This window comes from Mytilus galloprovincialis, chromosome 6 (assembly GCF_965363235.1).
Source record: "Mytilus galloprovincialis chromosome 6, xbMytGall1.hap1.1, whole genome shotgun sequence".
Classification (NCBI taxonomy): domain Eukaryota; kingdom Metazoa; phylum Mollusca; class Bivalvia; order Mytilida; family Mytilidae; genus Mytilus; species Mytilus galloprovincialis.
This window is the reverse complement of record NC_134843.1, coordinates 23,163,866-23,308,044: the sequence shown is the minus strand read 5'-3', so window position 1 is coordinate 23,308,044 and position 144,179 is coordinate 23,163,866. Positions and strand designations below refer to the sequence as shown.

The window sequence follows — 144,179 nt, the reverse complement described above, 5'->3', positions numbered from 1 at the left end:
TCAAATAAGTTTTAATTTTTTTAATTTTTTATTTTTTCTGCAATAATTACATTTAACATACTTTACACACTTTTTAATTGAAATAACATTGAAACAAGAATCGATGTCACAAAGTCATTTTGTTTTAACATAATTCAAGAAGATTTGTAAACGACAAATACATATTACAATTACTCTTCAATCTTTTGAATCTCTCTCTGGCAAATTTCAAACAAAAGAAAAGTATATAAAACATCTTTTAGGCTTGGATCAGCATCTCAAAAACCTACAGGTTTACACAACATAAACTATACACACAACACAAAAAACAAATGACAGTCACAATACAAGTACATGTAACTTACTCAAACAGAAGGTACAAAAATCTATCTTACAAAAAAAACATGGAAAACATATCTTTAAAAGATATAAGGCAATTGTACCCTGTACAACAAGACGAAGTCTAGACTTATAGTTTTAGCGGAAATGTATATGATTCGTGTTTGAACAAAGCAATATCTTGCACTTCTTTCTTGGACATGTTTTACGCAAAGTCTTAAAATAACTACATGTATCATTTGTCCTTTAACAGTGGAGTCGGAAACATATATCATTGTACTTGCTTTCCATACAGGCGGGAAAAAAGGAAAGAGGGGCAAAATACATAAACTATCGTTATAGTTAAATCGCATTGGTAAATGTTTAAAACTCTAAATAAGTTGATATATTAAAGAATATTTTCCAATAAAAAGATAAAACAAAAAAAGTGACAAGCCTCTGTGTCTATGAATATATCAAGGCACATTTCTGATTTTACAATCTTTAACTTGTATCATGCATGCTTTGGTACCTGGCGGATAAAAGTATTCGTCCCATTGGCTATCATACAACATCTTTTTTTACATACAAATCCTCCGTTCACGATGTTGTAATACCTATGCAGGTTGAACTTCAATTTAGAGGTTTATATATTGAAGTTTTAGTTCTTTGGGTACCAAACGTGACCTTTAGAATTTAATTACTATAATTTTTAATTAGTTAATTATGCAAGTTGCAAATCTGGCAGAATCTATCATAAATTAAAAGTCATTGTAAGGAATGCTACCAAAATATAGTGTGTTCAAATGTAAAAAGAAATGTTAAAGTGAACTGCTTTTACGGAAGCGTATTAGCGCCACACATTTTTTTTTTTTTAAATTTTTTCTTCCTATGTTTGCGTTATAACGCAAACCTTTGCGTTTAACGCAAACCTTTTGCGTTATATAACGCAAACCTTATAACGCAAACCTTTGCGTTAAAACGCAAACCTTTTGCGTTATAACGCAAACCTTTGCGTTATAACGCAAACCTTTGCGTTAAAACGTAAACCTTTGCGTTAAACGCAAACATTTGTTTTATCTTATTTCTTATTTAAGATTCAAAGGAAACAGTAGTTATTAATGGAGGAGGCTGTATATAATAAAATTTATCACCTTTGTAGTAATTGCAAAGTAAACTGCTGGAATAATTAGATCATATCAATGACTAATAATGAGCAGAATAATATAAGAAGATGTGGTATGAGTGCCAATGAGAAAACTCTTCATCTAAGTCACTATTCGTAAAAGTAAACCATCATAGGCCGAATTGCGGTCTTCAACACGGAGCATTGGCTCACACTAAACAACAAACTATAAAGGTCCCCAAAAACGATATCCAAGTTACTACTAGTATATATATTACAAAGATAATTGAGTAAATTGAGGTTATACCTAAGAAAAAAATCAACCCTGCTAATATAGCTATAACCGAATATAAATATACTTCCAAGGTAAGCTCCGTTTGAGAACTGTGTAAAGTAGGTTACATTCAAACAAGCTACCCTTTGGCAATAAATGTATAGAATGATGTTTTATTAATAAAATTATGTTCTCTCTATTCAAATTGCTACCCAAGCATCTTAAAAATACTTCATTATATTGAAATGAAAATTCAATGACTTTCTATCAAAGAATCTTGATCATATTCTGAGATTTAAAAAAAAATGTTTCCTTATTAATAATTCATTTTAAAGCAGAAAGATCATTTTGTCTATTTGACTTGGAGGTTTCACAATTGTATGACATTATTTTTGATCTTTCAATTTTAATATGACTATATACTAAACTATATCTATTTTCTTGTTAAATTATATACTTTTCTGATGCACAAATCAGTCTTAATTTATGTATAATTGCACTTCAATTATTCCATTATTCCTATGCATATTTATTATAATGATTTGGCCTTGTATGTATGTTTCTTTTTTTATCTACTAGTAAATCACATCCGAAATGAATGACAGACGGACATATATACAAAACTTAATGAATAATTGAAATAAAGATATTTGCGTTATAACGCAAAGGTTTGTGTTATAGCGCAAAGGTTTGCGTTATATCGCAAAGGTTTGCGTTATAACGCAAAGGTTTGCGTTATATCACAAAGGTTTGCGTTTTAACGCAAACATAGGAAGAACAAGAATGTGTCCTCAGTACACGAATGCCCCACTCGCACTATCATTTTCTATGTTCAGTGGACCGTGAAATTGGGGGTAAAATCTCTAATTTGGCATTAAAATTAGAAAGATCATATCATAGGGAACATGTGTACCAAGTTTGAAGTCGATTGAACTTCAACTTCATCAAAAACTACCTTGACCAAAAACTTTAACCTGAAGCGGGACAGACGGACGAACGAACGAACGAACGGACGGACGAACGAACGAACGGACGGACGGACGGACGGACGAACGGACGGACGGACGAACGGACGCACAGACCAGAAAACATAATGCCCCTCTACTATCGTAGGTGGGGCATAAAAATTAAAAAAAAAAAAATGTGTGTCGCTAATACGCTTCCGTAGCTTTTGGCAAGAGACACACACTCATTTCACGATTGTATCTATACTTATAATCAATGCACATAAGTTATGGACTAGTACTGCACCCGTGTTAACTAGCATTGGGGGTCGCATGTCATTGTCCAGATACATTTGTACTAGCAATAGTGTTTTTTTATTGTATTTTTGTGTGTGTGTGTTTTTTGTTTTTTGTTTTTTTCTTTGAGGGGGGCTGTAAAACTATTTAATTTTGGTGAACCTATGGTCTAGTTTGTTAGGACAACAGTTGTGCGCTCGAAAAAAAAAATGCAGTTGCTATTTTCATCAACTAAGATAAATATTGGGATGCCCCTGACCACTATTACAATTTTTCATTAAAAAAAAGAATGTTGACACACATCATATGCTATGAAAATTCAAAGACGATTCAAGTAGATCAAATAAAAATTTACCGAGCGTTCCGAGAAGGATAAAGAGTATTCTAAGGGTTGCAAGCGCAACATGAGTTTAAGGGCTGTCAATCCTTCTAAGATTGCTACTAGATACACTCTTAGCAGATAAGAATAATCTTAGCACTAAGATTGTGCCAAAACTAATTTATGACAGACTGAATGCTTCGTTTTTATCAACCACATTTCATTAACCATTTACACAAAAAAAAAAAAGTTTGAATGTTAACAACACAAAGACAAAAGTACAGCAATAAAAAATGCTACCCAAGACGGCAGAGTAGAGAGGAGACATGCAACAACGCCAGCAGATGAATACCATGAACGAAAAAGTAAAAAATAACCTAAGCCTAGAACTTAATTGTTGTTAAATGAAAGTCATAAAATGAACTATCCAAATATAAATCTTGTTTATTGTAAATAATGATAATCAAACTTAATATGAACGTAACTTTTATTGTAAATCGTGTCTTTTTTGTCATGTAATTTAAATTAATGAGAGAAAATAATATATTCCTAATCTATTTGTTCCTATGAATTACGGCTTCTTTCTTTTAAGAGTCATAGGATAAAAGAGGGTCTAGAAAAGGAGTGAGGTGGGTATTAATTCTTAATATTATTTACGCCATGCATGTTTTCTTTATTCTATACAAATTTTGCTCGTTATTCTCTATTCTTTATATTCTAGAAGCCCACTATTCTTTATTCTTAAATTGTTAGCCTATCTTTTTCTTTTCTATTTATTTTTTTCATTTTCAATGCAGTTTCGTGTTCCCCTGCAAGTGGTCAATTTTTCTTTGTATTCCACAGCTGTGTACTAATATCAAGATAACACGATACTGAATGGCATATCTCCCGATTTCTATTTTTTTTACACACACTTTTACTTTGAATCGAGTTACATCGGAATGAAACAGATATTTTGTCTAGTGTTGTAGACTATATGTATATAAAGAAATCTATGGAATTTCGAAAATAAGCTCCACATTGGTCAATTATATACTTATAATATAGAATAGAATAGGATAGAATAGAATAGAATATTTTTATTAACCAAATAAGGGCCCCAGGAGGGCATATAGCATACAGACAATATTATTATAAACAATAACATATGCAATACACAGACAATACAAGATATATAACAAGTGTTAACAAATTAATAAAATAAAAGTAGCAATGTATTATTATTCAATGAATACTTTGTTGACATCAGTGACTCAAGTGCACCCGGTAAGTGCATTTTCACTTTGAAAAGACCAACAAGAGGCATTAGTAGTTTGTGGGGAGAAAATATAAAAAAAAAATAAAAAAAAAAAAAAACAATTTAAGCACTCGCACATTTGACCATGAGGTATATTGCAAATAACAAGTATTATTGTATAGCAATATAATATTTCCCACAGAACGTAACCAAAAGTAAGCGTGCAATAAATTCTATTATTGCACTAGTTCAATAAATTTTCAAAATTCATGACGTCATCAACGTTTAAATCTTAGTTTAAGCCAATTTTTACTGTCAAATATTATATTGCTATACAATAAAAGGGTTATTGCATGAATATTGGGGAATATTGTCCCTCGTAGAACATATATTGCACTCTCAAGCTCGTGCAATATAAAATTCTACTCGGGACAATATTCCCCAATATTCATGCAATAACCCTATATTATTTAATAAAGGATATTTAGTATGACTTATCTGCAGAAAGCACCAAGAGTCGGTGCTTAAAGGGAAGTCCCTACTTGTACTTAATGCAGATGAGTCAAACTCCTAAATAATTTTAAAAATATTTTAAAAACATATATTTAGGATTATAGATTCTGGGTCCAGCCAGCAAGGATCATCAAGGAACGGTGCCAGAGAATTTGAAATTCTTCTTATGATCTGTGCAGGCTTAACAGGGTATCCAAATTCATATTAAAGAGTTATATTGAAATTAGTTATTGTAGATTATGTTGTCCTTCAATTCGTAGTATCTTCTATATATTTATAAAATGCAAATAGTACATTGGGATCCTCATTATTCATTATCCAAATTAATTTGTTATTAATATTTAAATTTTGAAAGTTTGGACATGATTTTAATATATTTTGCATCAATTCCTCTCTTTTTAATAAATGCGTGTCACATTTAAATAAAAAATGAACTTCACCCTCAACCTCACCTGAGGTGCACCTGAGACAAATTCGGTTTTGTCGAAGAGTACCCTGGTATCTACCAGATTCAATTTGCAACTTGTGAGCAGATATTCTTAATCTAGTTATACATTTCCTTTGCTCAAAATGTCGCATTATTGACAAATAATTTTCAAAACCGACGTTGCACTTGAATGTTACATAAGTTCGTAGTTTACCATCTTTATGTATATCTAGCTGGTTTTTTTTTCACAATGCAGTATAATATCCCTTAACAATCTGACCACAGTGTAGTTTAAATGTTGAATATTTTTCCGGAAGATGCTTTTCTATGCCTGACATTTTTTCCCTTAAAATAGTACTTGATCCATACCAAGAGTTTTTTTTTATATTTTTCAATAGATGGCTTTGTTCTTTTATACGGAGAAAGACTAAAAACTAACGTAATATCCAGGATTGTATACTGAATCCATGCATCTAAGATGCATGCTTTTTGTATTAGTTGTTATTAGCTTTCAACTAATTGTCAGTAACTGCGAATAGTCTAAGATCTGTACTTGAAGTCTTTTGGTTGTTCGGATGTATAAGTACCCTTCCATGTCCACTCTGTTTTTCTGAGATGTATTCAATTTGTATTCATCTAATGAGATAAGTGAACACAACAGGGATCCAGTTTATGCCCAAGGTTAAGGGAGGATTGGCTCCTTTAAACGAGTTTTAACCTCGCCACATTGTGTATGTTCCTGTCCCGAGTCAAGTAGCCTGTAATTCAGTTTGTTGTTCATTATTTCGGACATAAATTAGTTCGGAAGTTTTCTCGTTTGAATTGTTTAACATAAATATTATGTCATTTCGGGGCCTTTTTTAGCTGACTTTATGCGATACGGGCTTTGCACATTGATGAAGGCAGTTCAGTGACCTATTGATGTAAATTTCATTGTCATTTGGTCTCTTGTGGAGAGTTGGCGATCAAACCACATCCTCTTATTCATATATATATATATATATAGAAACACATATGTCATCGTCCTTGTTTTTATTTATATACATTGCTTCAAAGTTGACCGATACGCTTAGAATTTGGCAGAAAACGTGTGACGTTATACAAATATAGCCTTTGTATGAGGTCGATACAAGGATATATTGACCTGAAAGAAGTATATTGACTGAGGACGAAGTCCGAGGTCGATATACTTCTTTGGGTCAATACATACTCTATTGACCTCATACAAAGGCTATATTTGTTATATTATTAATTTCCGACCATGTTTGTATCAAAATCGTCATTTAGGTTTGTTGGATCTTTATAGATATTACATTGTCTCCTTGACAATAACAACATATTAGTTGTTATTTCATTTACTTTTTTTTTAAATCTTATGTATTTGAAGATTTTTTTTCGTCAAATAATCGATCACAGATATCATTTGTTTCAAAAGGTTAAACAATATCCTGAAATTCATTACATGACGTCACAAAGTATATCGGTTTTTAGATATTCTAAAAATAACCGTGCAATATGCTTTTTGCCGGTCAATATGCTTTTTGCTATCCGCCGTTTTCTCTCTACCTTGGAAAATATAGTTTAACATGCGAATCAAATTTGATAAAATATACGAATTAATAATATTACGGAATAACGTAATTTGGTAAACATTGATATTGAGGTACAATTTGAATTGATTGATAGATGGTTGCTCAAAGTCCCGGTGGCAAATATTTCATGCATTTACAGGACGATACAGTGCAATTTGAATTGTTGTGTCTGACAAACACATTTTGTGCAGCAGTCAAGAAAGGTTAAACATTCTGTTAGTTGTGATAATTAAAAAGAAAATCAACATCCTGATACAATACAAAATACAGGATACTCTGTTTGATGTAAACGGGTGGGTTGTGTGCGTAGTTAGTCGGATCCAGCCATTTAAAAAAAGGGGGGTCCCAACCCAGAGTAAAAGGGGGGGTCCAACTATATGCTCCCATTCAAATGCATTGATCGGCAAAATAAAGGTGGGTTCCAACCCCCGGACCCCCATGCCCCCCCTCCCCCACCCTCTCCTTGGATCCGCCACTGATCAGTGCCGACACACTTCTGATGACATAGAGTAAAAACAAAAAGAGACTCAAAGACAAACACCAGTTTTAAAACAAGTATACGACATATACATGAGGATGACAGTAAACCGGATGTATTTTACATTTATTTATGACTTGCTATTTTTTACCGGATTTCCAGTCCCGTTATTGATTTATTGTTGTACTGCTGACGAACGGGCGGGCTGATCCAATCGTTTCCGTTCGGTAATCTACGAACCTTTCATCCAAAGGTTTTCAAATTTTAATATGTTGTTACTTATGACAAAATGGAGGTAGATTTCGATATTGGCGATTAACATTTACATCATTCAGCAACAATATTATATAAGTTTGAAATAATTAAATGTCAATCTTGATAAGAAAATGTTTTAAAAATTTGGAGCCTTCGATTGGAACAAATACATGTACTGCATGGGAATATTTCTTGAGATCATTATATCTTTAAATAGGATAAAGTCAAGATTTGAAAACAAAAAGGACAAAGATTTTCTATATCTATTCTGAATTGAATAAATATTTTCATATATAACTGTATATATATATATAATCAGATTAATATAATAGAAGGAAGTTTATGGAAATTGATGTATTTTTTTCCATTTATGTTGGTCATGTTTATTCTTGTTGAAACACGAAATACAGAGATTATATTCAATTTAAAGGTTAAATTATTTGCTTTGCATCAAATTTATTAAATCTGCTATATATGAGAAGCGGAGAAACGAGAATGCTTGTTTTTATATACAAAAGATAATTGTTTTAAAATACTTTTTTGTATATAATTTCAACATATTTCTATATAATAAGCTTGTAAACGTGTACATTCTACTTTTAAATATGAAATGGTGTTTATCCTCAACAGAATTCAGATACAAATTATGCTACTGTTCTAATTTCTTCTTTAATTTTTTAGCACGTAAACTTTTAAATTATTTGCCTTTTTCAAAGTATTAACACATTTTCATGAATACAAACTGCATGTTTAATTATAAAAATTAATCCCTATGTCTTTATCTGCCATATTCTTGGCTTGCGTCTAATTGGCATGATTTGTACATGTTTATATTATTAATCTCTTTAGAACGTCTGGATTTTATTATACCCAATTAGCGTTATTAGATCAATCACATACGGTTTTCCTTTTAAGGAACCCTGTAGTGCTAAAAGATGAACCGTTTCACAGTCGGGAAAATCCATTCATTTACATACAAGTGACATATTTACCACCTATTGAGGGATACTTGATTAATGCTCTTTCTTTATTGTATTATTAGGCATTTTCAATTGTTATCATAATCATTCTGATAAAATACATGTACATGTATGTGCATACTCGTGTATTTTCAAATTATACGATCATGCAAAATATTGAAAACACACGCCTTGGTTTAAGTTATATTGAAGAAAAAAAATTAAATTATTCCCTTGATTAAAATAAGAAAAGATCACAAATAAGCAGAAACTAAACTAACTTTTTCCACACCAATATTGGTACTTTACCTTGGGTTGAGAAAACGTACCGCTTTTATCGATTTGATCGTTATTTATTCTGGTTTAGAGTTTATTCTAATAATTATAATGTCATTGAATTACGTCGTCTTTTTTTCATTTTTGAGGTACAAAAAGTAATAAAGTAATGCTGCTTACAATTTAGTGCAGTGTTATTATATTAGTGCAGTTCTCCCTACACCTAAGATTCGTGTAGCATTTGCAGCTGGACGTTTACACAAATCAATCGATCAACCCATTCATTATGTGTCTTTAAGCTATAAAAAAAGTATCAATTTACTATTACAATTCGTCGTATAAGTTAAAGTTTCCGTTCTGATACAAACAAGCATATCGAATTGTAAACCCTGCTGTAAGGAAAGATAAATACATTTTACAGCATTTGTGTTTTTTTTATACCAGCAAGATCTTAAAAAATCCTCACTCAAGTTTTAAATAGTTTCCTTGGTTCTGGATAAAAGCTTTAAAGATTTTTTTAACCATTCAAATAGAAAAAAATATCATCGGTCCGACATTTAAAAAGCAACCTGCCATTTTTAATATCATAGCTTCAAAAAGTTCTGGTTTGGATTCGGGAAGAACAATATCTACTCAATCAATTCAAATATTTTCACGGTCTCTGAAACCATCAATACGTAAAATTTCTTATAATATATAAGACACTTTCTAATTTTTTGGGAGTTAAGAAAAATACATTTCTTTACATATATGAACGATATCAACAAACGTTTGCAAATATTACACAAACATTTGACAGCATTTACATTGGTTGTAAATGTTTTATAAACCGTGGTCTCTCAAAACTTTGCATACGTCTGTAAAGATGTGTTGCAAATATCAATATTTATCAAAATAACTACAATACTGGAAAGTATTAGTAAATAAAATACATTTCTTTACATACATGAACGATATCGACAAACGTTTGCAAATATTACACAAACATTTGACAGCATTTACATTGGTTGTAAATGTTTTATAAACCGCGGTCTCTCAAAACTTTGCACACGTGTGTAAAGATATATTGCAAATATCAATATTTATCAAAATAACTACAATACTGGAAAGTATTAGTAAATAAAATACATTTCTTTACATACGTGAACGATATCGACAAACGTTTGCAAATATTACACAAACATTTGACAGCATTTACATTGGTTGTAAATGTTTTATAAACCGCGGTCTCTCAAAACTTTGCACACGTGTGTAAAGATATGTTGCAAATATCAATATTTATCAAAATAACTATAATACTGGAAAGTATTAGTAAATAAAATACATTTCTTTACATACATGAACGATATCGACAAACGTTTGCAAATATTACACCAACATTTGACAGCATTTACATTGGTTGTAAATGTTTTATAAACCGCGGTCTCTCAAAACTTTGCACACGTGTGTAAAGATATGTTGCAAATATCAATATTTATCAAAATAACTATAATACTGGAAAGTATTAGTAAATAAAATACATTTCTTTACATACATGAACGATATCGACAAACGTTCGCAAATATTACACAAACATTTGACAGCATTTACATTGGTTGTAAATGTTTTATAAACCGCGGTCTCTCAAAACTTTGCGTACGTCTGTAAAGATATGTCGCAAATATCAATATTTATCAAAATAACTATAATACTGTAAAGTATTAGTAAATAAAATACATTTCTTTACATACATGAACGATATCGACAAACGTTTGCAAATATAACACAAACATTTGTCAGCATTTACATTGGTCGTAAATGTTTTATAAACCGCGGTCTCTCAAAACTGCCCACACCTCTGTAAATCAGTTATGCAAATTTTAAACTTTGCATATATCTCCTATCTTGGAAAGTGCATGCAAATATATGGCATTTCTTTACATATCTTTGGAGAATGACTAAAGCTATGGAAATAAAATAATTATCTTTAGCATATCTTTGACGACCTCCTAAATAATGTCAAAGGAATAATTCATTTACATATACATTAGCAGGTCCGCAAATATATCTTGCAGAAAAGTAGTTACATTTGTCAAACATTTACATGACTGTCCAAATTGTTGTAAATCTGCCTTTTCGTGTAGTGATAACAAACCGTGATAGCCACATGCAAACATCTACATACCATAAATTTATACGTGATAAACGGGAAGTTTCTCTTTCGACTTCGTCCTTTGTCTGTTTGTTGTTCTTTTTCAAATACAGGAAAGGTGCGTGTTTGAATAATGTGCATGGGCAATCTAACTTCCTGTTCAAATCCCGCGAAAATATGAATGAAAGAAATCGCGATCATTGTTGATAATCAACTATTTTAAATTTCTTTACATGTTATCTTTATGTTCAAATTAAAGTTATGTGAAATGAAATTAATAAATTATATTTCTTATTCCCTAGAAATTTAGTATCAAACGACTCACCTCCCCCCCTTTTATCATACCGTCACGGTGACGCAAAACTCAACTTGAAATAGTGACCAATAGTTAGTACTATACTGTTTTGTGAAACCCAAAACTCTTTTTCATTCTTTTCTTTATAAATATATACTTCTACAGTTATGCATATATTGCCTTCTGATAATGATTTTTCTATATAGGCCTACTATGAGTAAATCAGTTAACGTTGATTCAATGTTGAATCAACGTTCCAATTACAACGTTGAAATGATCAACGTTAATTCAACGTTGAATGTTGGTTTATTCATCAACGTTGAAAATGTTACGTTGTTTCAACGTTGAATATACGTTGATCACATTTCAACCTCATTTCAACGTTTATTAAACGTTGAGTGCCTGCTGGGTATGTTATATTTAGAGCTTTGAAAGAGGGTGATATATACCAATTGAACACAATCAAACTCTTATTTAGAAAACAAAATGGCGCTAAAACATTTAAGAAAGGAAAAAATAGAAATCGACATAACACAACAATCTAAAAACTGAGCAGCAAGAACTCGACAAAAAAATGGATTGATTGCAAATGCTCTTGAAAAGTAGCTAGATCCTGCTTTACATGTAGCACTTGTCTTACCGCTGAACATCTGTATAAACTTGGTTGCAAATTTCATATATTGGTGTCATTTTAAGAGGTAGTTACTCATCGATTAGGAATTGACAAGTGGTATAAATCAGTGCATAAGATGTGTGTTTCAACTAAGAATGTCATGTTTGAAGTCAATACAAGAAAACAATTTCTTAAACACTATTTTTCATGTCACAACTTGTTTAATTGTTATGTTATAAAATCCCATGAAATTTTTAGATAAAAGTGAAAAAATAGGATAATTTCAATTGCCCAAAAAAGGCATATCAGTTCTACAAGCAAATTAAATTTCTGCCATGGTAAAAACAAACATTAAGAAAAAAAGATGAACTTAGAGAACTATATAGACAATATAACTGTTTAGTGTCTTTTAATATCAGCTGTATTTGTACGAGGCTAGGAAACAAGGTGTATGCGAGTTTTTAGCGAGCTATTACACCTGTTTCGAGCCGAGTACAAATACAGCTGATATTTAAAGACACTAAACAGTTATTGTCTTTATCCTGTAATTAATTCTGTATATTATTTGTGTTTTGAAAGACACAAAAACTGATATTTTGCATTTATTTTCGTTTGAAATCCCATGAGGCCCGTGTAGTAATACGATTCAGTAATTGCACATTCAGCTAAGACGGGTTCGCAAAAAAAGAATCTCGAATGGTCAACAATAATACATCGCTCAAAGTGAATAATTATCTATTTTAACATAACAACTAATTTCAACAGAAAAAACAAATAATAAAACATTGTCCAATTTAAAACAGGAATGTACGAGTTGTCATACGCTTCAGACTCGACATTCACTAATCATGCATGTTGAAATTGACATTGTTGTTTTTGTGTCACAATCATACACATTCAAGTTTTGAAATCGAAAGTTGTCATCGTAGAAAAGACTGCTGTTCATATTTCTATGTTATCAGAAAATTGGACCAGGTGTGATTCTTAGTGCTCTAAAGAAATGTTTGAAAACATACAGAACGTATAAAAATAATTGTTAATTCGCAATTGAATTGATACGTCATTGGAATGCGATTGCAATACACATTCTGAGGTCACGCAGGTTCATACAATACTCAGTCCGGCAGTGGGCGGAGCTTTAAAGCGATATCTGTATAGTATACAGATACAGCATAGCGATATCTGTAGGACTGTATATGTATAGTAGAACACCCAATTGTAGGATAAATATAGGTCTTTGACCCTTTGTGATATTTTTATTTCTATAAAACAGAAATCATATGCTGCTGACAGACTTATTACAAATGTTATTTTTTTTCATTTCAGATGAGAATGAAAGTACTGACATGAATACTCAGATAAAGAAGAGGGCTATTTTTATGTGTCCTGTGGAAGGTTGTGTCAGGGAATTTTCTACAAACTCAAACTTAGACAACCATTTATTGTTGGGAAATTGTGATTACAAACTTGAAAAACAATGTTTGACAGATCTTGCCATCACAATTTATTCCAAAAAGATCAATGATGGTTTTCCATCATTAACATCGGGTCAGCATGGTCAGAGATCAGAGTGTGGAAATAATATTTCAACAGAGGGTGATTATATAAATCCAATAGGTTGGGCTTTAAAAGACAAAAGGAAAAAGACAGTTTTCTCTACTGCACTAAATCAGTACATGAAAGAACAGTTCGACATAGGAAAAAGAACAGGGAAGAAAGTTGACCCGTTTTATGCAGCTGGAGAAATGAGGAAGCTTAGTCAATTTGACAAGAAAACCTTTCTTTCTGGTCAGCAAATTGCTAGCTACTTGTCAAGACTAGCTCAGCTGGATAGAAAGGCAGATCTGGGTGACATAATTGCAGCCAAAAAGGAAAATCAGAAAACATTACTGAAAGAAGAGATAATGGACAAATTGAACAAATAATGACAAAACAATTCATAAGGATGTTTGCTCCTCTTATTTTTGAATTTTTGCAAAATATTCGTAATTCTCTGGTTTTATTCATGTAGTACCATTAAAAACTTTGCCTGCAAACCCCTAATTGTCAATGTTAATTTTATGAAAAATCTGGATAGATTCACTACCTGCCAAATGTTTCAACAGCTTAGATTTGAAAAAAAAGCACACAGACCCTTCATTTTATTCTGATTATTTAGTTTCTTTTTTCATATCCTCTTAATTTATATTAGTATTTTCAAAAGCTAGTTATTTTGAAATAGAGTAGCAAACATTCTTATGAATGGTTATATTGTGATAGTTATCATGCTGAAAAATATGTGAATTATTGTAATGACTAGCAAATGCATTGTGTTCTTCAGTGAGTATTTCCTTTTTATGTTGCATTGACTTTGTCGGCGAATATTTCCATCTGTAACAAAATATTTTGTAAATGTCTCCTCTGATATCTTTAGATGGATTTTCTTTATATTTGGTTTTATGATATATGAAGTCTGTTTTACAGTCTGATTTTTCATATAATGCCGTGTGTGTTAACAGTATGTTTCATAATGGTTATGCAGCTCATTATTATTCAATTTAAACATATGTTTTGATATGATTATGGCATTCAAGAACGAAAAATTTACAGGATAGCTTTTATGACCTTATTCAAAACTTGGTGATTGCTTTTACAACCATAAACAGAAAGTTTATCATCAATCAAAATTAAGGCTTGCTGTTTATGGTAAACTATAGACATTGACCCTCAATATTTTGTCATATATTCGATTGACATGAAGATTATTATAAGAAGACATTTCTATGTTTATTGTAAATGTTTGGACTTGATGTTGGTATTCCATGACAAAAGTACAACATTTTGAAGCATCAATTTATCTTACAATTTTTTGTCACCTCCAGCATAGAGTTTACATATATTGATCAATAATTAGAGCCCACTCAAACTAGAAGTAATCATTCTGTTAAGCTGTCCTTCCATCTTTATCCGTAACAATTCATGTGAACCTTCAGTTTTTTGGTGTTTTTTTTGTGAATGAGGTAAATCGTAATAAAATGAATTGCTATTTTTTGTTTTATTTTTAAATCTTGAGATCAAAGTCCATTAAGTATATCCTTTTGAGACATTTTCATTACCAAAACATGATGTAACTAAAAATTACCACAAGACTTTGACTAATTATTTGAATTTATGACCCAAGAAACTAAATGGCAAAAAAAAAAGATTTCACCTTGAAATTAAGGTCAAAGGTCAAGGTCTTTCAAGGTTATGATATTTAATCACATTAGTTAACTGACTATGCAACAACATATCAAATATCTTAGATATATATATAAAAACAAGATTTTTACTCTCTAAAAAAATCAATTTTTATGGATTTTTGTAATTATCTCCCTTTGAAAAAGGCAATTTTTGAAAATGTCTGAAAATTTTGTTTCAACAGATCCCGTTGACTTTTTTTACATTTTTGGATATCATAAACAGCATTTTCTCATGAAGTATTTTTGACACAAGCCCTCTGCTTTTAGTATATTGGGCATGAACAAAATACTGAAAAATGGGTATCAAAATATCCACAAGTACATGCCTTTTGAGGTTGGATAAAAAAAAAATCTTTTCAATCAGAACTGATATAGGTACCATTCAATTTTGTTCAATAAATGTTATTCTTTCAGTAGTTTGTTGTCATTATATTGCCTGTGAAGCTATAAAAATGCTGTCAACATCATAAAACCTTGAAAAATTCAATATTTTCAGTGTAAAATATCACCTCTAAGGGGGCTGCGTGGTTGCCATGGCAACCATGTTGATGATCAAAATTTTGAATGTTTTTTTGGAGGTAGCATGATGTTTACATCAAGTATACACAGTTTCATGAAGTTTCAGTACCATGCCTGCCAGGCTGTATATATGAAATGTTGGTGGTTACAGAGAACTGGTCTTAACTAGTATAAGAAACTGTTATTATTCTCAAATCGTACGTTCTTGTTTATCTCATCTGTTCATACTATCTGTAATGCCTTATATGTTATTTAATGTTTACTTCTTTTGAGAACAAACATATTTCTTTTCCCTGTTTAAACGGTACACATAACAACATAATAATTTCATTTACCTGTGTTATTGTAAATGGCGGATTTTTTTTCAAGGTTATTTTTTTTTATTAGATTGTTTAACATGTCACAGCGTAATATACTACTGTTGCTTCTATTTATTTACCCTTTTTTTTATTGATATTGTATTTCCCATAATATAGTATCATAGACCAAATCTATTTGTTCAGTGTATGTTCACTTGTGTTTATATGTCTTTTTGATTGAGTTATGTCATTTCAATTGATATTTTATAGTGCGTCTTTCTATGTCATGATTTTACACTATTGTTTTAGATAAGTGTGAACGTTGGTACCTATTAAAATGTTTAAATCCACTGCAATGGTTTGCACCTGTCATATGTCAGGAATCTGATGTTCAGTAGTTGTCGTTTATTGATGTGGTTCATAAGTGTTCCTCTTTTTTTATATAAATTAGACCGTTGGTTTTATCGTTTGAATGGTTTTACACTAGTCATTTATGGAGCCCTGTATAGCTTGCTCCTCGGTGTGAGCCACGGATATGTGTTGACGACTGTACTTTGACCTATACTGGCTTACTTTTATAAATTGTGACTTGACTGCAGAGTTTTCTCATTGGCACTCGTACCACAACACCTTATATCTATTTAAACGTGATACGTCATAGTTGATTGTAGCCGGATCTTGTTTAAAACAGTCCAGAAGTTTCAAAGGAGGAAATATGTATTATAGTTTACGAACAATGACGATAACAAACAACGGATTCAAATTGATGAGAAAAGCTCACTTGACTACTTGGGTTGGAGTAGTTTAAAAGAATACATACAGATTGTATTCTGTAACGAAGTGTAAGGATCTTGAAATGCAGGATTGCTTGTTTGTAGGTCGTAATAGTCATCACAACTAAAAAAATAAATCAAAAACGTTATTGCAATATAAAACGTATAGATCGTAGGATATAGACAAACAGTTATTTATCGTATAATAAAGTATATTGACAGGGTGGGAAAGTGTATATACCCAAGTCAGAAGCTTCTGGACTTCGTTAGTCTTGTATGTTTTATTTTTTAAATTTTAGTTCATTTATATGTTTTGGAGTCGAGAATGACGTCCATTTTCACTGAAAAAGTGCAAATTTTTGTTAAGGGGTCAGCTGAAGTTCGCCTACGGGTGTGTAATTTGCTTGCTATATTGAGGACGCATTCGTGGCCATTAGGTGTTTTTGAGCTCTTGAGTTGTTGACGAATGTGTCTGTGACAGGTTCCCAATTTCAATTCCCCAATTTTAAGCTCATCCATTTACGACTTTTCTTGCTCATTGTGTTGCTAAGTTGCTGATATAACATAATCCGAAGTATTTTTAGAAAATGAATAATGTTTTCTCTCCATTTTATGGATATTTCTAAAAGAGAATAATGATGTTTAAATTTCCAATACATTCATTTTTCTTTTTTGTACATTTACAATAATTTATTTGGTTCCTTATAAACATATATTGCATAAGTATATATTGTGAGTCGTGTTTAGCAATACATACTCAGATGTTTTAGTATAGATTTTCTTGAAACCTGAAATATAAAAAAAAATACTTTCAAGTCTCAACGTCATATCATTTTTTCTCCGAAAGGTAAATTATTATTCCAAAGCGCTTTTCTGGATTCACTGCTATAAGGGATGTTTTAACACAAAGCGAGATGCGATAAATACCACAGGAATATTACAACTCAAAAGTCGAAAATGAACTGACAACGGCATTGCTAAAAAAGAAACTTAAAAAATTTAAAAACCAGGGATAAAACATGTAAATACTAAACTAGTATCTCAATTGTTTGTAAAACAATTGAAAGGTCTTTCCTGTAAAAGTGATGTTTTCGTAATGCACTTTGTACGAACTTTCGTTTGATATACGACAAGCATACCTTCTGAAACTTTTCGCTTTTAACACTTAATGACCTCATCCGCCTACATTTTTGAGATCGGAAGTATGATATATGTAACCTAGAGTAGATGAGCTTTCATTTGAAATGCAACAACGCCATGTTCTAGAAAAATAGATTTTTGCATCTAATAACCCCATCCAACCAATTTTTGGAGGTTGGGAATTTGATATTTCAAATGTACACATCATGACCTTTCATTTGATATACAACAACCCTATCTTAGAAGAAAATTTATTTTTTGCACTCAATGACCCCATCCAATCCATTTTTGGGAGACGTCAATTTGAAATTTGAAATGTACCCTTTATGTTCTTTCGTTTGATATGCGACAACCTTACCATCTGTGAAATTTGAATTTGTTGCACTAAATGACCCCACCCGTCCCCCTAGGATGAAAAGAGGGTTTAAAATTTTCATTTTTAAGTAGAATTTATTAAGACATTCAATTTGATATATCAGATGATCCCATTTGACAAAGTGCCAAAAATGATGCAACATCAACTATATAAATATAAGTTATGAAACTTACAAAGTCAATGCAAAACATGAAAATTTCAAATTCAATTTTTTGGTGTTTTTTCCATGGCATGCTTTTGCTATTTGGTCAAACATATAACTATGTTACCCTCTTCAATTTCTTAAACATTTTAAGTAGTAAGCTGTTGTTGATCCAGAAATGCATGCCTCTGCTCCCAAAATTTCAAACTGCATTATATCTAAAACGACAATAGATATCTCCAATCTGTTAAATGATGAGTCATCTACAGTTGAAGGACAACATTATAGAAATAAAACTGGGACAATTTTAAAGTTCATCAAGGTCACAATGAATCATCAAATACATGATGCAATACCAGACTTGAGAACCGGAAGTCGTAGAGACATGGGACTATTACCATTCAACTCAGGACCACTTGACCTTTCAGATATCACAAGGTCAAGGTCATAGTATAATGTGAAGGTCAAGGTGAAATTTCATCATTACCTGACAATGACCTCAAATTGAAGGTCTTGAATTACTGATCATATTTGCACGTTGATATCTGTTACCTTTAAAAAGATATGCACGAAAAACTATACTTTTAAGAATCATCCCGTTGAAACTTTTGAACAGACGGTCGGACATTTTTGGGCTTATTATATAAATTGTAAAGCTCGTCGAGAGGAACATTTTATACGCTGTATGTATGAAGCAAAGTCTTATCGTTTTCCTAATATGTAAGCTTGAAATTGCAGTGTAATTTTATTTTGCACTCGGTGACCTTTGACCTTCGGTGCAAATTGAAGGTCACGTGAACCTAAGATTACTGGTGTAGGTCCCAAGTCTCTATGACTTCCGGTTCTCAAAATACAATTTTTCAAAAATTATATACAATTTTTCAAGGGGAATAACTCCTTATAAGGGTTGATAACATAATTATTGTATATGTTAATTAGTATTGCCATATGTTTCTGTACATTTTGCCTTTTTAAATCGATTCTATCTCTAATACTTTTTGAGAAAAATGCAAAGGAAAGAAATTGTTTCAAGGGGATATAACTCTCATAGGGGACGATGAAATCCTATTCAGCCTCATATGGTAATACATCATGACGAGATGTACCTATTGTCCAAATAAAGTCATGATACCTTTTAAAACAACGAGGGGGGCTATGTTGAAAAAGAATCAATAAAAGGGAGATAACTTCTTAAGGGGATGATGAAATCCTTAACCGTGTCATCTGGTACTTCTTCATGATGAGGTCTATCAATGATCCATAGTTGGTCTTCACGGATCAACAGAAGCAAGAGGCGGGCATGTCAACCAAATGTTGGAAGAAAAAAAAGAAAAAAAAAAAACATTAGAAAAACAATAAGGTCTTTCCTCGCGTAGAGGAAAGACCTTAACTATACAAATAACGCACCATTTCTCTCAGTATGAAGTATTTTCATAATGTCGTTTCTTTGCTCACACATCTACTATATGTTTAACATGGTTAACATAGCCTCGCAATAAATACAGGGGAAACTCTTTTTGTGAAAACATAGCGGATTTTATCCTAAAACATGTAAGAAAAAAAACCCAAATAGTTTGAGATTTGCTTATTTCCCATTGGTTGTAACAAAAGAGGATCAAACACTTAACAATTGCGCTCCTCTACTTGCAGATTTGTTTATATATTCCTATGAAGCAGAATTTATCCAAGAGCTTGTACAGAAAGGAGAAAAGAAATTAGCTTAGTCTTTTAATATCACCTTTCGTTATATTGATGATATACTGTCTCTTAATATTAGTAGGTTCAGTGATCACTTACATTTAATATATCCAAGTTAACATGAAATTAAAGATACTACCTACACAGATAAATCTGCTTCATATTTCGACCTTTTTTCTCAAAATGACTTCTGATGGTAGGTTGAATACTAACATTAATGACACAAACGGTTTTAATTTTCCTTTTGTCAACTTTCCATTTCTGTGTAGCAACACCCCAGCGGCACCAGCATATGGAGTATATGTGTCTCAATTAATACGTTACTCTAGAGCTAGCTCAAAGTACGTTGATTGTGTTGAACGAGGAATACTGATTTCTCAAAAGTTGCTTAGAAAGGGCTATGAATCAATCAAATTAAGGTCATCTCTCAAGAAATTTTACGGTCGCCATCATGAGCTGATTGGCCATTATGACAAACGTGTGTCAGAAATCATATCTGATAATCTTCCTCAGTCAGAAGAACCTTCCATCATTACCGAACTGAACACGGAAATGACACGACGGGTGCCGTAAACGGTACAGGAAATGCTTACCCTTCCGGAGCACCTGATTTCACTCCCGGTTTTTAGTTGAGTTCGTGTTGTTTCTTATTTATTATTTATAACTGTTGATGTAAATGTCCTTTGGTTTAGTGAGTCTTTGTTTACTCCTTGGTTTTGATTGTTATTGCCTTAACATCAAAGTCATAATCTGTGTATTCATGTCAAAGGAGAAAAAAACGTTACTACTTTTTTGGGGGATTTTGGGTTGAACAATTTTTTAAGAAGTCAAAACTGGAAATTTTTAAAATCTTATTTTCTATAGATTTAATGGTTCTGAATCCAACAATAATTTGTCAAAAATTTGACTAATTTTGATTAAGTAAATGAATTTGTATGCACAGAAAATTTATAGAATAAAAGGAGTTTAGTATATTTAACATGTTTAAGCCCGTTCGTACCGATTAACCAAAAATTACAAGAGGAGAATAGGCAGATCAATCTTAAGTCAAATCTACATGTCTGAGGTGTGATGCGAAAAGTTATGCGTTTACCCCCAAAAAACATAACTCCAATTTGCTCTTTGTGCTATTATACGTTTCATATTTATGTCAGCGGACACAATGAAGTTAATTTCAGAAACACCACTTTTGTACATGGAATTCATATCGAACATTTTTCATTACCACTTCACGTGTATCTGTTGAGTGACTTGCGCTTTGTACTTTGACGTACGTTACACTGTGTTAGTTAATTTCCAGTTAATACTTTACTACTGAAACAACTGACGCAAATGTTCAAAACATTCAGGCAATGTTAATTGATTACGGTTTTGTTATTTCTGCTTAGTTAAAATGTGTATATTTTGCTATTCAAAATTTTCACAAATTGAATAGGCATAACCATATTGGGTTTGCACTTTCTAATACTGATTAATTGAATTACAGGGTATATTGCCATTCTAATAACATCAAGATGTTTAATGTTATTAGTACTAAAAATTGACATTGGAGTCATACTTATGTGATAACAAATTGGATGCATACTAATTTGATAACAAATGTGAGAACAAGGTTCCATATCGACATACACATATGAGCCAGTCCATGCGAAAAGGTACAAAAACGAAAAATTGACGAAATTCTAAAAAGTGTGCATAATTATTGGTAGTAGACTTGTGATTTATAAAACACATTTACTCTCCCTCATATCAACAAGCTGTGAGCTACACGAACCTGCGAGTGTTGAGACTCCCCCCCCCCTTTTGGTTTGATCAAGATTTTTAGTGAATTATTTCATATATTTCAATCATTTTCAAAGTACAGTTTAAATGGCTTGATTTGCCAATTGATAATGTTAACCCCGGTAGCAGTGGGGATAAGGCTCTTGCTTACAATGCGGATATCAATACAATCAAACCGGGCAACGGTTCGAATCCCGTGCAACTAAGGTTGATTTGTATAATATTAAATAACTTAACTTAACTTAAATTTCAACATTAAAACATGAGGGAAAAAACGAAAACTATGACATCTTGTGTTTTAGAAATTGTCTTACTTTCTTTAAACCTGTAAAACTGACGGAAATTATTGACTTTTGTCTCTGTAGTGTCATAAATTGTTATAGTTTCTGGTCAGTATAGCATTAGACCGGGGAACAAATGATTTTACACTTGCTCAAATACCAAAAATTCAGATATTTCTACGTCTTTTTCGGTTTAAGTTGACAAATTCGGGATAGAATTGACAATCTTATGAATGTTTACATTAATGTAATTTTTTTTCGGATAAAATCGTTTTTCAAAAATACTTTAACAAACTTTGATAACGTGTCCTGTAAAGTTTACAAACAGGACTTGTTGTACCTTTTCGCATGGACTGGCTCAATTATCATTTTCAAAATCACAAAAAAAACAAAATAATCGAAATTGCCAAAAAACAATGAAATATCGAAATACTTATAATACTCCATATCCAACGTTATAATTTAATGCAAATATTGACATATAATTATCCCTAGCAACTAAAATTCTCCCCTTAGCAACCATACACCAATCAGCAAAGAGTCCATATTCCAAATATTTTAGCAACGATTTGATGTTTCAAATGGATTTGGCATCTATCAAAACATCTAGTTTGCAAAAAACACATCTAAAATATGTTGATTTTTTAAAAAGTTAGGGCGAAATCACTCTTTTACTATACATAGGCTTTGCTTGGTACTTTCACCGATATCACCTATATGAGCCAGTCCATGCGAAAAGGTACAAAAACGAAAAATTGACGAAATTCTAAAAAGTGTGCATAATTATTGGTAGTAGACATGTGATTTATAAAACACATTTACTCTCCCTCATATCATCAAGCTGTGAGCTACACGAACCTGCGAGTGTTGAGACCCCCCCCCCCTCCTTTAGTTTGATCAAGATTTTTAGTGAATTATTTCATATATTTCAATCATTTTCAAAGTACAGTTTAAATGGCTTGATTTGCCAATTGATAATGTTAACCCCGGTAGCAGTGAGGATAAGGCTCTTGCTTACGATGCGGATATCAATGCAATCAAACCGGGCAACGGTTCGAATCCCGTGCAACTAAGGTTGATTTGTATAATATTAAATAACTTAACTTAACTTAAATTTCAACATTAAAACATGAGGGAAAATACAAAAACTATAACATCTTGTGTTTTAGAAATTGTCTTACTTTCTTTAAACCTGTAGAACTGACGGAAATTATTGACTTTTGTCTCTGTAGTGTCATAAATTTTTATAGTTTCTAGTCGGTATAGCTTAGACCGGGGAACAAATGATTTTACACTTGCTCAAATACCAAAAATTCAGATATTTCTACGTCTTTTTCGGTTTTAGTTGACAAATTCGGGATAGAATTGACAATCTTATGAATGTTTATATTAATGTAATTTTTTTTTACCAAAAGGACTTTTTGTACCTTTTCGCATTGACTGGCTCATATGTAAGTCTACGTGATAATGTAATCAAACGACAATATTAAGAAAGTGTCATCTTCAAATCCCCACACGGTCTTCAACAAACGACAGGTGTCTTAAAATAGATAAATGAGACTATCAGTATTCGTCGTTTACGTTGATTTCGAATAATATATCTGCATATTTTTGTATTCCATATACTCTTGACAACAAAACAATTTGCGTTTACCTGTGTATGTTACTTTCTTTATTTTGTATTAAAATTGTGTCATAGATCAAATTTAATAAGTATATTATTCATATTCTGTTAATATGTCTTTTTGTAACTGTAAATAAAGGCAGTAGTCACTGAATCCTAGCTGAAAAAACTAAAACGTTTGAATAAAATCAGGCCGTCGTGCTCTTACTAAATGACACTTGTACCGAACAGTAAAGTCAACAACACCGTCAATTTCACAACTTTGCTCAATGACCAGTACAAATATGAACAGTGTAAATGCGATAAATCGTTAATGCGATAAATCTACAACAGATCTACTTATTACGTTTTTGTAAGATGACAACTATGGCTGAGACAAAGAATAATAAACCAACGACTAAAGATGCGATGCCTGCACTGAACATACCACTGTTGCCCTCTTTGGTTGTTAACATATCTTCACCAAAAGATACTACGAACAGAAATGCATATGTATATTCATAATTTGAAAGTAAAAAAAACAAACTTGATACTATTGTAACGTGTAACCGGGCGATCAATGGATCCGTATCTGAATAAATCAGAATTTCAAGTGCTCAACTCATTTTTTTCAACACAAGAAGTTGTCCTATCTAAAACAATTAACACACCCTTAAATGAATTCACAATGTCTAATATATACGCCACAAAATGCACATTAATCAAAATGCCGGGTGAAGTACCTCATTCACAACGCACAGACACAATGTTTCATAACAGAATATATATACACAATGTCACTATGCAATCACTATGCAACATGTACCAGACAGATTTATTGCACAATGTCACTAACAGATTATTATGCAACATGCATACGGCCCTTTATTACACCATGTCACCAACAGATTACTTTGCAACATGCATCAAGTAAATATTACACAAAACGTATGAACACAAAATCACATATATACAACTTCTATTTACAACGTCCACCAATATGTAGTATCACCTTGTTAGTCTGCAATTAACCACAATAACACAATGACACAATTACACTTGCACAATGTTTCAATTCACAAGGAATATATATATATATAACACAGCTGAACTCACGCACTAACTATCCCTTTGAGTTCCCACACAATTAATATTATCCAACTGGTAAGGTTTAACACAGTGCACTTTCACTAATACACTTCCACAATATAACAACTTGCAATTCTAGCAAGTAAACACCTTCTATTCTCACTAATACAAATCTATGAAGAATTCACACTTCCACATAGTACAACTTGCAACACCAGCAAGTATACACCTTGTATTCTCATTAATACAATAACCACTTACATATATCAGATTCACTTTATACATTGTATCACAATCACTATTGCAATATCCACATATAAATCCGAACACTATTTATATATCCTTTGGAATCACTTAATTCACTCTACTTACCAGTTGGAAAATAATCCCTGATGTTATCACTTCAACGGTCCACATATAACTGACAAAGTTTCTCTGTCTTGAGCTGGTTTGTATACTACCATATGGAACGGTCCATTATACTTGAAGGGGTGAAAAATACGATTATACCAATTTTAGGGGTGTTTTAACAGATAGACGGATGATCAACTCCTAAGCGGGCCATAATTATATATTGTTTGATTTGTTTAATTACTATACAAAACACTAATTACTGTAGTTTTTCAATTCTTATAGTAAAGAAAGGTATTTTTTACTTTATTTTTTAGCTGATTCATATTTGAAATTTTCCAATAATAGAGGGACGAAAGATACCAGAGGGACAGTCAAACTCATAAATCGAAAATAAACTGACAATGCCATGGCTAAAAATGAAAAGGACAAACAGACAAACAATAGTACACATGACGCAACATAGAAAACTAAAGAATAAACAACATGAACACAACCACAAACTAGGGATTATCTCCGGTGCTCCGGCAGGGTAAGCAGATCCTACTCCTCATGTGGCACCCTTCGTCTTGCTTATGAGATAAAAAATCTATTTTAAAATCTTATTGCTCTAAATGGATAAAACATGAAAAAACTGACAAGAAATCTATAGATATTTTTCAAATTCGGTAATGAAGATAGTTTCTATACGTATTCAACATTTTAAAGAACATTTTACTCCTAACAAACATTATAGCCCTTTTTCGAATCAAACATAAGCCGAAAAATCTCGACAAGGACTTTGTTTTCGTCCCGGCTGATAAGGATGCTGATAATATCATTATTGTTTTAAATAAATAAGCATATATATGCTAAAATGATTCTAGCATAAGCTAGATACGTTTTAGCTTAAGCTAAATTCATTTTAGCATAAGCTGAATTCATTTTTGCATAAGCTAAAAATCAATTTAGCATATGCTGAATTGTTTACCTTATACATATATGTTGGCGCGGAATCAAGGTCATAAATATTAAAATTAAAGTTTATTTTAGCATATACTTTATGAATTTAGCTTATGCTAAAATGATTTTAGCTTATGCTTAAATGATTTCAGCTGATGCTAAAATGATTTTAGCTTATGCTAAAATGAACTCACTGCTTAAATGAATTGTTTTATCCAAGTCAAATCTCGCTTTTATTTTTTACTTTTATACTTTGCTCTGGCATAAATAAATAACCACTTTTCTCAAATTAATAAATGATTTTCTTAATGTGAAAAGTGGGGACTATGGCCCTCTGCCATCCCGCTAAATTCGCCTCTGCAACCAAATAAGCCGATTTTGTATAATAATTAAGGTTTGGCATGTTGGAAAATTTATTTCAAATTCTTGACACGTGTTTGTTGTTTAAATACACTTCTTTGTGTAATTCTTTATACATTGTATTCGATCTTTCAACCCTTAACGGTGCTATAGATATACAATGTGTACATTTGTTGCCGATTGCATGAATGAAAATTTCACTACCTACTGTGTGGTGTGTTAAAAGGTCGAATACAATGTATTATACATTAAAATAGATGACAAGTTGAGATTGGAACAAATGATGTTTTTCAATCTTGTTCAATGATTTAGCACTATCAGAAATACAGGTCAATTTCTATTTGCAGCACAATCCCATTTCAAGTTTTCGAGTAGTTCTGTTTTTGATCGTTCTTAAATTTTGCCAGTCCTGGAGGGGTCATGCTGTGCCACACCTCCGGGGACTTCGATCCATCCCATCGTGTTTCGACCATCTGTATATTAATTTCAGATTTCAAAGTCACAATTTACCAAAATCAAGTAAAACATAGTGACTAAAGAAAATCTCCAAAAAAGAACATTTAAAAAAGTATGCTAAATCGAAATTAGACAGTAACCATTTGATTTTCTGGCGGGAGGGGGGGAGGGGGAGCTTTTTGATAAGTTTGTTTCTTCTTCTTCTTCTTCTTCTTCTTCTTCTTCTTCTTCTTCTTCTTCTTCTTCTTCTTCTTCTTCTTCTTCTTCTTCTTCTTCTTCTTCTTCTTCTTCTTCTTCTTCTTCTTCTTCCAGGTAAGGAACCGGATTCATTGCTGAATGTGAATGGTTCCGCGCGAAAACTTTACGTAGTGTCGGGCAACACAGAAAGATTTCTCTTGGCTATTTACAAATTACATTCATTTTCAAACGTTCGCAAAAAATATACAATTAAAATTATTTACAACTGGTTTTCCTACTTCCTTTCATAGCATGCCTTCAGGGCAGCTCTGAATCCTTCAACGGTGTTAGTCGCTGTAACTGTTGTTGGTAGGTTGTTCCAGTCCCTGATTGTCCTCGGGAAGAAAGATTGGCCGTAGGTGTCTGTACTTGTTCTTTCTTGGAAGAAGCGGTTTTTACCTCTGGTCCGGTTATCATTCGGGGTCAAATATTTGTGACGGTCTATATCTATAAGTTCATGCTGGATCTTGAATAGCATGCATAATCTATTTGTTTTCCTCCGTTCTTCGAGGCTTTCCCACTTTAGAGATTTTACCATATGTGTGACACAGCCAGGTGTTCGGTCTGTGTAGTTGTTATTCACAAATAGTGCAGCTCTTTTCTGTACCTGTTCAATTGCCTTGATTTTATTTTGGCCGGTTGGGTCCCATACTGTGCTTGCATATTCCACTACAGGTCTTACCATGGACACATATGCAGCTGCCTTTACAGGTTTTGTACAGCCTTTGAGGTTTCTACGTATAAATACCAACGTTCTGTTTCCTTTGTCTACTGTATTATCAATGTGTTTATCCCATGTTAGGTTGTTGCTGATGGTTACTCCAATATATTTACTTGCTTCCTCTGTGTCTGCGTGTAGATGGTACGATGTTTGTATCACTGGTCTATTTTTGGGGGATATTCTAATGACAAGGCATTTTTTGGCATTAAAACTCATCTGCCATTTCTTTTCCCAGTCTTCCAATGCTGTTAAGTCCTTTTGAAGAAGTTCACTGTCAGCTTGGTTGGTGATGGTACGAAAGAGTAGGCTGTCATCCGCGAACAATTTGGTCTCTGATGTAGATGCTGTTTCTGGCATGTCATTAATGTAGGCCAGGAACAGTAATGGACCAAGGACTGTGCCTTGGGGCACACCAGAGAGTACTGGTACTTGTGAAGAGACGGCACCCTCTAATATCACGCTCTGCTTTCTGTTATGTAGGAAGGAGCGAATCCATTTATTGGTTTTGGGGTTGACGCCGTAGTATTCCAGCTTGTGAAGGAGGCGGTGATGTGGTACCTTGTCAAATGCTTTTGCATAGTCAAGCAGGATGATGTCTACTTGGCCGCTACTTTTTAATTTCGATGCAATGTCGTTGATGGTTACGATTAGTTGGGATTCGCATGATCGTCTTTTGCGGAATCCGTGTTATGCATCAGTTAGTATTTTATTTTTGTCAAAGTGGTCCATGATGTTGCTATGTACAATATGTTCTAAGACCTTACATGTGATGGAAGTAAGAGATACTGGTCTGTAGTTAGATGCTAGGTGCCTTTCGTCTTTTTTTTTTAAAGTGGAACTACATTGGCATCTCTCCAATCTTGCGATTTCCGGCTTTTGGAAGAAAAACAAATGTTTTTTAATATGAGAAAAAAATGTTTGTTTCAGCCTCAGCATATGCTAAAATTGAAAGAAAAATTGCTTTTGTCTTGTCGCCAAAAAAATAAATTGTTATATAAAAACTCTGTCCGGAAGAAAAATCCATACCCTTTATCTCCATCCCCCCCTCCCCCCCCCAAAAAAAAAAAAAACAAACTAAATGGTTGCTACCTTAATCGCAAAATCACTCGAGAAGAATAATTGCTTCCAAGCAAGCGGTGCATTAGAGAATAGCACGGCCATTCACGAAAAACTTTGGATCCCGTTGTTTAACTGGGTAAATGGCCAAAAACGTTCCTATTATATTGAGCGTAGCAAGAATTTTTCCTTTTGAATCAAACACTGATCAATTGATTTGTTTAAAAACTGTGCACAATGTTGTATTGCTTAAAAAAAGATCAAGCACAGTCACATTTTTCCGAAAAAAATATAACTGATACCTAAATTTTTTCTATCACGAGTGCCTGTGAGGCCAAGTAAATTTTCAGCTCAATTGCATTTGTAGTTTAAGATCTATTTCTGTTTTCAATTTATGCATTCCCCTTTTTTAGCGATATAAAGGTTGGGGGTAAATCGAGTCGAGTTCAATTAAATGTAAAAATTTTTGTACGTGTGAACGAGACATTAGACAGTGAATCCTACTTCTTACCTTCAACATGAAAATTTTTTAAAACAAACCATATACCATATAAGTAAATTAGTATGGCGTTCATTATCACTGAACTAGTATATATTTGATTAGGGGCCAGCTGAAGGACGCCTCCGGGTGGGGGAATTTCTCGCTACATTGAAGACCTGTTCGTGACCTTCTGCTGTTGTTTTTTTCTATGGTCGGGTTGTTGTCTCTTTGGCACATTCCCCATTTTCATTCTAAATTTTATAAGATATGGTGAGCTTCCGGGCATTTTATGACTTTCATCTAGACTATTGGGATATAACAATTATAGCTAACCATACGGCCTTCAATAATGACAAAAACCCATACCGTATGGTCGGCTGTATTTTTTTTCTTCAAAAAATCAAAAATAAGTCGACAGACATGAACCGTCGACAACCACGGAACTATAGGCTTCTTACTTGGGACAGGCACATTCAAAATATGCATGCAAATAGAGTTAAACATGTTTGTGAGCGTTCGACCCATCCTTGAACATGGACAGTGGTGTAACAGTACAACATAAGAACAAACTGTAAAATCAATTGAAAATAGATTAACTTAAAAGATCGGTATGATACTACTTAAGAAAACCACACTAACATTATTTTAAGCCAATAGCTATAAACACAAAGCATCGAAATAAGAATATGTACAATTACTGAAGGTTTGTCCAAAGCATTTCACTAAGACTGAAATAAATCTTGTTCTCTAGGACTCAAGTATCAATCACTACATAACCAACATATTTAGTCATAAACACTCTGAAGGAAGCCTCTGGTGCGGGAATTTCTCCCTCTACGTTGAAGACCTTTTGGTGACCTTCTGCTATTGTCTGTTCTCTGGTCGAGTTGTTTTCTATTTGACACATTCCCAATTTCCATTCTCATTTTTATGAGAAACGCAATGGCCTTGTATTCTACAACTCAGGTTTTTGAAAAGTTGTGATCCAAAGGTTTTTGACCATCGGAAATTTGCAATAAAAATAAAAGTTAGGACTAACAGAGTTTTTTTAAGGTTCACTATCATCTACATATCATATACAAGACAAAAATCGACAAAATTATTGTATAGTTTAAGATTATACCTAAAAAAAATCAAATGGTCCAGGCTTAAAGTCCGACTGCTAAAGCAAAATTGAGTTAGGAAAGCAGAAAGAAAAAAATGTTACGAACACAGCGATTTTTCCCTATCAATTGACTTTGATTTTACGCTTATTGTATAATTACACCAAATGCAAAAAAACAGAGCACAGTTCCAATGGTCATAAAGGCCCAGGTGGTACAACTCATGTTTTGTCCTCACCATAGGTCCAAACTTATGTCTGCAGGGTCTAACATGCCTACCCCTAATTTTTTTAAAAACCTGACAAACATTCCCTTTGGTATATCATGTTTACCCACTAGGAACAAATGATAGGTAATGGTCTACGGTTCAAAGGGCCTAAAGGCCAAGGTTGGAAAATTCATGGTTTGTCTTCACCATAGCTCCAAAGATAGAATAGTGAGATATTTTATGGTTTGTCTTCAAAAGGTCCGAACTTTGGTCTAATTGGTCTAACATGCCTATCCCAAATTTTTTAAAGAGTGTCAAAATTTCCCTTCGTCAATACTTTTTTAACTACTAGGTGCATTTTATAGGCAATGGTCAAATGTCTAATGGGCAAAAAGGCCCAGATGGGACAACTGATGGTTTGTTTTCACCAAAGGTCCGAGTTTAGGTCTTAATTTTCTAATAATCATCGTAAACTTCATTAATGTCATCTAATATAAAAAAAAAATCTACAATATTCGACGGCAGATTTAATTTTCATTTAATGATTCTTCTACAAAATATCTTCAGAAGAGTCTCTGGAGTCGCATGGATATAGCCGGGAACCAATCATTATATTGTTATCCGAGAAACACAAACACTAAACACATTTTTTCTGAAACATCCCAAAACATTCTGGTGACATGTTTAATTGTGAACGAATGAAATATGCTTTAGTAGTATACAGTAGAGATCACTTCTAACCTCTCTTTAAATCAGTAAGTTACTGTCAAGAGAACTGTTCTGAAACATTAAGTAGTTCTCATGACATCTTTGTGGCACCTTTAAAGTCCACAATGATAAGTTCTGCTTAAGTCAATAAAAAACAACGTTCAAATTCACACAAAAAAAATCCACGTTTTTTGTACCTATACTGGTCACATTTCAATTAACCATGATATTTTAGAAGAGCTTCATTTTGAAAATGTGCGCACGTTTAACGCTTTTACAACCCTATGAAGTTACAAAAAGAAGCTTCCCATACTTACAATTACATTTAGTCCGACAAGCCATTAATCCGACGTCCAATATTTCGACATCTAATAAGTCTGAAATCGAAATATAGGAGAAATCTAAATAAACTTTTTAAGGATCGTTCAATATTAAGAATATGACATTGGCCTTCGTGGGAACAGGAGAATACTGACAATGGCAATCCTAGAAATTAAGGATCGTAGTCAAACGCCCTTATAAAAACGAGCGGGGTTTAATTCATAAACTTTAAGTCAACTTTGTAGATTTTTAGGCCGATATTTCAGACAAACATCTGACAAGTTGGGGGCAAAGTTTGGTGTTGTCTCAAATAAATATGTTATTCGTTTAACTCATAAAAATTGCTTCTTGATTTAAAATTATTTAATGAGCAAAAGAATCTCAAACGATGCCTTAAGCCTTCTCTTAACAGCAAATGCGTCAATAACTTTTTCAATATCAATTTCCCAATGTGTGTATGCATGAATGAAGGACAGAGTAGAAAGTCTTTCTGTATTCATTGTAGAGCGGACCCAGTTTTATAGTCAAACAGGAACGAATAATGTGTAATAGTCTTGCTTTATATATATAAAAGAAGATTTGGTGTAATTGCCAATGAGACAACTCTTCACAGGAGACAAAATGACACAGAAATTTACAACTATATGTCACCGTACGGCCTTCAACAATGAGCAAAGCCCATACCGCATAGTCAGGTATAAAAGGCCCCGATAAGACAATGTAAAACAATTCAAACGAGAAAACTAACGGCCTTATTAATGTACAAATAAATGAACGAAAAACAAATATGGAACACAGCAACAAAAGACAACCACTGAATTACAGGCTCCTGACTTGGGACAGGCACATACATACATAATGTGGCGGGGTTAAACATGTTAACGGGATCCCAACCCTCCCTAACCTGGGGACCTAAATTGTCTATTTACTATTTTGACGATCTGTCCAACCCCACGTTTTGATTATGATAATTATTCAATTCAAAACTTAATAAAAGAAAGATATTTTTGATAGTCTATCACAACTTCTTGACCAGCTTCAAGACACTAAAATCCATCATCAAGACACAGAAATAACGAAAATATTGTAGAACAAAATCTGTTATAAAGAAAATGATGTTTTTGACATCGGTCCAATATTTAAGTTATTTAAATGCGTATACTAGTACTGACATTAAAACATATATTTTCAAATTTTTAAGTTATTAACCTTCACTAGGAAGGGCGTCCAGATCAACGCAAGACAGGTGAAACCACTCTCCACGAGGACACTGGTGATTTTCACACCCAACCATCGGTTCATCGGCGTTTGGAACGTCAGACTCTGTAAAAAGAAAAAGAAGTCGGAACATGGAAGCATTTGGAACTATTGATAAATAGTTATGTCTTTCAAATTTTTTCACTTCACTGTTTTTGTATCCCAGATGATTTCGACGTGCGGTTGTGGATCAATAAGGTGAAATGTGGTTTATTTTTTATCAGAAGTACATGTATACCGCTGAAATCGACGATACCGTCTTGGTATTGTTGTAGGGTATTAATGATAATTTCATGCAGTAACGAAGACCTTACATCAATTGTCAAGTTGAAGAACAGGGGAACAAAACCTATTGATATTTTTTTTTTATTTTTCTATATTTGTGTGCGAATTTGTCCCATGTATATTTTTATATGTAAAAGAGAAGATGTGGTGTAATTGCCAATGAGACAACTCTTCTCAAGAGACCAAATGACACAGAAATTAACAACTATAGGTCACCATACGGCCTTCAACAATGAGCAAAGCCCATATCGCATAGTCAGCTATAAAAGGCACCGGAATGACAAATGTAAAACAATTCAAACAGAAAACTAACGGCATAATTAATTAACAAATAAATGAACGAAAAACAAATATGTAACTCAGCAACAAACGACAACCAATATTATACAAATGTATCCTTATTAATGATTTTGTTGATAGACTATTGTTTTGCCAGATAAAGCTTATAAGTTGGTGCCTTGAAATATTTGTTATGTGATATGTGGTTATTATATACATTATGAATGTTTGATTAATTATGTGTGGATATAGTGTCGATTTTTAAGCTTAATGCGATTTATATGATGAATTGTTTGAATTGACTTGCGATGAGCCCAAACAACTATTGAATATCTCTTATACGTAGAAATTATTTATTTTCGTATGGATTTAAACTTATGGAATATTTCTTATATTTTGTGCGTACCATCCTCACAAAGGCAATATCCTTTGCGTTTTCCATCTTTTTTCAACACGCCCATATCTGGCTCTACCCAAACCGTCTCTACAATGTCATTGGCGATGTCATGTAATGCCATAGGTGTCCGTCCGTCGTCGTTTAAATCTTCCATTCCCAATTTATGCATGGCCATGAGACAGATGTAGCCCTCGGTCACAAACTCAATAAACTCATGTACTTTGTTGAAAGACTCTGAAACATCTTTTTTGACACCTCTGTGATTAAACACATTTCTTAAATATGTTAGTGTGCCCTTCTGGTTGGCACTGGCACCAACAAACAGCTTATTCATAGTGTCCTGCAATATTATATACAGATGATTAAAAATCATAACATTTCTTATATAAATAAACGTCATTCAGATTTATGAACTCAATGAAAGCCCAGATTCTTCAAATACAAATATTCTATAACCTTACATATTTTGTGACGAAAAGACATGTACAGATTATGTTTGATATATATAATGTCTATGTTAGAGCAGATACTTTATAAAAGCTGAACACATTGAACATATTTCAGTCTGTTCTGTCATATTGTATACCACGCTTCAAAAATATGTTTATATGTATCATGTTAATATAATTGTTTGTTTCAATAATTCGTGAAAAAAGTCGTTTAGACAAACCATATAAGAATGCATGGACCAAAACGTGTAGGTTGCGTTTAATGTCATGAATTGTGAAAGCTGAACAGTTATAATTCTGTTTCAAGTAAATCGACCAATTTGAATCTTGTTTGCATTGTTTATTCTGTAAACAAATATTTGTTCAGTGGAAGACCAAGCTTATATATAACCTGTAGCAAAAGCATCCTTTTATGGAATTCCTGGATTGCTGGCTCCAAACCCTCCAACCTATCCCTCTCATTGCCAGAGTTTGACCTTACATTGTGGGCGTCATTATGGCGCCCACATGACAGAGCATCTCCCCATGAAATAAGAGGGAATATTTTATCACCATCATATGGGACATATGCGTGCAGTTTGTCCAGCATCTGGATTACCCCGTTTGTAGACGATTGGTTTTCGTCGATTACCCCCAATGTTAATCTGTAAAAGTAAAACTTATTATTAATGCTGGCAATATTAATAAACTTTTTAAACAAAAGTTTGTTTTAAACATGCATGCATCAAATATATATCTCTGTTCTGAAGATAATTGACAGATAAGACATTGTTTTACTAAATAATAATCAATCAATATCCATTTTTGAATTCGACGCATCATTTGAAATTAGATAAAACTATTTTTTAACATGATACATTCCTTTTTTATCGTTTCATTGTTCTTATGTAACCTGTAGGTTTTCTTCGTCTACTTTGATGGAGAAATAGAATATGAAATAATAATTTAATTAAGGTGTGATTGCTATTGACACAACTTTACTCTGGAGACAGCAAGGCCTTCAACAATAAGCAAAACTCATACAAAATAGTAAGCTTAAATGTTTCAAATGATTTGAAATAAATCGGACAAGATTGATTTATTTTATTGTTTGTAAATTAACTTTGATGTGTCTTACAATTTTGCTTTTTTTTAATACTACTGTCCCACTTCTCATGTTTTATGGGATTGAATGCAGTCTCCTTCTCCTCTTCATATGTTTTGACATATGTAGCCAAGATACGTTCTACCATGACAGTCATCCTGTTCTTCAATTGTAGAAAGTCTTCCTTCGTAGGAAGGAAGGTCATGGCTGGGATGTCCATGGCGAGTATTGTCGGTGGTTCAGGGTTTTTTCTTATTGTGGGTACTCTATGTTCGGCCATGTAGGCTAACGCCCAGTTATGCATTACATTTATGCTTTCCCTTGACTGGTGTCTGGCCACTGTGTGTTTCCCAACATTGTCCCAACAGACTGTATATCCTAAAATGCAAGTGTTTCTCCATGAAATAACTGAAGAAACTTGAAAGTTAGAACAGAAAACTAGTATATACTAGTGCATTTAGCCTCTTCCATACTTACTATGCTGTATAAGAAATCAACTATTTCCACTTACATTTCTATGATAATATAGGCGTAAAAAAAGGTTCACATGTGCAGATGTATATATTTATAAAAAAGTAGAAAGATAAGTAAAAAAAATTAAAACAGTTAAATCGATTTCATCCTTCCATTAGGAGGTAGGCACTTAAAGTTAACCATCGAGAGACGTTAACCACCGAGAGTCGGTTTTTTGACCCGCCCAGTGCACCTAAGCACGCCTACTTTTGGAGCTCTTTTGTATGAAGATAAGACAAATATACGAAATTACGGAACTGTGTACTCTGTTTTATCCTTGTTGTTGGTGTTTATTGCGCATGCGCACAAAGCACGGTGATAGTTACGGTTACTGACTCAGGAACCTTGTATATTATATACCTCGGTTTACAGATGTTTAATAAACTGGATCCCTGTTGTGTTCACTTATCGATACACTACGATGGAATTACGGACCAGTTTAACATAAACATGGGGTCGATTCGTTTCTGACTAATTCGGTATACACCGACCACGTGGTCGATCTACACCGGACCAACCGTAGAAACGAACGAACCGACTATATACAATATGGCCGATTGCAGTGCTATTTGTGTGGCAACTTGTGTTGCCATGGAATTGATGGAATCTTCAGATGATGAGTCAAATTTCCTTTTGGAAAGGTATTTTATTTTTAAGAAATATACTACCTTGAGCTAATTTGTTGATTTTTCCTACTATTTGTTTGTATGTGTAAGCATGTGTGTAAAGGGGCGTGACCGGCATGTATACCATCCCCCTTCATTTTTATTGCTATAAAAATAACATCATTCGGGAATTCGGGATTTGGCCGATTTCTTTTCCTTACTTTTTTCGTGAATTCGAGATTCGGCATTTTTATTTTTTTATGAATTCGCTCCTGGACAAGTTTACCAGATTACCCTTCATAAAAAAGTGTGGCAGTTTATAAAGCCAGCATTCTCAGAATAAACAATTGTACTAAAAATAATATCAAATACATTTATCAAGCATATCAATTCTTCACTGTTCAACTTAATCGTTTTCCTATTGGATATTTTGAATATTAAATTGTATGTATCAGAAAATATACATCTTTATTTTCTTAATTTCAGTGATCGAAAGGATCGTCATAAAACACAGGACTTTTTCGAGTGGACAGTTCCAAGATATTTCCCAGATATGTTCAAGAAATTTTTTAGGATTTCACCTCAGTCTTTTGAACTTGTATGTCAACTGTTAGGAGCTAATGAACAATTGGCAAAAAGAACATATCGAGGGGGACGACAAGAAATACCATTGGAGAAAAAAGTAATGATCGTTTTGCGATATTTAGCATCACAAGAAACTATTTTAGGAATAAGCGATCGGTTTAATATAACTGTTTCAACATTTACCAAGTACAGAGAAAAGGTTGTTAACGCAATAAATGATCTTCTCCCCAGATTTGTTCAGTGGCCTGAAGAATTGGATTCTGTCGCAATAAAGTTTAATGAAATGGGGACATACGAATTTCAAAACATTATAGGGGCAATCGATGGAAGCCACATTCCGATTGAGCAGCCATTGGAATGTCCCAATTCATACTATAATAGAAAAAAATTTCACTCTGTAATTTTACAGGCCGTATGCAAAGACGATCTTAGTTTCGTTAACATTTGTGTAGGTATGCCAGGAAGATGCCATGACGCTAAGGCGTTTAAGCATTCTCATTTATCTGAAATTGGAGATGAACTCTGCAGGCAAGGACAATATCACATTCTAGGCGATGCGGCTTACGCACTAATGAGGTGGCTTATAACACCATTTCGCGACAATGGAAATTTAACAAGAGAGCAATATAATTTCAACAAATTTCTGTCATCCAAAAGACAGGTAATTGAAAGAGCCTTTGCTTTGTTAAAAGGACGTTTTCGTCGTTTGAAATACGTTAGCATTAGAGATATCAAGTGTATTTGTAAAATAATTTCAGCCTGCTGTGTTCTCCATAATATCTGCCTACAAAGTGATGAAGACATTGCTGAATTTATTGATGCAGAAATTGATGAATTGGACGCAAATTTAGGGGAGAACTTTCCAGTGAATGCAGACAATGGAGAAGGTATCTTGAAGAGAAACAATCTAACTATCGAATTAAACAGAGTCAACAGCTAATAAATGACAATAAACATTATTTCAACTTTGAAATGTTATTCAAACAAATACACCCATGATTAAAGTACATTATGTAGATTTTATTGGTTTTAGTGGCCTTGAGTTGTTTTGTATGTTTTAGCCGGGATGTTGTCTCTTTGACATATTCCCCGTTTCCATTCTTATTCAATAAAAATACTGAAGAAGATATGGTATGAGTTCGGATGAATAAGCAAATTTAGGTTACAGTAGGGTCTTAAGCACAAAGCTTTCAAGTTTGCTCACACTAAACAGCAAGCTATAAAGGCCCAAAATTACCAGTGTTCAAAAATTCAAATAGGAAACCAAAAAAAAAAGATGCAACATATGTTTGTCTTGATGCTGAAATGCTGGATTCAAGAATTTCATAAAAATCAAATAAAATCATCAGTTTGTGTATATTTAATAATAAGTATATTCTTCAGGTATACTCTGTAACAATAAAACAAATAAAACACATATCTGTGTGGAAACAATTAAACATAAAAAAAGTGTCAACAAGAAATGAGATCTGATACAGAGTTACATCTGGATCTACTTTTTTGCAATGTCTTTCATGACATCTATAAGACTTTTGAAGCATTCCATTTTTTCCGTGTGTCGCCTTTCTGATGCCTCAGCCAATAACTCGAAACGATCAGTTGTCTTCTTTTTCTTCTTTTCTTTAGCTATTAAGAATAAAATAATCATAGATTTTATAAATATATTTTCAAAATTACATCGATTCCAATCATATGGTAATGTACTTATTTCAGTCGTGTAAATTGACTAGTCACAAAAGTGGTTGTTATCATAGAAAGTAAGGATGCTGTTAATATATTTATCATAATTTTCATAATTTCATATTTTTCTGGTATTATTATTTTTGTTGTTTGAATCAAAACGTCTAAATTTGTGTTGTATAATACATGTAATTCTGATTTTTTTTTGCTGTATATAATTTAATGTACATGCATGTAGTCCCTACCCTTTAGCATCCATTTTGACATCCTGAATGAAATTTAAACTCGATTTGTTTCGTCATCTTGTCACATGTTTGGTATCTTGGCGTAGTGGTTGGAAACCTAGTCAGGTAAGCAACTCTAATAAATCCAAAAGGATTTCCTAAAAAACCTCCCATCTCCCTTTGGTTTATGCTTTTTACAATGCTATTTCGGCATGAATGACCAGCAATGTTACACGACTGATGTAAAAGATACCCCCTCCAGGAATTCTTAGTGAAAGGCGTCATGAGGTCAACTGAAATATACAAATTTCTATATTTTTTTTTTAATTTTTAATCCAATTACAGATGTTTGCCTACATAAAACCTTATTCTAAGTTGTAGCCAGACATTTTGAAAGAAGGTGTGTATAATAATTTCATTTCTACAGCATTTTCACATAGGAATTTGACATCTATTCTGTAAGAAGTGTTGTGTGTTATGCCACTAATATTGGATTACAATTTTGCAAATATAATTTTTAGCTAGCACGTTTTAGTCCAACGTTTGGAAGTCATTGCATGTGTTTAAATGTACCCATAATAGTTTAGTTTATTTGTTGTAAAGTAAACTGGTAAAAAATAATTATTTTTCAAGAATTCATGTTCTAATTCAAAATACTAAATACATTTTCAAAAGTCATTACATGACGTGTTTTAATGTAACCATAATAGTAGGTTTTTTGTTGTAAGGTAAAATGGTAAAAAGTCATTTGTTTTACAGTTTTATTACCTTGAGGTTCAGGACATGAAGTAGACACTTTCATTTTTCTCTTGGAAGGCGTTGGGTTACTAGTTTCTTCCTCTTCACTGGAACTTTCAGCTGCAAAACAAGAATAAGATACTTATTTCCAAGCAATAAGCAGTTCAACGTTTTGAATCATTTTTCAAGAATTCTATTTCGATTTAATTGCTGCATCTTTTTTTAAAAAAGTCATAATACCTATGTTGGTGCAATTCTAAATATCAATACATATACAAATTAATTTACGACAAAAGATTATAAAATGAATATATTATATTAATTTACCTCTAAATAATCAATACATGTATATATGAAATACAACCCAACTCTGTGTGAAACTCAAGGTTGATTCTGTATATAAATGATATCATAATAAAAAAAAGTACCTTTTTTAGGCTTACTGGAATCCAACAGATATTTTGGTTGTACATCATGTTGGCTTTCAAACACTGTAAATTCTGTTGGGATTTCAATGTTACTCTCGCCACTTGTTTTTAGTTTCTTTTTCATTCTTTCAAATCTATCCTTCATACTTCTTATTTTGATCCTACACTGCTCTGGAGTAACTTGTATTGAGAGTTTTTCCGCAATCTCTTGGGATATTCTCACCCATTTATTTTTTATGAAGGATTTACTCTTCTCGTATTTATCATACAAATCAAGCAAAAATTTTTCAGAATCTTTAGACCATGTTGAGCTTGTCGATGGTATCTGTTTGGCACTTGTGCTGGCTAGGCTAGTGGCACTTGTGCTGGCTTGGCTAGTGGCACTTGTGCTGGCTTGGCTAGTGGCACTTGTGCTGGCTTGAGTGCTCATACTAGGCATATCCGTAGCTTGGCTAGATTCCACTCTCAGGATACTAACAGTTACCTGACCATCGACATAATCCCTTTCTTCAAAAAATCGGGACATAGCCTCTTCATCTGCAAAGTTCAAACACATTTTAAATCATTGAAGTTAATGACGCTAAATATTTTGATGACAACGCTGACCATCTAAAAGTACAAAAACCGATAAACAAATAAAATGCAAGCACACTGCAGTCGTATTTCGGACATGTATGTAAGCAAGTGGTATATATTTATTGTATAGCAATATTGATTCCCCATAAAAAGCAAGGTAAAAATATTCCTATATTGCACAAGTTCTATTTTGCACCTGATGGCTCCAGAGAAAAATTGATGATTTCATCAAGGACAAAAATCTTATTATAAAATCCATTTGTGGCCACGTTTGTGGCATCATCTTTACAGAACCTAGTAATTACATTATTGGTTTTTAGTGGGGCCACGGTTGCTCATTTAAAAATATATTCTTAAGGTGTGTATTCGTTTGGTTATTTTGTATATAATAATTTAACCAATTTGTTTCAAGCATCACCAACTTACCTCCGCTTTCTAACTTTAGCAACGTTACTATGTCTGTTCTTACTATGAATTTTCGGAATATTTCTCCATCTTTGACAACAGAAATGATTGCAGTTTCTCTCCTGGCCGGCAACTTTGGAAGAACTCTGGAATTCAAAGAAAAGGTTCTTTTTAAAATTTAAATTGTTTAGAGAAGGGCGGATCCACAATTTAATTGCAGTTCTAAGGGGCTGTAAAAAGAAGAAGAAAATTGAAAAGTCTTTGTGATAATTTGTGTACAAAAACAAGATGTCATGCAATTAAATTACAGTATATGCTTTCCCAATTAAAGGTATGTGGGTGCAAGTCCACAAATTTATGCTTTAACTCAGCACATGTATGTGTGATCCTCAGCAGGGGCGGATCTAGTCCAAATAATTATGACGTCTTGCAAGGCTTTTTTATATTTTTATGTCATAAAAAAGTTATAAAAAAGCCTTGCAAGACGTCATAATTATTTGGTCTAGGGCGGATCCAGCAATTTTCAAAAGGGGGGGGGGGGTGCTAGTCCTTTAATATATAACCTCTGGAGGCGATATTTTCTATTTACATTATTATTCTAATGATTTCTTTTTACTTATTTTGGTATTTTATATTTTTTTTACTTTTTGTTGTTTTTATTATCAATGTGCATAAAATAGGGGGTGGGGGTGCTTACCCAGGACAAAGGGGAGAGCAAAACATATGTCCCGATACAAATGCATTGATTGGCCAAAATAAAGGGGGTGCTACCCCCCCCCCCCCCCCCATGGATCCACCACTGCTCAGTATGATCATGTTTGATCATGTTTTAATGCAACATGCACCCAACACAATCAAGATTCTATTGTTAAATATATTTTCGTTCTTTGGTTTTACATGTAATTCAATAAATTTTACTTCAGATACATGTAAAATGAATTATTTACAAATTATTCCGATTTATTCTTATTTTCTCAGTCAAATTTTCCCACACTTACAACTTTTCCGCCATCTTGGACATGAATCGTCGCTTCAGTTCAAACGGTGCATTCCGGATTATTCCGGTTTATATTTTTTTTAGAAACGAACGGAAAACCTGTTGCTCCGGATGATCCGGGTATGTTCCGGATACCAGAAACGAACCGATCCATGGTAAATAGATAGACAGCTGATAATTATAATTGATTAAGAAATAACCTGGAAGAAGAAATGAGTTAACTATTGATTATAACAGAGACGAGAATGCCATCGTGTTTGTTCTGCTAAAAAAAGCAGGAACATTGGAGTTTATGGTTAGATTTTAAATATTTCTTGTCTCCAAACTGGGTAAATTTGATATAGTAACAACCCCCCCTTTTTTTTTTTTTTAAATAACTCGAGAACCACACATCGCGCTCGCTTAACAAAGTAACAATAAGAAATAATTATTGTTAGTTTAAAGAATAATAAATCGTCAAAACTTATCCCCTCCCCGACATCAAAGGAAGTTAAATGTATTATCCCAAAATTAGACCAAATTATTATGATATAAGGACGTCTTGACAGGCTATTATTTTATTTTGTTTTGTTGGTTTTTTTTTTTTTTGATTTGACGTCTTCCTCCTGTATGAAAAAAAAATAATAGACCCCCCCCCCCCACCTTTTTCCCCATAATATAGTTTTTTAAGAAGTCATAATTATTTGGACTACCCCTGAATATATTTCAGACAGACTCTTCTTTAAAAAAATGTAAACATGATTTGAGAGAAATCTTTGGAATAGTTTTTTAAATGATTTAATTATTATGTCATGTATATAATTAACATTAACATAGTTATAAACTGAGACTACTAGTATAACACATACAATGTAGTGTTATAGTAGTCTCAGCTATAAACTTTCCATTGTATTGACCAATATGACTAACTCATATGCTCTTTCCCATTAATGTCACAATATCAATATATTACAGTAAAACTGATAGTTTGATGACATTGTTTAAGACTATTGACCTCAGGTCAGCCTAAACTGAGTTTAAAAACTGTAATTTATTCATTAAAACAGTTCAAGACATGTACCTTCTGAAATGTGATTGCATCAAAATTAAACCTAAGGCATAACATACTTAGTGTGCAGGAAGTGCCACCAAATAAATACTGATTTGTAAAATTAGATGATGATATTTGTGAAGTCAAAGATATTATAGCTAGTTATAACTGGTTTTAGATATAAATCTGAGTAAAAGGTTGATTTATATGTGCTCTTTCATGTTTAGATTATAATTTAAATTTAATCTTTTGAAGTTTTTATTATAATATTAAGACATTAAAATCACAATTATTTATTTATACACAAAAAAATAATTTGTGTCCTTTTTTAGTTGAATGACTGTACACAAACATTATACACACATAATTTTGATAATTCTGTAATATTTTTTTTCTATAGCCCCAGAATGTGACAAAAGACTTATTAATCCAGATTTACAAAAAATAGAAATAGTTCAGCTACCATAAGACTGCTATGACAAAAATTCTGCAGTTTCCAGAATTTGAGGTAGAGTATAGTTAGGAATAGTTTGATTATGCAGATGCTTAGTTTGCCATAAACAATTATGCCCTTGATACAAAAGCAGAGGAAACAAAAAAGTATGAAAATAGTTGAAAAAAGTAATCATTATTACCTAGTCATATACTGTAAATAGAAAAAGAGAAAAGCACTGGTTATGATTTGGTATTTTTAATAGCATCATCATTTGTCCATAACTTGGAATATATACTGGATTGAGCTTGACATTTATTTAATATCATTGACACATGGTTGCAAGAAATGAAAGATGGTAATTTAAACCTAGCAATTTTATTAAGATTCAAAAAAAAGCTTTTGATTTGGTAGAATATGACTTTCTTTGTTTAAAGCTCGACATGTATGGATTTAGTGAGACTATTGTTAGTTTTTTTAAGTGTACCTGAATAACAAAAGGTATACATTTGTAATGTTAACTCTGAACAACAACATGTAAAATTTTGTGTTCCCCAATGTTCTATACCTTGTCCTCTATTGTTTGTGCTATTTATAAATGACCTTCCCTTATGCATTAAAAATTGTGAAACAGACCTATATCGTTGTATATGCTGATGACACCACTATTCATAAATCAGGAAACATCTAGAAAATATAAATGATGATGTTCAAGAAGATTTATACAGGGTTGAAGAGTGGTGTAAAATGAATAACATGTTCATAGATGCAAATGAAACAAAATGTTTGATTACTGGAACAAAGCAGAAACTATTCAGACTTTTCAACCAAACTTGATAATAAATTAAAGTATTACAAAATTCTTCATGTGAAAAAATATTAGTTTCAAAATTGACAGCCCACTAAGTAACTGGAGAAATCAAATTGACCAAGGTTGTGCTAATATATCATCCAGAATATACCATCTTTCTTAAATACATTTTTTTTATATAACTGCAAGAAAACATAATACAATGGGTGTTCTGCCCCTAATTGACTACTGTTGTATTATTTGGGATGAATGTAAAAATTGAGGGATAACAAGAATTTTAAAAACCCAAAAAAAAGGGCAGCATGATAAATTCTAGATGCAGATCCGTTATCCCTCTTGGTATATAGGAGCACTATATTCTAGGTTAACCTCCGACAGTAGGTATAAACAAATACTGTTGATAGACGGTATATAGGAGCACTATATTCCATGTTAACCACCGACGGTAGGTATAGACAAATACTGGTGATAGACAGTATATAGGAGCACTATATTCTATGTTAACCACTGACGGTAGGTATAGCCAAATACTGTTGATAGATGGTATATCGGACCACTATATCTTATGTTAACCACCGACGGTAGGTATAGACAAATACTGGTGATAGACGGTATATAGGAGCACTATATTGTATGTTAACCACCAACGGTAGGTATAAACAAATACTGTTGATAGACGGTATATAGGAGCACTATATTGTATGTTAACCACCGACGGTAGGTATAGACAAATACTGTTGATAGACGGTATATAGGAGCACTATATTGTATGTTAACCACCGACAGTAGGTATAGACAAATACTGTTGATAGACGGTATATAGGAGCACTATATTGTATGTTAACTACCGACAGTAGGTATAGACAGATACTGTTGATAGACGGTATATAGGATCACTATATTGTATGTTAACCACCGACGGTAGGTATAGACAAATACTGTTGATAGATGGTATATAGGAACACTATATTGTATGTTAACTACCGACAATAGGTATAGACAAATACTGTTGATAGACGGTATATAGGAGCACTATATTGTATGTTAACCACCGACGGTAGGTATAGACAAATACTGTTGATAGATGGTATATAGGAGCACTATATTGTATGTTAACTACCGACGGTAGGTATAGACAAATACTGTTGATAGACGGTTTATCGGAGCACTATATTGTATGTTAACCACCGACGGTAGGTATAGACAAATACTGTTGATATACGGTATATAGGAGCACTTTATTGCATGTTAACCACCGACGGTAGGTATAGACAAATACTGTTGATGGATGGTGCAAAGGAGTACTATATCGTATGTTAACTACCGACTGACGGTAGGTATAGACAAATACTGTTGATAGACGGTATATAGGAGGACTGTATTGTATGTTAACCACCGACGGTAGGTATAGACAAATACTGTTGATATACGGTATATAGGAGTATTGTATTTTATGTCAAACATCGACGATAGGTATGGACAAAATCCGACAAATACTGTATACAGACAGTGTATAGAAGTACTGTATTGTATGGTAAACACTGACGGTTGGTATGGACAATTTCTGTATCATGCATCAATTGTAAATAAAAGTATCATGTGAGTGACACAGGCTCATTGAAGCCTCTAGTTTTGATATTATTAATGTGGAGATCTGGTCTAATTTATCATTTTCTCTATTACATGCATGATAACTGCAACAATTGAATTGAAATAAAAGTGATAATATTTCTGTTGTAGGTTATCAAGAGTTAGTGTTTCCATACAAGTGATAAAGATTGAACAACAAAAACATCTCAAACTTTACAGGACAGAGTAGACTTTTTTCACTGTGCTTAGTTTTGTCTTTATGTCTAAATTATGATACCTTTAAAAAAACCAATAAAATATGGAATAACATTTATTTCTATCTTATAAAGTGGAGTGAAGAAATAAGGGATCATTGAAAACATAAGAATATATTGCTATCATATATTGCAATATTGCAGATCAGCAGCCCATACATTTGCTATAGCACATAAATATGGGACCAATAATTTCAAGTTGCCTTTTAAAAAAGACCTTATTAATGTTATGCGAGATACCACAAAAGACCACTAGGTGTTGATCAAATGATATTGTAAATAAGAGGGTTGTCCAAAATATTTCCAACAGCTGTTTGATATACACTACCTTAATCAAACCACAATGGTAAAAAAACAGTTTTGGTCAGTCTTAAAAGAAGCAAATATAATTTAGAAAAAGTCCCAGCTGTTGATAAAACCTACAAATAACTGCCAGTCCTAAATGTGGGTGGAGATTACCATTAAGCACAAATGAGTTTCTGGACTAAAGAAAGTAATTTCGGTACAAACCGATTATACCCTTTCAAAAACTATGTGTAGTCCCTTTTATAAAAGTGGCAGATTATCTTTCTATCTAGAGTATCTATGACAACTAACTGCTGCTCCTAGTGACGTTAGTCTTTGGTTTTTGAAAAGATTGGATATATTGTCACAATTCTTTTCTAAGGTACCGGTCTGATAAACAGGAAGTAGCCAGATTCGCTACTTAATATATGCACACTGAAATATAGTCCCTTAAAATTCCCATGGCTGTGTACATGTTCAGATACGAACTATGAAAATTTTGTTTATATCTTTAGAGAAGTAAAATCAAGTATGTATGTCTTTAGTTTTGTCAAATTGCTGTCCTGTTATTAGGTAACAGTACTGATACAATACTCTAAAAATACGGAGATGTGGTATGATTGCCAATGAGACGCCTACATGTATCCACTGAAGTTCAAATACTGAAGTAGATGTAAGCAGTTATATGCAACCATACAGCCTTCAACAATGAGAAAAATCATATCAAATATACCCTTGTAAATAGGTGTTGATCAAATGATATTGTAAATAAGAGGGTTGTATATTTCATGACGGTATAATACTAAACCCCTAACAGGAGGGATTGTGCCTGATATTCATATGATGAAAACATAATCTTTCAATCAGTTTAATTAAGGTCTGGTTCTGGCATGTCAATAACTGCTAGTAGTCTGTTGTTATTTATGTATTATTGTCATTTTGTTTATTTTCTTTTGTTTCATATTCTGACATCGGACTCGGACTTCTCTTAAACTGAGTTTTACTGTGCGTATTGTTTCGCGTTTGTTTTTTCTACATTGGCTACAGGTATAGGGGAGGGTTGAGATCTCAAAAACATGTTTAATCCCGCCGCAATTTTGCGCCTGTCCCACGTTAGGAGCCTCTGACCTTTGTTAGTCTTGTATGATTTATAATTTTAGTTTCTTGTGTATAATTCGGAGCTTAGTATGACGTCCATTATCACTGAACTAGTATACATATTTGTTTAGGGGCCAGCTGACGGACACCTCCGTGTGCGGGAGTTTTTCGCTACATTGAAGATCTATCGGTGGCCTTCGGTTGTTGTCTGCTCTATGGTCGGGTTGTTGTCTCCTTGACACATTCCCCATTTCCATACTCAATTTTATAGTATGATTTACATCTGCAATAATCACGAAACAATCAGAGACAAGTTTGAGTCTAAATCTGTATGTCCCACATAATCAAATTGACCGAAGAGAGAGGCGAAAGATACTAAAGGCTTATTCAAACACATAAGTCAATAATAAACTGACAAAACCACGGCAAAAAAAAGAGAAAGATTAAAAAACCAACAACAGAATGCAAAACACAACAAAGAACATCACAGACTGAACAAAACGAACCTCGCCAAAAAACTGATGTGACCAAATGACTAATTTATCTCAGCCTTACATTATTTAGCAGACCCTTTATTATACCAAACCAAACAAAGTTCTTTATGGTACAATGTTTTTGATCCATCGGTCTGTCAGTCCTGTTTTCGTTATTGCAACTCCTCTGAAACCACATAACAGAGTTTTATAAATTTTTGTAGATAATGAGGAAATTATGAAATTATCAATTCATTGATTTTCTATATACTCCTACAACAGTTTGTCATAAAATCTGTCTAAAGACCACAACAGAGTTTCATGAATTTTTTAGATAGTTAGGACATGCTATGTAAATGTGCATATTGGCAGAAAATCATGATTAATTTTTTTATGCCCCACCTACGATAGTAAATGGACATTAGTTTTCCGGTCTATGCGTCTGCTCCTTCGTCCGTTTTCTCGCTTCAGGTTAAATGTTTTGGTCAAGGTAGTTTTTGTTGAAGGTCAGGTGCAATAAACTTGAAACTTAGTACATATGTTTCCAATAATATGTTTTTTTCTAAGCTTAATGCCAAAGAAGGTTTTTTTCCCCTATTTCACGGTCCACTGAACAAAGAAAATGATAGGGCAAGTGGGGAACGGTGTACGATGGACACATTCTTGTTTTTGTCGAGCTTGCGACTTTTGTCGCACAAAGCTCGACATAGGAATAGTGATCCGGCGGCGGCGGCGGCGACAGCGTTTGTTCACTTCTTAAAAGCTTTATATTTTAGACGGCGAACGACCTGGATGCTCCATACTTTAAATACAGATGCCTTAAGTTTGGAAGTTTCCGTCTGTCACATGATCATTGTCCTTGAACTCATTTTCATGGTTCAGTGACTACTTGAAAAAAAGTTAAGAGTTTTTGTAATTTCTCTCATATTATGGGTAACTATGTTTAGTATTTGCGTACCTTGGTCAGCATGCCCATCAGACAGTTTTCACTTGACCTCGCCATCATTTCATGGATCAGTGAAAAGGGTTAAGGTTTTGGTGGTCAAGTCTATATCTCAAATACTATATGAAATATGTCTTGTATATTTGGTGTATGGAAGGATTGTAAGGTGTACATGTCCAACTGGCAGGTGTCATCTGATCTTGACCTCATTTCCTTGGTTCAATGGTCAAAGTTAAGCTTTTGAGTTTTGTCCGTTTTTTTCTAATACTATATGCAATAGGTCAACTTTATTTGGTGTCTGGAAATATCTTATGATGTCAGTCTCGCAAGTCTCATTTGACCTTGACCTCATTTTCGAGGTTCATTGTTCAGTGTTTAGTTTTTGTGCCAAGTGTCATCTGACCTTGACCTGATTTGTATTGAATGATTGTAAGGTGTAAATGTATTCCTCATTTTGGTCATATGACCTTGATCTCATTTTCTTTGGTCATGTTATTAATAAGTTTATGTGATAATTGTGGTAAAACTTTATATTTAGGTCTATCGACATAAATAAGGCGAGAAATTTCAACGTGTGTACTCTTGTTAGGAATTAGGAACTATGCCTTCTGAACTTAGAATTTCGGCCTAAATATACTTCTGCATATCTTCTGAAATTACACAACAGAATTTCATGCGTGTTTGAACTAAATAATCTGTTAAAATTTTGTTTGCTTAGTGACAATGTCGGGCTGTGAAGTATGTGAGCGTGCTCACAAAGTTTCTTTGATTACACACAGTCAATGCATTGTCTGTGCTTCCCAGATACAGTCTGTATGCATTTTCTTTGTTGTAAATTAAATTAAGTTTATGTATTGTACGTCGTTCTTAGTCTTTATACATTGTTTATATGCTTTGACTATGAGTCTAAGATACTTCTATTGTCGGTATATCTTAGATTTAGTCGGTTAACACTGTCTATGGATCAGAGACACAGTATGTATGCATTGTAAGTTGTTTCAAGTTGAAATAAAAGTCTGTATGTTTTGCCTGTTACTGCAAGATAAAGTGTGTGCACTGCCTGTGGCTCTTATATACAGTCTGTATGCATTTTCTGTATGCTTTATCTATGGGTCTAATTTTTATATACAGTCTGTATACAAACTGTATCTCTGATCCATATACAGTGTCCAAAAAAACTTTGTTTTAAGATCTCTAACCCATATACAGTGTGAAAATGATCTTTGGTTCTAAGATGCATTTTGTTTGATTGGCTGAATGCTTAGTATATATTGGTTTCGATATATGGTCTGTATGTATTGTATGGATCTTATATATGTATTTTTTTCCATCTGATGAGTAAGCCTTTTTCACCTGATTTTTATAGTTCGTTCTTATGTTGTACTGTTACACCAAAGTCCCAGGTTATTGGAGGTTTGGGATCCCGCTAACATGTTTAACCCCGCCACATTCTCTATATATGTGCCTGTCCCAAGTTAGGAGACTGTAATTCAGTGGTTGTCGTTTGTTTTTATGTTACATATTTGTTTTTCGTTCATTTTTTGTATATAAATTAGGTCGTTAGTTTTTTCGTTTAAAATGTTTCACATTGTAATTTCGGGACTTGTTATAGGTGACTATGCGGTATGGGCTGTGCTCATTGTTGAAGGCCGTACGGTGACCTATAGTTGTTAATTTCTGTGCCATTTTGGTCTCTTGTGGAGAGTTGTCAGTAGTGTTTGTGGGACAGAATGAACCCATAAAGGTGGACGTCGGACGCTGACGCTATATTTGGACCTGGGTGTGAATGCCGACGCCATATTTGGGCCTTAACGCGGACGCCATGGTCGACCATGAAATCGGGACGCGAATTTGAGGTTGGACCGTATGATTCGGACATCGAGACACCGACGCCATATTTGGGCTTGGACGCTATACCTTAATGTTATACCAGTAACGAATTATAAAATTCGTAATAACGATTTAAATTCGTGATTTCGAATTCAAATTATATTTGTGGGAGGTCCTATGGGCGTCCGTAGCTTTCCGACTTATTTGAACCACTTAATTAATATCCTATGGTCCTGTTTAACATGACATCTCAAATAATTAGATTAAGAGATAAAGCACATCTGGTGATTAAGAATAAGTATCTTTATACACTTTCTTTCAATAACATGTTTACAGGTGTACACTTTTTTATTTGGTTCTAATTAACGGACACCAATTATAAAAATATAGTCTGTGACATTAAATAATTATCTTTATCTTTTAGGTAAGCATGACAACCGTAAACATTGAGTAGTATTGCATTCCAACTCATTTCAACCACATATAATTACTATCATATGATAAGGATTTCAACCCAAACCACGTCTGGTCATTTAAAATTGTTTCTCATTTAACATAATCTTAACTATATATTTGAAAATTCCACGGTCGTAGTTGGTTTTTATCTTCAAAAATTACACAGATAATATATTTAATCAATCAATATTTATATACAAGGAGTTCGGATTGGGTTTACAGAATAGAGAATAATGGACGAAAAAATAAATAAAGAATGGGCGAGAAAAATAAAGAATAAAGAAATATGACCAAAATAAATATAAAGAATAGTGAAATAGGGACTGGTAAAATATATCGAATAGAGAAATATACGGCTGCTTAAATATAAGGAATTAAGAATTATGGGATGTTAAACTATAAAAAAAATTTATAAAGGAATACAAACAAATACGACTGTTACAGTATATAATTGCAGTAGCATTTTTTGTTTGTGTGTGCACGTGCAAGAATTATGTCCGTGCAGAGAAACAAGAACCGGTTTGAACCGGTATAAATGAGATGATTCTGGCTCTGTAGGTGGCCGGCTCTTAGCATACGGTCCAATCAAACAAGTTTTATGTCTATATAGTCCTTAACATAAAATTATGATGAATTGATTACTAAATGCTTAAGGAAGAAAGATGATCAGGAGGATTCATTAATTATACAGAAACACAAAAAATTGTATTGACTATAATAATTATTTCAACCGTATAGAAGATAAATTAGTCTACTGTACTTATATAGTTATACACAACACATTTTAGCCTATTGCAAGGCAAAATTTATGTTCCTATCCAATATACCCTTTATCCCGCGGGGTGGCCTCTTTTACAAGACCTATACCTATTGTATTTATGGTAACGTGTTCTAAACATTCATGAATTATTTGCCACTGGACGTTAAGCAATCAATTACTATTTCCGTTTATTTCCTTAAATACGGCTTTGAGTATAACAAAGCTGTAAGAGAGATACTAAAGGTTTCACTGGAATTAACACTATGGACGAGTTTTGTTTATTTATTAATAGCGAAAACTCGCTTTCATCCATCGTTTGAAAATAACGTGCGTGGCAATTTCAAAGTGCGCCTTGCAAAACGCTATACGTTGGATGGATCGTGGGAATGTTCATTGAAGGTGTCGTTCATACCGGAATTAGAAGCCTAAACGAGACGTATGTACTTCTGTTCCGATTTCGTGCACCAGTCGTACGTTAGGAAAAATCTCTCCATATTCTCCAGTCGATACGATTAAATGAAGATATTACGGACGTGACGTTTGGGAAACCAGTCTATTTCACGGTAACCAGGAATTAATTGTATCACATCGAATTTGTTTTGAGATACGATCATCTTCAAATATGTCGTCTAAAAGATGACCATGTATTTCTCTTGCTATATTTTCGAAGGAAGTGAAGTAAATCTATAAGAGGAAACTACTCACTGTCATTTAGGAAATTACGAGTATGTTTAATTGCAATATTTGCTGTTAAGTGTATGTGTGGCCGCACGATCTTCAAAGACATATAAGAAGTAAGCATTCTTCCGATGAGCCACTATACCACCCAGGTGTTACCCAGCAGCAGCAAAAAAGGAACAGCAGCAGCAGAAAAAGAAGCAGCAGAAGGCTTTCGTGTTTAGACACCCTTCTACCATGATTGTGTCCGTCCCAACCTCCTGCGATAAAACTTATTTTATGTTATTTGTTTCAACACATAAAAAAACTGTGAAGTCCTAGTCCAGACAGGATCGTTTGGTTGTATAAAAGGTGGCAACCTCTTTACGAGGAAATACAACGAACATGCAGTGCTTCCACGCGTTGAATTCATTCGTGGAATTCCTTTTGATCTCGAAAGGGACGATTTTTTCGATCCCAACATTCGAAACATGATCCTATTAGATGACCTCATGTCGACATCGGACAAAGACTCCAGAATAAATGATTTGTTTACGGAAGGGTGTCACCATAGGAATTTATCGGTCGTCGTTTTTAATCAGAATTTATACTTTGGCAAAGACCCCACCCAGAGACGAAACTGTCATTATCTCATTCTCTTTAATAACCCCATTGATCGACAGCCCATCGTGACTCTTGGCCGACAGATGTATCCTCGAGGGGACTTCTTTCTCCGGAAATTTGAAGAGGCAAAGAGGACACCTTTCGTGTACTTTCTTGTTGACCTAAAAGCTAGAACCCCAGAAGCCTCCAGATTGCACACAGAGGTCTTGCAGGTCGGTCAAGGAGAGACACCAGACGGACAGAGGGATGACGACCGTCTCTCGAATACTTTTGAAGACGATAGTTCAGTCTCATCAGACGAAAGTATTGCTGACGAGACAACACATAGTTCGTCAGAGGATGCTGAAACACGGAAAGATTTCATCGCCTGTCAGGATTGTGGAGTACTTAGTGTTTGCTCACCTACGTGGATTAGAAGCCCAACGTCAGCAAGGTTGTGGGAATAAAAACGGCATTGCCCTTAACGATGACCGGGAAAGATGTAGAGGATGCTTTGAGTGGATTGCCCGTGACCGTTTGCTGTGCAGAAGACTTACCTAGATATGTGAGCGACGTAGAAGGTTTGTGGTCAATACGGACAACTGTGATCAAAAGGGGAGTCATTGGGTTGCATTTCATTTCCCCGCATCGGGTCCATCAGAATGTTTCGACTCCTTAGAACGATTACCGGAAAAGTATCAACGCTATTTCAGAAATGTACTCATCGTCAATGGACCGAAATACTGTGTGGTTTGCAATCAAATCCAACCCAATGATTCAGATACATGTGGCCTGTATTGCATTTATTACGTCAAATTGAGATGTCGGGACTCGAGATGAAGGACATAACAACAACTTTTCATCCACTGACACGATTCAGAATGACAGTAAACTCGTAGCTCTATTTGGTTAAATGAAAAATAATGATACAAAAAAAAATAATGAGAAAAAGAAAGAAAAAAAACAGAAGAAAAGAAAAATAAATCCTAAAACACCTACATGGATGTATAGCAGGTCTCAAGTCTTGAAAAACTCTTTCTAGGGTCACTAAAAGTATCCACCCGGGAGGGTAGCCTGGTCAAAAATTAAGATATAGCGTCCAGGATTTAAGCCCAAATATGGCGTCGGCGTCTAGATGTCCGAGTAACATGGTCCAACCCGAAGTTTGCGTCTTGATTTCAGGGTCGACTATGGCGTCCGCTTTAAGGCCCAAATATGGCGTCGGCGTCTGTGCCAACTTCCGAATATGGCGTCAGCGTCCGACGTCCACCTTAATGGGGGTCATTCTGTCCCACAAACACTACTGTTGTCTCATTGGCAATCATACAACATCTACTTTTTTATATTATATATATATTATCTATACGTATATATTTTCTGTTTAGATGATGCAATGAAAATTCAGAAGATATGTGGTACTAGTAATATTGCCAATGGGAAACTTATCCACCAAAGACAAACGAATGTGAATCAGCCATGAGTTACACATATGTATTCATGTTAAATGCTATTCAAACCCATTCCTGACTAGATGTGACAAAAAACGAAAACTAACAGCCCGATTAATGCTGAAACGATAAACGCAAAATCAATATCAAAGACAGAAACCAATAACAATACAGAGCTCCTATATATCGTCTACCAACAGTATTTATCTATACCTACCGTCGGTGGTTAACATACAATATAGGGCTCCTATATACCGTCTGTCAACAGTATTTGTCTATTCCTACTGTCGGTAGTTAACATACAATATAGTGCTCCTATATACCGTCTATCAACAGTATTTGTCTAATACCTACTGTCGGTAGTTAACATACAATATAGTGCTCCTAAATAATATATACCGTCTATTATTTTATTTTTTTCTAAACCTACCGTCGGTAGTTAACATGCGATATAGTGCTCCTATATACCGTCTATCACCAGTATTTGTCTATACCTACTGTCGGTAGTTAACATACAATATAGTGCTCCCATATACCTTCTATCAACAGTATTTGTCTATACCTACTGTCGGTAGTTAACATACAATATAGTGCTCCTATATACCATCTATCAACAGTATATGTCTATACCTACCGTCGGTGGTTAACATACAATATAATGCTCCCATATACCGTCTATCAACAGTATTTGTCTATACCTACTGTCGGTAGTTAACATACAGTATAGTGCTCCTATACACCGTATATCAACAGTATTTGTCTGTACCTACCGTCGGTCGTTAACATACAATATAGTGCTCCTATATACCGTCTATCACTAGTATTTGTCTATACCTACTGTCGGTAGTTAACATACAATATAGTGCTCCTACATGTGTATATATCGTCTATCAACAGTATTTGTCTATACCTACCGTCGGTGGTTAACATACAATATAGTGCTCCTATATACCGTCTATCAAGAGTTTTAGTCTATACCTACTGTTGGTAGTTAACATGCAATATAGTGCTCCTATATACCGTCTGTCAAGAGTTTTAGTCTATACCTACTGTTGGTAGTTAACATACCATATAGTGCTCCTATATACCGTCTATCAACAGTATTTGTCTATACCTACCGTCGGTGGTTAACATGCAATATAGTCCTCCTATATACTGTCTATCAACAGTATTTGTCTATACCTACCGTTGGTGGTTAACATGCCATACAGTATTCCTTTATATCGTCTATCAACAGTATTTGTCTGTACCTACCGTCGGTGGTTAACATGCCATACAGTACTCCTATATACTGTATATCAACAGTACCTGTCTATACCTACCATCGGTGGTTAACAAGCATTACAGTACTCCTATATACCGTCTATCAATACTATTTTTCTCTACCTACCGTCGATGGTTAACATATAATACAGTGCACCTATATACCGTCTATTATCAGTATTTTTCTAAACCTACCATCGGTGGTTAACATGCAATATAGTGCTCCTATATACCGTCTATCAACAGTATTTGTCTAATACCTACTGTCGGTAGTTAACATACAATATAGTGCTCCTATATACCGTCTATCAACAGTATGTGTCCATACCTACCGTCGGTAGTTAACATACAATATAGAGATCCTATATACCGTCTATCAACAGTATTTGTCTATACCTACTGTCGGTAGTTAACATACAGTATAGTGCTCCTATACATCGTATATCAACAGTATTTGTCTGTACCTACCGTCGGTGGTTAACATACAATACAGTGCTCCATTACACAGTCTATTGACAGTTGTCTATACCTACCGTCGGTGATTAACATGCAATATAGTGTTCCTATATACCGTCTATCAACATAATTTATCTATACCTACCGTCAGTGATTAACATGCAATAAAATGCTCCTATATACCGTCTATTATTTTATTTTTTTCTAAACCTACCGTCGGTAGTTAACATTCGATATAGTGCTCCTATATACCGTCTATCACCAGTATTTGTCTATACCTACTGTCGGTAGTTAACATACAATATAGTGCTCCCATATACCTTCTATCAACAGTATTTGTCTATACCTACTGTCGGTGGTTAATTAACATACAATATAGTTCTCTACCTACCGTCGGTGGTTAACATATAATACAGTGCACCTATATACCGTCTATCAACAGTATGTGTCCATACCTACCGTCGGTAGTTAACATACAATATAGAGATCCTATATACCGTCTATCAACAGTATTTGTCTATACCTACTGTCGGTAGTTAACATACAGTATAGTGCTCCTATACACCGTATATCAACAGTATTTGTCTGTACCTACCGTCGGTGGTTAACATACAATATAGTGCTCCTATATACCGTCTATCACTAGTATTTGTCTATACCTACTGTCGGTAGTTAACATACAATATAGTGCTCCTACATGTGTATATATCGTCTATCAACAGTATTTGTCTATACCTACCGTCGGTGGTTAACATACAATATAGTGCTCCTATATACCGTCTATCAAGAGTTTTAGTCTATACCTACTGTTGGTAGTTAACATGCAATATAGTGCTCCTATATACCGTCTGTCAAGAGTTTTAGTCTATACCTACTGTTGGTAGTTAACATACCATATAGTGCTCCTATATACCGTCTATCAACAGTATTTATCTATACCTACCGTCGGTGGTTAACATGCAATATAGTCCTCCTATATACTGTCTATCAACAGTATTTGTCTATACCTACCGTTGGTGGTTAACATGCCATACAGTATTCCTATATATCGTCTATCAACAGTATTTGTCTGTACCTACCGTCGGTGGTTAACATGCCATACAGTACTCCTATATACCGTATATCAACAGTACCTGTCTATACCTACCATCGGTGGTTAACAAGCATTACAGTACTCCTATATACCGTCTATCAATACTATTTTTCTCCACCTACCGTCGGTGGTTAACATATAATACAGTGCACCTATATACCGTCTATTATCAGTATTTTTCTAAACCTACCATCGGTGGTTAACATGCAATATAGTGCTCCTATATACCGTCTATCAACAGTATTTGTCTAATACCTACTGTCGGTAGTTAACATACAATATAGTGCTCCTATATACCGTCTATCAACAGTATGTGTCCATACCTACCGTCGGTAGTTAACATACAATATAGAGATCCTATATACCGTCTATCAACAGTATTTGTCTATACCTACTGTCGGTAGTTAACATACAGTATAGTGCTCCTATACATCGTATATCAACAGTATTTGTCTGTACCTACCGTCGGTGGTTAACATACAATACAGTGCTCCATTACACAGTCTATTGACAGTTGTCTATACCTACCGTCGGTGATTAACATGCAATATAGTGTTCCTATATACCGTCTATCAACATAATTTATCTATACCTACCGTCGGTGATTAACATGCAATAAAATGCTCCTATATACTGTCTATTATTTTATTTTTTTCTAAACCTACCGTCGGTAGTTAACATGCGATATAGTGCTCCTATATACCGTCTATCACCAGTATTTGTCTATACCTACTGTCGGTAGTTAACATACAATATAGTGCTCCCATATACCGTCTATCAACAGTATTTGTCTATACCTACTGTCGGTAGTTAACATACAATATAGTGCTCCTATATACCATCTATCAACAGTATATGTCTATACCTACCGTCGGTGGTTAACATACAATATAATGCTCCCATATACCGTCTATCAACAGTATTTTTCTATACCTACTGTCGGTAGTTAACATACAGTATAGTGCTCCTATACACCGTATATCAACAGTATTTGTCTGTACCTACCGTCGGTGGTTAACATACAATATAGTGCTCCTATATACCGTCTATCACTAGTATTTGTCTATACCTACTGTCGGTAGTTAACATACAATATAGTGCTCCTATATACCGTCTATCACCAGTATTTGTCTATTATACCTACCGTCGGTGATTAACATACGATATAGTGCTATTACATATACCGTTTTTCAAGAGTTTTAGTCTTTACCTACTGTTGGTAGTTAACATACAATACAGTGCTCCTATATACCGTCTATCAACAGTATTTGTCTATACCTACTGTCGGTAGTTAACATACAATATAGTGCTCCTACATGTGTATATATCGTCTATCAACAGTATTTGTCTATACCTACCGTCGGTGGTTAACATACAATATAGTGCTCCTATATACCGTCTATCAAGAGTTTTAGTCTATACCTACTGTTGGTAGTTAACATGCAATATAGTGCTCCTATATACCGTCTGTCAAGAGTTTTAGTCTATACCTACTGTTGGTAGTTAACATACCATATAGTGCTCCTATATACCGTCTATCAACAGTATTTGTCTATACCTACCGTCGGTGGTTAACATGCAATACAGTACTCCTATATACCGTATATCAACAGTACCTGTCTATACCTACCATCGGTGGTTAACAAGCATTACAGTACTCCTATATACCGTCTATCAATACTATTTTTCTCTACCTACCGTCAGTGGTTAACATATAATACAGTGCACCTATATGCCGTCTATTATCAGTATTTTTCTAAACCTACCATCGGTGGTTAACATGCAATATAGTGCTCCTATATACCGTCTATCAACATATGTTTCTAACCTGTTTCTATACCCACCGTCGGTGGTTAACATGCAATACAGTGCACCTATATACCGTATATCAACAGTATTTGTCTTTACCTATCGTCAGTGGTTAACAACAATATAGTCCTCCTATATACTGTCTATCAACAGTATTTAGTCTATACCTACCGTCGGTGGTTAACATGACATATAGTACTTCTATATACCGTATATCAACAGTACCTGTTTATACCTACCATCGGTGGTTAACAAGCAATACAGTACTCATATATACCGTATATCAAAAGTATTTGTCTTTACCTACCGTCGGTGGTTTACGTAAAATATAGTGCTGTCTATTAAAATTTTGTGTCTATACATACTGTCGGTGGTTAACATACAATAAAGTGCTCCTATAAACCGTCTATCAACAGTTTTCATTTATACCTACCGTCGATGGTCAATATAACGTATTATATGGTCCGTATATAGTGCTCATATATACCGTCTGTCAAAAGTATCCGAATTTACCTACCGTCGGTGGTTAACATACAATATAGTGCTCCTATATACCGTCTATTAACAGTATTTCTTTATACCTACCGTCGGTGGTTAACGTAAAATATAGTGTTTCTTTATATACCGTCTTTCAATAGTATTTCTTTATATCTACTGTCGGTGGTTAACATAGAATTTAGTGCTCCTATATACCGTCTATCAACCGTATTTGTCTATACCTACCGGCGGTTGTTATCAAAACAAACTATTTTCAATCGACGGTCCAAAGTTTCGTATCTATACTTCACTCTGAATGACCGATGACATTTATTTGAGCAGTAACATTCCCTATCGTATTCATTATTTAGTTTTCTCCCTGAACTTGTCTGAAATATTTGCGGCTGTACTGATGACAAACAACAATCAATCAATTTCTTAAAGTACTTCTTAATCTAAATAATATATTATTTTTTAGTCTAACCAGTAATATGTGATCGGTGAATGTACTTATGACAATTACGCCAATTTTGAAAAAGCATATTTTTTTTCATTTGCGCACATTGACATTTTTTAATTTGCGCCAAATTGATTCGAAAGGTTAGGTCTGATAAATTTAGATGATAAAATTAAACTTGTTTAACCAAACGCAGCAATTCAATGAACACAAGCTACAATATAGATAAATGTGTGTATAGACACATGTTGAGATCATGGGTATCATCATTTAATCACAATTCTGGTACCCGAACATTTACTTTCATATATGGAACCGATGCCATAAAGAAAAAAACAGGCTTTAACTTATAAAAATTTTGATAAAAAAGGGGATGCTTTATTGTAGGGAAGATATCACAAGGTTGCAGTTCAACAGAAGTGTTGCATGACAATACTCAGTTAAAAAAGATTTGTGCATATGCAAATGTGCTTTTTATGTCAAACTGTTACAATCTTATTTTATAAAGTGCTACTTCAAGTGTGATGTACACTTGCAATAAACTTATCCTGCTTTCAATCCCCCTCCTCCTCCCCGTCACGTGTGAGCAAGTGGCAGGTGGCAAAAGGCCAGAAGGAATATTTTTGTTATTATATAAATAAATTCTATACATCTTATATGCCTCATGACTTGTGTTTACCTGTTAATTTGTGCAAATGAAGAAAATAAATTTGGCGCAAAGAAATAAAAAAAAATAGGCGCTAATTAAGTGCAGATTGGCGCAAATGGAAAAAGCCGAAGCAAATATAATCTTTTCTTGTATCAAGATTTCAAGATTTTATTCATAACCTCAGACACATACTTGTGTTCAAGAGGACAATAATATATACAACCATATTAAGATAATACATAGCGAGACAGGACAAACGAAACACAAATACATAGTATATTTTAAAAGACAACAGGTATAGTTAGATTAAGTATTTTATGATTTTCTTCACGAAAATTGATAATTTCCTTTGAACTTGTACGTTACATATAGACAACAAGCCAGTGAATTTCTTCTTGCTTGGATTCATTACATAGTAATTTGGTACAAACTTTGATCTAAGAGCAGAAACATCAGCATTTTTACAGGTAAACAATATATGAAACATATCCCCTATTCCCTCATTACATAATGTACATATTCTATTTTCCCTCGCGATCCCCGCCCATCTACCCGTCTCAATAGGTAACTTCAAATTCGAGCATCGAAGTTTAGATATGTAATACCTGTCCTTGGGTAATAATCGCAATAGATACGGTTCCAAACCAAACTCGAGTTTGAATAAAGAATAGAATTCACCCCTATCAGATCAAATTGGTGTTTTCTTTCTTTTTTTCGTTCAGTTTCATCTAGTCCATTTGTTCAGTTGACTCTGTTTCCATCACGACTAGGATGCATTTTAATTTATAATGTAAAGTCGTTCAGGTTTTTGTTTTATTATATAAAAAAAGAAGATATAGCATGATTGCCAATGAGACAACTCTCTAAAAGAGACAAAGTGACACCGGAATTAACTATAAAAAAAAACCTTTAACAGATCACGGTACGCTGACGGTACAGATGTCTGTAAATTCAGAAATTAATGCGAGGTTTTTATCATTGCGACAATAATTAAGACTCGCATTTTGAAGTATTGCGTTTGAATTCATCAGGATTTTTTCTTAATCGTTGTAATCAAAATCTCATTTCAGGCTATAATGACACTCATCGCATTAAATATTTAACAATTGCACGCAACAAATTTATATTCAAAGACTATGAATTTGATGTATCTTTGACAAGATTAGTTCGTTTAAGTTGCCAAATATTCTATAATTAGTGTATTATTCTCCCAAGTTTATTTGAAAAGGTATAATTCCTCTATACAAATGGCAAAATCTTTCATAAAATATCCAGTAAGTTGGATAAACGTTTACCAAATCATTCCAATACAGTTTGATTTATATATTCACTATGCTATTCCGTTCTTGCACAGTGATATAGTTCATTTTGCGTCATCCCATATTCTAGCAAAGGGAGATTATCTCAGCATCACCGTTACATTAGTATTATCCCCGGCTTAGTATATATCCAGGATTTTGATTGGTTAACGCACGTCGTTACAAAACCCATAGCCCCTGGGTGTTGCTAACCCATATCCCCGGACGTTGCTAACCATTATTCCGGGGAACTTCACGCAAGTTTTCCTTAGTTCCATGATTGCTCCTTGTGAAATATTGAATTCTGTAGATTATCCATAATGTTTGTAATTAAATATTTGATTCATTAACGATTTTGTCCTATTATTCCGATTATTTACATTCATTTCATTAAATGCATCACTTGACTGCAACATATTCAAGGAATGGGACTACTGACCTAGCTATGCAAATGACCCACGTTGACGTCACACCATCTATGGCGTAACGCTCACAACATTGAGCGCCACATTTGACTCTATCCAGTTTCTCTGTCTCCGTATTAAAAACGACTTATATTTGACCACCTGTAGGGTTCTACCAAAGGTAGTACCCTACACCCCGTAAAAAATATGTAAAATTTCCAAATTTCAATAAAACTTTTTTAGATAATGAAAAAAACGTTGTTTTCGCGTTACAGTTTGTACCCGAATTTCCATTAAACTCGCCCGATTCGGACTAAGACCGGGGATAAATTCGTTATCTACGTTCATATCCGTAGATATGGATATTTTAACACCCTTCAGTACCCTGTACACCCTTCGGCTACGCCTCATGGTGTACTGGGGTTCTTCATGGTGTTAAAATATCCATATCTACGGATATGAACGTAGATAACTTATAATAGCTCTCGTACATAAAATAGTTAGCTCGAACTGTATGATCCTGTGTGAATCTGATCTTTATATTAAAAGTGCATAAATGGTTCACATATGGGTCTTATTTAAACATTAAACAGTATCAAAACAATTAGTGCATTATAATATAACCAAATAGGCATGCAAAAAAGAATCAATAGGCAAAATATGCTTGTCTACCGTCTAATTCTAATTGCTATCATTTACTGTATTGTACATAGCTCAATTCCATTCCATTCCATTCAATTTTATTTATTTTTTTAATTTTCAGAAGAAAACAGTATTTCTAACAATTAAATTGAATTAATTTGATATGACGTTGACACACGGTAATCACTCTCATGTTTTTATTTACATCGCTGTCAATCATCCGGTAAAGATGAATATTCATTACTACCCTCGGTAGTTAACGTCCCTCGATGGTTAACTTTAAGTGCCTACCTCCATTAGGACTCTTCAGGATAACTATATATATGATGGTAGTGTTTGACTGGCGTTGAAGCCCTTGCATGTTTGGAAAAATATATTCGTTTTGTCATCAGATATTTTTTTCTTGAAAGAACGCTGAATACTTATATACTTTCGTTTATGAAATGTCGATTATATTTTTTTTAAAGATACTAAATATCTACCAGGTTGAACTGGTGCTTCTTCAAGTGGAGCAACTCCATCATCTTCTCTTAGGCCTAATGCTTCAATAAGCTCATCATCAGAATCTTCTTCCATATACGGAAGTGTTTCCATAGATGCATTCAGATCTTCATCTTTCGTAAGGTAATTCTGAAAATGATACATTTTTCATCTTTTCAACAATATACAAGAAAGTTTGTATTAACCCGACGGGGAAATAAATTTTATTGCATGTTCTGTGTTCTGGTCACTTTTTTAAATATTTATCAATTTTTATACGCCCGTCTAAGACGGGACATATTATGGTAAACCGTCTGTCCGTCAGTCCGTCCGTCCATCGTCGACACCTCTGGCAATAACTCAAAAAGGCTTTCACTCATTTAAAATTAAATTAAGTCAATTGTTTATGTCTATTGATGTAACCTCCATCTCGGAAGACCGGTTGACTGTCATAAAAAATCTCAACATGATTTTCTAGACTCTGAGTGTTTTTTGGTAGGAACAATAATAGACAATTATTGTGTATTGTTAATATCATTTTGAGGTCTGATTGCTAGCAAGCTATACTCCATATAGAAATATGAGATGACACTGATAAAACTCTCTAAATGGATAACACCGAAAAATAAGCTGTTAACGCTACAATATGACCAGTGTAAACAATTCAAACGAGAGAACTGACGTTTGTATCTGTACAAATTTCTATTTGTTACATCAAAGGAGTAGGTCCGGTAAGGATCAATTTTGGCCTCAAATTTCAAGTTCATCTGACGAATGAATTTGACCTCTTTTTAAACACTTAAGTGTCTATTTCATTTGAATCAATTAGTTTATGTGAAAGATTTTAACTGATTTAGTCATTGAAAACGATCCGATTCAAGCTCAAATATGAAAAATCTACCAAATATGTCGAAAAATGTCACTTTTTAGATAGTTTTTGTCAAAAATGAAAGTGGCCGCATCCGTGTTCATCCAAAATCTTTATATATGTTATGTATTATCATAAAATACAACTAACATTTCAATATTAAGGATGAACACGAATGCGGCCACTTTCGTTTTACACGAAATCCGTCTAAAATTTAGCTAAAATGATAGATTTTGTGAAGATTTCAGTAATTTAGCGTGACTTAATGGTGCTAGTACTCGATATATGTGCATTGTATTGCCAAAAACAACCAATATTTATGTAGCAGAAGCATTCTACTGTCCAATATATATTTAAAAGTTTACATTTTAACAATTTTGTAAAACTGCTATATTTTGGGGCCAAAAAGGGGTCTTACCGGACCTACTCCTTTGACAAATTAAATAAAAATAATAAAATCAACCTCTGTATTAATCTTCCAAGACTCTGTTTGTCTGCTACATTCACTTGTCAAACTGTCTATCCTGGCTAAAGTTGGTTTGTAGCTAAGGCATAAACCAAGGTGGTTCATGTCTTTAAACAACTGTTAAAATATGAAAGAGACATCATATTAGGAGAACAAATCAGATATTATACTGCAATCAGCTATTTTACTATACAGCTAAAGCTATACGTATAAACGTATATACTAAGCTTTATACGTCAATGACCTCAACTAACCTTTAAGCCCCGCCTTCTTACCGGAACAACTGTATTTCATCAACAACGTCACGTCACAACCATGACAACGTGTAGTAACAATGGTCAAACTTTTATGAATTTAAACTTGTTATGCCTTCAAATTGGTAGTTTAAATACCTTGTTTATGTGAAAGATTTTAACTGGTTTAGTCAGTTGGAAAGCAGGTCACGGTTTGACCCCAAGTTTATCAGCAACAATAGAGTCACGTGACCGTGAAAATTCAGTAAAAAAACGGATGAGACAAACCTCATTTTAACTCACTGAATACTATTGTCGTAATAAAAACTTATTGACCTAACTAATCTTGAGTATCCATAGTTTATTCTCGTCAAAGCTCACACATCAAATCAAAGTCCTTTATTCTTTATTTTATCTGCAAACTTGGAGTTTGGGTGAAAATTGTCAAGTCTCCTGAACGAAAAATCTAAATATTTACGAGGAAACTAAAAATGATGGGCTGAATTTAAATTTAATAAAGCATCTCATTAAGACAAACACTCGATATGAATATCTCGGCAATAGAATGTTGGATACGCAAACGTCAAATTGATTTCAAACCGAAGCGGTGGTTTTTATGCCGATTTGTGCAAGTGGTTATCTCCCCTTAATATCACCAGTCAAAAATAAAAACCCAGCAAAATGCATAAAAAATAAAAAAGGAGTTTACTTTACAAAAATTAGAAAGAAAATAAACTAAACTCGATTTATAACTATGTTATGATAATATAAAGAAGAGATACTTCCCCCTATTTTTCAGAGAAGGACTAATTAAATGTAAAATTTATATTAAAAGACAAAATATTACTGCAGTAAAAAAAATAACAATTCAGAAATGTGGATAATGACACCTACATGTAAAATTAAAAACCTAGCTATACTGAAAGAAATTAGATCTGAAAATATATACTACATGCAGAATTTTTTGATTATATTTAATGCAATAAAACATAGTTTATACAATTTCAATAATCTTTGTGAAAATTGATATAATTATCAAATAAATAGTATTGATCATATATATTTTATATTCTATAAAGTGTGACCAAGAGTCTCAACAAATTTCTTCAAATTAAGAGAGCCTTTAAACTCAAGCCTATGTTTCTTAGTTGAACAGTAAAATACAAAAAAGGGATTTATAAGTTTTATACCAAAAATATTGACAGAAGTTCTGTAAAAAAATATATGCTTTAAATTATACAGTAAGTGAAAGTGACACAATTTTGAATTTCAGAATCATTATTATTGTAAAGTTAAACTATTAGATTAGCTTGCACAGTAGCCCTTTGTCTTATTTCTCAGGGTATTTTATAGATTATGAAAGTAAACTTTCTGGAAAAATTGGGCTTCTTCTCTTGAACAGGTTGCTGTATCAGCTTCTTTAAATAATTACATATTTATAAACAAAGTATTGTATATATACTTTACCTGAATACTAGTAATAGGAAATGAAATGAAACTGGTGGGACAAATTTTGTGCATTTTACTTCAATAACGATCAAAGATGCTTAAATTTGACAAGAATTTGCCATTTGAATAAATTCAATTTTGTATTAAGAACACATCTCTATGAATAAACTTCTTGTTTGGCTGACTTGGCTTGATAAGCTAGTTTTTGCTCTTATTAGTTATTACTATAAAATTGAGAATGGAAATATAGCTTACTAAGTAAAGAGATAATAATATAAGCAAGATTTTATTAACTGACCTTCATTTTCTTTTTTCATATGTTTTTTTCCCACAGAATTTTCTTTGCAATGCATTTTCTATTGCTATTTTTGTGCTTTTGTCCATCCATAGAGTAGGCTATCAATAATTTGTCAGATCTGTCAGAATTTTCCAAGACGTTTAGCTTTAAACGCAATAAAGAAGATCTTTGTTTGTTGTTTCACTTTTCCAATGTGTAAATTTTTACTATGCACATGACCCTGACACATATTTTGTTATAAACGTTATGTGACGTATGTTGAAAAAAGAAAACAATTTGTCACCGTCAATTTATGTAGGGGATCAAAAGGGGTTTTAGTTACTTTAAAATACAAGTATCGTATGGAATTGTGAAAATCCACAACTTTTAATCAAAATTTCATTCATGTCTTTAATAAAATCAGTATTTTAGAGCACTTTGAAACAGGTACAATGAAAAGAAGCTAAACTTTACTGTTTTGAAGTAGAAACGTAGCTAAAACCAGATAAAAATTGACATGGCTGGTGGTCACTAAAATTGATGTATAAAAGTAAAAAATGATGGCTTCAAAACAGTGTATAAATTTGAAATAGGTTTCCCGGTTTCATTTATGATTATAACCGTTCTTTTCTGTATTTGGATACGCAAACGTCAAATTAGGAAAAATCATTTTTTTTGGCGAACAAAAACATGGCTGATTTTTTTTAGAACTGACAGGATAAAGGAATAGCAATAACAAGCTATTTTTTTGTAATGTTTGTATGTCGTAAAGAAATTATATTGGTCACAAAACCTACAAATTTTAAAATTTAATTGTAATAAAAGCATGACAAGTTGCAAAAAATACTTTAAACGTCAATCTTTTAGCCGATTGATTTGGCGGACTTTTTGACGTTACGGACGACTGTAGCGCGAGACCACTTGCACATTGTTTGGTGATTAGTCATACCGGAAGTATGTAACTTCGGAATTTCGAAATCTATATTGACTGTACCAAAAGGCGGGCAGAATTTCCAAATCCGCCATTGTAACCAGGGTAAACAAATACATTTCCGATTGACTATGGTGAACAAAAATTGCATGTACGGGGTTTGTAAGAGTGACAGTAGGTACCTAGAGAGACTCGCGGAGAAGGATGTTCACTTTATTCCGTTCCCAAAGCCATTACGGAATAGAGTGAAGTGTGAAAGATGGATAAGAGCCTGCGGACGACCTGACCTGAACGTTGAAAAAGTGACGAAATATAGCTACATCTGCTCACTGCACTTTGTAAGGGGGAACGGTCCGACTGAGGAATATCCCGATCCTATTCCTGCAGGCGCCTGTGAAGCTGAGAAGGAAAATTTCATGCTGCAGAACCGGAAAAGAAGGGCACCAATAGACCGTCCAAGCCTTGTGTGTAGGAAGGTGAAAAAACCAGGTACGAAATGTATATATAATGTAATACAATGCTTGTATTTTCGATATAAAGGTTCATTATGTTTAAATATTACTTTGTTTAAAATTTGACATGATTGACATATATCCCAATGGCACTTTTTACTTGAACATGCAGGTGCTGCATTTATACATGTTTATGAACTCATGATACTAAAAAATATTGTGTGAAATTATGTAGGAGCTATCCAAAAACAGTTTCATATTTCATACATTGAACTGTTCAAACTACAAACTTATAAAAACATCAATTTGTAAGTACAAGGCTGTTATGCCAATGAATATTGAGGCCTAAAATTAAATATTGTTTGTTTCCCCAATCCCGGCAAACCCTGCAAAATTGGTGCAGCTCATAAAATTTTATTGTCAAAACTAAGTCAAATATTATTCTATTAATTTCAAATTTTCAGGCTTGCCGGATCGTCCAATATTGTTCAAGCTTATGGAAAAATAAATTTTTTTTCCAACCTACAAATGTACCTACCCACACCTGGCTTTGCAGGGTCGGGATTGGGGAAACAAACAATATTTAATTTAGGCCTGACTGAAATAGCATAATTTGTGTAGGCCAAATAATTATGATGTCTTCAAAAGGCTGTCTAGAAAGGCTATTTTTTTGTTCTTTGACACCTTACTCAAAGAAAAAAATATAATAGCATTTCAAGACCTCATAATTATTGCGTCAAAAAAATATAAAAGCCTTTCGAGACGTCATAATTATTTGGACTAACATTTGTGTACATGTAGCTGCAGACTTAAAAAATGACCACTGTAATGTCACAATGCTTAATCACAAAATTTGGTGTTACTAATGCTAAAGGCAGTTCAACGTGCTCAAAGACATACACAAATAAAACTGACATTGAGATACATTTATATGTACAGTACCTACGGCTACCAGTCTGTCCAAATATAGTATTCACAAACAGAAAATATATGCATGACATGTACATTTACATGTACAGTATTGTGTTATTAATATCTTATGCATGTGGTGCAGTCTGCATCAAAATCCTACTGATCTAGTCCAAAGACCAATATTCCCACATTTTACATATGTTTCTAAATAAACAACAACTAACTAGTCTGATTAATTATTTATACTGGTCTGCGTCTTCAGACAAGTGGCTAAGAGTAAAGACTGTTGTGAACATATTTAAATCCACAACATTTCCCTATTTTCATGTCAGATATTACATGTAGTTACATGTATTGGGTGAAGTTAAAACAATGTCTATCAAATTGATAAACTGTAATTTTTTGTATAAATGTGTAATGTTTCATATAATAAAGCATTTCATTATTTTAGGAAAATCAGCTGATCAGGGAACAGTAGACCTAGATCATTCTTACTGTATAGTTCATGTTCCAGGTAAGATCTTTTAAAACATGTTACTGTATCTTTAGAAAATTGTTATCCTCAGTCAATACATCTTAAAATGTAAATTATTGACCTCCTTCAAACATAGCAAAGGCTACAATTAATATATTATCAATGTCCGAAAACACATTAAAATTGTCTGCACATTAGTTTCCTTTTTAAATCATTTAATTTGTTGAAATATGTTCATTATTTTATTTTATCTTAAACAACAACCATGACAACAACAAATGTGTCATAATTTCAATTATTTTGATTTTATTTTTTATATTGCTTACATGTAAATACATGTATGCATTTAAAATTTTCCAAATCACATTTTTTTTAATAAAATGATCATAAAAATGTACAATTTCGCAAATCTTATACAACATCATGAAGTAAGTGCATAAGTTGACATTACACAATGTAAAAAATAAACATGATAAATTAAAGGTCAGTGTCATATTTTACCCACCGTTTAGGCTCAACCTCGTAAAATTTAGTTTAAAATGTGACTATTTTTGAACAATTAAGGAGTAACTGTAGTATTTTTTCTCATAACGGGCCATTTTACAGTGTGCACCACATTTTTTATTTTATTTTGAATAGTTAGAAAAAAAATTTCAATTATTTCTTATAATTTAATTTGAAATTTCATTTTAAACGGGATTAAACCATGAAAAAACATTGATGACATCACAGCCACATGACAAAATTATGTCTATGGGCTGATAAACAAAAGGACGTCAGCCAATCAGTGGACGCTTTACATCCAAAATTAAATTATATCAGAATGGTAAAAATCTGTAAATATTTTTAGTATTTAGGTAGGTGAGATCCAGATAAACGAATGCATGAAATGTTGTATTTTTTCTTTTTCTTGACACGTTCTCTATAGAATATTTATCTGGCTGAAATTATAATTAAATGGATATTCTTTCTGAGCATCTGTGTTGGGCACGTTGCAGATTTTTTTGTTTTTTGCTATGAATAGAAATTATTTTCCCAAGTACATAAAATAACTTGCAGTATATAACAAAATAATCTAAAACTTCAAATTTTTACATTAAAGTATAAAAAGTTTGTATTTCAAAATATAAAACCAGTTAAAATATAAAGGGCAGATAATTCTGTTGATTTATAATAGATATAACATATTTCATTAAATAATTTTAGATTTTGAAGCAGAGATTGAACTAAGGCCTAGCGACGAAGGGAAAGTACCAGATGACATTGACACCACTATCTTTACTGCTACTCCTCTACCTGTGGAAACAAAAGGTAAATTTATATATATTTATGATGACATGGGAGCTCTATATTTCTAAATGGGCTGGAGGTTATGCGGGAAGGTGTGAAGTTTATACATCAAGCAATGACGGATCCAGAAATTTTCGTAAAAAGTAGCCGCTTCATACATGCTTCAGTGATTCCGTATATATTTAATCAACCAAATTTTTTCATCAAAAGGTGGGGGGCTGAAAAATCCTCTAATTCTGCCCCTGTTAACCTTGGCAATCAATGAAGTAGTACAGCACTGTTTTATATCTGGATATCATAATCTTAATATATTAAAGTGTCTTACATGTATATTAGAATGTTCCTTATTGCAGTGAATTTGTCTAGCCACAATTTACAAAAATGTACTTCGAAACAAAACGTTTACTTTTGAGATTGTTATTTCACTAATCAGTGAAAAACTAAACAATCACTTTCAATTGTTATTTTCAGATTTTTTACTTTGATCTATTTGCATAATGTAATTTTTCATTAGTAAAGGGGCAAAATTAAACTCTGCAATAGTTTTTAAGTAACCATCAAAATTCAACTTATTCCTTGTTCAGTGATAAACATGGTAAATAGCATTTGTATAAGTTTCATAATGTTTTGTTGAATAAAACTCAAGTTAACAGAAAGGAAACCAACAGAAAAGTGTAAAACTTAATGCCACTATATGCTACAGCGGGGGGCGTAAAAATTTGGAAAAATGTTTTTTTAACCAATAATTATCATGATAATTGTCTCAATATTGGCAGCGTTTATTTGACTATGACTTGATTTTCTTGCTTCATTTGGTTTTGGACAAGAAAGTGAAGAAAACCCCAAATAAAAGTCTTTCAAAATTTAAATATACATGTAGGGTTGCATAGAGAAAAAAGTGTTATACATGCATTTATATTTGAACTTAAATTGCAGATTCAGAATCTCAGACTTACCATCCAACTTATTCTGACAGCAGTACCAATGTCAACTTGAAGACCATGAGAAGACAGTTATTTGTTTCAGATGTGGAAAAGAAGCCTAAAGCCTATACAGGTATTTAAAAGGTCCCCCTGACCTTATCATAAGAATAAGATTGGAATGAAAGCATGGAATATTATTTTTAATCATAACATATTGGTCTATTCAATGTATGCAGATTTTTGGGATATGTTTTAGTGATTTAAAAAAAAAAAGGATTAACTCACCGGTAATTGAAAGTAGATGCAAAATTAAGATCGATAAAATAACACATTATCAGTTTTAACAGCCTCATTGTTAAATTTTCAGGAATGACACTGGATGTCTTGAAACTTGTTTTTAGTCATGTCGAGTTGAAGGCTTCTAGGATGAAGTATTGGTATGGGTCATCTAGGGTTGATGACAGCTTCGACGATACAGAGAATAATGTCAGTGGAAAGGTAAGTTATCTGTCTCATAATTCACTTTAGTTAAAACCTTACCTATATTTTATTCAAATACTCAACATAAATAGTAAGATTTCCTCAGACAGATCTGTTCTTTTTGATGGATTTTGAGCACTTATTCAAGCAATAGCCAGTGTTAATACTTTATATTAAAAATCAACACATGGTCATTTCTCAAAAACGTGTCTCTTCATTAATTTATGTCCTGCTACAAGGTCTCCATTGATACCTGTAAAAACATGAAAAATGTAACAATAAATATTTCTTGTTAGCATCAAAGTCTTTATATCAAGCATTGTTTACAACGTCCACTGGTTTTATTAGTGGATACACTGTTGGAACAGCGCCCCCTAGCGACTTGGCATAATGATTTTGTAAAAACTTATTTTTGTTATTACTGATTAGATGGTAATATGCAATTGTGATCAAATCAACCAAATATTATATTCATTATAACTTTTTATTTTTATTTTACCAAGGATGAAAAGTAACAGTTGTCAGGGTTTACTGAACACTACAATTTGTTTTTAAAAAATGTCATGTGTATCTTTATGCCAAGTCATGAGCAGAACTCGTGTAAACATACCCTACTATTATTAAAATAAATTCATCTTTTGTACAGAAATTTCTATGGAAACAAACAAAAGTTCTTCTCATATGTTATGATTAATTTAAGTTTGTGGGTAATTGTTCCAGAAAATAGTACATGTAATTTTGAAAATGTCAGTTAGGCTTTAAAGAGTATTATTCAGAATGCTTTACTTGATATGTTTAATAGATATTTTGCTCCTGGCTTTAACAAGGTAAATCTCATAAGCCAGAAAAATGATGAAAATCAGAAAAAATAAGTAATAAACAATAAAAAAATCAACAAAATTGACAAATCTCAATAGTAGTCTTTTCTTGGATTTTGTTTTACAGAAAAGGGGAGCATTGAGGGAGTTATCACTTTGGGAGGAGTACTTGATGAGCCTTGTACGACTGAGGAAGGGATTGGACACAGATGTCTTGGGAGATATGTTGTGTATAAGTTCTTCAACTGTTTCCCGTATCTTTACCACATGGATTGTGTTTTTACGGAAAGAACTGGATTTTCTTATCAAGTGGCCCACTAAAGATCAAATAAAGGAAAATATGCCTAAATGTTTTAAGTATTTCCCTAAAACCAGAGTAGTTATAGATTGCACTGAATTTTTTGTTCAAAAACCCTCATTACCTTCTGCCCAGAGAATCACTTGGTCAAGTTATAAGCATAATAATACATTCAAACTTTTGGTAGGTATAACACCAAGTGGTTCATTCTGTTTCTTGTCAAAGTTGTGGTCAGGGGCAGTTTCAGACCGCAGGATTACACAAGCATCTGGGTTCTTGGAAATGTTGGAGTTTGGCGATGAGGTTATGGCTGACCGTGGATTCACCATAAGTGATCTCCTGGCTTTAAAGGGTGCAACTCTTGCAATTCCACCTTTTGCAAATGGCAGACAGTTGAGCAGTAGAGCAGTTACAAGGACTAGGCGTATTGCAAATGCACGCATCCATGTAGAACGAGCTATAGGTGATATCAAATCTTTTCAGCTACTACAGGGCACATTGCCTCTTACTCTTAAACCCATCCTTGATGATATTATTTTTGTATGTGGTGCTTTGTGTAACTTGCGGTCTAAACTTGTGAAGTAAGATCTCTTCATTTTTGCCATCTTTGAATCAAATTTAGGTATTTCATGGCCAAAAACAGATCTCACTTAAATAAAACATTTCTTATTAGATTATCACTATTTCTGTTGAAGACACATTGGACAAATCAATTTGCATGTTCAGAAGGGACAGACAACACTTTGTTTAAAACAAAATTAAATAAATAAAGAACAAGAACATTTATTTTAAATATTTACCTATCCTGAAAAACAATAGCATTATTAAGAATACAACCTTATATTAACACTGAGAAAGGTGCTCTTAAATGGTAAGCATTCCTGCTTTAATCTCCAGTTAACCTCTTTGGGATAAGACTACTAGTGGAAAGTGATATCAGTACAAATAAACACTTTAAGGTAGTTCAGAGGTATAGAAAATAAAGATTTAACTTTGCTCTTTTCAACATGGACAGACGGACGTCTGACATTTGTATAAAATAATATGTCCAGTCATAATTTTAAGGGAAAGGGGGGGGGGGGGGGGGGGGGTGTAAAAAAATGAAAGTTCTCTATATGTCCAGTACAAATAATCTACTAAAAGAGTTATCTCCCCTTAAATGGCTCATTTAAATAATTTGTTCCTAAAAGCACCAATATTTTGTATTTGTTAAAATAGTTTTGATAATGAAGTGCATACCGGTAACTAAGTTTCCTTAAATTAAAAAATACAGTGTAAAGAATAAATTGCAAATCTTTCTCCAATTTTTCAGATTTGGGCAAAAAGAAACACCAAATAATTGATTATTTACTGTGATTGTACAAATCAAGATGGCAGTTTACCCCTGAACTACCTTAAATCATCTATAGAGAACCATTTTTTTTTAAATAACTACAAAGTATTCCATCTTAAGTTAATGAGATGTGTTATATTTGTCAATGAGTCAGTTGTGGATACAAATTGTAATGAAGTAAATATAACCAACTATACATGTATGGCACTGTGTAGTTATATTGATTTACCAGAAACAAGATTTAGGAAAATAATTATCAGATCCCGACACAACACAAATTTGAGCGAAAGCAACCAATGGAAACAATAAAGTAAACATCCAGTTTTATAGAATAATAGGTATCATTAAAATTGTGCTGAATTTTCAAAAACTTTTAAAATTCATATCTACTATTAAACCTTCATTTGTCAGCAAAAGGATTAAACAATATTAATTTAAGTGGGTCAAATGGGTATATCTGAATCATTATAATTTACTTATCTACTTGGATTTACAAAATTTATAATTAATTCAAAAAGTAAATTTGGTACATATTTGGCTATTTATATAAAGGCATCAGCCAAACAAGATTGACAGTAAATTAAAGGATGTAACAGGGTAAACCTAAATTAGGCATCAGCACAACAAGCATAATTAAATAAGCATGAATGAAAAGGGACACATGTTAACCCTCAATGAGGCATCAAACTAACAACAACGACAACAACAGTAATACAACTTATTTTAAGGGCATATGATACAGTTATGATTCCATGATAAATGTTTTATGAAAATTTGGATACAAACTAGTTTTCACCTAAGCAATTTAAATATGTCAGATAAAAATATACCTTAATGGGCTGCAGAAGGGGGGGGGGAAATATCTAAAAAAAACCAGATAAACAATATGGGCTTTTTGTTAAACAGTTCTTTGGAAAAAATAATTCAGTGTACTTTACACTATATTTATGAATTCTAAAAAAATGAATGTGGACTTTTCATTTAAATTAATAGAATTTACTCTTCAAACCTAATCAAACTGAATTAATATGCCATTGTAAAAAGGGTGGGGGGGGGCCCTTCTACTCATTTCCAAGTTAAATAACTCTAAATCATAAAAAAAAACCAGTTGAAATGCATCTTTTCCCAATATGTCACAGTTTTAAGTGTCCCATAAATAACATTGTACGTTACTAAGTTACCTCCCCTGTAACTGTATCATATGCCCTTCATATAGACATGCAGTATCATCTGTAGACATGGGTGTATAAAAAATTACAATCTTTTACAAGGTCTTAAAAATATTGTAGATTATCAACTTTAATAGGTTTTAATAAAAAACCTTTGGTGAGTGAAAATTTGTCTAGTTCTATTTGTTTGTTTTATATCGTTTGAAAATGTTGATGTTGATGACAAAGCCAGGACAAGCAAATGCTTTCTCCGGAATATGCATGAAACAATAACCATTGAAAAGTTAACATACTAGACTGTACTTGACGCAGGAATTACTCTTAAGTAGGCTAGGTCGAAATTATACATAGTGTGAGAACTGGTCAGTGCTTTTAATAATTTTGAAGAAATCTATTGAAAATTGTTAAAAAATATATTAATATTATAATACTATTAGTTACATAGTGTGTTAGTGACCTAATATGATATATACAGGGTCAGTAAATTCCATATGGGGTGAGAGCGAAGCTCGAACCCCATATGGAATTTACTTACCCTGTATATATCATATTAGGTCACTAGCACACTATGTAACGAATTTATCTTACCGACTATCTTTATGTGTTGAATTTAGACTAAAGTTGTCTTATTTGCTTTCATAACACATCTCCTTATTTCTGTATTAAAATGTTCAGGTGTTCAATTTTAAGAACCTACTTCAATTGATATGCACTAAAAAAACTAATGTAAACGATAGATATTTATAATAAACAACCTTGATATAACAATATTAAAAAGAACCTTCAATATTTGAAATAATCAAACAGTGCCTAAGTCGCAAATTCACTACTAACCTAATATTGAAATAAGCCCCGCCTCCCTACTAACCTAATATTGAATATACACGGTCTCCACGAGGTCGCTTTTAACCAATCATATTCCTAGAAATGTATAGGAGGTAAGATAAATGCATCTACAATGTACCTAAGTAAACCCACCACCCAGAAGAAAAATTAATCTTTTGCTTTAAATTAATCGTTTAAGTACCAAGAACCATTATTTTGAGTTGCATAGTATTTTGGATTGAAAAATTTTATAGATATCAAATTAATATTTAGTAAAATATTTAAAGTACCCATGGACCAATTTTTAGTAAATTTATTTTTATTAGATATAGGAAGATTTGGTATGCGGGCCAATGAGACAACTCTCCATCCAAATAACAAGTTATAAAAGTAAACCATTATAGGTCAAGGTACGGCCTTCAACACAGAGCATTGGCTCACACCGAACAACAAGCTATAAAGTGCCCCAAAATTACTAGTGTAAAACCATTCAAAAAGGGAAATTAACGGTCTTATTTTTATAAGTTCTCTTTACTCACTATTTCTAGAAGAAATGGTGCAATATAATCTGTAAAGAAGTTTTGCAGTTTCACCAGCATTCTGTTAAAAAATTCTTCATCAAAATTGACTTCTACATGTTCTATTCCATGTTTGGTGTAGAATACCAAATCACACTTTTTCATCTCCATAATTCCCATTTGTCCTTGCACTTGACAATAATACTGTGAAGAAAAATCAATATAACCATCAGAATTAGTTTTCATGTGTAATACAGATTTAGCAGATTTATTTCTTAGTGAAAACGGACACTTAATTTCAATAACTTTACTCTCATGGCATTTACATGTGATCACTCCATCTGGACTACAACCTATACATGGATACTTCGGATTTACCACCAAACCAGTTTCAGTTATACATTTATTCCTTTTCAAACCATGAGCTGTTTGGTATAGGTTCCTGGCTTTTGATTCCTTGCGTCTACCCCAGTCTAAGGCCAATTCTTGGAATTTATTCTTTACAGAAAGTGATTCACTACCTATAATTCGGCTGCAAATATGATCTGGGTCCTCATTATTCATTATAGCCTGAAAGTTAGAAGCAGTAATTAAACCTTTCCTCATAGTGAACCATAAGTTGTTGCTACTCTGGCCCTGAGTTGCTCTTGATATCAGCTTAACATCATCTGAACTGAATGATAGGCTAGCCATAAATTTATCAACTATGTCCTCTTCATTATCAATTAAACATACATACTTATCTTTAAAATACTTAGCCTTAGTAGGAATTGTTAAGTCCTGTATTGCCTCTGAATAGTCCATCTTTGCCACATCTACTGGTTCATGGGGTAGAAATTCTAGTGCTCTAGCCTCTGGATTTATCTATTCAAAAACCAAGTTGAATTATAAACAAAAGTATTAATTATATGTTTTTCAAGAAAAAATATCAATTTTGAATTTAAGAATTTGAAGAAAAATATTAACTGTATATATATGGACAATGGAAAAAGATATTAAGTATATTTTTTTAATTATGTGAATTTGGCATTTTAATGACTTCAATATTTGTGTTCACTATATGATGCATTTTCTTAAAAGTAAATTGTGAAAATTTGAAAAAGAAAATTAAGTATGAAAAAATTACACAATGTTTTAATAAGGTTTTTTTTCAGGGTTGGTATTTGTTGATATATTTTTGTTTTTGTTTACAATTTTTACTTTTACCTTTACTGGCTTTGTGGTGTTTTGTTAAAGCCAGGAGCAGAACTTATTTTTTTTATATATGAACTCAGTAACTTTCTTAAAAAACATTTATATTAGTTTTGAAATTAATGAAATGATTGCAAAATCCTATTAATGATTATTATACTTGAACAAAATTCAAAGCATAAATTTCACAAGGTAAATTGTCACCATTTTCTGTAGTATTTTTTTTTTAAATAAGAATTAATGTTGTTTAAATTCATAAATTAAAAAGGTGACACTTGGTGCATATATATAATATATATGCTGCAGACTGAAGTGCAAAAATTTAAAATAATAATTGATATTGCATTGAACATTTAAGAAAGAACACTAATGCCATAATAAATAAATTTAAGCTTTCATTGTTAACAAAAAAAAAATTATAATAGGAGTAATATTTAAGTATTAAAGTATGGTTTATTGTTTAAAAAAGGTCTTGCACAAAAGTAATTATTTTGATATTTTTTTTGCTTTTTATATTTTTGAAAATGTAATTGTTACTGTCCAATTTTATCAATCCTTAAACTTTTCAAGAATGGTTGATGTATGTTATAACTATGCACCAAGTGTAAGCACCTTGATACCTATTTTCAATGGACACGAGTTCTGCTCAAGACTTCATTTTGAGGTTTTAAAATTACATAGGAAAAAGATATCTGTACAATATGATTTCAAACCTCAAGAGGAGTCGCTAGAGGGCGCTGTACTTGAAGTATAGTGTATCCACCAATAAAAGCGGTGGGCGTGTTGTTAAATTATTTAAGAAATAAGTATAACTGTTTTGTTATTTGAAGCTTTCAGGACGTCCATCGGTAGTTTTACTGTAGCAAATTTAGTTTACCTGGCGATGCATAGCAGAGACAGGTAAACGGGTATTTGAGACAGTAAAAGTACCTATGGATGCCGCAAAGCTTCAATTACAATACAGTTATCTCTACTCTAAGGCAAAACAAGTTCATAATTAAATTTCAATGCATAAGAATTGTTGTAATACCTGTGCTAATTTACTTGCAAACTGTTTTATCTTCTCGTCTTCTGCAGCTCTGTCAACCATCTGTCTAGGATCAAAACTGGAAACCACATGGTCTGCTGATGATACACATGCTTCCATCCTCCTAATTTGGAATATTAAACATTTAAATGTATTTATTGGACAGGCATTAAATATTGGCATTGTATGTGCCCGGTATTTAGGATTTCCAAGTTTTTCAGTAGCAACAAGAAACTTCCAGAAGCGACAAGATGAATATTTAATGAGGAGTCTATTTTCAGAGAAGAAAAATGAAAACAAAGTTCTTAATTATTATTGTTATTAAAATAACTTATTCCTAATAAATATAATAAAAAAAATGAATTAAAATGGTTATTTTTAGATTAGAGGCCAGTCTGGATCCTTGTGTAACATATATATTTATTACATTGGTTGCAATGAATTACATTGATTTCTCAGTTAAATAAAAACCGAAAAATTTCACATGTGAAATAACAGTTGTTATTATTTCACTCTCTGACGTCATACAACAATAGGCGATGAACACAAATTGTGAATGCGTAGAAAAAAATATAGTTCCTAACATGTTTTGCATTAATTTCTGTAAAAAAATGCCATTTGCCAATGTAATGAAAAGAATAACTAATTAAAGACATCAAATATAAAAAAATATTCAACTCGTTGTGCGCATTCATGAATTAATGTGTTGTTCGGTCACTTGTTGAATATTTTTCTCCATTTGAATTCTTTGGTTAGTTATTCTATAAATACATGTATATACATATACTAATACTGTAATATATGAGTGAAATCTAGAATATTTTTTTATTAATGTTTGAATTTTACCAGTGCTAAAGATGAACATGATTAAGTTAAAAACCTTGGTTTGATAATTTTCATTCGTTCCACTTCTACTGGCTCATCGTGTTCCCTCTTTCGTTTCTTCCACTGGCAAGGACCATCAGTAACAGACTTCTTCTCAAATGCCTCCAACTCATATAAGCATGCTGCAACATGACGACAAGCTCCATCAGCACTGCAATTAAATTGTATTAAAGAAAGTTAGCACATGCATACATATATTATAATCATTATAGATTTTTTAAGGTTAACTAAACATTGGCATTTTTTATTGAAAGTCATCAAATTACATCAGCAGAATTTTTAAATTCCAACTGCCTAATACAAGACACAGAAGCTTGAAAACCAACCTTGAGTTTTGACTTTAAATCCACCTATACTTAAGGCTGTTATACAAATGTTCTTACAAAATAGTTTAACCCCACCACTTGGTTTCTGTGCATGTCCCAAGTCAGGAATATTTAATAAAATGGTCATTGTTTGTTGAAATATTTCATATTTGGTTTTCCTTCATTTTTTTTTTTAAATAAATCAGACCATGAGCTGTATTCTATGGATTGTTTAAAAATTTGTTTTACATTTGTCATTTCAAAAAATTTATAGCTGACTTCCCTTAGTTTTTTTTCTAGATGTTGAAGATTGTATCTATAGTAAGATGATGATTTTGCTGTCAATTTGTCACTTGTGGAGAGTTTTATCAATGGCAATCATACCACATCTTCTTATTTTCATATAACAATAGAAAATACAGTGGGTCAAGAATTTGACAAATATAATAATTTTATATTTACCCTCCTGGACATTCACAGTAAGCTGCTTTAACATCACCTAGAGTCTTGTCTACAACAAACCAGCACTGGTAGGTCATCTTCCCAGTCAACGTCTTTGCCCTCTGTGTTGGTCTCACCTTTCCAATAAAAACACAAACTGAGCTGTTAACCTTAAGATAGTTGACTTTCAGTTCCTGGACATGTCCATCATAAAACAAGCGGTAGTCCTCTGCACTCTTATAAGCTTTCAACTTCCTCTTATCATAATCTGAACGTTGCAACAACAAATAATTGAAGATGTCGTACAAGGAAAAGTCAGGTATACCAGAAAAATCTTCATCATATCTGAAAAAAATAAAAGTTTAACATTAATCAACACTACATAATGCATTGCTGGTAAGAAATTAATGGATTTTTCTAGTAAAACAAGAATATGTCCTAAGTACACGGATGCCCCACTCGCACTATCATTTTCCATGTTCAATGGACCATGAAATGGGGTAAAAAATCTAAATTTGCCATTAAAATTAGAAAATCATACCAAATAGGGAACATGTGTACTAAGTTTAACCTGAAACTCCCACTTTCATTTTCTTTGTTCAGTGGACCGTGAAATTTGTTTATCCGTACATTTTTGTTCCATGAGTTGAGTTTTTTGGCAAAGTGTCTCAACCCCCCCCCCCCTTTCTTTTATTTATAAATCATTTTTATCCAATGGCATACTGTCTTGAATGCCTTTTTTTAAATTTCACCATTGTCTTGTCAAATGGGATCTCCCTTTATAGTATTGTTTCAGATTGACAGGAATAATCATATTTTTAAAAAGGTGCCATAATATGAGTTTTAGGAATAATTTCATTAATAGGCAGCAACCATTTCATTTTCGGGAGGGGGGGGGGGCTAAGGTTTTTTTTTCATCTTCGGCCAAAGACAATTTATTTTTTTGGCAACAAGGCGAAAACAATTTTTTTCTTTCAATTTTAGCATTACATTAAGTGGCAGTTGAGGGTGAAACACACAATTTTTTTTCTCAGTGTCAAAAACAATTTTTTTTTCTCCATAGACTGGAAACAAACTTTTTTTCCAAAAAAATCCATAGCCCCCCCCCCCCCCCCCCCCCCCCCCCGAAAATCAAATGGTTGCTGCCTTACTGCTAGATAGAAAAATATATTTTAGTAATTTGCTTCAGACACAAAGAAAAAGAAGCATGACCCTCATTTTGACTCCTTTTACTTTAGGAATCCCATTACTTAAGGGTTATGGTTTGATTATGGTTAGGGATAAAACTGTAGGTTTTCAAGTTAATGGACTAACATGCAATATGTACAGTTCGGTACTATTAATGTAAGAGTGAGGGTTTTAAGATTGGAGTAAAAGACTGGTGAGCACTATGCTGTATATGGTTGGGGTATGGCCTAGTCAAAATAATTGTGACTTCTGGCAACGCTTTTTAAATGTTTTTCTTGGACAGTCCAAAAAAAAAATTAGAACAGCCTTACCAGACATCATAATAATTTGGACTGCCAAAAAAAAAATTAAAATAGCTTTGCCAGATGTCATTATTATTTGGACTAGGGTATGCCCTACATATGAAAGTATTGTGTAAGTTAACATATTTTCAGGTACTTTTAAATTGTGAGAAGGATTGGATCTAAGTTCAAATGGTTATAGATTCTAGGGAATACAGTGTTTACTTCAGGTCATGCCTTTATGGGTTAGGCAAATTTAAAAAATACAGTAAGGTTTAGGGTTCATTTATGGTATGTATTGTTAGCATATTATATGATTTTCTAGTTTAAAGTAAGGTTTAATATTTAGGGATACTGTCAGGGTAGGAATATGGGTTAGTTGGGTACATTTTTATATATGTTGGGGGCTCTTCAATTAAAAGAAAGCCGAAAATATTATTTTCTGACTTATTTTGTCAGTATAACTCATTCAAACGATAAAGGATATAATAAAAAATCTTAGTCAGGTAAAGGTACGAATTTTGGTTAATTTTAGGGCAAGTGTATTAAGGACATACATATTCTACGTTGATAGCCCCTCGTTGGGACCCCCTAGTAAGAAAAGGTGAAAAAGCCGGTTTAAAGAAGTATGCAGAGGGGCGTAAAAGTCATAGAAATGAATGAAAAATTATCTAAATTACCCTCCTATGGTAAACGGGTCAGAAAAACTACAACCGGCTCTTCTCAGGCGATCTTGTATGGTAGAGTCTACGTCGTCTGCTAGAAAATTGGGGTCATACGGAATGTTCAATTTTTCCACCGCCTCAGCTAAACTGGCCAAATCTTTCTGTTTGTAACCATTTGCCACTATACCTCTATCTCTCAAATACAACTGAATCTTTGGAATTGTCAAAGATTTAAATGATAACATCGTTATAGTAGTATTATAGCAGAATGAAACAAGTTGTGTTGGGCAATCGCTATGGTAAACAAGCAAAAACTGTGACGTCTTTTGCCCCACCTATTTCCGGTCGATATATTTTGCAGATTTGAAAGCGAAACGCCATTTAATGTGCAAGTGGTCTAATACGGCCGTATCGAAGGACTTGCTTTCCAACGGGTTTATTAAATGTTATTAATTAAGTTCATTTTCCATTTCTAATTCCTTAAAATGTCAATGTTCTACCGCCTGGACTACGCTCATAGGGAAATACCCCAAAACGGTACCCCAAGAGGGAAATTCCAAACACTTTTTTTTAACAATGTTTGTTACATATAGTTTTTAATTTTTTTAATTTTTTATCGATTTCAGTATAAAACCAACATACGTATAGTGTCTTGAAATATGAAATTTATTTGTATTCGGTAGAACCTCGCATTTCCCCCGTTTCTAAGCCTCATACAAATAAATTTCATATTTCAAGACACTATACGTATATTGTAACATAAATTGGATTTTTTCCTTTGATGTTTTTATGAAATAATTTGCTTAAAAAGTGTGGTGAGGGAAAACCATGGTATATTATATGCAAATTTATGTTGTACCATACTTTGCTAATTAAATATGCAACTCGACTAGAATCCAAAGGGAAAAAGGCGGAGCTTCAGCCATGGTATAACATATTCATTTTCATGTTATTCCATGGCTGAAGCTCCACCAATATTGTCTAAATGTACACTGAACAAAACCCATAGATTGATACTATATATACGCGATGGAAACCCTGGGTCTCAGATGTTTCCCAATGTTAGCCAAAAATGACAAGTAGCCTTATATTTATATAGTCTGTATTGTTAATCAAGCTACGGACCGCATCAAACGAATGTACATACCATGTATGAACTAATCAAAAGCTTTCGAAATTCACGTCAATTGGTTTTATCTGTTATATCGGTTGTCTTATGGTATGGTCGCCGAAAGCTACTAAAAATAGTTGTTAATATAAAAAAGAAGATGTGGTGTTAGTTCGTCTTTCATTGACATGACTTAAAAATCAAATGCTATTTTCAGTCGATTTTGAGGGTAGAAATTATTCGGTTCATCTATTAGATCTATGGACATGAGATTTATGAATTTAAACATGAGAATAACCACGAGTCTTATGATTTTATGTGATAAAGCGTGAGAATGAAACTTATGAGAAATTCTATAACAAATATGAGATTAACTTTATTTGAGTGTGAATGCAAGTTAATATTGTTTAAGCATACAGACTGCGAGGCATTGTGTCTCCAAAGATGTATGGAGTTCATTTCCTGAAACAACTGAAATGTCTTTGGATATCGTTTGTGGGTTACGATTCCTATTATGGTTCCTATTATTGGATTCATGTCTCTGAAACATAAAAATATATATTGTAAAAACTCCCGTTCTTGCGTCTTGCAAAGGGTGAATTAACTACGGGTGCCACGACATGTGTAGCAGGATCTGCTTACCCTTCCAGAGCACCTGAGATCATCCCAAGTTTTTGGTGGGGTTCGTGTTTCTCAGTCTTTAGTTTTCTATGTTGTGTTTTGTGTACTGTTGTTTGTCTGATTCATTTTTGCCATGGCTATGTCAGTTTATTTTTTGCTTATGAGTTTGAATGTCATGTTGGTATCTTTCGACCATCTTTTTTAAGGCCCTTTGTGCACTTTTTTTACAATTTGTCATCACATTTTGCATCACACACTTTTAAAATCAATACGGAACAACTGTTTAAAAGTATCTGCATGAAGTCGGAGGTTGTTGCCCGTTGGTGACTGGACATCATTTTGATTTTGTCTATCATATTTGCTTTTAGTTTGTTGTTTTGCTATTTGTTTTTTTAATTTCCGTTACGGTATGCCTGGGATTGAAGGTACTTTTTTCTAGTAACTATATATTAGTCAGTTTATATATAACGTCTAAGTAACAATATAAAAACGCAAACAATTATTAGATTTTTAATTTTGCGGAGCAATTTTTTTTTCTTCCCTTGGCGGGATTCGAACTGGTTCAGACGTACTTATAGTCTAACGATATGCCTGATTAAAGTTTGGTACTTTTTTCTATGAACTATATATATTTTCAGTTTACATCTTAATCTTTACAAGTCAATTGTCTAATAACCTGTGTAAATCAGTCTTCATGGCAATTGCAGACGATAAAGTGTTAAACAGGATAGGGCATATTTCTTGAGTTTCTTGGATAATATTTGTCCATGATAATTCTTTGATGTTTTTGGAATTGAACGGACGTCCCAGTTCAAATGACTGTCGCCTCATAAAGAGCTGTTTCATTTCTTTATCTCATCCCCCATAACCTTCATTAGACATGACCTTGCTGCGTCAGATTTTCTCAGTAAGCATCTAAAAGCCTAGGACCTTATTCACGAAGGTTCCGTAAATATTTCAGTTGCGGAAATTTTACGGATGGTCTACGGAAGAAATCCGCATCTAATTCGCAACGTTTACGCCGTATTCACAAAACGTCCGTAAAGGTACCGTAGTTTACGTAAAGTTTGCGCAGTACTTATGACGTCTAAACCTAATTAAATTAAGTTTTACTGAAATGTCTGCAAACGATACAGTTTTGAACCTGTATTTACAAGTTGATGAAAATTTGCATATAGGCTATTCTTTACCTCATTAAATCAAATATGTAATAAAAAATATACCTTCATGTGCTACTTTTTGAGTAAAATGAGCTCGAAATTTTGTATATTTGCTCAAAATTCAGATTTGTGTCCGTATTTTCTTTTTCGAAAGAAAGACATAACTTTTTTGTTTTTAAAGATAAACACAAAATGGTTTTTGTTAAATAATCGGTAATTTCTGTATTTTATAAGTATCATTAAAAATTATGCAATTTTTATTCCGAAATAACTCTATATTTATCAAACGTTCATGAATAGAGGAAAAAACGTCATTTTTTGCTGCATGTTTATCAAAATTTAAAAAAATGCGCTATTTACAGTTTTATAAAATTTGGGTCACATAATCTCCTTGCAAAATGAAACAAATTGCTGTTTTAAAAAATAGGGGTCCATGCACTCGTTTTCAAATTAAATCAGTTTGAATGATAAAAATCAGTCGAAAAATGCATCTTTTCCCGATATGTCAGAGTTTGACGTCACGAAAATAACATTTTACGTTAGCAACGTCATTATCTTCCCTGTAACTGTATCGTATGCCCTTAAAACTTTTTTTTGATTATCATAGTCTACGCTGTTGTTTTCTTTGATTTTTTTTCTAAGAAATAAAATTTTCTTCATAATGAACCTCGTTTTCAGTCGTCGTTACTTTTTTCTATGTTGACTTGAAACATCACTTCGAAAGTCATTAGCTTAATTAATTCTTTTTAAAATAAATAATACTATGTTTTTTGAGTGTAAGGTATACATGTATCCAACAATACAATATATAAACATATAACCATTTTTAAAAGAGTCATGTGTCGTCTGTACATTTCGTTTTCCAAAAAATTCTTCCTCATGTCGATTTAAAACATGTAAGTCAATGAACAATATGGATGGATGGATGGATGACGGTTGAGCGTCCAGCGGGAAATTAATATTAATTAATCAGCGGAGAAGCTGCAATTGTCAATCTTAACCGTGGCGTGTTTGATTTGACTCTGCTTGGATTTAATGTAAGAACTTCCCATACTCGAGGTAAAGACGGTGCCACAAGAACAGCGAGGCGGTGTACATACGTCAATTAGAAGTCAGTTTTTAGCTGTTAAACTGAACCCCAGAAACCCGTACTTTGAATCTATTAGTCTATTATACATTTAAACACTCAATCATATCGTAATTTCATCAATTAATTCAAAATTTAAGCAAACAATCAATCAATCAATCAATCAATCAATCAATCAATCCATTAATCAATCATCTAATTTCTAATGGAACTGATGACGTCATTAATATTTTTAAAGAAACGTCAGCCATGGAGGAACAGAAGAAAACAAAGAAGCCAAGATTTACAGAAAAAGAAATAGATGCCATCGTGGACAATGTCAAAGAAAATTCTGTCATGTTGTTAAGCAAGTTTTCTGATGTTGTTTCTAATACAAGAAAAAAAGAAGCATGGAAAAAAGTACAAAACGCGGTAAACGCAGTATCCTTTACCAGCAGAACCTCAGAGGAAATAAAAAAGAAATGGGATGACATCAAGAGAGGGACCAAAAAGAAGGCTACATCTATTACAAATGAGCGGAAGAAAACAGGAGGCGGAGTTCCTAGTTTTATAGCCTTAAGTAAAATGGAAGAAGACGTTGTACATTTTGTAACAGTTGTTGGGGAAGAAAGAGTATTTGGTATCTCAACTGGTTGTGATACCATGAAGGTATGTTTTTTTTCGGATTGAAAATTTACTATCAACAGCCTAAGAGAGCGTATTAGCGCCACACAATTGTTTTATATATATTTTTTCTATGCTTCCGTTATAATGCATTATAGTATAATAATTATAATCATGATTATAAAATATCTTTTTTTTACAGAGAGAGTGAGTCGTTTATCATTCATTAAGCTTTTAATACGTTGCAGTCCGGTGTATCCGCACACCTAAAAATTTTAACTTCACTTCATTCAACTGACAAAACCAATCATTGGATAATATTGTGTGAATACATTCATAACAAACTTTTATTTCATAAAATTATCAGCTTGTACGGTTTCACCCACAAGATTTTGTGTAATGTGTGTCCAAAATTGGGGAAACCCTTGTTCTGAGAGTTCCTCAAATGTCCGTTGATTTCGCGCATGCCTTCCAAAAATAACTTACTCTCCAATCATTCACCCATATCATTGCAGTTACTTCTACGAAAGGTAGCTAAATTCACACCAAGCACACTGCCAAGGATACAGAGCAAAAATTATTGCAATCTGATAGAAATTTGACTTACGTAAAACAAATTTGATCTGATGCTGTATTTTTTTAATGGACATTGGCCCAATATTGTAAATCACGTGATTGCAGTTATTATTTCAATCTGGAACTTATCAATTTTGTTCTTTTTTATCTCGTCGGAATGCTAAAGCAATAACAAGAACAATTTTATTTGCGTTACGTTGTTGATATAACGAAATCTGAATTTCAAATTAGCTAATGCGCGGTATCACCGACCGCGCGGACACCGAAAACTCCACTGTACATCATTATCAAACACTGTATTGAATGGACATTTTATGTTTAAATGAAATAATTTGAAAGCAGTGTTTTGAATATACATTTTTGTATCTGAATTTACTGTCCATCTGCCAGTAAAATCCGGTTGCAATATATACATAAATCACAAATCAAAAATATTATGATTGATACTTATATATAAAAGAATATAGGAATACTTGTATCTCAATTTAATGCAAATAAAGAGTTTATGCGTGTTTTTATTTCATCGGATCAATATAATATTTTTCTTTTAGACACCAATAAAAGCGTCATGTGCTGAGACTGTTGTATCTGCCGTTATGCCTCCATTTGAAAATACTACTGGGAATATCACACAAGTGCTACACGTAGATCATACAAGACAAACTCCCAAAAGGCCAACAGAATCAGAAAACTACCTACCAGTAAAGCAGAAGAAAACGGATAGTGAAAGGTAAATAACACTTGAACTGAACATTATCATGAAACTATCACAACAAAAAAGACTGTTTATGTTGAAATTTAATGATTTCTGAAATAACTATGTCTTTTCAAAGCATGCACGATCAGCGTCTTTGTTTTGATGAAGGCTAAATTAATCTTTTTCCTGTACAGCAAGGCTATTTCAAATCTGAAAAGATACAATAAAAATATTATAGAATAACACAGCACTACACATATGTATATTTTTGATTTAGAAATATTAATTTGAAAAAGTTATTACTAATAATATATGTAAAATCGATGTAAAAAAGAAGATTTTGTATATAATAAATCATCAGACAGCAATCCTTCAACAAAAGAGTAATAAAACATATAGATATCATCATACGACCTTCACACTTGCATATATAATACACCGCGCTGAAGTACGTCCATTATTCATAGTTCATTATTCATTATTCAATAATGAATAATGAAATAGTTCACTATTCACTATTCAATATTAAAAAATGAATAATGAATAATGAAATGGTTTATGTTTCATTATTCAAATTGAAGCGGTGAATAGTGAAAAAATATCAAAAAAATTGACTGTGACACTATAGCTATATTTTGATTCGAAATGACCATAAGACGGTTTACTGAGAACCTAAATGCCACAATATGCATAAAAATGAGGAAATATAAAAAAGAAGATGTGGTATGATTGCCAATGAGACAAATATCCAGAAAGACCACAATGGCACAGACATTAACAACTATAGCTCACCGAACAGCCTTCAACAATGAGCAAAGCCAATACCGCATAGTCAGCTATTAAAGGCCCCGATAAGACATTGTAAAAAAATTCAAACAAAAAAACTAACAGCCTTATTTATGTTAAATAATGAACGAAAAACAAATATGTAACACATAAACAAACGACAACCAATAAATTACAGACTCCTGACTTGGGGCAGGCACATATATAAATAATGTGACGGGGTTAAACATGTTAGCCAATTTTGAATAATGAAATGGATATTTTGAATAATGGAATGGACTGCTGTGACCCTTCAGCCCCTAATTACAGATATATATATATATTCTACCTCAATCGAAAGGTTATTAAGAGAGGAACAAAATGTATATAGTCAATATGTTCTGCAACGCATTTTAAAGGAGTAACGAAGTACTTAAATATCGAAATACGCCTGAACATTGAGAAATATCCAATTTTGAATAATGAAATGGATATTTTGAAAAATGGAATGGACTGTGGCGACCCTTTAGCCCCTAATTGTAGATAAACTTTATACTTCATTCGAAAGCTGATTACGAGAGGAACAAAATGTGTAAAGTCAATATGTTCCGCAACGCATATTACAGGAGTATCGAAGGACTTAAATATCGAAATACGCGTGAACATTGAGAAATAACTTATTTGGAATAACAGATTGGACTGCTGTAACCCAACCGCTCCATATTAAGGAAAAAAATTATACACCAAATTAAAGATAATGGATAGAGGAATAAACTAAGTATAATCGGTATGTGCCGCAATGACCATTACAGAGGTTACAAAGGGAATAAATGCCAAAATACGCGTGAAAATTAAGAAATAGCCAATTTTGAATAATGAAATGGATATTTTGAATAATGGAATGGAGTGCAGCGACCCTTTAGCGCCTAATTATAGATAAACTTTATACCTCATTCGAAAGCTGATTACAAGAGGAACAACATGCTTATAATCAATATGTTCCGTAACGAATAGTAGAAGACCTTAATGCCAAAATACGCCTGAAAATTAAGAAATAGCCAATTTTGAATAATGAAATGGATATTTTGAATAAAGGAATGGACTGCGGCGACCCTTTAGCCCCTAATTATAGATAAATCTTATACCTCATTCGAAAGCTGATTACAACAGGAACAGAATGGATATAGTCAATATGTTCCGCAACGAATATTAGAAGACCTGATTGCCAAAATACGGTGAAAATTAAGAGTCAATTATGAATAATGAAATGCATATTTTGAATAATGGAATGAACTGCGGCGACCCTTTAGCTCCTATTATAGATAAACCTTAGGTAGCAATAAACAGTTAGGAAAAAATATTAAAATTTGCCCTTATAGATTTTACCATCCCCTTTTCATTGCTTTCTTGCAATATCAAGCTTACTGTTTGTGTCATACATGTGCATATGTATGTAATCAGAATCTTTCATAGATTTAATATCCAGTATATAAAATGGTAAAATATCATTTCTTTTGGGTGTATCCATGGCAACAATCTGCATTTATTTGTTATAAAATATTGCAAAAAGGGGGGAAAAGATGTCACATATTTCCCCAAAATTTGGCTAAAAGTAGAATTTCAATCGCTTGAAGTAATACCTTTTCTGAAACTGTGTACATACATCATTCAGCAAATCCAATGAAAATCATATGTCTTTCGTCTCATTTTTTTGTAAAATTGCGTCAAAAAGTTCGTGTAGAAAAAAAGTGTTTGTAAACATTACATTAATTTCTGGACCGATAGCCGGTCTAGCTATGAAAATACGGATTGTAAAACAGAAAATAGCACATAAAACATGTAAAACATAATCTTGATGCTCTTATAAACCATCTTTGAAGGCTAATTTAGCAATCAGCTTTCTAAAAATGAATTTTATTACACAATAACTTTCCTATTTGAAAAATCCACCGGGGCCAAAATGCGAAACTAAACTCCTAACTGTGTATTGCTACCTTAATAGTTAATAATTTTTTCAAATTCTCCCTTTTAACTTATTTTCTGTGTTCTGCTAGCTAAATCGAGTAAATGGCCTTTTATTTTTGAAAATTGGTTGAGTAATGAATATTTTATGAAGGTTAGCAGTTGACACTGAAACGCGACAAAAACTGATTTAAAGAAAGGTGCCAAGTCAAAGTGTAAAATCTTGTCTCTACCTCAATTTTTGGCAAAATCTTAAAAACTATACCTCTTGTGTCAGTTTTTTAATGCAGAAAATCTTAATAAGATCTCTGATGATGCAAAATTGTACAAAATTTAGCAATTTCAAGCATCAAAATGTTAATCTTTATGCCTATTGCATAGCAAAGACTTGATTAAAAGACTTGGTGATAGGGAATTAATTTCTTACATCTGATTTAACTTTACATTTAATATATGCCAAAATGTAACATGAAATCTTGATAAAAACAATAATTTGATATATTCGCAAGAAAAAAAAACAATGCGTTCAATACATAGGCTACTACATGCAGCCCAGTTCATCAGAAGCAAGGGTTAAGCCGATAGAGTACACATATAAGACTTGTGTCAACATGTCTAATTTTGGTTGCTAAGGACTATAAACAATAAAATTGACATGTATTGTCATTCTTAAACACTTAATTTCCTCAGAAGTTGATTTAGAATCTAAATATCAATAGATTTGTGGCATGAAAAGTCTTAAATTATACAATTCTGAACTTGGAAAGTATGCCATAAGGTAGCAATAAACAGTTAGGTAAAAATATTAAAATTTGCCCTTATAGATTTTACCATCCCCTTGTCATTGCTTTCTTGCAATATCAAGCTTACTGTTTGTGTCATACATGTGCATACGTATGTAATCAGAATCTTTCATAGATTTAATATCCAGTATATAAAATGGTAAAATATAATTTCTTTTGGGTGTATCCATGGCAACAATCTGCATTTATTTGTTATAAAATATTGCAAAAAGGGGGGAAAAGATGTCACATATTTCCCCAAAATTTGGCTAAAAGTAGAATTTCAATCGCTTGAAGTAATACCTTTTCTGAAACTGTGTACATACACCATTCAGCAAATCCAATGAAAATCATATGTCTTTCGTCTCATTTTTTGGTAAAATTGCGTCAAAAAGTTCGTGTAGAAAAAAAGTGTTTGTAAACATTACATTAATTTCTGGACCGATAGCCGGTCTAGCTATGAAAATACGGATTGTCAAACAGAAAATAGCACATAAAACATGTAAAACATAATCTTGATGCTCTTATAAACCATCTTTGAAGGCTAATTTAGCAATCAGCTTTCTAAAAATGAATTTTATTACACAATAACTTTCCTATTTGAAAAATCCACCGGGGCCAAAATGCGAAACTAAACTCCTAACTGTGTATTGCTACCTTAATAGTTAATAATTTTTTCAAATTCTCCCTTTTAACTTATTTTCTGTGTTCTGCTAGCTAAATCGAGTAAATGGCCTTTTATTTTTGAAAATTGGTTGAGTAATGAATATTTTATGAAGGTTAGCAGTTGACACTGAAACGCGACAAAAACTGATTTAAAGAAAGGTGCCAAGTCAAAGTGTAAAATCTTGTCTCTACCTCAATTTTTGGCAAAATCTTAAAAACTATACCTCTTGTGTCAGTTTTTTAATGCAGAAAATCTTAATAAGATCTCTGATGATGCAAAATTGTACAAAATTTAGCAATTTCAAGCATCAAAATGTTAATCTTTATGCCTATTGCATAGCAAAGACTTGATTAAAAGACTTGGTGATAGGGAATTAATTTCTTACATCTGATTTAACTTTACATTTAATATATGCCAAAATGTAACATGAAATCTTGATAAAAACAATAATTTGATATATTCGCAAGAAAAAAAAACAATGCGTTCAATACATAGGCTACTACATGCAGCCCAGTTCATCAGAAGCAAGGGTTAAGCCGATAGAGTACACATATAAGACTTGTGTCAACATGTCTAATTTTGGTTGCTAAGGACTATAAACAATAAAATTGACATGTATTGTCATTCTTAAACACTTAATTTCCTCAGAAGTTGATTTAGAATCTAAATATCAATAGATTTGTGGCATGAAAAGTCTTAAATTATACAATTCTGAACTTGGAAAGTATGCCATAAGGTAGCAATAAACAGTTAGGTAAAAATATTAAAATTTGCCCTTATAGATTTTACCATCCCCTTGTCATTGCTTTCTTGCAATATCAAGCTTACTGTTTGTGTCATACATGTGCATACGTATGTAATCAGAATCTTTCATAGATTTAATATCCAGTATATAAAATGGTAAAATATAATTTCTTTTGGGTGTATCCATGGCAACAATCTGCATTTATTTGTTATAAAATATTGCAAAAAGGGGGGAAAAGATGTCACATATTTCCCCAAAATTTGGCTAAAAGTAGAATTTCAATCGCTTGAAGTAATACCTTTTCTGAAACTGTGTACATACACCATTCAGCAAATCCAATGAAAATCATATGTCTTTCGTCTCATTTTTTGGTAAAATTGCGTCAAAAAGTTCGTGTAGAAAAAAAGTGTTTGTAAACATTACATTAATTTCTGGACCGATAGCCGGTCTAGCTATGAAAATACGGATTGTCAAACAGAAAATAGCACATAAAACATGTAAAACATAATCTTGATGCTCTTATAAACCATCTTTGAAGGCTAATTTAGCAATCAGCTTTCTAAAAATGAATTTTATTACACAATAACTTTCCTATTTGAAAAATCCACCGGGGCCAAAATGCGAAACTAAACTCCTAACTGTGTATTGCTACCTTAATAGTTAATAATTTTTTCAAATTCTCCCTTTTAACTTATTTTCTGTGTTCTGCTAGCTAAATCGAGTAAATGGCCTTTTATTTTTGAAAATTGGTTGAGTAATGAATATTTTATGAAGGTTAGCAGTTGACACTGAAACGCGACAAAAACTGATTTAAAGAAAGGTGCCAAGTCAAAGTGTAAAATCTTGTCTCTACCTCAATTTTTGGCAAAATCTTAAAAACTATACCTCTTGTGTCAGTTTTTTAATGCAGAAAATCTTAATAAGATCTCTGATGATGCAAAATTGTACAAAATTTAGCAATTTCAAGCATCAAAATGTTAATCTTTATGCCTATTGCATAGCAAAGACTTGATTAAAAGACTTGGTGATAGGGAATTAATTTCTTACATCTGATTTAACTTTACATTTAATATATGCCAAAATGTAACATGAAATCTTGATAAAAACAATAAATTTGATATATTCGCAAGAAAAAAAAACAATGCGTTCAATACATAGGCTACTACATGCAGCCCAGTTCATCAGAAGCAAGGGTTAAGCCGATAGAGTACACATATAAGACTTGTGTCAACATGTCTAATTTTGGTTGCTAAGGACTATAAACAATAAAATTGACATGTATTGTCATTCTTAAACACTTAATTTCCTCAGAAGTTGATTTAGAATCTAAATATCAATAGATTTGTGGCATGAAAAGTCTTAAATTATACAATTCTGAACTTGGAAAGTATGCCATAAGGTAGCAATAAACAGTTAGGTAAAAATATTAAAATTTGCCCTTATAGATTTTACCATCCCCTTGTCATTGCTTTCTTGCAATATCAAGCTTACTGTTTGTGTCATACATGTGCATACGTATGTAATCAGAATCTTTCATAGATTTAATATCCAGTATATAAAATGGTAAAATATAATTTCTTTTGGGTGTATCCATGGCAACAATCTGCATTTATTTGTTATAAAATATTGCAAAAAGGGGGGAAAAGATGTCACATATTTCCCCAAAATTTGGCTAAAAGTAGAATTTCAATCGCTTGAAGTAATACCTTTTCTGAAACTGTGTACATACACCATTCTGCAAATCCAATGAAAATCATATGTCTTTCGTCTCATTTTTTGGTAAAATTGCGTCAAAAAGTTCGTGTAGAAAAAAAGTGTTTGTAAACATTACATTAATTTCTGGACCGATAGCCGGTCTAGCTATGAAAATACGGATTGTCAAACAGAAAATAGCACATAAAACATGTAAAACATAATCTTGATGCTCTTATAAACCATCTTTGAAGGCTAATTTAGCAATCAGCTTTCTAAAAATGAATTTTATTACACAATAACTTTCCTATTTGAAAAATCCACCGGGGCCAAAATGCGAAACTAAACTCCTAACTGTGTATTGCTACCTTAATAGTTAATAATTTTTTCAAATTCTCCCTTTTAACTTATTTTCTGTGTTCTGCTAGCTAAATCGAGTAAATGGCCTTTTATTTTTGAAAATTGGTTGAGTAATGAATATTTTATGAAGGTTAGCAGTTGACACTGAAACGCGACAAAAACTGATTTAAAGAAAGGTGCCAAGTCAAAGTGTAAAATCTTGTCTCTACCTCAATTTTTGGCAAAATCTTAAAAACTATACCTCTTGTGTCAGTTTTTTAATGCAGAAAATCTTAATAAGATCTCTGATGATGCAAAATTGTACAAAATTTAGCAATTTCAAGCATCAAAATGTTAATCTTTATGCCTATTGCATAGCAAAGACTTGATTAAAAGACTTGGTGATAGGGAATTAATTTCTTACATCTGATTTAACTTTACATTTAATATATGCCAAAATGTAACATGAAATCTTGATAAAAACAATAATTTGATATATTCGCAAGAAAAAAAAACAATGCGTTCAATACATAGGCTACTACATGCAGCCCAGTTCATCAGAAGCAAGGGTTAAGCCGATAGAGTACACATATAAGACTTGTGTCAACATGTCTAATTTTGGTTGCTAAGGACTATAAACAATAAAATTGACATGTATTGTCATTCTTAAACACTTAATTTCCTCAGAAGTTGATTTAGAATCTAAATATCAATAGATTTGTGGCATGAAAAGTCTTAAATTATACAATTCTGAACTTGGAAAGTATGCCATAAGGTAGCAATAAACAGTTAGGTAAAAATATTAAAATTTGCCCTTATAGATTTTACCATCCCCTTGTCATTGCTTTCTTGCAATATCAAGCTTACTGTTTGTGTCATACATGTGCATACGTATGTAATCAGAATCTTTCATAGATTTAATATCCAGTATATAAAATGGTAAAATATAATTTCTTTTGGGTGTATCCATGGCAACAATCTGCATTTATTTGTTATAAAATATTGCAAAAAGGGGGGAAAAGATGTCACATATTTCCCCAAAATTTGGCTAAAAGTAGAATTTCAATCGCTTGAAGTAATACCTTTTCTGAAACTGTGTACATACACCATTCAGCAAATCCAATGAAAATCATATGTCTTTCGTCTCATTTTTTGGTAAAATTGCGTCAAAAAGTTCGTGTAGAAAAAAAGTGTTTGTAAACATTACATTAACTTCTGGACCGATAGCCGGTCTAGCTATGAAAATACGGATTGTCAAACAGAAAATAGCACATAAAACATGTAAAACATAATCTTGATGCTCTTATAAACCATCTTTGAAGGCTAATTTAGCAATCAGCTTTCTAAAAATGAATTTTATTACACAATAACTTTCCTATTTGAAAAATCCACCGGGGCCAAAATGCGAAACTAAACTCCTAACTGTGTATTGCTACCTTATACCTCATTCGAAATTTGATTACAAGAAGAAGAAAATGTATATAGTCAATATGTTAAGCAACGAATATTAGAAGACCTAAATGCCAAAGTACGCGTGAAAATTGAGAAATAGCCAATTTTGAATAATGAAATGGATATTTTGAATAATGGAATGGACTGCAGCGACCCTTTAGCCCCTAATTATAGATAAATCGTATACATCATTCGAAAGCTGATTACAAGAGGAACAAAATGTATATAGTCAATATGTTCCGCAACGAATATTAGAAGACCTGATTGCTAAAATACTCCTGAATATTAAGAAAAAGTCAATTTTGAATAATAAAATGGATATTTTGAATAATGAAATGGACTGCGGCGACCCTTTAGCCCCTAATTATAGATAAATCGTATACCTCATTCGAAAGCTGATTACAAGAGGAACAAAATGTATATAGTCAATATGTTCCGCAACGAATATTACAAGACCTAAATGCCAAAATACGCGTGAAAATTGAGAAATAGCCAATTTTAAATAATGAAATGAATATTTTGAATAATGGAATGGACTGCGGCGACCCTTTAGCCCCTAATTATAGATGAATCGTATACATCATTCGAAAGCTGATTACAAGAGGAATAAAATGTATCTATTCAATATGTTCCGCAACGAATATTAGAGGACCTTATTGCCAAAATACGCGTGAAAATTAAGAAAATTTAAGTCAATTTTGAATAATGAAATGGATATTTTGAATAATGGAATGGACTGCGGCGTCCCTTTAACCCCTATTATAGATAAACCTTATTACAAGAAGAACAAAATGTATATAGCCAACATGTTCCGCAACGAATATTAGAAGACCTAAATGCCAAAATACGCGTGAAAATTGAGAAATAGCCAATTTTGAATAATAAAATGGATATTTTGAATAATGGAATGGACTGCGGCGACCCTTTAGCCCCCAATTATAGATAAATCGTATACCTCATTCGAAAGCTGGTTACAAGAGTTACAAAATGTAAATAGTCAATATGTTCCGCAACGCATTTTAGAGGAGTAATGAAGGACTTAAATATCGAAATACGCGTGAACATTGAGAAATAGCCAATTTTGAATAATAAAATGGATATTTTGAATAATGGAATGGACTGCGGCGACCCTTTAGCCCCCAATTATAGATAAATCGTATACCTCATTCGAAAGCTGATTACAAGAGGAACAAAATGTATATAATCGATATGTTCCGCAACGAATATTAAAAGACCTAAATGCCAAAATACGCGTGAAAATTAAGAAATAGCCATTTTGAATAATGAAATTGATATTTTGAATAATGGAATGGACTGCTGCGACCCTTTAGCTCCTAATCATAAATAAACCTTATACCTCATTCGAAAGCTGGTTACAAGAGTTACAAAATGTAAATAGTCAATATGTTCCGCAACGCATTTTAGAGGAGTAATGAAGGACTTAAATATCGAAATACGCGTGAACATTGAGAAATAGCCAATTTTGAATAATGAAATGGATATTTTGAATAATGGAATGGACTGGCAGGACCCTTTAGTCCCTAATTACAGATATATATCATACATCAATCGAAAGCTTATCAAGAGAGGAAAAATGTATATAGTCAATATGTTCTACAACAGATATTACAGGAGTAACCAAGGACTTAAATATCGAAATACGCGTGAACATTGAGAAATAGCCAATTTTGAATAATGAAATGGATATTTTGAATAATGGAATGGACTGGCAGGACCCTTTAGTCCCTAATTACAGATATATATTAGACCTCAATTGAAAGCTTATTTAGAGAGGAACAAAAGGTATATAGTCAATGTGTTCTCCAACGGATATTACAGGAGTAACAAAGGACTTAAATATCGAAATACGCGTGAACATTGAGATATGGCTTATTTTGAATAATGAAATGGACTGCTGCTACCCTTCAGTTCCTAGTCAAGGCAAAATTTATACACTAAATTATAACTAAAGCTTATTGATAAAGAAATAAACTCAATATAAACGATTTGTGCCGCAATGACCATTAGAGGTGTTACGGAGGACCTAAATGCCAAAATACGCGCGAAAATTAAGAAGTAGCGAATTTTGAATAATGAAATAGATATTTTGAATAATGAAATAGATATTTTGAATAATGAAATAGATATTTTGAATAATGAAATAGATATTTTGAATAATGGAATGGACCGCTGCGACCCTTTAGCCCCTAATTATAGATAAACCTTAATCTCATTCAAAAGCTTATTACGAGAGGAACAAAATGTTTATAGTCAACATGTTCCGCAACCAATATTAGAGGCGAAACGGAGGATTTAAATATCGAAATACGCGTGAACATTGAGAAATAGCTTATTTTGAATCATGGAGTGGACTGCTGCAACCCTTCATTCCCTAATCGAGGCAAAATGTATACACCAAATTAAAGCTTATTAGTAGAGGAAAAAACTGAGTATAAACGATATGTGCCGCAATGACATATAAAGGTGTGACGGAGGACCTTAATACCATATGCGCGCGAAAAGTAATAGCGAATTTTGAATAATGAAATAGATATTTTGAATAATGGAATGGACGACTGCGACCCTTTAGCCCCTAATTATAGATAAACCTTATACCTCATTCGAAAGTTTATTACGACAGGAACAAAATATATATAATTTAAATGTACAGCAACGCATATTAGAAGAGAAATTAAGGACCTAACTATCGAAATACGCGTGAACATTGAGAAATAGCTTATTTTGAATCATGGAGTGGACTGCTGCAACCCTTCATTCCCTAATCGAGGCAAAATGTATACACCAAATTAAAGCTTATTAGTAGAGGAAAAAACTGAGTATAAACGATATGTGCCGCAATGACATATAAAGGTGTGACGGAGGACCTTAATACCATATGCGCGCGAAAAGTAATAGCGAATTTTGAATAATGAAATAGATATTTTGAATAATGGAATGGACGACTGCGACCCTTTAGCCCCTAATTATAGATAAACCTTATACCTCATTCGAAAGTTTATTACGACAGGAACAAAATATATATAATTTAAATGTACAGCAACGCATATTAGAAGAGAAATTAAGGACCTAACTATCGAAATACGCTTGAACATTAGAAATAGCTTATTTTGAATCATGGAATGACTGCTGCAACCCTTCATTCCCTAATCAAAGCAAAATTTGTACACCAAATTGCAGCTTATGGATAGAGGAATAAACTGATTATAAACGATATGTGCCGCAATGACCATTATAGGTGTTACGGAGGACCCGAATGCCAAAAATACGCGCGAAAATTACGAAATAGCCAATTTTGAATAATGAAATGGATATTTTGAATAATGGAATGGACTGCTGCGACCCTTTAGCCCCTAACTATAGATAAACCGTATACTTCATTCGAAAGCTTATAAGAAGAGGAAAAAAATGTCTATAGTCAACTTGTTCCGCAACGAATATTAGAGGAGAAACGAAGGATTTAAATATCGAAATACGCGTGAACATTGAGAAATAGCTTATTTTGAATAATGGAATGGACTGCTGCAACCCTTCAGTCCCTTATCAAAGCAAAATTTGTACACTAAATTGCAGCTTGTGGATATAGGAATAAACTGAGTATAAACAATATGTGCCGTAATGACCATTAGAGGTGTTACGGAGGACCAAAATGCCAAAATACGCGCGAAAATTAAGAAATAGCGAATTTTGAATAATGAAATAGATATTTTGAATAATTGAAATAGACTGGCAGGAATCTTCAGCCCCTTATTACAGATATTTCAATCGAAAGCTTATGAAGAGAGGAACAAAAGGTATATAGTCAATACGTTCCGCAACGGATCTTACAGGAGTAAACAAGGACTTAAATAACGACGAAATACGAAAAACACAATGGATTTTAAGTTTATAAATATGTCTGATCACAAATAGAATACGGCGCAAGAGAAATTCTGAAAAAAACCTGGCAACTGTTAAGGCCAATCGAGAACATCGCTGCAATGATGAGGAAATTCTCAAATGGCGAGAAGTAGGGAAGGACTCACCCTGGATTGTCAAAGACATGAAAGATGTTGACACGAGGTAAAGGTCTACAAAATTATAACCTTATGCTGGAAAGAGGAAACATTTTGCAAATGGGGATTTGAGAGACTAAACATGCAGCTGACTTCCGCAAAGAGAGAGACCGATCGAGTTGTGCAAATTGTGAGCTAAGGGATGAAAAAATCCAGACGCATCGAGAACGTTTCACAACTTCCTTATTTTTAATAAGGATTATAGGATCGGAAATGTTAGGATATGTTTTGAAGGCCCGAAAACTGGGTCTAAAAACCAGTGAATTGGGGATAATGGTTTTGTGGTGACCTATAGCTAAATTGTTTTTTTTTTTTTTATTGTTAGGATAAAGACATTCATCCAATAGTGAACATGGAGTTAGTAGTGGAAAACGTCAAAGCCCTGAGAGGTATAGCCAAAATGAACCACTTTCGAAGGTACTCCCGGTTGAGGAAAGATCAGTTGGTTGAGAGTTGATAGAAAAGAAGACAAATCTTAAATTTCATCGTCGTCCCAAACCCCACACGAGGAAGGAGATTACCACCAAGGCAAAACAACTTGGATTGAAAGAGGTTAGCAGGTTGTCGATAGATCGACTGCCAAAGAAGGTGCAGGAAAAGATTTGGGAAGATAAGAAAGCCATTGGGAATAAAATTGAGGTACATTCGCCGAAGAAAGCTTTTAAATTTCTATTTACTAGTACTACCTGGGATATGACCCCCATTATTGGCATGGATGTGCAGACCTCTCTTGAGGTCTCTCGGATGTCACGGATGGAACTTATAGAAAATTGGGATCTTGATAGCGGTGTTTGTTGGTATTGTTCTGGCGAACAAGATCGTCCAGGACATCGATATAGGTGTGTGTGGAGTTGGCTGAAAAGTATTTGAACATTTTCTCTTTCATGGTGCGGCTCCAACGTTTGAAAATACTCGACTTCTCTTCGTTTCTGATGGAGTAGAGATCGATAACATGCTTTTGAAGCAGCTGGTTTATATGTTTGTTGTAAAACTCAGTGCCTATGTCAGTCCATAGCTTCTTGGGCACACCGCTTGGAAGGCATCCAGCACCGTCACCCCTTCTTGTTCTTGAGTGGTATCAGCCAGCCATATTTGGGGAAGACTACGATAATGCTCAGGATAAATTTATTTTCCTTGTTGTCCCTTGAGAATTCACTCATATCATCGAGGTCGGCCACCCAGGTCTTATCCACACCAACCACCGCTACACAGCGTTTATTAAACTAGAGCCGAACTGGTTTGTGCAACTCCTCAGGTAGATCAGCGGTCCAGCGAACATTTTTTTTAACACCCAGACCGAGTCAAACTTTGGTACCGATGAAGGGTCCGACGATGCTGCAGTCGAAGCATTCGCGTGTTGTAGATGGGAATGGTGTTAAGCGATGCTAGCAAAGCTTGGTCACATATGGAGTTGCGTGCGGTTGCATCCTTGTGCTGGGCATAACAAAGATCGTGGTGATATGCTGCCCAGTCAACTTGATTAATGGGTTTTGACCAAGCCTTCGGAATGCCATCGGGAAGTAGTCGCTTGCTAAGTTTAGTCCCTGAACGGTGAAGTTGTGTCCGGGTAGATGCATTTCCATGGATAATCGGTTGATTAGTTTGTTCATGAACTCTGTAACGGTTGTAGCAACAAACTGAGACTTCTTGGCATCGCACACCTTGCAGTTGTCAACCTTTCTCCGTCGCCTGTTGCTGGTCATTACCTCGCTGGTATTAACTGTGTCAGTCTTTCTACTACGACTTTCACGCAGAAAATCATCGCTATTTTATTTTAATAAATGAACGTTGAAGACATTTCCTACAGTGTCAACGCCTCCACGAGGAGTAATCACTACCTCATATACCTTAGCGATCGATAAGACGGTTGATCATTGGGAAGTTGGACTGTGGATGGCTCCTACTACAATCGATTATACGTCTTCGGATAATCGCTTCACCAACCTATCTACCAGCTGTTGGAGCAAGCGCTGAATTAAAGCTTCCATAAGAAGATATCCGATACCTCCTACAGTGCAAGGGGCAAGTCACCCTACTCGTTGGTCGATGAGGTCAACACCACCACGACACCCGAGTGGTATCGACACTTTTTTCTTTGATCAAGCTTAAGGGAGCGATGTAACAGACCCCGATAACTTGATTCCAGCCGCAAGAATCTCACGGCGAACCTCATGGTGTTCGACGACCGGATGCTGAGAAAACAAAACACGTGTCAACACAACGTCAATTGTTTTTACCTATGCCAGAACTACTTCACACTGCCCCGCAAGTCGATCCGGGAAAACGCCAACTTCCCCTGCCTCTTCCAGTAGAACGCTGAAAATATCGACCACATCCGACGCGATCACTGCAACGATCTCACTAAGGAACAGTTTGACGCTCTGTGTAAGCATTGTTGGTCCGAGCTCTATTGATTTGTAAGCATCAATTTTACAAGCACCAAGGCAAATGGAAAATATCGATGCAAATAGAAAGGAGTTCTATGAGGTATAAGATAAAGAATGGATCAGCCCGAAGATTTCTTTATAGAACTGAAGTATGAAGTATATGTGGACACAAAGGAACACCAGCCCTTCACGTTTGAATGGCCCTGCAAATGCAATTTTGAGTGGGTGCCAGTCGATATGAGGAGCATATGTTGAAAATGCGGTTGTGTGATCCTATGTCCGATCTAAAGCGGTGGAGGTGATTTCAACGCATGGAAATTCATCATTATGATAAGGTGGAGCGATTTTCTCAACCCAAATGCCCTGCCAAAACGATTCGAGGCCACCAGTGCACATACCCATGACACTTGAATTTTTCGAAAAAAGGGATCCGAATCAGCTGTGTAATACCTTCATGTGCAACTCATCGATTAGGGGCGTTCAACAACATTCGATCCTTTTAGATAAAGGACGTTTACCAAGATTATCGACCATAAGCAGCATGATATACTTGTCAGGGAGTTGCAAGACACCAAACGGAATATTCAAGCCAGTAATATGGAGCATCGCCTCGACAAGATTGAACTTAGCTGGGACCTTTACAAGGTTTTCAATCCCGTGAATGAGGCTCAGCGAGAGGCAGGTTCACAGATCGCCAAAAAATTGCAGACCTTCCTGCAACAGTGCCAGCCCTCCCTCCTCCACCGCCCACGTTTGCCGACCCACTTTTCATTGTACCACCTACTAAAGACAACGTCCTCGGAGATCGAGAATAGCAGCATTTGCAGCTCAGTATGACTACTCCCGACCACATCTTTTGGACTGCGATCTGAAAACGATGGTATCTTCATCAGAAGCTCATCTTAGAGGTGAACATCTCACCATCCGTTTTCATCTTCGAGAGGTACGAATTAATGTGTTATCACGAAAATGGTTTGAACTTGACAAAAGGTCAACATAATAAACTAGAACGGGCTGCCAAGAAAGGTTGTCAAGTCTCCATTCGTTTGTCCCATGCCATGCAAACCTGGCTCACCTCTCGGAAGGTTCAAAAGATCATCAAGCTTTTCCAAAAAAGGTACTGGTGGTATGAATCGGGAGCTGAGTACCACCCAAATGAAGGCAAAACGTAGGTGGATTCCTACCCATGTTGACAGAGCATGCAATGAGGACACTCCCCATGATAGCAAAAAACTATTCTACCAGCCATGGGTGTTGAAGGTTTGGGTGGTGTATCCGTCAACAAGGCCTTAAGATCTGGATTGTACCTGAAACGTGGTGGATGCGTTTACACAGTGAATCCCTGTGGCAACGGTCTCTACATCAAATCATCAAACGCCTCGATTACCTATGGGTATGGACTCTACTTGAAGCTTGGTCAGCAATTCCACGACGGAGCCGGTCTGATCTTATATTTAGATGCTAACAGCCCTTCAAAAACATTCCCCTCCTCGGGGAAATGAACGATTAGATTAAGGGTACCGGCAGACTAAAGTCGAATGTGTGTAGAATCAACTCGATGCAGAAATAATTTGAAGGTTTCAAACTACCTTGAACTCCTATAAACGTCTGGACAAAGCTGTATCGGTAGCACTGGGTGCTTGTTTTTTTTGGTAGTTTGGTGTTAACCAGCAGTACCCTGGGTTTAGCTTTGACCGGTACAGGTGCTATAGCCACCTTTCTTCTGGGGTTTATAGCTTGCTTGAATGCTACCACCGTAATGGATCTCACACTAATTTCTAGGCATGCAACCAAAAAGAAAAAGAAACACCACGATACATCGCGATTGGTCCAGTCCAAAAAGTCCTTGGTTGAGCAATGTGCCAGCTCTGCTTTAGCTGATGATGAACAGATCGATGATGCCTAGTTTTGGAAAGTCGTCCCCAGCCTCAAAAACTACTACGACCACAACGATCAGCTGCAGCAACCCATGTCCAGTATAAACAAAGTTTGTCAAAATGTTCTTTTTATGATTTTCCCACCATCCCCAATTCAATGGTTTTAGACCCGATTTTCAGGCCTAAACAACATATCCTAACACTTCAAATCATACCATCCTTATAAAAAATATACAAGTTGTGGTAATCATACCCGGTGTGCCTGTTTGTTTCCATCCCATAGCTCACGATTTACACAGCTCCATCGGTCTCTCTCTTTTCCCAGACGATGGTAAGGTGTTTGTTTAATCTTTCACATCCCCGAGTGCGAAAATGTTTTCTCTTTTCAGTACAAGGTTATAATTTTTGCGAACCAACACTTTGTGTCAAAATCTTTAATGTCTTTGACAATTCAGGTCGAGTCCTGATCTACTTCTCGCCATTTGAGAGTTTCCTCATCAGTATTTTCCAAAATGTCTACCTCTTGCGCCATATTCTCTCTCTGATCAGACACATTTGTAATCTTACAAGCCATTGTGTTTACGACAAAATTATTTTATGTCTACCTGTGCGAATTTCAAACACCAGTACTGAAAACCTTCCATCCTCTACGGGTAGACTTTACATAGATAAATAAAATCGTATAAGATAAGCAAAATGAGGATGTTAAATTTGATGTATGCCTTTTTGTGCTTTTTCGTTACATTTGTTGTTTTTATGGTGATTAAGATGATAACACAATGTTGACTGCTGTACCCGTATTTTTGACATTTTTACTCTTTGAGTATGATTGTTTTGTTCACGCATTGTTGACAATATAATGGAATTTGATGCGACTGTCATACAAGTGAGAGGTTTAGCTAGCTATAAACCCAAATTCAATCCACCATTTTCTACATTAGAAAAATGCCTGTACCAAGTCAGGAATATGACAATTGTTATCCATTCGTTTTATGTGTTTGAGCTTTTGATTTTGCCATTTGATTATGACTTATATCTAGAAATTGACTATGAGGGTCGGTTGAAATCAAAACTTTACGACAAAAGAGATGATTTCAGCTTCTCAGTTGTGAATTTCATTTTTAAACCAAAAGTCCTTAATGGTGAAGTTGGAATCATCACTTTGTAGATTTTGCGGACGCCGACATGGGTTGGTTGACCGTTGTGAAATGTCCGTTTCACAGATGGTGTCGGATGTGTTCCTTATGTCGTAACTGCAATCCCGTTCCCTTTTCACCAATGTGTCCTGTCGGATTGGACTATTTACCCCTGTTTGTGACATTTTTACCTATTGTTTTTGTTTGTTTTGTTCACACATCGTTGTCAATATAATGGAATTATATGCGACTGTCATACAAGTGAGAGGTTTAGCTAGCTTTAAAACCAGGTTCAATCCTCCATTTTCTACATTAGAAAATGCCTGTACCAAGTCAGGAATATGACAGTTGTTATCAATTCGTTTGATGGGTTTGGACTTTTGATTTTGCCTTTTGATATTGGACTTTCCTTTTTGAATTTTCCTCAGAGTTCAGTATTTTTGTGTTTTTACTTTTTTTTCCATCTATGGATTGTTTTTGGTGTGTTTTCTTTCTTCCAAAAAGATACATTTTCCCACGACCAAAACCTCCCACGTTTATCCCTACAACCCCAGCCACCCACGTTTGCCCTCTTAACCTCGTCAACGCGCGTGCAATATTTTCGAATTTTTAGGTCCGGTCCCAGCAGAAATTCCCCTCAAAATGTTCAAGCGTATTTCGATATTTAAGTCCTGATAATAAATTGACTATATAATATGTCTTCCTCTCTTTATAGGCTTCCGAATGAGGTAGATATATAATTAAGGGCTGAAGGGTGCTAGAACTCCATTCAATTATTCAAAATATCTACTTCATTATTCAAAATTGGCTATTTCTTAATTTTCACGCGTATTTTGGCATTAAGGTCCTCCGTAACCCCTCTAATGGTCATTGCGGCACATATCATTTATACTCAGTTTATTCCTCATCCAATAAGCTTTAATTTGGTGTATAAATTATGCTTTGATTAGGGACGGAAGGGTTGCAGCAGTCCATTCCATTATTCAAAATTAGCTATTTCTCAATGTTCAAGCGTTTTTCGATAGTTAGGCCCTTCATTTCTCCTCTAATATGCGTTGCGGAACATGTTGACTATATAAATTTTGTTCCTCTCGTAATAAGCTTTCAAATCAGGTATAAGGTTTATCTATAATTAGGGGCTAAAGGGTCGCCACAGTCCATTCCATTATTCAAAATATCCATTTCATTATTCAAAATTGGATATTTCTTAATTTTCACACGTATTTCGATATTTAAGTCCTTCGTTTCTCCTCTAATATGCGTTGCGGAACATGTTGACTATATACATTTTATCCTCTTGTTATAAGCTTTCGAATGAGGTATAAGGTTTATCTATAATTTGGGGCTAAAGGGTCGCCACAGTCCATTCCATTATTCAAAATATCCATTTCATTATTCAAAATTGGATATTTCTTAATTTTCATGCGTATTTTGGCATTAAGGTCCTCCGTAACCCCTCTAATGGTCATTGCGGCACATATCGTTTATACTCAGTTTATTCCTCTTCCAATACGCTTTAATTTGGTGTATAAATTATGCTTTGATTATGGACGGAAGGGTTGCAGTAGTCCATTCCATTATTCAAAATTAGCTATTTCTCAATGTTCAAGCGTTTTTCGATATTAAGGCCCTTCATTTCTCCTCTAATATGCGTTGCGGAACATGTTGACTATATAAATTTTGTTCCTCTCGTAATAAGCTTTCAAATGAGGTATAAGGTTTATCTATAATTAGGGGCTAAAAGGTCACCACAGTCCATTCCATTATTCAAAATATCCATTTCATTATTCAAAATTAGATATTTCTTAATTTTCACGCGTATTTCGATATTTAAGTCCTTCGTTTTCTCCTCTAATATGCGTTGCGGAACATGTTGACTATATACATTTTGTTCCTCTCGTTACAAGCTTTCGAATGAGGTATAAGGTTTATCTATAATTATGGCTAAAGGGTGGCAGCTGTCCATTCCATTATTCAAAATATCCATTTCATTATTCAAAATTGGATATTTTTTAATTTTCACGCGTATTTCGATATTTAAGTCCTTCGTTTTTCCTCTAATATGCGTTGCGGAACATGTTGACTATAAACATTTTGTTCCTCTCGTTATCAGCTTTCGAATGAGGTTTAGGTTTATTTATAATTAGGGGCTAAAGGTTGGCAGCTGTCCATTCCATTATTCAAAATATCCATTTCATTATTCAAAATTGGATATTTCTTAATTTTCACGCGTATTTCGATATTTAAGTCCTTCGTTTTCTCCTGTAATATGCGTTGCGGAACATGTTGACTATAAACATTTTGATCCTCTCGTTATAAGCTTTCGAATGAGGTATAAAATTTATCAATAATTAGGGGCTAAAGGTTGGCAGCAGTCCATTCCATTATTCAAAATATCCATTTCATTATTCAAAATTGGATATTTCTTAATTTTCACGCGTATTTCGATATTTAAGTCCTTCGTTTTCTCCTCTAATATGCGTTGCGGAACATGCTGAATATATACATTTTGTTCCTCTCGTTATAAGCTTTCGAATGAGGTATAAGATTTATCTATAATTAGGGGCTAAAGGGTGGCAGCAGTCCATTTCATTATTCAACATATCCATTTCATTATTCAAAATTGGATATTTCTTAATTTTCACGCGTATTTTGTCATTTAGCTCCGTAACCCTCCAATGGTTATTGCGGCACAATTGACCTGTTTTATCTATATTTCTTTTAAAGGATGGAGAATAGCAAAGGTCGGGATCCAGTGAAAACTAAAAAAAGAAAAACCATGTAGAGTATTTCAATTTTGAAAAAATATGTTTTGGTATTCAGGTCGTCCATACATTGAACCAAGGAATTCCTGTTAAAAAAAATTAGGAAAACCCCACTAGTTTATCCTCCGAAACTAGGAACTAGATAAATATCTAAAATAAAATTTAAAGATTGTTTTTATCTATTTTACTGATATTAATTTGAATATTTGTTAGATAACACCAAAAAGACGAATTTAGAAATACGGGATATAGCTATAGCGTCACAGTCAATTTTTTAAATTTTTATTTCACTATTCACCGCTTCAAGTTGAATAATGAAATATAAACTATTTTATTATTCATTGTTCATTTCTTAAACATTGAATAGTGAATAGTGAACTATTTCATTATTCATTATTGAATTTTGAATAATGAACTATGAATAATGGACGTACTTCTGCGCGGTGTTAAAAACGGGAAACGAAGAAACGTAAACAATGATGTTTCCTATGCAATCTTATAAAAATATTTCTCCGATATTTGTACATATAACATTTGATCAGAAAGAAATATAGAAAATCTGCTATTATATAGGAAAGTAATTGGAAGTGATTTATTTCTTCTAAATTCTAAAGTGCCCTTACTGCAGTGACGTCATTTAGAACTGTTTTGCAGTTCTGACTTATTTAGTCCGTTCTGCTGACAGTTCTACGGTTAGAACTGATTTGGACAGTTCTACCTAGAACTGATTTAGACAGTTCTACCCTAGAACTAATCCTGACAGTTCTACCTAGAACTGATTTAGTCAGTTCTACCTAGAACTGATTTAGTCAGTTCTACCTAGAACTGATTCTGACAGTTCTACTTAGAACAGTTCTAGGGTAGAACTGTTCTAGGTAGAACTGTTCTAGGACAGCTTAGAACAGTTCTATGACAGTTCTAATGAGAGGTTAGAAGTGATCTCCACTGTATGTATCTTTTTACATCATTTAAAAATTTGCTGTTTTTAGCAATAATATATTTGTTAATTTCGTATGTGTTAAAAAATTCATTTCTAAAAACTGCATAAGCGTCTATGCCTTTTTGTTTATAATTTGATATATGAGTACTTTTATGAACTGAATATATTAAGACAGTTAGGAAGAGTAATGCTTTGTCGGTATGCGCTTTTACCAACACGCCAAGTGCGTTGCACGATCTTTCCAGCTGTCGTGGTTAAGATTCCACATTCGGTGTGTCACACCTTGGGTAGTAGTGTAACAGGCATGACCGCACCCCGACAGTGTTGAATCTTCGTGGTGGTTACATGATGGTGATACATGGCTGTGTACATAATGTATATACAACTCGTCTAAACATCAACCCAACAATGTTAGATCTGTAAATTTGCTTTCGCAAATTTTTGGTTCTTCCCTCGCCGGGATTCGAACCCATGCTACTGTGATATCGTGACACCAAATCGCCTGCACTGCAGCCGTCCCGCTAGACCACACGACCACCTGGGCTCTAAAAAAAGAGCCTTTGCTGGCCGTGTGTTACCTTTCCTCGTCAGTTTTAATCTAGCGGCGTACTACAGTACATGATATATAAGGCATGAAGATGTTATTGATACAGATCAGCTAAATTATCTATAGTAAAGGATCCTACAAATTAATGTAATATACAGTCACAGAAAATAATTATATTTATAAGTACGTCTGAGTCAGTGACAACTCTACAACAGATGTATCCATCGGATCGTCATCAATGATGGTGATACATGGCTGTGTACATAATGTATATACAACTCGTCTTAACATCAACCCAAAAATGTTAGATCTTTAAATTTGCTTTCGCAAATTTTTGGTTCTTCCCTCGCCTGGATTCGAACCCATGCTACTGTGATATCGTGACACCAAATCGCCTGCACTGCAGCCGTCCCGCTAGACCACACGACTACCTGGGCTCTAAACAAAGAGCTTTCGCTGGCCGTGTGTTACCTTTCCTCGTCAGTTTTAATCTAGCGGCGTACTACAGTACATGATATAGAAGGAATGAAGCTGTTATTGTTACAGATCAGCTAAATTATCTATAGTAAAAGAGGGACGAAAGATACCAAAGGGACAGTCAAACTCATAAATCTAAAACAAACTGACAACGCCATGGCTAAAAATGAAAAAAGACAAACAGAAAAACAATAGTACACATGAAACAACATAGAAAACTAAAGAATAAACAACACGAACCCCACCAAAAACTAGGGGTGATCTCAGGTACTCCGGAAGGGTAAGCAGATCCTGCTCCACATGTGGCACCCGTCGTGTTGCTTATGTGATTACAAATCCGGTAAATAGTTTTATTCGGTAGGTCACATTCATGAAAGGGAAGGGGATTGTAGTTCCGACGTAAGGAACATATCCGATATCATTTGTGAAACGGTTATTCCATAACGGTCAACCAACTCGTGATGGCGTCCGTAAAATTTACGAAGGGATGATTTCAACTTCACCATTTGGAACTCTTGGTTTAATAGCTTCCTGTTGAGCAGTAACCCTCTATCAAGAAAATCATGATAGGAAATGCAAGCACGGGAATATCGTATCAATTGGGAGATATATACCCCGTATGCAGGTGCTGCTGGAATGTTGCTACTTAGAAATGGAAAGTTCACAATTGGAAAGCTGAAATCATCTCTTTTGTCGTAAAGTTTAGTTTTCAATCGACCCTCATTGTCAATTTCTAGATGTAAGTCAAGATATGAAGCCGACTTAACTGTATCTGTAGTATCCTTTATCTCCAATTCGATGGGATAGATGCGTTCTACATAGTCACCAAATTTTGAATTGTTTAGTGAAAGAACGTCATCTATATAGCGGAAAGTAGAGTTAAAGGATATTGCTTACTTCTTATCTTTCTTCCTAAGAAGTTCCTGCATGAAGTCAGCCTCATAATAATAAAGAAACAAGTCGGCAAGTAGAGGGGCACAGTTTGTTCCCATTGGGATGCCGACAGTCTGTTGAAAAACACGTCCTCCGAACGTTACAAATATGTTGTCAATCAAGAAATCAAGCATCTTGATAATATCGGTTTCAGAGAATTTTTTGTTTGAATCAGAGTGATTCTTTTCAAAGTATGATTTGTCCCTCCCTAAGACAAGATACTTGTATCTACGTTGGCCATTCTTTTTTATGAAGCAAAGTAATACCAACTCTTTCAATTTGACTTTTAGTTTGGAATGTGGAATACTTGTTTAAAGAGTAGAAAAGTCAAATGTTTTAATACTGTTACAAGATGAAAGAGAGTTAGATTGTATGTACTCTAAAAGATCTTTGGAATTTTTAAGTATCCACATCTGATTCACGCCACCTCTAGAATAGGCAGTTTCACAATAACTTTGAAGCCCGTCTTTGATTGCTGATAAAATAGATGTTAATAATTTAGAAAGAGGTTTCGTGGAGCACTTGGAAGACCCAGCAATATACCGTTGTTTTTAAGGACACTTATGTAGTTTAGGTATCCAATACAGTGATGGAAGATCCAGTTCTTCATCTTTGGTTGAAATACCAAAGGAACAAAGAACAGACCTGTGATTATCTAGGATTTCCTCTTTGGTAAGTGTCGTGAGGGTATATGTTGAGTTTCCAAGTGAATTGTCTATACCTAATTCGTTTATCAAGCAATTAATATAGTGACTTTTACAGACAAAAACGATGTAATTTGGGGTTTTGTCTGCGGGGATCCTACAAATTAATGTAATATACAGTCACAGAAAATAATTATATTTATAATTACGTCTGAGTTAGTGACAACTCTACAACAGATGTATCCATCGGATCGCTATCAATGATGGTGATACATGGCTGTGTACATAATGTATATACTACTCGTCTAAACATCAACCCAACAATGTAAGATCTGTAAATTTGCTTTCCCAAATTTTTGGTTCTTCCCTCGCCGGGATTCGAACCCATGCTACTGTGATATCGGGACACCAAATCGCCTGCACTGCAGCCGTCCCGCTAGACCACACAACCACCTGGGCTCTCAAAAAAAGAGCTTTCGCTGGCCGTGTGTTACCTTTCCTCGTCAGTTTTAATCTAGCGGCGTACTACAGTACATGATATCGAAGGCATGAAGATGTTATTGTTACAGATCAGCTAAATTATCTATAGTAAAGGATCCTACAAATTAATGTAATATACAGTCACAGAAAATAATTATATTTATAAGTACGTCTGAGTCAGTGACAACTCTACAACAGATGTATCCATCGGATCGCCATCAATGATGGTGATACATGGCTGTGTACATAATGTATATACAACTCGTCTAAACATCAACCCAACAATGTTAGATCTTTAAATTTGCTTTCGCAAATTTTTGGTTCTTACCTCGCCGGGATTCGAACCCATGCTACTGTGATATCGTGACACCAAATCGCCTGCACTGCAGCTGTCCCGCTAGACCACACGACCACCTGGGCTCTCAAAAAAAGAGCTTTCGCTGGTCGTGTGTTACCTTTCCTCGTCAGTTTTAATCTAGCGGCGTACTACAGTACATGATATAGAAGGCATGAAGATGTTATTGATACAGATCAGCTAAATTATCTATAGTAAAGGATCCTACAAATTAATGTAATATACAGTCACAGAAAATAATTATATTTATAAGTACGTCTGAGTCAGTGACAACTCTACAACAGATGTATCCATCGGATCGCCATCAATGATCGTGATACATGGCTGTGTACATAATGTATATACAACTCGTCTAAACATCAACCCAACAATGTTAGATCTGTAAATTTGCTTTCGCAAATTTTTGGTTCTTCCCTCGCCGGGATTCGAACCCATGCTACTGTGATATCGTGACACCAAATTGCCTGCACTGCAGCCGTCCCGCTAGACCACACAACCACCTGGGCTCTCAAAAAAAGAGCTTTCCCTGGCCGTGTGTTACCTTTCCTCGTCAGTTTTAATCTAGCGGCGTACTACAGTACATGATATAGAAGGCATGAAGATGTTATTGTTACAGATCAGCTAAATTATCTATAGTAAAGGATCCTACAAATTAATGTAATATACATTGTTGGGTTGATGTTTAGACGAGATGTATATATATATATATATATATATATAATAAAGCTTTCAGTGGCCGTGTGTTACCTTTCCTCGTCAGTTTTAATCTAGCGACGTACTACAATACATAATATATAAGGCATGGAGATGTTATTGTTACAGATCAGCTAAATTATCTATAGTAAAGGATCCTACAAATTAATGTAAGATACAGTCACAGAAAATAAATATATAAATATATATATATATATATAACATCTTCATGCCTTATATATCATGTACTGTAGTACGCCGCTAAATTAAAACTGACGAGGAAAGGTAACACACGGCCAGCGAAAGCTCTTTTATTGAGAGCCCAGGTGGTCGTGTGGTCTAGCGGGACGGCTGCAGTGCAGGCGATTTGGTGTCACGATATCACAGTAGCATGGGTTCGAATCCCGGCGAGGGAAGAACCAAAAATTTGCGAAAGCAAATTTACAGATCTAACATTGTTGGGTTGATGTTTAGACGAGTAGTATATACATTATGTACACAGCCATGTATCACCATCATTGATAGCGATCCGATGGATACATCTGTTGTAGAGTTGTCACTAACTCAGACGTACTTATAAATATAATTATTTTCTGTGACTGTATATTACATTAATTTGTAGGATACCCGCAGACAAAACCCCAAATTACATCGTTTTTGTCTGTAAAAGTCACTATATTAATTGCTTGATAAACGAATTAGGTATAGACAATTCACTTGGAAACTCAACATATACCCTCACGACACTTACCAAAGAGGAAATCCTAGATAATCACAGGTCTGTTCTTTGTTCCTTTGGTTTTTCAACCAAAGATGAAGAACTGGATCTTCCATCACTGTATTGGATACCTAAACTACATAAGTGTCCTTAAAAACAACGGTATATTGCTGGGTCTTCCAAGTGCTCCACGAAACCTCTTTCTAACACTACACGAAATCCCGGATTTATAGAGGTATGCAAATGTTATGTAAATGTATTCAGAGACCGACATTTACATATATTTACAAACCACTGCATTTAGTTTATCTTGTCTTTACATGTTGTAAATATTAATATTTCTTGTGCTATACCCTCCTATGGGCGGTTATGAGAGACCGCGGTTTATAAAATATCTTAACACCTAATCAAACCATTTTGCAGTTAAGAATTTATATATATTTATGACCGTCGCAAAACTTTTGCAAACTTATGTATTTGTATACCTCTGCAAATGGAAATCTTTGTCATGTATTTTTCTATGATGTAAATTTATCCGCAAATGTGTTTCTTTGTCTAGGTAGCAAAGCTTCATCATTCAAATGATTTTATATGGGTTATAAAGTGTAAGGTGCATCTACATTTTCCTGGTATGTAAACCAATTCAAAACGAGAACTTTATAGAGGGGTGTAAAGCATCATTTCCTTTAATCTACAGAGACCTGTCAAATGTATTGTAAAGGAATAATTTTGTTTGTCTTTATTGTCGGCTGAAATGTATGTCAAATCAGAACATATCAAAAGCCTTTGAACATATTCCGAAATGTATGGTAAATACATAGATTTGCAGACAATTTGTTTAACTGAGAAATGTGGTCAAATGATAATATCAATGACATGTGTAAATATATTGGGCATATGTAACTTTAAATACATATGCAAAGAAATGATAAAGAAAGATATTTCAGACAGCTAGAAATGTATGTGTAAATATATTGGGCATATGTAACTTTGAATACATATGCAAAGAAATGATAAAGAAAAATATTTCAGACAGCTAGAAATGTATGTGTAAATATATTGGGCATATGTAACTTTGAATACATATGCAAAGAAATGATAAAGAAAGATATTTCAGACAGCTAGAAATGTATGTGTAAATATATTGGGCATATGTAACTTTGAATACATATGCAAAGAAATGATAAAGAAAGATATTTCAGACAGCTAGAAATGTATGGTAAATAGATATATTTGCTTTTAATTTGCTACTATATTTGAAAGGTGCAGATTATATTTACAAATATTTCCATAGCATTAGTGGTCAAGCTATGATATGACAAATATAGCTGCTTTGGGATTGGTTTTGGCATATTGGTAATATCATTTATTATACATGTATTTTAATAATTTCTCGAGCTCTGTTTGGTGTACTGCGTAAATTACTTTATCCATCAAAATCTTGTTTCTCGGTAAGTTATGATGGTTCATTCGCATAAAACGATCGTTTCCTTCGAGTATCGCTTTGAAACTTCTGGAATTGCACGAGTCATAATTCACTCTGTTTATAAAACATATAATTTTTTTTAAAGAGACATATACTACAATATGTATTATATATGTTACTGCAGAGACATATATACTATATATATATATAAGTACGTCTGAAATTGCGAAAGCAAATTTACAGATCTAACATTGTTGGGTTGATGTTTAAGACGAGTTGTACTATATATATATATATATATATATATATTATGTCTCTGGTTACTGATAGTTATAATACATATATACAAATTAAGCCTGAACAATATTAGATATGCGGCCTCATTTTAAATTTAAATCGGTACCATTCGGAAGGTTATCGATCGATTTATCAAGTTTTTATAAAAAGTCCAAGTTTCTGAAATAGAAATATTCCTTCATCGGTAGAATAGTTGTCACATAATATTTGACACAAAACACATCTTGAGAGAATGTTTTTTTAAGAATCGGCTAGTTTGCACACATACTTAAACGTTAAATCTATTGACGAATATTTCAGTTTTGTAATATTTGTTTTCCTTATCCGTTAAGTCCAGTCACGAGATGTTGAACTCCGTGTGCTTTATGAAGCTCTCTCTGCAAAAACTTTCTTGTGTGTGAGAATGAAAGTTAAACACTACAAACAAAAAACCAGTGAGTCACGTGTCATAATTGACCCACAATTTACCAATGAAATCAAACAAAATTGATAGATAATATCACTCCATCGACGAGATGTCGCCTTTCCTCCGATCAACGGGGTTTATCAGCAGTTAAATGTGACAATTATCACCTTTCACAGAAAGATCTGGTCCGAAAAGATCAATAGAAGACCACCGCTAGTATCAATATCCATTAATATAAGGCACAAACAATTATCATTTCTTTATGATTAATAACATCATACATTGTCTTAAAACAATGCTCCCGTTGTCATTTGATTGTGTTGTTTTTAAATACGCAAAACTAAAATAAGTTATCGAACTATCAGTCATTCGATATCTCATTTATCGCCTATTCCATCCTAAAATTTTACAGCTTCCATATGTACTTTGACAGGAATCGTATTTTTTCTGTCATGATCAAATAAGTTTTAATTTTTTTAATTTTTTATTTTTTCTGCAATAATTACATTTAACATACTTTACACACTTTTTAATTGAAATAACATTGAAACAAGAATCGATGTCACAAAGTCATTTTGTTTTAACATAATTCAAGAAGATTTGTAAACGACAAATACATATTACAATTACTCTTCAATCTTTTGAATCTCTCTCTGGCAAATTTCAAACAAAAGAAAAGTATATAAAACATCTTTTAGGCTTGGATCAGCATCTCAAAAACCTACAGGTTTACACAACATAAACTATACACACAACACAAAAAACAAATGACAGTCACAATACAAGTACATGTAACTTACTCAAACAGAAGGTACAAAAATCTATCTTACAAAAAAAACATGGAAAACATATCTTTAAAAGATATAAGGCAATTGTACCCTGTACAACAAGACGAAGTCTAGACTTATAGTTTTAGCGGAAATGTATATGATTCGTGTTTGAACAAAGCAATATCTTGCACTTCTTTCTTGGACATGTTTTACGCAAAGTCTTAAAATAACTACATGTATCATTTGTCCTTTAACAGTGGAGTCGGAAACATATATCATTGTACTTGCTTTCCATACAGGCGGGAAAAAAGGAAAGAGGGGCAAAATACATAAACTATCGTTATAGTTAAATCGCATTGGTAAATGTTTAAAACTCTAAATAAGTTGATATATTAAAGAATATTTTCCAATAAAAAGATAAAACAAAAAAAGTGACAAGCCTCTGTGTCTATGAATATATCAAGGCACATTTCTGATTTTACAATCTTTAACTTGTATCATGCATGCTTTGGTACCTGGCGGATAAAAGTATTCGTCCCATTGGCTATCATACAACATCTTTTTTTACATACAAATCCTCCGTTCACGATGTTGTAATACCTATGCAGGTTGAACTTCAATTTAGAGGTTTATATATTGAAGTTTTAGTTCTTTGGGTACCAAACGTGACCTTTAGAATTTAATTACTATAATTTTTAATTAGTTAATTATGCAAGTTGCAAATCTGGCAGAATCTATCATAAATTAAAAGTCATTGTAAGGAATGCTACCAAAATATAGTGTGTTCAAATGTAAAAAGAAATGTTAAAGTGAACTGCTTTTACGGAAGCGTATTAGCGCCACACATTTTTTTTTTTTTAAATTTTTTCTTCCTATGTTTGCGTTATAACGCAAACCTTTGCGTTTAACGCAAACCTTTTGCGTTATATAACGCAAACCTTATAACGCAAACCTTTGCGTTAAAACGCAAACCTTTTGCGTTATAACGCAAACCTTTGCGTTATAACGCAAACCTTTGCGTTAAAACGTAAACCTTTGCGTTAAACGCAAACATTTGTTTTATCTTATTTCTTATTTAAGATTCAAAGGAAACAGTAGTTATTAATGGAGGAGGCTGTATATAATAAAATTTATCACCTTTGTAGTAATTGCAAAGTAAACTGCTGGAATAATTAGATCATATCAATGACTAATAATGAGCAGAATAATATAAGAAGATGTGGTATGAGTGCCAATGAGAAAACTCTTCATCTAAGTCACTATTCGTAAAAGTAAACCATCATAGGCCGAATTGCGGTCTTCAACACGGAGCATTGGCTCACACTAAACAACAAACTATAAAGGTCCCCAAAAACGATATCCAAGTTACTACTAGTATATATATTACAAAGATAATTGAGTAAATTGAGGTTATACCTAAGAAAAAAATCAACCCTGCTAATATAGCTATAACCGAATATAAATATACTTCCAAGGTAAGCTCCGTTTGAGAACTGTGTAAAGTAGGTTACATTCAAACAAGCTACCCTTTGGCAATAAATGTATAGAATGATGTTTTATTAATAAAATTATGTTCTCTCTATTCAAATTGCTACCCAAGCATCTTAAAAATACTTCATTATATTGAAATGAAAATTCAATGACTTTCTATCAAAGAATCTTGATCATATTCTGAGATTTAAAAAAAAATGTTTCCTTATTAATAATTCATTTTAAAGCAGAAAGATCATTTTGTCTATTTGACTTGGAGGTTTCACAATTGTATGACATTATTTTTGATCTTTCAATTTTAATATGACTATATACTAAACTATATCTATTTTCTTGTTAAATTATATACTTTTCTGATGCACAAATCAGTCTTAATTTATGTATAATTGCACTTCAATTATTCCATTATTCCTATGCATATTTATTATAATGATTTGGCCTTGTATGTATGTTTCTTTTTTTATCTACTAGTAAATCACATCCGAAATGAATGACAGACGGACATATATACAAAACTTAATGAATAATTGAAATAAAGATATTTGCGTTATAACGCAAAGGTTTGTGTTATAGCGCAAAGGTTTGCGTTATATCGCAAAGGTTTGCGTTATAACGCAAAGGTTTGCGTTATATCACAAAGGTTTGCGTTTTAACGCAAACATAGGAAGAACAAGAATGTGTCCTCAGTACACGAATGCCCCACTCGCACTATCATTTTCTATGTTCAGTGGACCGTGAAATTGGGGGTAAAATCTCTAATTTGGCATTAAAATTAGAAAGATCATATCATAGGGAACATGTGTACCAAGTTTGAAGTCGATTGAACTTCAACTTCATCAAAAACTACCTTGACCAAAAACTTTAACCTGAAGCGGGACAGACGGACGAACGAACGAACGAACGGACGGACGAACGAACGAACGGACGGACGGACGGACGGACGAACGGACGGACGGACGAACGGACGCACAGACCAGAAAACATAATGCCCCTCTACTATCGTAGGTGGGGCATAAAAATTAAAAAAAAAAAAATGTGTGTCGCTAATACGCTTCCGTAGCTTTTGGCAAGAGACACACACTCATTTCACGATTGTATCTATACTTATAATCAATGCACATAAGTTATGGACTAGTACTGCACCCGTGTTAACTAGCATTGGGGGTCGCATGTCATTGTCCAGATACATTTGTACTAGCAATAGTGTTTTTTTATTGTATTTTTGTGTGTGTGTGTTTTTTGTTTTTTGTTTTTTTCTTTGAGGGGGGCTGTAAAACTATTTAATTTTGGTGAACCTATGGTCTAGTTTGTTAGGACAACAGTTGTGCGCTCGAAAAAAAAAATGCAGTTGCTATTTTCATCAACTAAGATAAATATTGGGATGCCCCTGACCACTATTACAATTTTTCATTAAAAAAAAGAATGTTGACACACATCATATGCTATGAAAATTCAAAGACGATTCAAGTAGATCAAATAAAAATTTACCGAGCGTTCCGAGAAGGATAAAGAGTATTCTAAGGGTTGCAAGCGCAACATGAGTTTAAGGGCTGTCAATCCTTCTAAGATTGCTACTAGATACACTCTTAGCAGATAAGAATAATCTTAGCACTAAGATTGTGCCAAAACTAATTTATGACAGACTGAATGCTTCGTTTTTATCAACCACATTTCATTAACCATTTACACAAAAAAAAAAAAGTTTGAATGTTAACAACACAAAGACAAAAGTACAGCAATAAAAAATGCTACCCAAGACGGCAGAGTAGAGAGGAGACATGCAACAACGCCAGCAGATGAATACCATGAACGAAAAAGTAAAAAATAACCTAAGCCTAGAACTTAATTGTTGTTAAATGAAAGTCATAAAATGAACTATCCAAATATAAATCTTGTTTATTGTAAATAATGATAATCAAACTTAATATGAACGTAACTTTTATTGTAAATCGTGTCTTTTTTGTCATGTAATTTAAATTAATGAGAGAAAATAATATATTCCTAATCTATTTGTTCCTATGAATTACGGCTTCTTTCTTTTAAGAGTCATAGGATAAAAGAGGGTCTAGAAAAGGAGTGAGGTGGGTATTAATTCTTAATATTATTTACGCCATGCATGTTTTCTTTATTCTATACAAATTTTGCTCGTTATTCTCTATTCTTTATATTCTAGAAGCCCACTATTCTTTATTCTTAAATTGTTAGCCTATCTTTTTCTTTTCTATTTATTTTTTTCATTTTCAATGCAGTTTCGTGTTCCCCTGCAAGTGGTCAATTTTTCTTTGTATTCCACAGCTGTGTACTAATATCAAGATAACACGATACTGAATGGCATATCTCCCGATTTCTATTTTTTTTACACACACTTTTACTTTGAATCGAGTTACATCGGAATGAAACAGATATTTTGTCTAGTGTTGTAGACTATATGTATATAAAGAAATCTATGGAATTTCGAAAATAAGCTCCACATTGGTCAATTATATACTTATAATATAGAATAGAATAGGATAGAATAGAATAGAATATTTTTATTAACCAAATAAGGGCCCCAGGAGGGCATATAGCATACAGACAATATTATTATAAACAATAACATATGCAATACACAGACAATACAAGATATATAACAAGTGTTAACAAATTAATAAAATAAAAGTAGCAATGTATTATTATTCAATGAATACTTTGTTGACATCAGTGACTCAAGTGCACCCGGTAAGTGCATTTTCACTTTGAAAAGACCAACAAGAGGCATTAGTAGTTTGTGGGGAGAAAATATAAAAAAAAAATAAAAAAAAAAAAAAACAATTTAAGCACTCGCACATTTGACCATGAGGTATATTGCAAATAACAAGTATTATTGTATAGCAATATAATATTTCCCACAGAACGTAACCAAAAGTAAGCGTGCAATAAATTCTATTATTGCACTAGTTCAATAAATTTTCAAAATTCATGACGTCATCAACGTTTAAATCTTAGTTTAAGCCAATTTTTACTGTCAAATATTATATTGCTATACAATAAAAGGGTTATTGCATGAATATTGGGGAATATTGTCCCTCGTAGAACATATATTGCACTCTCAAGCTCGTGCAATATAAAATTCTACTCGGGACAATATTCCCCAATATTCATGCAATAACCCTATATTATTTAATAAAGGATATTTAGTATGACTTATCTGCAGAAAGCACCAAGAGTCGGTGCTTAAAGGGAAGTCCCTACTTGTACTTAATGCAGATGAGTCAAACTCCTAAATAATTTTAAAAATATTTTAAAAACATATATTTAGGATTATAGATTCTGGGTCCAGCCAGCAAGGATCATCAAGGAACGGTGCCAGAGAATTTGAAATTCTTCTTATGATCTGTGCAGGCTTAACAGGGTATCCAAATTCATATTAAAGAGTTATATTGAAATTAGTTATTGTAGATTATGTTGTCCTTCAATTCGTAGTATCTTCTATATATTTATAAAATGCAAATAGTACATTGGGATCCTCATTATTCATTATCCAAATTAATTTGTTATTAATATTTAAATTTTGAAAGTTTGGACATGATTTTAATATATTTTGCATCAATTCCTCTCTTTTTAATAAATGCGTGTCACATTTAAATAAAAAATGAACTTCACCCTCAACCTCACCTGAGGTGCACCTGAGACAAATTCGGTTTTGTCGAAGAGTACCCTGGTATCTACCAGATTCAATTTGCAACTTGTGAGCAGATATTCTTAATCTAGTTATACATTTCCTTTGCTCAAAATGTCGCATTATTGACAAATAATTTTCAAAACCGACGTTGCACTTGAATGTTACATAAGTTCGTAGTTTACCATCTTTATGTATATCTAGCTGGTTTTTTTTTCACAATGCAGTATAATATCCCTTAACAATCTGACCACAGTGTAGTTTAAATGTTGAATATTTTTCCGGAAGATGCTTTTCTATGCCTGACATTTTTTCCCTTAAAATAGTACTTGATCCATACCAAGAGTTTTTTTTTATATTTTTCAATAGATGGCTTTGTTCTTTTATACGGAGAAAGACTAAAAACTAACGTAATATCCAGGATTGTATACTGAATCCATGCATCTAAGATGCATGCTTTTTGTATTAGTTGTTATTAGCTTTCAACTAATTGTCAGTAACTGCGAATAGTCTAAGATCTGTACTTGAAGTCTTTTGGTTGTTCGGATGTATAAGTACCCTTCCATGTCCACTCTGTTTTTCTGAGATGTATTCAATTTGTATTCATCTAATGAGATAAGTGAACACAACAGGGATCCAGTTTATGCCCAAGGTTAAGGGAGGATTGGCTCCTTTAAACGAGTTTTAACCTCGCCACATTGTGTATGTTCCTGTCCCGAGTCAAGTAGCCTGTAATTCAGTTTGTTGTTCATTATTTCGGACATAAATTAGTTCGGAAGTTTTCTCGTTTGAATTGTTTAACATAAATATTATGTCATTTCGGGGCCTTTTTTAGCTGACTTTATGCGATACGGGCTTTGCACATTGATGAAGGCAGTTCAGTGACCTATTGATGTAAATTTCATTGTCATTTGGTCTCTTGTGGAGAGTTGGCGATCAAACCACATCCTCTTATTCATATATATATATATATATAGAAACACATATGTCATCGTCCTTGTTTTTATTTATATACATTGCTTCAAAGTTGACCGATACGCTTAGAATTTGGCAGAAAACGTGTGACGTTATACAAATATAGCCTTTGTATGAGGTCGATACAAGGATATATTGACCTGAAAGAAGTATATTGACTGAGGACGAAGTCCGAGGTCGATATACTTCTTTGGGTCAATACATACTCTATTGACCTCATACAAAGGCTATATTTGTTATATTATTAATTTCCGACCATGTTTGTATCAAAATCGTCATTTAGGTTTGTTGGATCTTTATAGATATTACATTGTCTCCTTGACAATAACAACATATTAGTTGTTATTTCATTTACTTTTTTTTTAAATCTTATGTATTTGAAGATTTTTTTTCGTCAAATAATCGATCACAGATATCATTTGTTTCAAAAGGTTAAACAATATCCTGAAATTCATTACATGACGTCACAAAGTATATCGGTTTTTAGATATTCTAAAAATAACCGTGCAATATGCTTTTTGCCGGTCAATATGCTTTTTGCTATCCGCCGTTTTCTCTCTACCTTGGAAAATATAGTTTAACATGCGAATCAAATTTGATAAAATATACGAATTAATAATATTACGGAATAACGTAATTTGGTAAACATTGATATTGAGGTACAATTTGAATTGATTGATAGATGGTTGCTCAAAGTCCCGGTGGCAAATATTTCATGCATTTACAGGACGATACAGTGCAATTTGAATTGTTGTGTCTGACAAACACATTTTGTGCAGCAGTCAAGAAAGGTTAAACATTCTGTTAGTTGTGATAATTAAAAAGAAAATCAACATCCTGATACAATACAAAATACAGGATACTCTGTTTGATGTAAACGGGTGGGTTGTGTGCGTAGTTAGTCGGATCCAGCCATTTAAAAAAAGGGGGGTCCCAACCCAGAGTAAAAGGGGGGGTCCAACTATATGCTCCCATTCAAATGCATTGATCGGCAAAATAAAGGTGGGTTCCAACCCCCGGACCCCCATGCCCCCCCTCCCCCACCCTCTCCTTGGATCCGCCACTGATCAGTGCCGACACACTTCTGATGACATAGAGTAAAAACAAAAAGAGACTCAAAGACAAACACCAGTTTTAAAACAAGTATACGACATATACATGAGGATGACAGTAAACCGGATGTATTTTACATTTATTTATGACTTGCTATTTTTTACCGGATTTCCAGTCCCGTTATTGATTTATTGTTGTACTGCTGACGAACGGGCGGGCTGATCCAATCGTTTCCGTTCGGTAATCTACGAACCTTTCATCCAAAGGTTTTCAAATTTTAATATGTTGTTACTTATGACAAAATGGAGGTAGATTTCGATATTGGCGATTAACATTTACATCATTCAGCAACAATATTATATAAGTTTGAAATAATTAAATGTCAATCTTGATAAGAAAATGTTTTAAAAATTTGGAGCCTTCGATTGGAACAAATACATGTACTGCATGGGAATATTTCTTGAGATCATTATATCTTTAAATAGGATAAAGTCAAGATTTGAAAACAAAAAGGACAAAGATTTTCTATATCTATTCTGAATTGAATAAATATTTTCATATATAACTGTATATATATATATAATCAGATTAATATAATAGAAGGAAGTTTATGGAAATTGATGTATTTTTTTCCATTTATGTTGGTCATGTTTATTCTTGTTGAAACACGAAATACAGAGATTATATTCAATTTAAAGGTTAAATTATTTGCTTTGCATCAAATTTATTAAATCTGCTATATATGAGAAGCGGAGAAACGAGAATGCTTGTTTTTATATACAAAAGATAATTGTTTTAAAATACTTTTTTGTATATAATTTCAACATATTTCTATATAATAAGCTTGTAAACGTGTACATTCTACTTTTAAATATGAAATGGTGTTTATCCTCAACAGAATTCAGATACAAATTATGCTACTGTTCTAATTTCTTCTTTAATTTTTTAGCACGTAAACTTTTAAATTATTTGCCTTTTTCAAAGTATTAACACATTTTCATGAATACAAACTGCATGTTTAATTATAAAAATTAATCCCTATGTCTTTATCTGCCATATTCTTGGCTTGCGTCTAATTGGCATGATTTGTACATGTTTATATTATTAATCTCTTTAGAACGTCTGGATTTTATTATACCCAATTAGCGTTATTAGATCAATCACATACGGTTTTCCTTTTAAGGAACCCTGTAGTGCTAAAAGATGAACCGTTTCACAGTCGGGAAAATCCATTCATTTACATACAAGTGACATATTTACCACCTATTGAGGGATACTTGATTAATGCTCTTTCTTTATTGTATTATTAGGCATTTTCAATTGTTATCATAATCATTCTGATAAAATACATGTACATGTATGTGCATACTCGTGTATTTTCAAATTATACGATCATGCAAAATATTGAAAACACACGCCTTGGTTTAAGTTATATTGAAGAAAAAAAATTAAATTATTCCCTTGATTAAAATAAGAAAAGATCACAAATAAGCAGAAACTAAACTAACTTTTTCCACACCAATATTGGTACTTTACCTTGGGTTGAGAAAACGTACCGCTTTTATCGATTTGATCGTTATTTATTCTGGTTTAGAGTTTATTCTAATAATTATAATGTCATTGAATTACGTCGTCTTTTTTTCATTTTTGAGGTACAAAAAGTAATAAAGTAATGCTGCTTACAATTTAGTGCAGTGTTATTATATTAGTGCAGTTCTCCCTACACCTAAGATTCGTGTAGCATTTGCAGCTGGACGTTTACACAAATCAATCGATCAACCCATTCATTATGTGTCTTTAAGCTATAAAAAAAGTATCAATTTACTATTACAATTCGTCGTATAAGTTAAAGTTTCCGTTCTGATACAAACAAGCATATCGAATTGTAAACCCTGCTGTAAGGAAAGATAAATACATTTTACAGCATTTGTGTTTTTTTTATACCAGCAAGATCTTAAAAAATCCTCACTCAAGTTTTAAATAGTTTCCTTGGTTCTGGATAAAAGCTTTAAAGATTTTTTTAACCATTCAAATAGAAAAAAATATCATCGGTCCGACATTTAAAAAGCAACCTGCCATTTTTAATATCATAGCTTCAAAAAGTTCTGGTTTGGATTCGGGAAGAACAATATCTACTCAATCAATTCAAATATTTTCACGGTCTCTGAAACCATCAATACGTAAAATTTCTTATAATATATAAGACACTTTCTAATTTTTTGGGAGTTAAGAAAAATACATTTCTTTACATATATGAACGATATCAACAAACGTTTGCAAATATTACACAAACATTTGACAGCATTTACATTGGTTGTAAATGTTTTATAAACCGTGGTCTCTCAAAACTTTGCATACGTCTGTAAAGATGTGTTGCAAATATCAATATTTATCAAAATAACTACAATACTGGAAAGTATTAGTAAATAAAATACATTTCTTTACATACATGAACGATATCGACAAACGTTTGCAAATATTACACAAACATTTGACAGCATTTACATTGGTTGTAAATGTTTTATAAACCGCGGTCTCTCAAAACTTTGCACACGTGTGTAAAGATATATTGCAAATATCAATATTTATCAAAATAACTACAATACTGGAAAGTATTAGTAAATAAAATACATTTCTTTACATACGTGAACGATATCGACAAACGTTTGCAAATATTACACAAACATTTGACAGCATTTACATTGGTTGTAAATGTTTTATAAACCGCGGTCTCTCAAAACTTTGCACACGTGTGTAAAGATATGTTGCAAATATCAATATTTATCAAAATAACTATAATACTGGAAAGTATTAGTAAATAAAATACATTTCTTTACATACATGAACGATATCGACAAACGTTTGCAAATATTACACCAACATTTGACAGCATTTACATTGGTTGTAAATGTTTTATAAACCGCGGTCTCTCAAAACTTTGCACACGTGTGTAAAGATATGTTGCAAATATCAATATTTATCAAAATAACTATAATACTGGAAAGTATTAGTAAATAAAATACATTTCTTTACATACATGAACGATATCGACAAACGTTCGCAAATATTACACAAACATTTGACAGCATTTACATTGGTTGTAAATGTTTTATAAACCGCGGTCTCTCAAAACTTTGCGTACGTCTGTAAAGATATGTCGCAAATATCAATATTTATCAAAATAACTATAATACTGTAAAGTATTAGTAAATAAAATACATTTCTTTACATACATGAACGATATCGACAAACGTTTGCAAATATAACACAAACATTTGTCAGCATTTACATTGGTCGTAAATGTTTTATAAACCGCGGTCTCTCAAAACTGCCCACACCTCTGTAAATCAGTTATGCAAATTTTAAACTTTGCATATATCTCCTATCTTGGAAAGTGCATGCAAATATATGGCATTTCTTTACATATCTTTGGAGAATGACTAAAGCTATGGAAATAAAATAATTATCTTTAGCATATCTTTGACGACCTCCTAAATAATGTCAAAGGAATAATTCATTTACATATACATTAGCAGGTCCGCAAATATATCTTGCAGAAAAGTAGTTACATTTGTCAAACATTTACATGACTGTCCAAATTGTTGTAAATCTGCCTTTTCGTGTAGTGTAAATTATTAACATCTATTTTATCAGCAATCAAAGACGGGCTTCAAAGTTATTGTGAAACTGCCTATTCTAGAGGTGGCGTGAATCAGATGTGGATACTTAAAAATTCCAAAGATCTTTTAGAGTACATACAATCTAACTCTCTTTCATCTTGTAACAGTATTAAAACATTTGACTTTTCTACTCTTTAAACAAGTATTCCACATTCCAAACTAAAAGTCAAATTGAAAGAGTTGGTATTACTTTGCTTCATAAAAAAGAATGGCCAACGTAGATACAAGTATCTTGTCTTAGGGAGGGACAAATCATACTTTGTAAAGAATCACTCTGATTCAAACAAAAAATTCTCTGAAACCGATATTATCAAGATGCTTGATTTCTTGATTGACAACATATTTGTAACGTTCGGAAGACGTGTTTTTCAACAGACTGTCGGCGTCCCAATGGGAACAAACTGTGCCCCTCTACTTGCCGACTTGTTTCTTTATTATTATGAGGCTGACTTCATGCAGGAACTTCTTAGGAAGAAAGATAAGAAGTTAGCAATATCCTTTAACTCTACTTTCCGCTATATAGATGACGTTCTTTCACTAAACAATTCAAAATTTGATGACTATGTAGAACGCATCTATCCCATCGAATTGGAGATAAAGGATACTACAGGTACAGTTAAGTCGGCTTCATATCTTGACTTACATCTAGAAATTGACAATGAGGGTCGATTGAAAACTAAACTTTACGACAAAAGAGATGATTTCAGCTTTCTAATTGTGAACTTTCCATTTCTAAGTAGCAACATTCCAGCAGCACCTGCATACGGGGTATATATCTCCCAATTGATACGATATTCCCGTGCTTGCATTTCCTATCATGATTTTCTTGATAGAGGGTTACTGCTCACAAGGAAGCTATTAAACCAAGAGTTCCAAATGGTGAAGTTGAAATCATCCCTTCGTAAATTTTACGGACGCCATCACAAGTTGGTTGACCGTTATGAAATAACCGTTTCACAAATGATATCGGATATGTTCCTTACGTCGTAACTACAATCCCCTTCCCTTTCATGAATGTGACCTACCGAATTAAACTATTTACCGGATTTGTAATCACATAAGCAACACGACGGGTGCCACATGTGGAGCAGGATCTGTTTACCCTTCCGGAACACCTGAGATCACCCCTAGTTTTTGGTGGGTTTCGTGTTGTTTATTCTTTAGTTTTCTATGTTGTTTCATGTGTACTATTGTTTTTCTGTTTGTCTTTTTCATTTTTAGCCATGGCGTTGTCAGTTTGTTTTAGATTTATGAGTTTGACTGTCCCTTTGGTATCTTTCCTCCCTCTTTTACTATAGATAATTTAGCTGATCTCTAACAATAACATCTTCATGCCTTCTATATCATGTACTGTAGTACGCCGCTAGATTAAAACTGACGAGGAAAGGTAACACACGGCCAGCGAAAGCTCTTTTTTTGAGAGCCCAGGTAGTCGTGTGGTCTAGCGGGACGGCTGCAGTGCAGGCGATTTGCTGTCACGATATCACAGTAGCATGGGTTCGAATCCAGGCGAGGGAAGAACCAAAAATTTGCGAAAGCAAATTTACAGATCTAACATTTTTGGGTTGATGTTAAGACGAGTTGTATATACATTATGTACACAGCCATGTATCACCATCATTGATGACGATCCGATGGATACATCTGTTGTAGAGTTGTCACTGACTCAGACGTACTTATAAATATAATTATTTTCTGTGACTGTATATTACATTAATTTGTAGGATCCTTTACTATAGATAATTTAGCTGATCTGTATCAATAACATCTTCATGCCTTATATATCATGTACTGTAGTACGCCGCTAGATTAAAACTGACGAGGAAAGGTAACACACGGCCAGCAAAGGCTCTTTTTTGAGAGCCCAGGTGGTCGTGTGGTCTAGCGGGACGGCTGCAGTGCAGGCGATTTGGTGTCACGATATCACAGTAGCAAGGGTTCGAATCCCGGCGAGGGAAGAACCAAAAATTTGCGAAAGCAAATTTACAGATCTAACATTGTTGGGTTGATGTTTAGACGAGTTGTATATACATTATGTACATAGCCATGTATCACCATCATTGATAGCGATCCGATGGATACATCTGTTGTAGAGCTGTCACTGACTCAGACGTACTTATAAATATAATTATTTTCTGTGACTGTATATTACATTAATTTGTAGGATCCTTTACTATAGATAATTTAGCTGATCTGTAACAATAACATCTTCATGCCTTCTATATCATGTACTGTAGTACGCCGCTAGATTAAAACTGACGATGAAAGGTAACACACGACCAGCGAAAGCTCTTTTTTTGAGAGCCCAGGTGGTCGTGTGGTCTAGCGGGACGGCTGCAGTGCATGCGATTTGGTGTCACGATATCACAGTAGCATGGGTTCGAATCCCGGCGAGGGAAGAACCAAAATTTGCGAAAGCAAATTTACAGATCTAACATTGTTGGGTTGATGTTTAGACGAGTTGTATATACATTATGTACACAGCCATGTATCACCATCATTGATGGCGATCCGATGGATACATCTGTTGTAGAGTTGTCACTGACTCAGACGTACTTATAAATATAATTATTTTCTGTGACTGTATATTACATTAATTTGTAGGATCCTTTACTATAGATACTTTAGCTGATTTGTAACAATAACATCTTCATGCCTTCTATATCATGTACTGTAGTACGCCGCTAGATTAAAACTGACGAGGAAAGGTAACACACGACCAGCGAAAGCTCTTTTATTGAGAGCCCCGGTGGTCGTGTGGTCTAGCGGGACGGCTGCAGTTCAGGCGATTTGGTGTCACGATATCACAGTCGCATGGGTTCGAATCCCGGCGAGGGAAGAACCAAAAATTTGCGAAAGCAAATTTACAGATCTAACATTGTTGGGTTGATGTTTAGACGAGTTGTATATACATTATGTACACAGCCATGTATCATCATCATCATTGATGGCGATCCGATGGATACATCTGTTGTAGAGTTGTCACTGACTCAGACGTACTTATAAATATAATTATTTTCTGTGACTGTATATTACATTAATTTGTAGGATCCTTTACTATAGATAATTTAGCTGATCTGTATCAATAACATCTTCATGCCTTATATATCATGTACTGTAGTACGCCGCTAGATTCAAACTGACGAGGAAAGGTAACACACGGCCAGCGAAAGCTCTTTTTTTGAGAGCCCAGGTGGTCGTGTGGTCTAGCGGGACGGCTGCAGTGCAGGCGATTTGGTGTCACGATATCACAGTCGCATGGGTTCGAATCCCTGCGAGGTAAGAACCAAAAATTTGCGAAAGCAAATTTACAGATCTAACATTGTTGGGTTGATGTTTAGACGAGTTGTATATACATTATGTACACAGCCATGTATCACCATCATTGATGGCGATCCGATGGATACATCTGTTGTAGAGTTGTCACTGACTCAGACGTACTTATAAATATAATTATTTTCTGTGACTGTATATTAAATTAATTTGTAGGATCCTTTACTATAGATAATTTAGCTGATCTGTATCAATAGCATTTGCATTCCACTTTAAATTATGACTAGGGCCAGAGTTTTTCATGTTATTGCTCATAAATCTTGGTATCTGAAATGATGAGGTCATGCAGGTGATCGAAAAACCAACATTCAATCAGTAACTTGAAATCAGTTTGTTTCTTAATTATATTAAAAAATTTCAAACGTTGTTGAAATAGTCTTTTCATGCAACATGTGACTGTTCTAACTCAGAAGCAATGTCAGAGATTGTCTTCGGTCCTCAATCAAAATGCATCATTCATGACCATGATTTTAATGCCGGAATTTGGTGTCTGACAACAACGACGGTGTCCGTGATTGCAATGATAATTCAGTTGAAGTCTTTGTTTTTACATGATTCCATCAAATATCTGTTAAAATATTTTTTGTTAATTAAGTCATACCTTCTACACATGCGACAGATACGCTTTTGTTTTATAAATGACGAAATAATTTGGAATAACGATCTCCATTGACGCATATGTGAAGGGTGCTTTCTTTCACGTCCGCATTTTATCAAGTATGGCATGCCAAGTTAATTAACATTTCAGATCATTTTTACGGATGGTGTAGATCGTAATAAATAACAGAACTATAATCGATTGCACGGCATAAGAAGATACAGCGTGACAATTTTAAATATTCACTTGTGCAAGTGTAATCTCACAGTCCGAGAACCTTTTCAATGATTTTTTAAAACTGAAATAACAAATTGTTAGTTCTAGAAATTTTCATAAAGGGGGAGGGGCACTGGCTGCCTAAGAGGGGGCCCGTTCCAATCATGCTTCAGTGATTCCCTTTATATAATCAACCAAATTTTTTCTACAAAAGGGGGAGGGGGCCTGGGCCCCTGAAAACACCTCTGAAATAGTTCGTTTTGATGTTGTACTGTTATACCACTGTCCCAGGTTAGGGGGAGGGTTGCGATCCCGCTAACATGTTTAACCCCGCCACATTATTTATGCATGTGCCTGTCCCCAGTCAGGAGCCTGTAATTCAGTGGTTGTCGTTTGTTTATGTGTTCCATATTTGTTTTTCGTTCATTTTTTGTTTATAGATATATAAATAAGGCCGTTAGTTTTCTCGTTTGAATTGTCTCCATTGTCTTATCGGGGCCTTTTATAGCTGACTATGCGGTATGGGCTTTGCTAATAGTAAATATAAAGACGAGAAGATGTTGCATGATTGTCAAAGAGACAATTCCCTATCCGGAACCAGTAGTAGTTAACAGATATAATATAAGTCACCGTATGGCCTTCAACAACGAGCAAAACTCACATCGAAGCATAAGCTATAAAAGACCTATAGATATGACAAATCAAGGCAGTAAAACAATTCAAACTAGAAATCTAAAGGCCTTATATATATTCATGAACAAAACTAAGAACGTAAAAGAATAATTATATAGCAACAAACGACATGCAACAACTAAATTACAGGCACATCCAAATGCTGATTTACGGTATACAAGTAGAAGATGTTTATTTGGTCCCTATTGGCCCGAGAACACAGTTATTTCGTAGAGCATTTCTTTTAGACAATAAATTCAAATTTAAAAAATCGCACCTACTCTTTCTCAAAAAGATTTTTACAGTGTAGTGTACTACTATAGTGAGACAAATAATATCAAATTAATAGAAACTTCTACCAGGTCTAACTGACAGCTTCCGACGTAATAAAAATTGACCTTTTTTAAACTGACCAAATCACTACTTAACATAAAGATTCAGCACCCAAATTTTTATAACATGTAATAACAGCCCCCTACTTAATATTTCATGCATTAGATATCAAGAAATAGATTGTGAAAGTGTATCAAATACAAATGAAAGTTATACACTGTTCACAGTAGGGACTAACTAACGAAACCCAAAGGACGATAACTGTGTCCTTGAACCTAGGCTATTGTGTGGTCTTTTTTACCATTTGATGAGATTGTGCTACAACCGACCGACAAAGATGGCTGCTCACTGTGAATAAAATAACTATGAATTATGATTATGTATCTATTTTTGTGGCAAAAAGTTTAGCTTCTTGTTTGAAATACATTCTCTTAATTGTTCTCCGTTATATAAAGGCATGAAGTATTTGCCACTGGATTTTTAACATGATAATTCACAAGATAACAAAAGAAAGGAAGAAAGACCAATCACAATTTGTCTAATTTTTTTATTTTAAAACTAAACTGAAAAAAGATAAACCTTTCAAATAAAAAGTTCTTTATATACAAATATTCCCTGGATGTGGAACTTTTGCTCCCTCTATTTTCAACACTAGAAATGAGGTTTTCCAGTGTACTTAAACTTCAAACCTTGCTTTCTAACTGATCTATTCAAGGACGTCATGACTGACAACAATTGTCTTTATTTTAAAAAAAAAGAAGAAAATATTCAGTGTCGTTATACGCATGCATGTTGTCTGCTTGAAGTTGATCCCCACCCGGACAGAAAGAAATAGCCCAACTCCAAGATGTTTATTATTAATATATTCCTGCATCAATTTATTTTTCACCTTGGGCTTACATAAGAATAAATACAGAATATAGAAAGTGAAACTAAATTGAAAACATAAAGTCTGAAGTCACATAGAAGAAAAATAGATTTATGTTTTTTTGGGGAAAAACAGCCGGTGCCAGGGGTACCCTCTGTGTGTTCAAATATGCATGCCATATTTGCCACTGCCCCATGTCTGTTTTATGAATTCTGACCTTAAATTTTCCATCTGTTACATGCCAAGAATTCCTCTCTCAAAACTCCGGTGGACCTCCTACTGCACCCATTACCTGGATCCATTCGTAGATTTGATCCATTGTAAAGTGAAATTAATTTATGAAAGAGGGACGAAAGATACCAAAGGGACATTCAAACTCATAAATCGAAAATAAACTGACAACGCCATGGCCAAAAATGAAAAAAGACAAACAGACAACAATAGCACACACAACATAGAAAACTGAAGAATAAGCAACACGAACCCCATCAAAAACTAGGGGTTATCTCAGGTGCTCCGGAACATGACCTGCATGTACGTGTCGCCACTGAAGACCACAACCATATAACAAATGGTCAATATAAATTATCCGTGTTATTTGCTCTATGAGATATTTGCATGCTCTTTATTTTTTAATATTGATGCAATTTATGATCATTTATACTTATCATTTCTTACTCGGACTAACCAGAGAAGCATCTATAGATGAGTTTGAAGTTAAAAAAATCAAAGATATATTCTGTGATGATCTGGAAAAACAAGCACTAGTCACATAAATCATACATTGTTGTACCTCTCTCCCAACGGTGGTATAATACTTCTTTTGAAATATATCTGACACTCGAATATGAGATTTCCTAGATTCTTAATAACAGGTGCTTGTTTTTATATATTGTGTCAGATAAAAAATATGAGACATTTTATTGACTCAGTCTCTTAATACCTAATCAGTAATATTAAACATTGATGGCAGTATATTTTCATTATAAATATTTGCAGTTGCGGATCCTATGCTAAAGTGAATATGAGTTAGTAATTGTATTGTAACTGTATGTAAAAAATTGTTTGTATCTATGTATCAATGCAAATCAATATTCTTTTGCCTTATTCATGTATGCTCTGTATGCCCCTTGTGGGCCCTTAATTGGAAATAAAAATATGTTATGTTCTGTTCTGTTCTATGCCTAAGGGGGAGTCCGGGGGATGGAATCCCCCTTTTATTTGACAATCAAAGTTTTTGAAAGGCGACGTGAGGTTTGAAACAACCCTTTTAATCTGGGCTACGTTGGAACCCCCAAAAATGGTTGGATCCACCCATGATTTGGATCCTCATAGCTCATAAGCTTTACTAAATGGGAAAACAATATACTGTTTAAAAACCCCGTGTTAAGATAAAAATCGTAAGGTCCGAGATATACGGGGACGAATTCACCTATCATAATTTACCTGCGTAACAGTGGCCCAGGCCAAGTTCGGATGGAACTCGAGTTCTGACTCTAGTTCCATATGAACGGTAAATAATTTTGAAGAGTAAGGACTCTAGATTATCGGAAGTACAAGGCCCCTACTCTGAATATGTTTACATTCAAATTTGATTGGATCGACGTCATAACATCCGGGATATCGAGTCGATCTCTAGTAACCCTGCCACAACCCAGGGCTCATTGAGTTCTAATGGCGGGAAGCTATATCCAATCATAACAGGTGTTATATATGACCATTGCAATCCCATCTACTCTAGATATCCATCCGAACTTGGCCTAGGATTAGGTCAAGGGCCCTACTGAAACTGAAAGTGATAATATTTGAACTTCGAAAATGGGGAAATTAGCAAAGACTTGCTTTGAAAATCAATTATGGCATGTACATTAATGCTATGGTAACATTATTTATTTATGAAAGCTGTTCGTCATAATTTGCTGAATGGTTCCGCACAATAACATGTGGCCCGTCTCAACGTACGTTTAGTTTTTTTGCAATCAACACTATCACTGAGCGGTAAAAATACAAACGAAAAACTGCCGAAATGTGCAATTTCTCTCTGTTATCAAATGTCCATTGTATGAGTGCGTCCGATCCTTCGCCCCATCATGTCAAATCTCTTGCCAATTTATGTTTCAACTCAACTCCTAGCAACTATATTGTGTTTCTTTCAAATATTAAGGTATTTTATGGCTGAAATCTCTTTCCAGGAGCTAAATATCTCTTAAACGCCTCATATTTCAAGGATAAACTATTTTTTGCATTGCAGGCTGGTACAGGATTGGGGAAATGTTCGCCAACCCGCCAACCTTGTCGCCAACGTCGCCAACATTTTGAACAGTACCCTGTTCGCCAATGTCGCCAACGTTGCCAACATTCTGAACAGTACCCCTGTTCGCCAACGTCACCAACATCGCCAACATTCTAACCAGCACCCCTGTTCGCCAACGTCGCCAACATTCTAACCAGTAACCTGTTTGCCAACGTCGCCAACTTCGCCAACATTCTAAACAGTACCCCTGTTCGCCAACGTCGCCAACGTCGCCAATATTCTAACCAGTACCCCTGTTCGCCAACGTCGCCAACGTCACCAACTTCGCCAACATCCTGAACAGTACCCTTGTTCGCCAACGTCGCCAACTTCGCCAGCATTCTGAACAGTACCCCTGTTCGCCAACGTCGCCAACGTCGCCAACATTCTAACAAGTATCCCTGTTCGCCAACGTCGCCAACATTCTGAACAGTACCCCTGTTCGCCAACGTCGCCAACATTCTGAACAGTACCCCTGTTCGCCAACGTCGCCAAATTCGCCAACATTCTGAACAGTACCCCTGTTCGCCAACGTCGCCAACGTTGCCAACATTCTAACAAGTATCCCTGTTCGGCAACATCGCCAACATTCTAAACAGTACCCCTGTTCGCCAACGTCGCCAACATTCCGAACAGTACCCCTGTTCGCCAACGTCGCCAACATTCTGAACAGTAGCCCTGTTTGCCAACGTTGCCAACATTCTTAACAGTACCCCTGTTCGCCAACGTCTCCAAATCTAAACATAATAAAGGTTCGCCAACTTAAAATATATTTGATGTTATTCAAATATACGTAACATCTTCTTAGTTTCGCTTGTGTTTGTAACAATGCATTTAATTTAAATTAAAAAAATCTCTGCATTACTAAACAATTATTACACCAAGGTTTTCATTATCACTGACTAGTCATTACATTAACTAAATTTCATCATTGATACAAAGACATAATTCATAAATAAATCAACATGCAAACATCTTATATGTCATGTTCAGGACAATTAGGTATTTGATAACCAAACTTTTATGGTAATATATATATACAAAACACAAAAATGTTGTCATTCCTCAAAGCTAACAAAACCTAGTTATTCAGAATGTTCAGAAGGGATATCGATATATAGATATAATCCCATAATCCTGTTCGCCAAATTCCACAACTTCCAAATGATTTTAAAAAGTGCCCCTATTCTACAGTTTAAGAGTCTTTCAAACAAGTACCACCTGTTTGACTTAAAATTGCCAACATTCAAATCATTAAATAAACAATATAAAAATAAGAATAAATAAAAAACTCATAATGACAAATTCAATCAATATTTAAGAATATAAGGGATATATATTTGACCATCTTTTGTGAAATAAAAAAATCATGCAAATCTAATACCATCTCTAAAAAGTAATAGTTTAATCAAGTTGAACAATTGCAACCTATCCAGAAACTAAATAGTGCTACATTTTTTATAATTAAATAGCTATAGCCCATAAATAGTTTCCAAAAAGGAATACAAAAATCTTTAAAAAAGACTTACCAGCCTGCTAACAGCCATTTAAGCATCATTATAAAATGTAACAAGTGCTTTTAAAATAAAAAGCAGTAACTCAACAGTGAAAATCAAGTCAATGACATGTACATATGACAGACATTTATAACTTCGTAACATTATATATCTGCATAAAAATAAAATGTACAAAGCTTTCAATTCTTTAACTTTAAAATAACTATAGGAACTAAAGAGCCTGTGTTGTTGACCTTAGTCTAAGTGCATATTCTACAGAGGACACATACTCTCCAACATTGCTCTTGTCAGATTATCTCAATTCATTACAGTTAATAACTAAATAATAGACAAAATTTGCATTTTACACTGTGTACTTTTTTTTACCATGTCTGCCATCTTAATTGGCAGGCGGACGGGGTCAGAGTACATATTTTACAAAAAAAATACATACTCCAATTATGATTGTAGCCATGTCTGGTAAAATTTTACCTACAAGTTTCAGATTACATTTTTGTTAAAGTAAACCATGTAAATATACAATTTTAAATGAACATTGTATAAATTAAATTTATATTCAACTAAAGATTTCTTGCTGTTGCGCAATACTAAGTATGCTGTTGGGCAATACTTAGTATGCTGTTGGGCAATACTTAGTAAATCTTTTGTCAGTTTGACACATTCCCCATTTCCTTTCTCAATTTTATTCAATAACGTCTCAATGTTTTATCAGAAATTTATAAAAAAAACTAAAGGGAGGTTATCTTAATAGATAAAAATCAGTCAACAAATCTTAATAAATAAGGATATCGTCCAAAACTTGAAAATCAACCCTTTTTATGAATAAAATCTTACAACTCGGAAACGTCAAGTCTTCAATTTATAAAAACCAAAAGAAATCTTACTACAATATAGCAACAATTTACCAAAGTTTAAAAAAATGCTAAAAGCATTTTTAAGTTACTGTCCGAAAACTGGAAAATTCCCCTTTTTGTATAGAATAAAACCCCATAAATCATAAAAGGTATAGTATAAAATTTATAAAAATCAAAAGGAAGATCATGTAAATAGAATTAAACAATTCACTACAGTTTCTTGCAAGTTGGTAAAATTATTATTAAGGTTATTGTCTGTAAACTGGAGAATCTCCCCTTTTTTAATAAATAAAAGTAGGAAACGGTTATTACAGTATATTATTATAAAAAAGAAAAGCAACTCATGTCAATAGATTTACCAAAGTGTTATGCATATTGGTTAAAGCGTTTTTCAGTTAATGTCCAACATGTTAAAGACGAACGAACAAACAGACAGACAAACTTTCAACGATATACCATAATACGTCAGTCAGGAGTACTACTTGTACAAGTTATTTTTAATTACTTGCAGAAGTAATATTAATATACTTATAATGTATGGTTAAAAAAAATATTGGCTGAGTTATGTCCCTTAAACATTCAGATTTTTTTTACTTTTATAAGTAAAAAAGTCATCCTATCTTTTTTTTATTGAATTTTTATGATTTCTTTGCTGTAATTTTAAATTTTAAATTATCTGCCCTTTGCAGATGTCTTTACAAATCATTTAAGTGTAATTTCATTAACAATGAAAATCCCATTTGTCTGTTATGTTCAGAACACTGCTCATTTACAAGCCCCCAAGGAACAATTTTTAAAGGCCTTGTGCAATTACTTACGATCTTTGTGCAATTAGTTTCTTTGTTGAATTAATGAGATGAAACATTGAACTCTAATAAAAAAAAATCAGCACACCTGGGAAAAATCATGAAAGGTATAAATTTACATCTCAAAACTTGATGACTTTTGTGGGATTGTAAGAAAAATTTACTTATACAAGTAAATTTTTAAGAAAATTAAGGGGAGATTATTCAAACATTATTTATTTACTTATTTTTTTTACTTCTTCAAGTAAATAATAATAAATTGTACAAGTAGTACCCCTGACTGTACGTCCCGTAAACAGGCGTACAACAAGCATTCTGTAAGTATTGCATGGCAATGCAAAATCCCCTACCAGTTAAAAATTTCATTGTATTGGAACAAAATTGTAACTTGATTTATAACTTGTCATTGTAAACATTATAACAAATATCAAGTCAATGTATTTAAGCATGACAAAAAAAGGGTTTAAAACTGATTATTTCAAATAATTTTCTAATCCCAACAACCATTAATCTGCACAAAATTATCAGACCAAATCAAAAATTTAAACTTGAACTGTTACTTGTTATAATGAAATTATATACTAATTATCAAATCCATATATTCAAGAATGACAAAAAAGGTGAGAAAACTGATTATTTTAGTGAATTTTCAAAATTCAAAGGACCATAACTCTGCCCAAAATCATTAAACTGCATCAAAAATTCAAAATTGTAACTTGCAATAATAAAATAAAAAAAAAAAACAAACATCAAATTAATATCTTCATGAATGACAAAAACAGTGAGTAAAACTAACTTGCCAAACTGATGCCGATGGAGGAACAAACAGATACTTCAAACTTGAACTGTTCATGGGTGAGGGATTGATTTGAGGCTCGTAACAAACTGTGTCACACACCTAAATATATAAATTTGCACCTTCAACAAAGGAAAATGAATGTCCACTCTCAAATCTTTATTACATAGTATAAATCTAAAATGTAATTTAAGACTTAACAAGAATGTGTCCATAGTATACAGATTCCCCACTCGCACAAGTTATCATTTTCTATGTTCTGCAGTTCAGTGGACCGTGAAATTAAAATCAAAACTCTAATTTTGCATTAAAAATTTAAAAGATCATATCATAGGGAACATGTGTTCTAAGTTTCAGATTGATTGCAATACAATTTCATCTAAAACTACCATGACCAAACCTTTAACCTAAAGCGGGACAGATGAACAGATAAACACACAGTCCAGAAAACAAAATGCCCATGAATGGGGCAAACAAATTTTTTTAAATGGTCTTACTGATAATTTTTGCTATTTACATTTTTTTTAATCCCTCCAAGTTTTCCCCCAGAAATGCATATATATGGGGAAAATCATCATGGCAATATTCATATAATAAAATACTCCTCAAGGCTCAGCTTGATACAACCGCAGAGGTAGTACCCTGAACAGAAAGGGCAAGTACGGACACAATATTTAAGCTTGATACAACTCTTAATTGGAATGTGATTAAATAATTTGACTCAGCAGAGGTTTCTGACAGCCAGACACAGAATAAATATGGTCTAAGAACTTAAAACTTTTAAATTTTCCTATTATGGTCCAATATCCAAAATCTAAATACATGGTTAGATTCAGCATATCAAAAACACCCAATAATCCAATTTTTCATAAATCAAACAAAAGTTCGATTTTGTACCCTTTAAACCTCAATAAGGACCAACTTCATAACGGGACCCAAACATCAAAATGTAAATACGTGGTGAGATTCAGCATATCAAAGAACCCCAAGAAATCAATTTTTGTTATAATCACACTAAGATTAATATTTGACCCTTTGAACCTTAATGTAAACCAATTTAGAAACCGAACCCCAAAAAAAAAAAAAAAAAAAATTTAATTACACAGTAAGATTCGGCATATCAAATTACACCAAGAATTATTTTTTTTAGGAAATCAAACTATGTTAATATTGGACTCTATGGACCAAAATGTAGACCAATTTGAAAGCAGTACCAAAAATAAAAAATCTAAATACAGAGATAGATTGGGCATATCAAAGACCCCAATAATTCAATTCTTATTAAAATCAAACAAAGTTTAATTTTGTACCCTTTGGACCTCAATGTGGACCAATTTAAAAATGGGGCCCAAAATCCAAAAATATAATACATGATAAAATTCAGCATATTAAAGAACCCAAAGAATTCAAAAATAAAACCCTGTTGAAATTGGTAAAAAAATTAAGCAATTTATACAAAGAATTAGAAAAGTATTGGTTTAGTCCCCTAATTCCTAAACAGTTAGAGCCATAACCCCCAAAATCAATCCCAAACTTCCTTTTTTGGTATGGAACCTTGTGATTCAATTTCACAAAGATCCATAAACTTACACACAAGTTATTGTTTGGAAACTATAAAATGCTTATTTGGACACCTTTTTAGGACCTTAATTCCTAAACTGTTGGGACCATAACCCCCAAAATCAATCCCAAACTTCCCTTTTTGGTATGGAACCTTGTGGTTCAATTTCACAAAGATCCATAAACTTACACACAAGTTATTGTCTGGAAACTATAAAATGCTTATTTGGACACCTTTTTAGAACCTTAATTCCTAAACTGTTGGGACCATAACCCCCAAAATCAATCCAAACTTTCCTTCTCAAGTTTCCATCCTTGGGTTTAAATTTCATACAGATCCATTCACTTAAACTAAAGTTATGTCTGGAAATTAACTATTTCTACTCATCACTTTTCTTTATTAAAGTTTTTATCTATATACATGTTGTACGTTTATGACAAATTTTATGGTACATTGTAATACATTAAAATGTAACAAGAATTAAGTTGTAAAAT

The 144,179-nt window shown here is 33.5% G+C and overlaps 4 protein-coding genes and 2 long non-coding RNA genes across 8 annotated transcripts; 4 read left to right on the top strand and 2 right to left on the bottom strand.

Annotated features, from left to right (window-relative positions):
• The first annotated feature begins 36,608 nt into the window (after positions 1–36,608).
• Positions 36,609–38,372, top strand: LOC143079207 (uncharacterized). Its single transcript, XR_012979357.1, has 2 exons — positions 36,609–36,805; positions 37,256–38,372. It is a non-coding gene; the product is annotated as an uncharacterized LOC143079207 (long non-coding RNA).
• Positions 38,373–38,699: 327 nt separating this feature from the next.
• Positions 38,700–42,484, bottom strand: LOC143079206 (uncharacterized). The gene is made up of 5 exons (XM_076254435.1): positions 42,404–42,484; positions 41,427–41,551; positions 40,425–40,961; positions 40,027–40,116; positions 38,700–38,980 (listed from the first exon to the last, which is right to left on the bottom strand). The coding sequence occupies exons 1-5, from the start codon at positions 42,424–42,426 to the stop codon at positions 38,847–38,849; spliced, it is 909 nt and encodes a 302-aa protein (XP_076110550.1). The 5' UTR covers positions 42,427–42,484; the 3' UTR covers positions 38,700–38,846.
• Positions 42,485–42,557: 73 nt separating this feature from the next.
• Positions 42,558–46,575, top strand: LOC143078050 (uncharacterized). The gene is made up of 3 exons (XR_012979021.1): positions 42,558–42,697; positions 43,833–43,940; positions 46,417–46,575. It is a non-coding gene; the product is annotated as an uncharacterized LOC143078050 (long non-coding RNA).
• Positions 46,576–68,314: 21,739 nt separating this feature from the next.
• LOC143079205 (uncharacterized) lies at positions 68,315–80,405 on the top strand. Of its 2 annotated transcripts, none has more exons than XM_076254433.1 (6): positions 68,315–68,814; positions 70,141–70,203; positions 71,371–71,475; positions 72,391–72,510; positions 72,745–72,875; positions 73,803–75,033. In XM_076254433.1, the coding sequence occupies exons 1-6, from the start codon at positions 68,457–68,459 to the stop codon at positions 74,556–74,558; spliced, it is 1,533 nt and encodes a 510-aa protein (XP_076110548.1). In that variant the 5' UTR covers positions 68,315–68,456; the 3' UTR covers positions 74,559–75,033. The 2 variants fall into 2 exon arrangements, with proteins under 2 accessions (XP_076110548.1, XP_076110549.1); XM_076254434.1 differs by lacking the exon at positions 73,803–75,033 and adding an exon at positions 80,087–80,405 and having other exon boundaries at positions 68,326–68,814.
• Positions 71,314–84,146, bottom strand: LOC143079204 (uncharacterized). 2 transcript variants are annotated; one of them, XM_076254431.1, is made up of 6 exons: positions 83,817–84,146; positions 81,689–82,012; positions 80,917–81,072; positions 80,040–80,160; positions 77,840–78,682; positions 71,314–71,460 (listed from the first exon to the last, which is right to left on the bottom strand). In XM_076254431.1, exons 1-6 carry the CDS (start codon positions 84,044–84,046, stop codon positions 71,449–71,451), a joined length of 1,686 nt encoding a protein of 561 aa, XP_076110546.1. In that variant the 5' UTR covers positions 84,047–84,146; the 3' UTR covers positions 71,314–71,448. The 2 variants fall into 2 exon arrangements, with proteins under 2 accessions (XP_076110546.1, XP_076110545.1); XM_076254430.1 differs by lacking the exon at positions 71,314–71,460 and having other exon boundaries at positions 77,431–78,682.
• Positions 84,147–87,986: 3,840 nt separating this feature from the next.
• On the top strand, positions 87,987–89,690 carry LOC143078542 (myb-related transcription factor, partner of profilin-like). Its single transcript, XM_076253402.1, has 2 exons — positions 87,987–88,425; positions 89,508–89,690. Exons 1-2 carry the CDS (start codon positions 88,027–88,029, stop codon positions 89,688–89,690), a joined length of 582 nt encoding a protein of 193 aa, XP_076109517.1. The 5' UTR covers positions 87,987–88,026.
• Positions 89,691–144,179: the final 54,489 nt, after the last annotated feature.

What these genes read in the sequence shown, in the direction of transcription:
- LOC143079204 (XM_076254430.1), bottom strand. Translation starts at nt 84,046, where the DNA reads ATGTTATCATTTAAATCTTTGACAATTCCAAAGATTCAGTTGTATTTG. An exon ending in GACCCGTTTACCATAGGAGG is followed by an intron (nt 82,013 to 83,816) that starts GTAATTTAGATA and finishes TATTTTTTTCAG; the next exon opens with ATATGATGAAGATTTTTCTG. An exon ending in TACTGTGAATGTCCAGGAGG is followed by an intron (nt 81,073 to 81,688) that starts GTAAATATAAAA and finishes ATTTAATTGCAG; the next exon opens with TGCTGATGGAGCTTGTCGTC.
- LOC143079205 (XM_076254433.1), top strand. Translation starts at nt 68,457, where the DNA reads ATGGTGAACAAAAATTGCATGTACGGGGTTTGTAAGAGTGACAGTAGG. An exon ending in TAGGAAGGTGAAAAAACCAG is followed by an intron (nt 68,815 to 70,140) that starts GTACGAAATGTA and finishes TCATTATTTTAG; the next exon opens with GAAAATCAGCTGATCAGGGA. An exon ending in AGAATAATGTCAGTGGAAAG is followed by an intron (nt 72,876 to 73,802) that starts GTAAGTTATCTG and finishes TTTGTTTTACAG; the next exon opens with AAAAGGGGAGCATTGAGGGA.
- LOC143078542 (XM_076253402.1), top strand. Translation starts at nt 88,027, where the DNA reads ATGGAGGAACAGAAGAAAACAAAGAAGCCAAGATTTACAGAAAAAGAA. An exon ending in CTGGTTGTGATACCATGAAG is followed by an intron (nt 88,426 to 89,507) that starts GTATGTTTTTTT and finishes TTTTTCTTTTAG; the next exon opens with ACACCAATAAAAGCGTCATG.
- LOC143079206 (XM_076254435.1), bottom strand. Translation starts at nt 42,426, where the DNA reads ATGTCCAAGATGGCGGAAAAGTT. An exon ending in GCTAAAGTTAGAAAGCGGAG is followed by an intron (nt 40,962 to 41,426) that starts GTAAGTTGGTGA and finishes TGAACTTTGCAG; the next exon opens with ATGAAGAGGCTATGTCCCGA. An exon ending in TTCCAGTAAGCCTAAAAAAG is followed by an intron (nt 40,117 to 40,424) that starts GTACTTTTTTTT and finishes CTTGTTTTGCAG; the next exon opens with CTGAAAGTTCCAGTGAAGAG.